The following is a 144,179-nucleotide window of genomic DNA, read 5'->3' on the forward strand; positions in this document are numbered from 1 at the left end:
CCTTGATTCATGGACCTGACATTCCAGGTTCCTATGCAATATTGCTCTTTACAGCATTGGACCTTGCTTCTATCACCAGTCACATCCACAGCTGGGTATTGTTTTTGCTTTGGCTCCATCCCTTCATTCTTTCTGGAGTTATTTCTCCACTGATCTCCAGTAGCATATTGGGCACCTACTGATCTGGGGAGTTTCCCTTCAGTGTCCTATCATTTTGCCTTTTCATACTGTTCATGGGGTTATCAAGGCAAGAATACTGAAGTGGTTTGCCAGTCCCTTCTCGAGTGGACCACATTCTGTCAGATCTAAAGCACAGGTGGCTGTGATGGGCGCGCTAAGCGCAGCCGAGAGGAGCTACCCCAAGTCCGAGGTCAGGGGCAGTGGCCGAGAGGCGCAGGAACTGCCAAGAGGAACTACCCCACGTCCGAGGTCAGGGTGGGGGGAGGTGATGGGGGGGGCGGGGCGGAGAGGAGATACCCCATGCCCTTAAGCCTGAGGCTAGGGGCGGCGGCCGGGAGGATCAACCCCACACCGTGGCTGCGTGGGCACAGGAGGGCCTAGAGGAGCTATCCCACGTTGAAGGTCAGGAAGGGCGGTGGTGATGAGATACCCCTCGTCCAAGGTAAGGAGCATTGGCTGCGCTTTGCTGGAGCAGCCGTGAAGAGATACCCCACGCCCAAGGTAAGAGAAACCCAAGTAAGACGGTAGGTGTTGCAAAGAGGGCATCAGAGGGCAGACACACTGAAACCATACTCACAGAAAACTAGTCAATCTAATCACACTAGGACCACAGCCTTGTCTAACTCGGGTTTAATATTGTCTAATATACTTTTCATTATGGTTAGTGTTTTTTTGTGTGTTATGTTTAAGAATTCTTTCTCTGTTTCACTAATGATTCTTATATTATTTCTCAGAAATATTATTTTCTGCATTTCCCCTTTAGATCTTCTGTTTATCTGGAATTAATAGTATTAATACATATTTTAAGAGATGAGATCAAATCTTTGTTTTTTTCCCCATACAGTTGTCCAAATAGGTCATTTACTGAAAGACCATCTATTCATCCTACACAGCAGGGCAGCCGCTAGGGATGGGTCAGTTTTGAGTCTCTGCAAGGTTTGTCAATCATAGGCTAACACTTCCCTTTTTTAATAACTGTAGCCTTTTACCTATTAGTTTAAATAACTGGGCTTCCTTCATAGCTCAGTTGGTAAAGAATCCACCTGCAATACAGGAGACCCCTGTTCAAGTCCTGGGTCAGGAAGATCCCTGTGAAAATGGATAGGCTACTCACTCCAGTATTCTTGGGCTTCCTTTGTGGCTCAGCTGGTAAAGAATCCACCTGCAATGCAGGAGACGTGAGTTTGATCCCTGGGTTGGGAAGATCCCCTGGAGAAGGGAAAGGCTACCCACTCCAGTATTCTGGCCTGGAGAATTCCATAGACTGTATAGTCCATGGGATCACAAAGAGTCAGACACGACTGAGTGACTTTCACTTCCTTTTCACTTTCACTAAATAACTGGTAGAATAAATACTCCTTCTTCTTGCTCCTTAGTATTGCCTTGCTATTATGAGTACTTTTCATGACCATATACATTTTAGAGTTGGTTTCCCAGTTTCCACACAATACCAAAAAATGCTCAAATTTTGAGTGAAATTGCATTAAACATAGAAATCAGTTTGGAAAAATGACCCTATCCAGACAGATAATATAATGTTTTATTTCTGTCATTTTAATTTTCTCTCAACTTCTATGTAATTTTTTTTTTTTTTTTTTGCTATGGTAAAATATAGCTTTAGACTTTTATTGTTATTTGTTTCTGGTATATAGAAATACAATTGATTTTTTAATAGTGACACTGCTCCAACTGCAACTAAACACATTTTAGTCCTTTTAACTCATCTCTGAGCTTCACAGAGATTTTTAAATAAATTGACTAATGTAATAACAGTTTTATTTCTTTCTTTTCAAGTCATGCATCTTATTTTTTTTCTTGCTTTTTTCCACTATCTAAGCTCATTCTACATCTAAAAGGAAAAATTTTCCATATTTCATTATGTATGATATTTGCTGTAAACTTCATTGACAACTTTTATCAGTTTAAAAGATAACTTTTATTACTTTATTAAATAAGTGCCTTTCAATTTCTAGTTTATAAAGCAGCTTTGTTTTTAATCATACATGAATGTCAAACCATGTCAGATGCATTTTCTAAATTGACAAAGAGGACCATATGTTAATTTTACTTTATTCTGTTAATGTAATGAAGATCACTTAGTTAACTTTCAGGTGTTAACCTAGTTTATTCCTAAGATATTTTCAACTATGTTGAGATAGATTATAATTTTCATATAATGCTAGATTCAATTTGCTAATTTTTCATGAAAATTTTTGCATTTCATATATATATATTGCTTTTGGTAATAGCTTTAATATTCTTGGGCTTCCCTGGTGGCTCAGAGGGTAAAGCATCTGCCTGCAATGCAGGAGACCTGGGTTCGATTCCGGGGTCAGGAAGATCCCCTGGAGAAGGAAATGGCAACCCACTCCAGTACCCTTGCCTGGAAAATCCCATGGACAGAGAAGCCTAGTAGTCTACAGTTCATGGGGTCGCAGAGTTGGACACAACTGAGCGCCTTCACTTTCTTTAATGTTCTTAATAAGTATTAACAATACTTCATGCCTTAAGTGTTTCTGTTACTTTCATCTCTAAGAGTTTGTGTAAAATTGGCTTCCTTCTTCCTCTAACACTCGTTAGAATATCCCATCAAATCCACCAGAATCTGTAGTTTTCTACATTCAGACTTTTATTTACAGATTCAATTTCTGTATTGGATAAAAGAATATTAACATTTTCTATTCTTAGTTAATGGAACCCTACTCCAGTACTCTTGCCTGGGAAATCCCATGGATGGAGGAGCCTGGTAGGCTATAGTCCATGGGCAGCTAAGAGTCAGACACGACTGAGAAACTTCACTTTCGCTTTTCACTTTCATGCATTGGAGAAGGAAATGGCAACCCACTTGGGTGTTCTTGCCTGGAGAATCCCAGGGATGGTGGAGCCTGGTGGGCTTCCATCTGAGGGGTCACACAGAGTTGGACAGGACTGACACGACTTAGCAGCAGCATTCTTAGTTTAGTTTTGATAAATTGTGTCTTTCTAGATGATCTATATTTGAAAATTTATTGACAAAACATTTTTATAAAGTTTTCTTGTGCTGTGCTGTGCTTAGTCATGTCTGACTCTTTGTGACTCCTTTACTGTAGCCTGCTGGGCTCCTCTATCCATGGGGATTCTCCAGACAAAAATACTGGAGTGGGTTCCCATGCCCTCTTTCAGGGGATCTTCCCAACCCAAGGATCCAACCAGGGTCTCCTGCATTACAGGAGGGTTTTCCAATTGAGCTACCAGGGAAAGTTCTCTTATGAAGTGTTAAATGTCTGTAACATAATATGATGCTAAGAATAATATGCACACATATTAATTACTTTTACAATCTTGATATTATTATTTGTGCCTTCTCACTTTTTTCTATATTAATTTTGTAAGAAATATACAAGTTTTTCCAAAGAAAAATAATTTGGTTTCCTTAACTCTCTTTATTTAAAAATAAAATATTTTGCTATTTTATGAATTTCTCCTATTAATTTGTATTATTTTTCTTCTACTTTTTCTGGGGTTTATGTATGGTTCCTTTTAAAAAACATCCTTTCTACAATATACATTTAAAGCTATCAACTTCTCAGGACTTCTTTGACGGTTCAGTGGTTAAGACTCTACATTCCTAATAGAGGGAGCACAGATTTGATCCCTGATTGGGGAACTAAGATCCTACATGCTGCACTGTATGGCCAAAAAGACAAGAAACAAACAAACAAAAAAAGATAAAGCCGTCAGCTTCTCTCAGAGTACAAGAGAGGGCATGCAGGACAGCCTCCTTCAGTAAGAAGCAAGAATGAGAAGTATAGAGTGAAAGAGGGAAAATTAAATACCTTCGATTGCCTTTTTTTCCTTGGAATGGTACATTTCCTAATTATCTTCTTTGGTTATTTTTTAGTGCTTTTAAATAGATTATAATTATTATTTGTCTGCTGCTGCTGCTGCTGCTAAGTCACTTCAGTCGTGTCCGACTCTGTGCGACCCCATAGACAGCAGCCCATCAGGCACCCCGTCCCTGGGATTCTCCAGGCAAGAACACTGGAGTGGGTTGCCATTTCCTTCTCCAATGCAAAGTGAAAAGTGGAAGTGAAGTCGCTCAGTCGTGTCCGACTCTTAGCAACCCCATGGACTGCAGCCCACCAGGCTCCTCCGTCCATGGGGTTTGCCAGGCAAGAGCACTGGAGTGGGGTGCCTATTTTCATTTATCTTTTTCAGTAGAAGGCTTGGTATAAATACTTCACCATTACTGAAACCCTGGTACTTATTTTTATGTATGATGTAATCTATATTTCCCCCAAATAGCTAATAAATTGTGTTAATGCCATTTTTTAATATAAACTGTCATTTTTTACAGAAATAAATGAATGCCAAATTTGCCAAATCAGAAATATCAGATTTTGAAATATCTGAATCTCATTCTGGTTTCTCTATTCTGTTTGACTCTATTCAGTTGACTACTTTTATATGTCCATTTCTGTAACAGTATTTTTTAATTATATTTTATGATCAATTTGATTCTATTAATTTTTCCTTTTTAAAATAGTTTTCTATATGATTTCTTGGACTACTATGGATATTATAGCTACAATACGTTGTAAGTTTGCAAGATTGTGAATCTTGACAATGTTTTTAGTCCATCATTGAACAAGGTATATTTATACATTATAACTCATTTTATGACATTTTTCAAGACACTTTTAAACATTTTCATCTATAAGGATCTTATTCATTTTGACTTCTTAATAGATAATATAGTTGTTTTTTATTAAAATGTTATTAGCTGAGTAAGTTTTGACTAGCTATTGATTTTGTGAAGTTTTCTATATGGATGTTTACATAATCTACAAATGATAGTAGTTTTATTTCTTACCTTCTAATTTTTACATCTCTCTTTTTGTCTTAGCCAGGGCTTCTGATCATGTTAAATAATAATAATGATACTGAACATCCTTGTCTTAATAGACCTTTTGAATTTATTAAGCTTATTCATTAAGTATAATAGTTGTAGATATTTGTGTATATGGCTTTCACTAAGTTAAGGAAGTTTTTATTTCTAATTGTATAAGAATTTCAAATAATAAATGCAAAGTATTTTCATTGCTTTCCCTAATTCTATTGAAGGAATATTGCTTTCCTTTTGACCCATGAAAATAATAAATAACATTAAAAATTATCTAGTATTGAATCATCCTTTAATTTCACAACTATCCCTACTTAAGAAATTCTTGGTGATTTTCATTTAAGTAATCCGTACTCTATTTATACTTATTTTCAGGAACTCTACTATTAAGATATTGACACAATTTTTTAGCACTTACAATTTTAAATTCTTTATTAATTGTGAAGTTTTCTGGAAAAGTTATGCAATCTGAAATTCTAGCCCAGTAATTAATTATTTGACTCTTCATCTTCTCTGATAAACTTTTAAGCAATTTTATTTTTCATTCTATTTCCACTTGGATATTTTACATAACTGTTTGCTCCTACTTTGTGTTATCAGTATCTTATATCTATGAAAATTATATTTGTTTTAATCCCTTGATTTATTTTTCCTTAATGATCTTCATTCTGTTACAGCATTTCATCGATTATCAATCATTAGTTCCGGTTCCCTACCCTAGCCCTGGTACCCACAGGGCTTCCTGCTGTTATTTTCTGTACTGACCTTTCTGCCTCTGCAGTTTGGGGCACCACGGTATACCTTGTGACCTCACTTCTCTCGTAGGTCTAAATAAGTTGTTGATTTTCCGGTTTGTTCAGCTTTTTATTTATTGTTAGAATGGAGTAGTAACTCGCAAGCATCTTAAACGTGGTGTGGGAAATCTTTCCCTCATATTATTGAAACAATTTTATTTAAACTTTTTAAATGTTAAGTTTTATTTTAACTTGAAATTGTAGTTTTTGCCACTGGTTCCACTTTGTGAATCATTGCATGCTTGTTCCTAATGCACATAACCTTCACATCATCTGAGCTGTTTAAGATGTAACACATCTTTTGAATTCACAGCCAATGGTTCACTGGAATTTCCTCACACACTTAAATTTTATTTGCATAATGTAATAGTTTTTCTCATTCATTCTAATCTATTCCAAAATGAATTTGTATAATCTCTAAATTGTGACCACTATAATCTTATTCCAAATAATTTTTAAAATCCATGTTTCTCATAAAATCCTAAACATATAACTATGAAGTCATTTACTCAAGGGTACTCACTAAATCTGGGTTTCCTTGGTAGCTCAGCTGATAAAGAATCTTCTTGCAATGCAGGAGACCCTAGTTTGATTCCTGGGCTGGGAAGATCCCCTGGAGAAGGGATAGGCTACCCACTCCAGTATTCCTGGGCTTCCCTGGTGGCTCAGACAGTAGAGAATCCACCAGCATATGGGAGACCTGGGTTTAATCCCAGGGGTGGGAAGGTCCCCTGGAGGATGGCATGGTAACCCACTACAGTATTCTTGCCTAGAGAATCCCCACAGACAGAAGAGCCTGGCAGGTTACAGTCCATGGGGCTGCAAAGAGTTGGACATGACTGAACACAGCACAGTACTCACTAAATCCACTTTCAATTTCCTTACTACCTTCTTTAACAAATTCTATCAGGTAAAATCTATTATAATCATCCCAAACTGCATTGAGGGGTGCCATTTAAAGCTAATCTATCTTCTTCAAATAGATCATTGCTTTTAAAAACTACTTAGAGCATGATATAATAGATTATTTGAGAGGCTTTGTTAAGAACTCAAGTATACAGTGATTCACTTATGAGGGAAAACTTCATAGAACAAGAACAAAACATCACACCTGCCTTATATGCAGGCATTTGCGTCTTTACTGCTCAAATTTGCATCCCATATTTCTGCAATAATTTAGGCATTTAGGTTACAACTTCTCTCTTAAGTGCAGCTTTTGTATGTCTCATAGGTAAGTTTTATTTTCAGTTTTCTTTGATTCAGTGGTTACTCATGAGTGTATCTTAATTTCTAAGATTTCACTTTTTTGATGATTTCCAGTTTTATTAGATTATCACTAGAAAATATGCAAGTGTTTTTTGTGTCTAAAATGAACCAACCAACAAAAAGAATTGTTAAGTCCCTGCCTTTCTAACAGCTATGTTGAAGACTTTTCCATTCTCCAAGTTCTCCCTGCAGGCTAATTGCATTTCTCTCCCCACTGCTGAGGCTAAAACAACTCAGGCCAGTAACAGAGTGACCATCCAATTCTAATAGCACCAGTGCAACTCAACAATGCCACAAAGAACAATTCCAAGGGTAGCCCTTCTGCAGAAGAATCGAAAGAATCCTGCCACTTTAAGTATTCAAATACAAGTTTTGCTCAGTTTCTGAGAAAAAGGTCTTCTCTGCCAAGAGTTTCTTGGCTTTCGCCTAATACCAAAAATAAATAAATAAATAAATAAAAGTTCTGGGACTCTTTTCTTTCTCATGAATCTCAGAAAACTCCCAGCTGTCTGTATGTGTGTGAGTGCCTTCTAGGTGAGTACAGCATGCCTCTCAGTATTATGTAACTTCCCTGAGACAGAGGGAAAGACCATGGCACCCTGGAGTGTGGCCAAGATGCCAGCATCCTGGAGTTTCTCCAGCTGGCAGCTCAGTGAGTCTGAATCAGCTCTTTCAATCCCATGCTCAAAGAGCTGAAATGATCACATTGCTTCTGGTACTGTTCTAAAAGGGTGTCACAAGTATGTTTTGTGAGCCATTAATAGATGATAAGTCAAACACAAAAAAATCCTCTGAATAAATGTGTTTGGAAAATGCTTATTTAAAACAAGCAAAATTATTTGCTTACAAAATTTTTAAGAATAATATTTTACTGTATTGGATATATATAATTTACTTAGCTAATCCACTAATGAAAGATTTTTAGATTTCTTTAGCAACCTAAATATGGGGGAAAGCAACCTAGACACCCTCCCAAAATCTTTCCCCAACAGCTACATAATAAATTTCATTAAAGTTACTACCATTAATTCTAAGCCTTATTCCTTTCTACCAGAGTCAGACCAGCAAGAATTTGGCATCATAAGATGACAGACAATGATGAAGAAAAGTTCTTTGTCAGAATATCGTTTCCAAATTCAGTGATCTGGAAAACTTAGTTCACAAATTGTGTTGTTTATCGTTTTATGATTCATTATAATTATTAAATAACAAATATTTTATTTTGGTATAAAATAAATATTATGCTTTAAAAAAGAACATTTGATGAAGAACACTATGGCTGTTATAATCTTAATTCAACCTTCATAATGAACTTATCCCCGTTTCCTCCTCCAGGGGATCTTCCCGACCCAGAGATTGAACCCAAGTCTCCTGCATTGCAGGCAGACACTTTAACCTCTGAGCCACCAGGGAAGCCCAATGAACTTATAGCAAACCTGAATTTGCCTACACTTAATCTTCAGAAACTAATGTAATGTTCTAAAATTTGATGAACTGAATAATTACTAATAACAACTTGGGATTTATAGTTCTCTGTACAATGTGGGTTTATTGCAAACAATGAAAACTGATTCCAAAGAAAATCTAATAAAATATTAGTATTTTTAAAAGTAGTCAGTTCTTTAAAAAAAATAGACAAATGGAAGTAATCTTTAATAATTATTTAATTATTTACTAATCTTTGATTAATATAGCAGAACTAATATGCAGAGTACATCATGAGAAATGCTGGGCTGGAGGAAGCATAAGCTGGAATAAAGATTGCCGGGAGAAATATCAATAACCTCACATATGCAGATGACACCACCCTTATGGCAGAAAGTGAAGAGGAACTAAAAAGCCTCTTGATGAAAGTGAAAGAGGAGAGTGAAAAAGTTGGCTTAAAGCTCACCATTCAGAAAACTAAGATCATGGCATCTGGTCCCATCACTTCATGGCAAATAGATGGGGAAACTGTGGAAACAGTGGCTGACTTTATTTTTGGGGGCTCCAAAATCACTGCAGATGGTGATTGCAGCCATGATATTAAAAGATACTTACTCCTTGGAAGGAAAGTTATGACCAATCTAGACAGCATATTAAAAAGCAGAGACATTACTTTGTCAGCAAAGGTCTGTCTAGTCAAGGCTATGTTTCTTCCAGTGGTCATGTACAGATGTGAGAGTCAGACTATAAAGAAAGCTGATTGATGCTTTTGAACTGTGGTGTTGGAGAAGACTCTTGAGAGTCCCTTGGACTGCAAGGAGATCCAACCAGTCCATCCTAAAGGAGATCAGTCCTCAGTGTTCATTGGAAGGACTGATGTTGAAGCTGAAACTCCAATACTTTGGCCACCTGATGCAAAGAGCTGACTCATTTGAAAAGACCCTGATGCTGGGAAAAGATTGCGGGCAGGAGGAGAGGGGCACTACAGAGGATGAGATGGTTGGATGGCATCACTGACCCAATGGAGGTGGGTTTGTGTGGTTCTGGGAGTCGGTGATGGACAGAGAGGCCTAGCATGCTGCGGTTCATGGGGTAGCAAAGAGTCAAACACGACTGAGCGACTGAACTGAACTGAATCTCCTCGTAGAATATTAGTTTCTCTTATAATTTACCATGACCTTAGTTATACTGGAGGACTACTATTTTTGGTACTAATTCTGAGAGACTCAAATGCACTTATGATACAGCTAATCTTGTCCAGTTTTTTTAATTAGCTAAAAAGGAGTCAGAGCAGTACTTAAATTTTTGGGCTAACTTATTCTTTCTGATCATGACAAGTTCCCTGCTACTAACATTTGTACATCAAACACATTGATATTATCTCAAAGGGGCCCAGTTGTCTCAGGAAAGCCATACTTACTTTTCTACCTATTTTATTTCCCTAGGAATATATATATATTCCCTAGGAAGTAATCTACTTTTTCCAGGATCATTTAAAAACACTTTTCGATGTCATATTATCCTTAGTTATATCTTCTCACAGTTTCACACTTCTCAAAGCTGCTTGTAGAGCTTGAAGATTGATTTAGGCTAAAAATTCATATAAAGATTGCCCTTGTGAGAATATATTTTTGTTAATCTGGGCTCAATTCATGTTTCTTCTCTTCAGATTTATAACTTCACCCTCATAATATAACCAGAGATGATTTTACAGGAAAAAGAAAAATGTAATCCTTTGTACTCATATTCTTAAAAAAAAAAAAACCTATGTTTAAAAGAGGAAACATATTTTAGAGGCTCTTTGAAAACTGCTATATTTATTAACATGGATTTTTCTTTGGAGATTGAATCATTATTTGAAAAATGTAATTATGTCCAAAGAAACACTTTTAGTAAAGTATGAATATAATCTATCATTAATAGACTTATTTGTCTTCTTTTGAGTTTTAAAAATATACCTCACTATCATCAAAAGGAACACAAATAACAGATGTTGTCAAGGATGTAGAGAAAAGGGAATCCTCATACACTGTTAATAAGAATGGAAATTGCTGCAGCCATCATGGAAAAGAATATGGGGCTTTCTTGAAAAACTAAAAATAAAACTACTCTGTGGCCAAGAAATTCCATTTCTGGGTATATATCCAAAAACAGCAAAAACACTAATTTGAAAAGATACATGTACCCCAATGTTCATAGCAGCAGTATTTACAATTGCCAAGACAGGAAGCAATATATGTGGCCATCGATAGAGGAATGGATAAAGAAGATGTGGTATATATACAATGGAATACTATTCAGCAATAAAAAGAATGAAATTTTGCCATTTGCAGCAACATGGAGGGATTTAGAGGGTATAATACTAAGCGAAGTAAGTCAGACAGAGAAAGACAAATACTGTATGACATCACTCACATGTGGAATCTAAGAAGTATTAATATAACAAACTAGTGACTGTAGTAAAAAAAAAACCAGTATCATATATATAGAGAGAGAAGGAACTAATGGTTACCAGTGGCAGGAGGGACAGGGGAAGGGATAGTATAGTGGTAGGGGAGTAAGAGGTACAAGCTATTATATATAAAATAAGTTATAAGGATATTTTGTACAACACAAGGATATAACCAATATTTTATAACTATAAATGGAGTATAACCTTCAAAAATTGTGAGTCACTATACTGTACATCTGTGACATATAATATGGTATCAATAACTATATTTCCATAAAATTATAATTCAATAAAAGATTTAAAAATTGCCTAAATTAATGAAAGCCTGCTGAAAAAAAATTTAGAGATGCTTGGTAACTCCATTCTATTTCATCATTTTAACTAAATTGTGTTCTGTTACAAATATCAGCTATAGCATTTAGTGTATTATATTTTCCTTTAGGTAATGTTCTAAGAAAAGTAAGTTTCTAGAGAAAAATGTTACATGTGATAGTAAATATAAAGAGCTATTTTCTAAGGTCAGAGATTTATTACTGTACAAAAGGGTGACATAAATAAAATTAGGCAGGAACGACACTCACATATCTTTTACTTAATCTTTTGAAGGTGGGAAGGAAGGGATCCTGTGCTCGTTGTCTCAGAACCTTGGACAGAGTATCAATTTCCGCCTCAACCTGGGTAGGGAAAATGCTCTAAACAAATTAGGACTGGGGAGGCCTATTGGGTATTTCACAAATGAGGCAACTGACACAGAGAGGACAAGGTACTTGCTCAGTTTCCAAAGAGACCAAGTGAGGAAGTGGTACATATCTGCTGATTAACATTCAGTCCACGGGTCATGTTGCAAATCTAATAACAAAACCACTGTTACATTCAAGTAATCCCCAAAATTATTTTTGACTATAAGTCAAGGAAGGCCATTGTCCAATTTTTTCATTACTATGATATGAATATAATCAATCTGATTCTGGTGTTTACCATCTGGTGATGTCCACCTGTAGAGTCTTCTCCTGTGTTTTTGGAAGAGGGTGTTTGCTATGACCAGTGCATTCTCTTGGCAAAACTCTATTAGTCTTTGCCCTGCTTCATTCTGTATTCCAAGGCCAAACTTGCCTGTTACCCCAGGTGTTGCTTGACTTCCTACTTTTGCATTCCAGTCCCCTATAATGCAAAGGAAATCTTTTTTGGGTGTTAGTTCTAAAAGGTCTTGTAGGTCTTCATAGAACTGTTCAACTTCAGCTTCTTCAGCATTACTGGTTGAGGCATAGACTTGGATTACTGTGATATTGAATGGTTTGCCTTGGAAACGAACAGAGATCATTCTGTGGTTTTTGAGATTGCATCCAAGTACTGCATTTCGGACTCTTCTGTTGACCATGATGGCTACTCCATTTTTTTCTAAGGGATTTTTGCCCACAGTAGTAGATATAATGGTCATCTCAGTTAAATTCACCCATTCCAGTCCATTTCAGTTCGCTGATTCCTAGAATGTTGACGTTTACTCTTGCCATCTCCTGTTTGACCACTTCCAATTTGCCTTGATTCATGGACCTGACATTCCAGGTTCCTATGCAATATTGCTCTTTACAGCAGCAGACCTTGCTTCGATCACCAGTCACATCCACACTGGGTATTCTTTTTGCTTTGGCTCCATCCCTTCATTCTTTCTGGAGTTATTTCTCCACTGATCTCCAGTAGCATACTGGGCACCTACCTACCTGGGTAGTTCCACTTCCAGTATCCTATCATTATGCCTTTTCATACTGTTCATGGGGTTCTTATAGCAAGAATACTGAAGTGGTTTGCCATTCCCTTCTCCAGTGGACCACATTCTGTCAGACCTCTCTACCATGACCATATGGTCAACACCGAAATCAGATTGATTATATTCTTTGCAGCCAAAGACGGAGAAGCTCTATACAGTCAGCAAAAACAAGACTGGGAGCTGACTGTGGCTCATATCTGAACTGCTTATTGCAAATTCAGACTGAAATTGAAGAAAGTAGGGAAAACCACTAGACCATTCAGGTATGACCTAAATCAAATCCCTTATGATTATACAGTGTTACTGAGAAATAGATTTAATGGACTAGATCTGATAGACAGAGTGCCTGGTGAACTATGGAATAAGGTTTGTGACATTGTAGAGGAGACAGGGATCAAGACCATCCCCATGGAAAAGAAATGCAAAAAAGCAAAATGGCTGTCTGGGGAGGCCTTACAAATAGCTGTGAAAAGAAGAGAAGCGAAAAGCAAAGGAGAAAAGGAAAGATATAAGAATCTGAATGCAGAGTTCCAAAGAATATCAAGGAGAGATAAGAAAGCCTTCCTCAGGGATCAACGCAAAGAAATCGAGGAAAAAAACAGAATGGGGAAGACTAGAGATCTCTTCAAGAAAATTAGAGATACCAAGGGAATATTTCTTACAAAGATGGGCTAAATAAAGGACAGAAATGGTAAGGACCTAATATAAGCAGAAGATATTAAGAAGAGATGGCAAGAATACACAGAAAAACAGTACAAAAAAGAGCTTCATGACCCAGATAATCACAATGATGTGATCACTCACCTAGAGCCAGACATCCTGGAATGTAAAGTCAAGTGGGCCTTAGAAAGCATCACTACGAACAAAGCTAGTGGAAGTGATGGAATTCCGGATGAGCTATTTTAAATCCTGGAAGATGATTTTGTGAAAGTGCTGCACTCAATATGCCAGCAAATTTGGAAAACTCAGCAGTGGCTACAGGACTGGAAAAGGTCAGTTTTCATTCCAATCCCAAAGAATGCTCAAACTACCCCACAATTGCACTCATCTCAAACACTAGTAAAGTAATGCTCAAAATTCTCCAAGCCAGGCTTCAGCAATACGTGAACCATGAACTTCCAGATGTTCAAGCTAGTTTTAGAAAAGGCAGAGGAATCAGACATCAAATTGCCAACATTTGCTGGATCATCGAAAAAGCAAGATCAGATCAGATCAGTCGCTCAGTCGTGTCCGAATCTTTGCAGCCCCATGAATCGCAGCATGCCAGGCCTCCCTGTCCATCACCAACACCCAGAGTTCACCCAAACTCATGTCCATCGAGTCAGTGATGCCATCCAGCCATCTCATCCTCTGTCGTCCCCTTATCCTCCTGCCCCCAATCCCTCCCAGCATCAGAGGCTTTTCCAATGAGTCAACTCTTCGCATGAGGTAGCCAAAGTACTGGAGTATCAGCTTTAACATCATTCCTTCCAAAGAAATCCCAGGGCTGATCTCCTTCAGAATGGACTGGTTGGATCTCCTTGCAGTCCAAGGGACTCTCAAGAGTCTTCTCCAACACCACAGTTCAAAAGCATCAATTCTTTGGTGCTCAGCCTTCTTCACAGTCCAACTCTCACATCCATACATGACCACAGGAAAAACCATAGCCTTGACCAGACAAACCTTTGTTGGCAAAGTAATGTCTCTGCTTTTGAATATGCTATCTAGGTTGGTCATAACTTTCCTCCCAAGGAGTAAGTGTCTTTTAATTTCATGGCTGCAGTCACCATCTGCAGTGATTTTGGAGCCCCCCAAAATAAAGTCTGACACTGTTTCCCCATCTATTTCCCATGAAGAGATGGGACTGGATGCCATGATCTTCGTTTTCTGAATGTTGAGCTTTAAGCCAACTTTTTTACTCTCCACTTTCACTTTCATCAAGAGGCTTTTGAGTTCCTCTTCACTTTCTGCCATAAGGGTGGTGTCATCTGCATATGTGAGGTTATGGATATTTCTCCTGGCAATCTTGATTCCAGCTTGTGTTTCATCCAGCCCAGCTTTTCTCATGATGTACTCTGCATATAAGTTAAATAAACAGGGTGACAATATACAGCCTTGACGGACTCCTTTTCCTATTTGGAACCAGTCTGTTGTTCTATGTCCAGTTCTAACTGTTGTTTCCTGACCTGCATATAGGTTTCTCAAGAGGCAGGTCAGCTGATCTGGTATTCCCATCTCTTGAAGAATTTTCCACAGTTGATTGTGATCCACACAGTCAAAGGCTTTGGCATAGTCAATAAAGCAGAAATAGATGTTTTTCTGGAACTCTCTTGCTTTTTCCATGATCCAGCGGATGTTGGCAAGTTGATCTCTGGTTCCTCTGCCTTTTCTAAAACCAGCTTGAACATCAGGAAGTTCATGGTTCACGTATTGCTGAAGCCTGGCTTGGAGAATTTTGAGCATTACTTTACTAGCATGTGAGATGAGTGCAATTGTGCGGTAGTTTGAGCGTTCTTTGGCATTGTCTTTCTTTGAGATTGGAATGAAAACTGACCTTTTCCAGTCCTGTGGCCACTGCTGAGTTTTCCAAATTTGCTGGCATATTGAGCGCAGCACTTTCGCAGCATCATCTTTCAGGATTTGGAATAGCTCCACTGGAATTCTATCACCTCCACTAGCTTTGTTTGTAGTGATGCTTTCTAAGGCCCACTTGACTTCACATTCCAGAATGTCTGGCTCTAGGTCAGTGATCACACCATCGTGATTATCTCGGTCATGAAGATCTTTTTTGTACAGTTCTTCTGTGTATTCTTGCCGTCTCTTCTTAATATCTTCTGCTTCTGTTAGGTCCATACCATTTCTGTCCTTTATCAAGCCCATCTTTGCATGAAATGTTCCCTTGGTATCTCTGATTTTCTTGAAGAGATCTCTAGTCTTCCCCATTCTGTTGTTTTCCTCTATTTCTTTGCATTGATCGCTGAAGAAAGCTTTCTTATCTCTTCTTGCAATTCTTTGGAACTCTACATTCAGGTGTTTATACATTTCCTTTTCTCCTTTGCTTTTCACTTCCCTTCTTTTCACAGCTATTTGTAAGCACGAAAAAGCAAGAGAAATCCAGAATAACATCTATTTTTGCTTTATTGACTGTGCCAAATCCTTTGACTGTGTGGATCACAATTAAGTATGGGAAATCCTGAAAGAGATGGGAATACCAGACCGCCTGAACTGCTTCTTGAGAAACCTGTATGCAGGTCAGGAAGCAACAGTTAAAACTGGACATGGAACAACAGACTGGTTCCAAATAGGAAAAGGAGTACGTCAAGGCTGTATATTGTCACCCTGCTTATTTAATATATATGCAGTGTACATCATGAGAAATGCTGGGCTGGAAGAAGCACAAGCTGGAATCAAGATTGCAGGGAGAAATATCAATAACCTCAGATATGCAGATGACACCACCCTATGGCAGAAAGTGAAGAGGAACTAAAAACCTCTTGATGAAAGTGAAAGAGGAGAGTGAAAAAGTTGGTTTAAAGCTCAACATTCAGCAAACTAAGATCATGGCATCTGGTCCCATCACTTCGTGGGAAATAAGTGAGGAAACAGTGGAAACAGTGTCAGACTTTTCTTTTTTTGGGCTCCAAAATCACTGCAGATGGTGACTGCAGCCATGAAATTAAAACACGCTTACTCCTTGGAAGGAAAGTTATGACCAACCTAGATAGCATATTCAAAAGCAGAGACATTACTTTGCCAACAAAGGTTTGTCTAGTCAAGGCTATGGTTTTTCCAGTGGTCATGTATGGATGTGAGAGTTGAACTGTGAAGACAGCTGAGTGCCGAAGAATTGATGCTGTTGAACTGTGGTGTTGGAGAAGACCCTTGAGAGTCCCTTGGACTGCAAGTAGATCCAACCAGTCCATTCTGAAGGAGATCAGCCCTGGGATTTCTTTGGAAGGAATGATGCTAAAGCTGATACTCCAGTACTTTGGCCACCTCATGCGAAGAGTTGACTCATTGGAAAAGACTCTGATGCTGGGAGGGATTGGAGGCAGGAGGAGAAGGGGACGGCAGAGGAAGAGATGGCTGGATGGCATCACCAACTGGATGGACATGAGTTTGGGTGAACTCCGGGAGTCGGTGATGGACAGGGAGGCCTGGCTTGCTGCCATTCATGGGGTCGCAAAGAGTTAAACATGACTGAGTGACTGAACTGATGATATGAAAGCATATTTAACTGTGTAAGGCTCTGAAGAATGAGATCTTTAAAATTTAGTTTATGAAAATTAGTTTATGGTGTTCTCAAGTAAAATTTCATAGTCTGCTGTCAGCCCAGTCCAGTGTAGGTGCCCCTCCTACATTCTTCCCTTTTCCTATCATGGTACTCTCCCTCTTTTAATTGCCTTATGTCTTGTCCATCCCATCTAGTGAACCCTAAGCTCTTTGAATGCAGACATCATACTCATGCAGCTCTATGCCCTAAAGTTATATTATTGCCTAGAATGAAAATGCTTATTTTCTAAGTGAAAGATTGAATGACCATTCACTGTCCCAATAACTATTCACCTATTACTATTGTCTAGTTAGATGACCTGCTCATAGCTTGCTCTCAAGGTAATCAAGATGTTAGCTAATTTAGGTTACCATGCTTTACATTTTCAGGATATTTCAGTTTTTGCTGGGGACACATCAGAGATTATAGACACAGCAATAAGAAATTCTGGCAATAGACTTTCAGTAATTATAATAGACAATTAAAGACGTATTTTTTTAAACAGAGACTCTCCGTATCACATTAGGTAGGCAACCCACATCATAAAGCTAGCCCAGTGTCAGTGTTGTGTAGAGATGTCAGATATGTGTGTTTGCAGAGAGATCCAATGGATCTGATGAATGCTGAGGTACATGAAACCTTTCTGCTGCAATTGAACTTAACTAGATTAAACTTACTTTTGGCTTGCTTTGCCATGCCTCTGGTATGGAATGAAGTGAAAGAGAGAAGTAGTACAGTGGCTAGTCGCAAACTGAGTAAGCATGTGTCTCGTGGCTGTTGAGACATCCACTATTTTGTTATTTTGATTCTCACCTGGTAATGATTCCAAATGTATGACATTTGAAAAAAAAAAAAACATAAATCATTAGTTCCCAGTTAAAACAGCAATTCTAAACCAAGCAGTGTGTTTGGCATTTTCCGAAATGCTTTATTGGAATGATCAAGGGGTTGAAAGACTGGAGTTAGGTATAATGATAATTTTCTTTAAACGGGAGAAGGTCATGATGAAAGTTGCTTTTTATCAGTAATTAGAGTTCTGTAGCAGCAACATGTCCTAATTATGATATTTAGACCATTAGCAAATGAATAATGTTATTCAGATTCTGCTACGGAAAATTACCCCAGGCCATGTGGCATCTTACAAAGTGATTGAGTATAAAGCTATTTGTGGTCTACATCTCATGCACTTACCTAACCCGTCTCACATACACACTCCATCTGGGCTCATTTATTAAGGGCACTTTAGTGTTCAACACAGAACTTGAAAAGTGGCACCTCAGTGGGCTTGGAGACAGAGATGAACATCTCTGTATCTTATTAAATTTTGCACAACATGGTAAACATTATGAATGGTGACATAAAGTGAAACACTAGTATCTAATGAACAATGAACATTTATGAATGACCATAGTCCCCTTTGAATCATTCTTTCAGAAACATAGGCAATGAAATCAGAAGGATCTAAAATCAAAAATTAGAAAAATGTATGTGAGAGTTGGACTGTGAAGAAGGCTGAGCTCTGAAGAATTGATGATTTTGAACTGTGGTGTTGGAGAAGACTCTTGAGGGTCCCTTGGACTGCAAGGAGATCCAACCAGTCCATTCTGAAGGAGATGAGCCCTGGGATTTCTTTGGAAGGAATGATGCTGAAGCTGAAACTCCAGTACTTTGGCCACCTCATGCGAAGAGTTGACTCATTGGAAAAAGACTCTGATGCTGGGAGGGATTGGGGGCAGGAGGAGAAGGGGACAACAGAGGGTGAGACGGCTGGATGGCATCACTGACTCAATGGACGTGAGCCTGTGTGAACTCCGGGAGTTGGTGATGGACAGGGAGGCCTGGTGTGCTGCGATTCATGGGGTGGCAAAGAGTCAGACATGACTGAGCGACTGATCTGATCTGATCTGATCTGAGTGATTACTTCAAAATAATTTGATCTAGCATATATATTAGTAACTTATAAGACCATCCATTAATCATTTACATTCATGTTGTTGAGCAGCCTACCAGGCAGTAGAACAGGAAGATGCCTGCCCTATGGATCCCTATAGATGCTTCAGTCTAGATGAGTTTGAAATGTGTAACAAAAATTTTTACCCAGCAGACTATGAAGATTGATTCTTGGTACAGTTACCCAGACTATTTTTCACTTTTTGGGAGGAGAAAGAAATAATACTGATTTCATATTCCCTCAAACACATTAAACAGTTAAGTAATTTCCTGGGTCTGACTTGAATTATTAGTTCAACGAGGTTTGCCATTGGCTGACAATCTAGTGTTAGCTGACCCAAGGGTGGCTCAGTCAAATTTGTCACAGAACAACAGTACTTCAGAGTCAATAACTCTTTTGTTTCAGGAAATTTTGCCAATTATTCAATCTAAGGTTTCATTTGCTTAATGACTTCCTCATTTTACCATCTAATGTGCTTCCTTATTCCTTCATCTTTTTACTCTTTATCTCTTTTACTTATTCTTTCATCCAGCTATGGTTAATTTAATCTTTCATCCTAAATAAATGTCTCTAATCCTGAAGACACAAGGCCAAAGGCCAAATGACTTTAACTGCCAGTGTATGAAAACTTTCAAAGCTTGGTGAAGTGAGTGTCATTCAGTTCAGTTCAGTTCAGTCACTCAGTCGCGTCCGACTCTGGGAACCCATGAATTGCAGCACGCCAGGCCTCCCTGTCCATCACCAACTCCCAGAGTTCACCAGAACTCATGTTCATCAAGTTGGTGATGCCATCCCACCATCTCATCCTCTGTCGTCCCTTTCTCCTCCTGCCCCCAATCCCTCCCAGCATCAGAGTCTTTTCCACTGAGTCAACTCTTCACATGAGGTGGCCAAATTATTGGAGTTTCAGCTTTAGCATCAGTCCTTCCAAAGAATACCCAGGACTGATCTCCTTTAGAATGGACTGGTTGGATCTTCTTGCAGTCCAAGGGACTCTCAAGAGTTTTCTCCAACACCACAGTTCAAAAGCATCAATTCTTCGGCACTCAGCTTTCTTCACAGTCCAACTCTCACATCAATACATGACCACTGGAAAAACCATAGCCTTGACTAGATGGACCTTTGTTGGCAAAGTAATGTCTCTGCTTTTGAATATGCTATCTAGGTTGGTCATAACTTTCCTTCCAAGGAGTAAGCGTCTTTTAATTTCATGGCTGCAGCCACCATCTGTAGTGATTTTGGAGCCCCCAAAAATAAAGTCTGACAGTGTTTCCACTGTTTCCACATCTATTTCCCATGAAGTGATGGGACCAGATGCCATGATTTTAGTTTTGTGAATGTTGAGCTTTAAGCCAACTTTTTCACTCCCCTCTTTCACTTTCATCAAGAGGCTTTTTAGTTCCTCTTCACTTTCTGCCATAAGAGTGTCGTTCCTGGGGCACATAAGTGGAGGGGGGATGTCTACACTGTCGGTCATAGTCAAGTGTCAGCTCTGAGCTGCAATCATTCAAAATGAAGTCCTTTTGTTGGAGGTTGTAGAACTTTTAAAGGTCTTCCTTTTCTTGTTTATTTATGTGTTTTGTCCCATTAATTGGATTGGCGGGATTGAAGAGTTTATAGGAACAAGTTCAGCAAGCACAGAGGGGAGTTAACCAACCCTGAGTAATGTGTGGCTATTTGGAGCCGTCAAACTGTGTTTTGTGGAAAATACTTAAACACTTTTCTGCAAAATGTTTAAGAGAATCTGTGCATAATATAATAATACTTTAAAAGTTTTACCAAGCAGATGATTTCCTAATTTGCAGTATGACAAACCTATAAAGCAATGGCAGAAATCATAGAGACTTTAAATATGTCAATATGTGCTCATTGCTCCTTTGTCAAATCTGTGATTTTCTTTTGGTCAAAATCAACACCAGATGCATAAGAGTACATGATGAATGTTAGTTAAACAGGATAATTTTTACTTATATTCATCACAATTTTATTTTAATTATTTGTTGGTTTTGTGTCCCATGAATTGTAACCTTATTTTGCCACTCTTCTTTCAAGTTTTAATTTTAAGCATCCTTTTCAATTCTTTCCAATATCTTCAGGTTTTGTTGTTAGGATTTACACTTTATACTCTTTCTGTACTTATTCAATTGTGTCTTTGTTTTTTGTTTTGAACATTTTTCTTTACTAATTTTTTTGCCAGTATTTGTTGTCTTTGCAAGGGAGCTTATACTGATTTTCATTTCAAATAGCTTAAAATTTTCCACAAAATTATTTCAGTTCTGTTTTAAAATGTGTGTCTCATAAAATGATGTTTATAGTAATTAAAAGTTGAAAAAATGTATGGCATTAGGATATTCCATTACTTTCATATAATGAATGCACAATAATTTTGAAAATCCTACTTAACCCTAAAACAATTTTTAAAGTCAATATTTCATTAGTTGAGAAATAGTTTTCATTACACCAATAATTCTCTTGTTTTATATTACATCTGGTACTTAGTACACATTCTATAAGTCAAAATTACTGTCTGTTATCTGGTATGCTTTAGGTCCTAGGAAATCATTTTACATAATAAGGGAGAACATTACATTTGGATAAAATGCCAGGGAAATAAGGGGTCTCTTCTCCCCCTTCGTGAGGGCCAGTAATATATCTTTTAGGTTAATAATCAGTTTCAGAGTATTCAGAGGAATTCATAACTCCCTTCGATACAGTCAAATATACATTTACTATCAAATGCAAAAGAAAAAAAAAATCCTTTCAATCATTCTATTAGGTTAAACCACCTTATATATTTATGGACTAGTATTCATGGAAAATACCATGTATAATGTGTCTAAATATAGATTCAAACAAATGTTATTAATAAATATTTCTAAGCATCATCGATTGGACCAGTTTATTACTCATCTGATGTTTTCACATGTCTTAACAATTGATCTTGAACATCTTATATTCCATTTGGTAGTAGCAGTCATCAAAATAGCCAAAATTACTGTGCAGGCATGCCAGGTCCATTTGGCGGTAACATATAAACATGATCATCATTAGCAAATATGGGCCAGATGTTCATCCCCTAGGAATCCATGGAAATGATTACTTATGTTATGGTATAGAGTCAGTCTTGACATGAAAAAAAAAAAACTTAATTTAACATAGAAGAAAGTACAAAATTTCAAATGATCCTACTGTACCTCTAGAGAAAAGAAACTATAAGTAGAGTTGATATTTTTGGATATTGGTGTCTATTAAATTGCTCAATGAAGTAATCTTTCCATCTGTTCCTAACTGTGGTTCCCTAGTCTTCCTTGCTTAAAAGAACTACTACGTTTGTTTGTTTGTTTTTTGTCCACCTGATTATTCTCTATCACATCTGTTGACTTCCAGACAAAATTTCATTAATAACCCTGTAAGATATGTTATCATATTTTGGGCTATTTTGTTTTCTTCTTGAGATGAAGGCCAGAGAAATATGTGACTTTTAAAAATCCTGTTACTGGACTGACTGACTCTTTTATCTCATATTGAAGTAGAAATAAAACCTTAGTACTATAGATGGCAAAAGTTGCAAAAGTAAAAGAATACAGAAACTTCTTCTTCAGAGAGAAAGATTTTTAAACATGCTCGAGTATCAGACTATAGTGAAATAATGTGTAATATAGTGAGGCATTTCATTGAGTTATGACTGTACTACCATAGAATATTATTTTATTATTTTAAAATTTACTGTAAGGGCATGCATTAAATAATTTTCCATAGAGCCTAATTTCATGTGTTAATCTTTAATCAGCATTTTTGAAGAAAAGATTTTCAGTAATGTGGATGTGGACTGCTTATGCAAACCACAATAGAAAGAGTTTTGAGACTCACTTCAAGAGTTTATACCTTCAGAGTCAGGCCATGAAATGTTTATCACAACCCAGTTGAGCTGTTCATCACAGTCTTAAAATGTATTCTTCCTTTAGAGTTCAAAAGGCATGTCTGAACCAGGTTGGATTGGCTAGGCATTATAATTCTGTTTCTTTGCTTGAAGGCATTTTGAAATGAGGATGTGAGAGTTGGACTATAAAGAAAGCTGAGTGCCAAAGAATTGATGCTTTTGAACTGTGGTGTTGGAGAAGACTCTTGAGAGTCCCTTGGACTGCAAGGAGATCCAACCAGTCCATCCTAAAGGAAATCAGTCCTGAATATTCATTGGAAGGACTGATGCTGAAGCTGAAACTCCAATACTTTGGCCACCTGATGCAAAGAACAGACTCATTTGAAAAGACCCTGATGCTGGGAAAGATTGAAGGCAGGAGGAGAAGGGGACAACAGAGAATAAGATGGTATGATGACATCACCAACTCAATGGAAATGAGTTTGAGTAAACTACGGGAGTTGGTGATGGACGGGGAGGCCTGGTGTGCTGCAGTCCATGGGGTTGCAAACAGTCAGACATGACTAAGTGACTGAACTGAACTGAACTGAACTTAATATTATGTACAAAAAATGTAAGTCATGATGTCACAGTGGATATCAAAATTGGTATAGACACACCCCTCATATAATATCTAACTCTAGATCCCACAGCTAGTGAATCAAATGTTTTCTTTTTCTTATGCATTTTCAGCTTAAAATTAAATAAAAAGTTCTCCAGGGATGGGATAATAATTGCCTTTCATATTCCAAATAATTCAGTATTTAAGAGAATTTTCAAACTAAACATTTTCTAATTAAAATTGCTTTATAGCTGTTTGTCATTTTTATTTTAATCAATCAACTATTTATTGATGCAAAGAGAATGTTTGCCAAATTCTCCCTGGGCTTGTTCTATTTATGTATATCAGAAACTCAGCTTCTATTCACTTGTAGCTAAGAATTAGCCACAAGTCTTAAGACCACTTCAGTTCAGTTGCTCGGTCATGTCCGACTCTTTGCAACCCCATGAACTGCAGCATGCCAGGCCTCCCTGTCCTTAAGTTCATCATAATGTATTTTGGAGAAGGTTAATTGAAAGTCTAAACATCAGCACTGACAAAAACAATTTTTTTCCTTTTAATCCTTATTAGGAAAGTGGTATTAGATATACCTGGATTTCTCTTATAAATTTTTTTTTGTTAATGTGACGTTCTTAATAAATGAAAAAGTTCAGTCACTCCTTCCTTTAACTCTCAACTCTTGATGTCCCAAAGAAGTGTCATTTAACTTTGGACTAATTTCTCTGTCTGTGCTATGCTTTTTGACACTAGTTACTTACTATATTTTAATATGATTCTCAATTAACTTCATGTGTATAACTCCAGCTAATATCCTCTTACACACTTCTCTGAGCACCTTGTATTGGACATTTCTTTTACTATCTTCCTTCCTTTATGCTTGTAGCATGTACTAATAGTAAACTAGAAGGCATGTAATATTATACAAAATTACTATTTCAATTGAGATGGAATTTTGACATCTTAATGGATTCTCATAAACAAGTGAGTTTTCATACACACACATACACACACACACACATAAGATTTTTCTGAGTGAGATAATTAACTGACCATAAAAGAATAGCCTTTGACCTGGGGAAAAATTAGGATTCTGAAAACTGGAATGAGAATTTATTTGTGGAAAACAGTGGAATTGGGCCCTCCTCCTAGTAGGTAGGTCTTACTGGAGGGCACTGACTCCCCTGATGGAAGGATCATGCCAGTTTCTCATGATGCCTTACATTGTCCTCAGACCTATAACCAGAATCAGAGTCAGGAATATTTGCACAAGGAAACCACACACACAAAAAACTCTTGGCAGAGAAAGCTTATAAGATACTAACAATTTATATAATTTATATGGATATAGATGTGGAAAAAATGTTCAAGAATGGAAAATTCTAGGCCTAAGAGGGAGGGGAATAATTTTAGAATGGGATAAATCAATCAATATATGTTCAATTACCAAGCTGATCCTTGGTTCACTGTGCCAGCTTGAGCAGTTGAGTGGGGTTCTTTTTTTTTTCCCAGTTTAGTTAACTTTATTCTTAAGTCATTTTTTGCAATAATGTAGAGGAAATAATCTAAAGGCTCACAAACTAGCAAATGTTAAAGAGGGGTGAACACATTCAACTACTCCCTAACCCTGCTCTCTAAAGGGCCCAGTATACATTCCCTGGGCTTCCCTGATAGCTCAGCTGGTAGAGAATCTGCCAGCAATGCAGGAGACCCTGGTGTGATTACTGGGTTGGGAAGTTCCCCTGGAGAAGGGATAGGCTACCCACTCCAGTATTCTTGATCTTCCTTCATGGTTCAGATAGTAAAGAATCTGCCTGCAATGTGGGAGAGCTGGGTTCAATCTCTGGATTAGGAAGATCCCCTGGAGGAGGGCATGGCATCCCACTCCAGTATTCTTGCCTGGAGAATCCCGTGGGCAGAGGAGCCTGGTGGGTTACAGTCCCTGTGGTTGCAAAGAGTTGGACATGACTGAGTGTCTAAGCACAGCACAGCATACATTCACTACTCCAAGACTTTGAGAAATATTCTAGAGAGTGGAGTCCCAACATCTCTAAAAGTTATTGCACAGGGTTGCACTCTGGAGAAAAGTCATGCTTGTGCAAGCAAGATACTTCAGTCATAGGGCTCCTTGACTTTAGAATGATACTGGATCCCAGGATGTCAGAAAGTAAGAAATGGCACATCACTGTTAGACTAATTAGATCATAGTGACTAAAAACCTATATGCAGGTCAGGAAGCAACAGTTAGAACTGGACATGGAACAACAGACTGGTTCCAAATAGGAAAAGGAGTACGTCAAGGCTGTATATTACCACCCTGCTTATTTAACTTCCATGCAGAGTACATCATGAGAAATGCTGGACTGGAAGAAACATAAGCTGGAATCAAGATTGCTGGGAGAAATATCAATAACCTCAGATATGCAGATGACACCACCCTTATGGCAGAAAGTGAGGAGGAACTAAAAAGCCTCTTGATGAAAGTGAAAGAGGAGAGTGAAAAGGTTGGCTTAAAGCTCAACATTCAGAAAACTAAGATCATGGCATCCAGTCCCATCACTTCATGGGAAATAGATGGGGAAACAGTGGAAACACTGTCAGACTTTATTTTTCTGGGCTCCAAAATCACTGCAGATGGTGATTGCAGCCATGAAATTAAAAGAAGCTTACTCCTTGGAAGGAAAGTTATGACCAACCTAGATAGCATATTCAAAAGCAGAGACATTACTTTGCCAACAAAGGTCCATTTAGTCAAGGCAATGGTTTTTCCAGTGGTCATGTATTGATGTGAAAGTTGGACTGTGAAGAAAGCTGAGTGCCGAAGAATTGATGCTTTTGAACTGTGGTGTTGGAGAAGATTCTTGAGAGTCCCTTGGACTGCAAGAAGATCCAACCAGTCCATTCTAAAGGAGATCAGTCCTGGGTATTCTTTGGAAGGACTGATGCTGAAGCTGAAACTCTAATACTTTGGCCACCTCGTGCAAAGAGTTGACTCATTGGAAAAGACTCTGATGCTGGGAGGGGTTGGGGGCAGGAGGAGAAGGGGACGACAGAGGATGAGATGGCTGGATGGCATCACCGATTTGATGGACATGAGTCTGAGTGAACTCCAGGAACTGGTGATGGACAGGGAGGCCTGGCGTACTGTGATTCATGGGGTCGCAAAGAGTCGGACATGACTGAGCGACTGAACTGAACTGAACTGAACTGACTAAAAACACCAGTAGTATCAGCAAAAGGATCAGAATGATATCATGCATAAGGAATTTCATGGTGGCATATTGATCATCGGTTCCTGGTATGAACAAACTGCGTAATCCCTAATCCCTAGACCTCATAAGTGCAAGTTTTACTTGCATACGTGTGTGTGTGCTGTCATTTCAGTTAAATCCAACTCTTTGCAACCCTATGAACTGTAGTTTGTCAGGCTCCACTGTCCATAGGATTCCCCAGGCAAGAATACTGGAGTGGGTTGCCATGACCTCCTCCAAGGTATTCCCAACCCATGGGATTGAACCTGTGTCTCCTGCATTGCAGGTGGATTCTTTACCCACTGAGCCACCTGGGAAGCCCTGGAGGTCTTACTTAAGCCAACATAATTTTTAATGTTTCCTCAGCCAATTTTTAGAGCTGGGTCAGTTTAAATATCTCTTGGTCCTTCAAACAACAGAAAGGCAGATAAATTTGTTTGGAATATGTTACATCGTAAGTATATATTTTAAATCTACCTCTTGATGTTCTCCCAAAGGGAATTATGTCTATTTATCAAAATGACTGCATCTTTGGGAAAGGCAATGATCCATAACTTTCAGGAGTTTTTGGACACTTGGTTCAAGTTCCTGGAAAGCAAGAATATCACTGAACCTATTGTAAAGGGACTGATAAAAGTCAAGCCCATGTCCATTTTATGTTAGGCTTAGTTAAGTCCTAAACTTAATCTATATTTTATTCCCTAGTTTCCAAATGGAATTAATATTCTAAACAACTGACATAATTCCCACCTTTACTAATAGAGTAAGGACTATCATGATGGAAAATGCTGAAGGGAAACCCCAGAACTTCCCCACCCTATATCAAAGTAGTAAAACAAAAATGATACTGAAGCTCAGAGAGAATAATGGAGACTGATCCTGCTGTCAAAGACTTAAAAGATTGAGGTGATGATTTCTGTCATGTCCACATTCAACTTTCCCATTTGATAGTACCAAAATCATTAGTTCCAAGAAAAAGAAATTCAAAAAAGCAAAATGGCTGTCTGAAGAGGCCTTACAAATAGCTGTGAAAAGAAGGGAAGTGAAAAGCAAAGGAGAAAAGGAAATATATACCCATTTGAATGCAGAATTCCAAAGAACAGCAAGGAGAGATAAGAAAGCCTTCCTCAGCGATCAATGCGAAGAAATAGAGGAAAACAATAGAATGGGAAAGACTAGAGATCTCTTCAAGAAAATTGGAGATACCAAGGGAACATTTCATGCACAGATGGGCTCAATAAAGGACAGAAATGGTAGGGACCTAACAGAAGCAGACGATATTAAGAAGAGGTGGCAAGAAAACACAGAAGAACTGTACAAAAAAGATCTTCACGACCCAGATAATCATGATGGTGTGATCACTCACCTAGAGCCAGATATCCTGGAATGTGAAGTCAAGTGGGCCTTAAGGAAGCATCACTACGAATAAAGCTAGTGGAGGTGATAGAATTCCAGTTGAACTATTCCAAAACCTGAAAGATGATGCTGTGAAAGTGCTGCACTCAATATGCCAGCAAATTTGGAAAACTCAGCAGTGGCCACAGGACTGGAATGGTCAGTTTTCTTTGCAATCCAAAAGAAAGGCAATGCCAAAGAATGCTCAAACTACCACACAATTGCACTCATCTCACACGCTAGTAAAGTAATGCTCAAAATTCTCCAAGCCAGGCTTCAGCAATACGTGAACTGTGAACTTCCAGATGTTCAAGCTGGTTTTACAAAAGGCAGAGGAACCAGAGATCAAATTGCCAACATCTGCTGGATCATCAAAAAAGCAAGAGAGTTCCAGAAAAACATCTATTTCTGCTTTATTGACTATGCCAAAGCCTTTGACTGTGTGGATCAAAATTAACTGTGGAAAATTCTTCAAGAGATGGGAATACCAGATCAGCTGACCTGCCTCTTGAGAAACCTGTAGGCAGGTCAGCAAGCAACAGTTAGAACTGGACATGGAACAACAGGCTGGTTCCATATAAGAAAAGGGGTACATCAAGGCTGTATATTGTCACCCTGCTTATTTAACTTCTATGCAGAGTCCATCATGAGAAACGCTGGGATGGAAGAAGCACAAGCTGGAATTAAGATTGCTGGGAGAAATATCAATAACCTCAGATATGCAGATGACACCACTCTTATGGCAGAAAATGAAGAAGAACTAAAGAGCCTCTTGATGAAAGGGAAAAAGGAGAGTGAAAAAGTTGGCTTTAAGCTCAACATTCAGAAAACTAAGATCATCGCATCTGATCCCATCACTTCATGGGAAATAGATGTGGAAACAATGGAAACAGTGTCAGACTTTATTTTTTGGGGCTCCCAAATCACTGCAGATGGTGACTGCAGCCATGAAAGTAAAAGACGCTTACTCCTTGGAAGGAAAGTTATGACCAACCTAGCCATATTAAAAAACAGAGACATTACTTTTTCAACAAAGATCCATCTAGTCAAGGCTATCGTTTTTCCAGTGGTCATGTATGGGTGCAAGAGTTGGACTATAAAGTAAGCTGAGTTGCAAAGAATTGATGTTTTTGAACTGTGGTGTTGAAGACTCTTGAGAGTCCTTAGACTGCAAAGAGATCCAACCAGTCCATCTTAAAGGAGATCAGTCCTGGGTGTTCATTGGTAGGACTGATGTTGATGCTGAAACCAATATTCTAGCCAAGTGGTGCGAAGAGCTGACTCATTTGAAAAGACCCTGATGCTGGGAAAGATTGAGGCCAGGAGGAGAAGGGGACGACAGAGGATGAGATTGTTGGATGGCATCACCAACTCAATGAACATGGGTTTGGGTGGACTCCAGGAGTTGGTGATGGACAGGGAGGGCTGGTGTGCTGCGGTTTATGGGGTCACAAAGAGTCAGACACGACTGAGTAACTGAACTTAACTGAAGCAGTAAGTCTGATTGCAGTTGCAGTTCCAAATGTGATTTCCTTCTTGGGTCCTACCAATACAAGCCCAGCAACTAGTATGGTCTAAAAGTTATATACATATAACTTTTACCTGTCATGGACAGATGTACATCCTCAATATCTTGCAAAATACATGTGCTGTCTCCGATTATAGACCACAATTTAATTTGAAGGGAATTTAATTTTCTGACTATCCTGCAGAATATCATGCTGGCTCACTATTTGAACAAAATCAAACTGATAGTGTACAGGGCAATAGAAGTTTATTAGTACTTCACTAAGAGACAATAGATAAATTCACGGCAATATGTAATCCTACCATCTTGGTGACGTTTCCAGGGACCCATGGATTGTAACACATGGAGATAAGTACTCCCTACAAAATGGCAGAGCAATAGCTGAACTCTGCATTCTCTTCCACTAATTAGGAATGTAGTATTTGATGGGCCTTCCTGGATCTAAAGGCAGCAAACAAATTTTTACAGTAAGACCCAAAAGACTAACTGCTTTTGAATGGGGGCCAAAGAAGACCACTGCCATGTAGTTCTTAGGATCCAGCGAAACCATGTTGATAACACGTTTGTGGGATGCTATATGGAGCCATCAGCAAGCGTTGATAAGACCTGTAGTGGAGACCCCTAATAGAGATGTGTTCTAGCCACTACCAAAGATGCCATAGATTTGAATCTGAAGGTAAAGACACTCCAAAACAGGAATAGAACAGAATTCATTCTGACGATGAGGATAGGCACGATAGAAATTCTGCTTTGTCTCCATAGGCAAAGTAATCATCATTATTCAGGGGCAAGTGTGTGATGTCACTCTTTTGGGGTACAGCTGACTTCTATCTATGTTGGGAGCAACAGCAGAGGATACCTGCTTCCTCTGTCCCCCAAGGTCGATATGCACTGCAACATTATCTTGGAGTTTTTCCTGGCTCCATGGCCTCTCTTTGGTCAACCTGGAGAGTCCGTGAAGTCTCCAATACTTTTACTGTAAATCATCTGCTGCTTAATATGTCCAGAGTTGGTTTCTTTTGCTTATAACTTAGAATATCCACTGATCACTTAATATATTATTAAAATACCACCACAATGAGAAGCCTGCATACCCCAACTAGAGTAGCCCCTGCTTGCTGCAACTAGAGAAAAATTCACACTCAGCACACAGACTCAGTGCAGCCAAATATAAATAACAAAATCAATAAAAGTCAATTAAAAATACTTATTGAGAAAATGCTGGGAAAATGTTGACTTATAATACCCTACTATTGTGTCCATTAGGTGGAAAAATAACTGAAAAAACTGGGACTGTTGAAAACATTAATGGGCCAATAGCTTTCAAACTAGACAGTTTAAACAACTCTAAATTAAGGATTTTTCATAAAATTATGAATATTTAGTTTTATAATATAAAATCTATAATAGCAAATTACTAATCTCCCTGAATAAAATCTGACCCATTTTCTAGGCACATAAAGCAGAGACTCAGCTTTTATTTTTTACATTTTTTTAATTTAATTTAATTTTATTTTTTAACTTCACAATATTGTATTGGTTTTGCCATATATCAACATGAATCCACCACAGGTAAATCATGGGTCTTTCCCGCTTAGAAATGTATAATGACTCCATAATAAAAGATTTGCAATTTATTACAACTTTTAGCACCTCATTGTTTTTTGTGTGGTTTCATAACATTCATTTTCTGCACACATTGTCTAGAAGCACTCAATAAAAATAATATTGTTTCAAAATTTCCCAACATTTTCTAAGCTTGAAAACAAAAATAGAAAAAAACGCTGTTCTTCTATAACTTAGTCCTTCATCACTCAAATACTTAACTCTTACTCAACTAGATTAGACTTTAACCAATCAACTATGTTTAGCATAACTTATGTATAGATATATATGTCTCTCTTATTACCCTATCACATGCCACTGAACCCAAATAAAATTCCTTTGTTTTCCACTCTTTAAAATATGATCTTTGATTTTTAAACACTAATCAAGAAATCACTTTCTGGATAAATAGTACTTACCAGGGGTGCCTCTTTCCTTCAGGACTACTGTTATCATAGAATCATCTGTGGTATATGAAGAAAAAAGTATGAAATCAATTAATTAAGATTTCTTGATTTTATTCATTATGTGTTCATTCATTCATTCATTCATCCAACCAACATTTGTTGAGGGCATTCTGAATACTAAGCATTTCCCCAGGTGCTAGAGGTGTATAGGTGAGTACCTGATTTCAAGATGCTGCTCCAATCGAATTATGAGTCCTATCTTTACCAGGTATTAATTGTGAAATCTTATAAAAGTCTTTTTTTTTTTCTCAATCTCATTTTATTTTCCTATGAAAATGGGGAGAGTTTATGGGGTTATCACTGTTCTAGTTTCCTGCCCAGAGTTGTGGATCTAAATGGACATAACAACAAACTGAAGTGAGATTCAGAGTTGACTAAATCTCCTCTGCTTGCACCTATTAACTTACATCAGGGATTTATCTATCAGTTAAAGAAAGAGGGTTTAACTACCTAGACTTGAGTTTCAATTTCTCCACATACTAGTTGAATGAATGTGGCAGTTGTCTTCATCTCCCTGTGCATTCATTATCCCCTAAAGATAATGAAGATAGTAGTATTTATGAGGGTTTAGTGAAATCAAAATCTCAGGGACGGGGGAGCCTGGTGGGCTGCCGTCTATGGGGTCACACAGAGTCGGACATGACTGAAGTGACTTAGCAGCAGTGAAATCAGCCCTATAAATCACTGCACTCTGTGCATAGTACTTTGTATGCACTCAATAATAAAAATGATGATGATGACTTTTGCTTAGAGAAGAGAGATGAGTATTTTTGTTGGGTCAGTGATTTTGAGAAAGATGGGGGCACACGTATAAGGATGGAGGAACATGGATAAGTATAATCCTCTTGTGTGGCCCTATCAAAAGGAGCAGGAGGTGTTGAGGAATAGGAGCCAGATTGGAAGTGGAAGGACCTAAGGACACATGTCACACAGTTACCCTGCTGATAGTCTGGATTCAGAGTGAGCTCTTTTAGGTGAACTCTTGAAAATATTTGGAGTACATATTTTCAATGAAATTAAGACATTACATGAGCAAATGGGCACAAGATGAGAAACTTACAGTTTAGGGATTAACATGACTTAATATTACTATGATTTAATTTGTACCACAAGAAGGTGGTTTATATAAAACCATCTATGATATTAATTGGTTTAAATAAAAGAAGGGACATTTATACTACAAAGTGTTAAACTGTTGTATGCTATAATTACTATATGTGCTCATTTCTATATTCCCTTTAATACATTTCTAATCCTTTTCGTGTGCATTCTTAACTATTTTGTAAACCCATTAGCTAGTCTCCTTTTTGAAAGGGAAGAAAAATAAGAGTTTGTTTTAGGTTCCTGCTAGAGTACCTTAAAGTGCTCCCTTGAGAATGCTCAATATACAGAAACTGATTTATTTCAGAAAAGGTTTAAGGTGATTTATGGAGATAACCTGTGGAGCCACAAGATTTTAAAAATTAAATGAAGAAATTGTATATGAAAAAGATAACACAGGCAGAAACTTAAATTAAAATTAGGGTAAAGATTGTACCCAAAATGTTCTGTATGTTTCCTAGAGGTATGTCATTCGTTTGACTTTATGTCTTATAGTAGCTAAGATGAAACTGGAATCTTGATAAGTTAAATGCATCAACATCTATAAAATAACAAAGAACTTTCCTGAAGACATTTAGTTAATCCTTCTACAAAAATCTGAGGGAATGAATATGATGGATATCATTCTTATGATTCAGTTATATAACTTAGCAGGCAAAGGTGAAAAGACTTGCAGACATAAGTCTGCAGACAGGTGCTTTAATCCAATCAAAAGGAAGATAATTCTGGCCAGGTCTTGCCTATCAAACAAGCTCTTTTTGAACAACTTAATGTAGCCTTTGCAGATAAAGGAACTACTTTCCTTGGCCGTTAAGAAGCAAATTGCCCTGTTGTGAAGAGGGCCATGTATCCTGTACAAGAAGGTGGCCTATAGGAGATGAGAACAATCCCTGGCTAACAGCAAGAAAAAAAAAAAAAATAGGAACCACAGTCCTCCAACCACAAGAAGCTGAATTCTGTCAAAAACTTGAGTGAACTTGGAAAGATGTTTCTTCCCTAGTCAAGACTCCAAGTAAGAATACAGCCCATGAATTGATTTCAGATTTTTAAGATCTCTCAAGCAGAGAACATAATAACTGAATGACTATACTTTCATCTTATAGAACTGAGATGATAAATTGGTACAGTTTGTGGTAATTCATTACATAATAAAGCACAAATACAAAGGTATTTAAACAAAAATAATAATTAAACAAAAACTCTGTACCCTGTCTTACACAAGAGAAAAAAAATTTGGCTCCAAATTTAACTACATTACTAATCACAATGTGATATGATTTATAAACAATAGGGCAACAGAAGATTCAATGGTTGTTAAGCAGTTGTGTTTTTAAAATTGTAAGTATTATTTCCTTCAATTAAATTTATATAAAGTTCAGAGATGTGGCAATAATAAAATATTTCATATGCTTCCAAGCTTTGAAAAAGGCAAAATTGTTGTCTGAGGAGGCCTTACAAATAGCTAAAAAGAGAAGAGAAGCAGAAGGCAAAGGAGAAAAGGAAAGATATACCCATCTGAATGCAGAGTTCCAAAGAATAGCAAGGAGAGATTAGAAAGCCTTCCTCAGTGAACAATGTAAAAAACAGAGGAAAACAATAGAATGGGAAAGACTAGAGATCTCTTCAAGAAAATTGGAGATTTAGAGATATCACAAGAACATTTCATGCAAAGAAAAGCACAATAAAGGACAGAAATGGTATGAACCTAACAGAAGCAGAAGATATTAAGAAGAGGTGGCAAGAACACAGAGAAGAACTGTACAAAAAAGATCTTAATGACCCAGATAATCACAATGGCATGATCACTTACCTAGAATCAGACATCCTGGAATGTGAGATCAAGCGCACCTTAGGAGGCATCACTACGAACAAAGCTAGTAGAGCTGATGGCATTACAGTGGAGCTATTTCAAATCCTAAAAGATGATGCTGTGAAAGTACTGCACTCAATATGCCAGCAAATTTGGAAAACTCAGCAGTGGCCACAGGACTGGAAAAGGTCAGTTTTCATTCCAATCCCAAAGAAAGGCAATGCCAAAGAATGCTCAAACTACAGCACAATTGAAATGAATTGCATTCATTTCACATGCTAGCAAAGTAGTGCTCAAAATCCTTCAAGTTAGGCTTCAACAGTATGTGAACCAAAAACTTCCAGATGTACAAGGCAGAGGAACCAGAGATAAAATTGCCAATATCTGTTGGATCACAGAGGAAGCAAAGAGTTCCAGAAAAACATCCACTTCTGCTTCATTGATTATGCTAAAGTCTTTTACTGTGTGGATCACAACAAATTATAGAAAATTCTTAAAGAGATGGGAATACTAGACCACCTGACCTGCCTCCTGAGAAACCTTTGTGCAGGTCAAGAAGCAACAGTTAGAACCTTACATAGAACAACAGACTGGTTCAAAATTGGGAAAGCAATACGTCAAGGCTGTATACTGTCATCCTGCTTATTTAACATATGCGGAGTACATCATACAAAATGCCATGCTGGATGAAGCTGAAGCTGGAATCAAGATGACTAGGAAAAATATCAATAATCTCAAATATGCAGATGACACCATTCTTATGGCAGAAAGTGAAGAGGAACTAAAGAGCCTCTTGATGCAAGTGAAAGAGCAGAGTGAAAAAGCTGGCTGAAAACTCAACATTCAAAAAATGAAGATCATGGCTTCTGGTCCTATCACTTTATGGCAAATAGATGGAGAAATAATGGAAACACTAACAGACTTAATTTTATTGGGCTCTAAAATCACTGTGGACAGTTACTGCAGCCATGAAATTAAATGATACTTGCTCCTTGGAAGAAAAGCTATAACCTAGATAGTGTATTAAGAAGCAGAGATATCACTTTACTGACAAAAGTCCATATAGTCAAAGCTCTGGTTTTTCCATTAGTCACATACAGATGTGAGAGTTGAACCATAAAGAAGACTGAACACTGAAGAATTGATGCTTTTGAATGTGTGATGTTGGAGAAGACTCTTTAGAGTCCCTTGGACATCAAGGAGACCAAGCCAGCACTGAATATTCATTGGAAAGACTGATGCTGAAGCTCCAATACTTTGGCCACCTGATGCGAAGAGCTGACTCTTTGGAAAAGACTCTGATACTGGGAGGGATTGAAGGCAGGAGGAGAAGCAGGCAACAGAAGATGAGATGGTTGGATGGTGTCACAGAGTTAATGGACATGTTTGAGCCAACTTCGGGAGATGGTGAAGAATAGGGAAGACTGATGTGTTGCAGTCCATGGGGTCACAAAGGGTTGGACATGACTGAGTGACTGAACAATAACAAAAGCTTTGAAAATTAAAACAACACAGCAGAGGGACCATCTGAGGTTTCTGTTTAGACACTGTAGATTTTAGCAATTGTTGTCTCTAATAACTTCTTGGAGAGTGAGAGATAGATGAAAAACAATGAGGAGTTATTAGAGGTCAACTAAACTTTTAAGAAATCTGTTGACCTGATTTCATTAAAGGTTTTCATTTAAAAACCTGGTTTCATTTAAGGTTAAGCAAAGCATAAACTGTATAAAATATATTTTTTTAGATGCATGAACAAGCATAGTTGGTGACAAAAAATATGAATATTTTAAAGAATTTCTATGGGGATAATAACCAGGAAGAATGAAGATAATTAGGAAGTAGTTCTCTGAAATATCCCCGAATTATTTTTTTAAAGGCAGGGTTAGGGGGAAAATAATATGGTGTCAAGAAATACAGCACCATTTGCTTGATGCAGAAGGCAAACTAACCGAGCACAATTGTTGAGTAAACGTTGATCAAAATGAGACTTTTATTCATAATGGTTAATAAGTATCTAATTAAGTCAGTTGGGAGGATCTGTTGACCCTGGATTTCCCTACAGCTTTGTGTAACCTCTTGCCTGGTCCTTGCAGGTACGCAGCTTTGTTCTATGCACAGCAATCAAATGTTAATTGTCCGTGTACACTGATGATAATGCTTCCTATAATAAGGGGGCTGCCTGGCATACATACAAACATAAACAAACCTTTTGGTTTCAGCGAGCTGGGAGTGTGATTGTGAGCAGTTGCTCCCACCAACAATGAAAACCTAATGGGACTCTGCCATGGCCCCCTTGAGCTGGCCAGGGAGCCTGGGGCTTTGGGCCTTAACTCTATTCTGATAGTTCATATAAACATGCTAATGCAGCTATGGGAAGAAAGAGAATTCAGAGGAGAGGCATGCCACAAAGGCGATCAAGCCCAAAAAGGGAAAAACAGAAGTAAGAACAGGGGGTAAGGTACATTTTCTTTCAGCCTTCTAGATGAACAATCCTTTTGAAAAGAGAGAGAATGTTATGACTATGTATTTTCTGCTAAAAAAAAAAATAAAATTTGTATACTTTTTATATTATTATACTTTTATTAATCAGTCTAAGGCATCCATTGTGTAAAAATTGGCAGCAGGACTGTTTTCACAAAAGCTACATTTGAATCGCGTGTTAATATTTTTAAGCAATAATTATTTTTAGCATGGAAAGAGTTGATTGAATCTCTAAGGGCTAATTCCTTCTGATGAGTTAAAGATTTTTATAGTAATTTCTCTCTTTTTTTTATTATGAGGTAAATAGGACTAGAATCATTATTTTTATCTGAAACACAGGAAAATTAGACTGAAATGGTTAAGAAACAACTGAGAGAGTCTGGAAAATCTAGTGAAAGAGGCTAGATTTGCTCCCAAGATAATACATTTTTGGTCACAGTGCTACATTTTCTTGCTTAAAAAAATATAAACCATTGTTATTACGGTCAAGAGAAAGCCATTTCCCAGGAAATTTCATTTGTGACTATAATAATATTGCTGTGATATTGGCGATAAAGCAATTTAACTTTGTCAGGAATACTCAAAAAAAAAAAAAAATTACAGGCAGTGAAAGTCATTCTGTAATTAACAGTCATAGGTTTCTGACTTACTCGCCACATCTTTCCAAGCACAGTTAACTCTTCAGGGTACTGAGCTTTGATGAAACAAATAGCCTCTTTAATGTAGAGTTCTTATTTGACAAAATGAATGACAACACAGGGAAAAACCCTGAAATGGAAATAGTATAGCTGATCTTGACATTTGCAGATTTTTGATACTTCTGACTAGGAGTGACCTTAAAGATATATGATATGGAGTTTGTAATTTCATCAGATATAACTTTGTATCATCTGCATAGATAATTTGGTAAAGGGGTCATTGTACATAGTGCTATATTCCATTGACCTTTTTGGATGATATAAAATACCCTTAAATATCACAGTACCGTTATTACAAATGCAGTTTTACAGTACTGCAGATGTGTCAAGGCATTGAATAATAATACACATTTAGATAAACAAGCTTTTTTCTGTATAATGGAGACAGAATTTTAAGTGTTAGCGTAAATTAAGTTTGGGGTTTTTTAGTACATAGTTTTAAAAACTTCACCATGTGTATTCTTTCTAGGTCACCAATGATGTGTGGGTATGTAATTGCAAGTCCCAGAGGCCTTTTATTTTGTCCTCAATTTCTTTGATGATTCTGTATCCTCTGAAACTGGCGACTCCACCCTTCTTGAACTGCTTTACTTCACTTGCTTCTGTGAAATAATGTCCTACTTTGCTTCCCGGTTCCTTGATTAATCCCTCTTTGTCTCCCTTTCTGGCTCCTCTTTAAACACTGAGACGTCCAAGTTTCAGTTTTGGGAACTTGGTCCTCTTATGTGTATTTGTTTTTCAGCTATGTTGATGACTTTCAAAATGTTCTCCTCTGGTATTTATACCTTTGATATTTTAAGATGGGTTTCCTGCTGCAACTGCAAACTCAACATGTTCAAAAGTGAACTCACAATATTCACCTTAGGTCTGTCAGTTGGTTCTTACCCAGGACTGAAGATGAGTTGTCTAAGTCATACTTTTCTTTGACATGTGTAACTACTAAATGATTGAAGCAAATCCACATTTTATTGGAATTTTTAATCCAATTTTACTTTTATCTAGATACATTTCTACAACTGAAGTTTTTAGAGGAATTCTCTCTTGAAAAATCAGTGCCAGCTTGATTTTGACCTATCATTTTGATAAAGTTTCTCTTCTGCTCAGAAACCTGAAAGAGATCTCTATTTCTTGTCAAAGTAAGTTTGACCTGAGCTTAATGCTTCCTTACCTGATGGCGTCCTACCTGTCCTGAGTGTGTGTGCTGAGTTACTTCTGCTGCTGCTGAGTCACTTCAGTCGTGTCCGACTCTGTGCGACCCCATAGATGGCAGCCCACCAGGATGCCCCGTCCCTGGGATTCTCCAGGCAAGAACACTGGAGTGGGTTGCCATTTCCTTCTCCAATGCATGAAAGTGAAAAGTGAAAGTGAAGTCGCTCAGTCATGTCCGGCCCTCAGCGACCCCATGGACTGCAGCCTTCCAGGCTCCTCCATCCATGGGATTTTCCAGACAAGAGTACTGGAGTGGGGTGCCATTGCCTTCTCTGTAAGTTACTTCAGTTGTGTGCAGTTCTTTGTGACACTGTGGACTGTAGCCTGCCAGGCCCCTTTGTCCGTGGGATTCTCCAGGCAAGAATACTGCAGTGGGCTGCCATACCTTCCTCCATGGGATCTTCCGACCCAGGGACTGAACCCATGTCTCTTATGTCTCCTGTATTGGCAGGTGGGTTCTTTACCACTAGTGCCATCTTTGAAGCCCACCTGTCCTATCTACTTCTCTTTGTTCTCTTATATACATCTTTCTCTTCAATCAGGAAAGATTCCTTTTGTTCCCTCCAGTGAGCAGACAACTGTCATTCTTAACTGTATGCCATTGTTTTGAAGGTTGACTTGCCTGGTATCTTGCTTCATCTTCTTCACCTCTGCATCTGCCATCTATCTTCCAAGTTCCAGCCCAAGTCCAACTTCCTAATTACAGTAATCCTCTATAAATATGATTTTCTTGGACATTGCTCAAATTTTAACATTAGGTAGAGGATACATCCTACAGATACCAATGAATGCTGTTGTTTCATATAGTTTAGATTGGGAATCCCTGGAGGCAGGATACATGGTTAATAAATGGTGTGTCAGACCCTGGCTTCTAGATTAATGTATACAAAATAGGTGGTCAGCTATTAATTGCTGATTTAAAACTGCTTTCTCAGATTTCCCAATCATTCATGTTATTTCAATATCACACCTGGCTATTTTGAAAAATAAAGCGGTACCTCAAAGCTTAGTAGATGTAACTATGTTCTCTTGTTTCATTAAGAACATAGCTTTCAAGTTCACCTTTAGGAAAAGAGAATAAGCATTAAACTCATTATTTTTTTAATTGATGGAAATTATTTCACAAATCTGGCCCCAAGTTTACTCTAATTTTCTAACAGGAAACACCTGAGACTAATTGCTTCTGGCCTACAGAATACAGCTTTATTTTTTTTTAAGACTTTTCCATTTAAATACACATATAGCTTTGCTAAATACCACAATCACTTATGGATAGAAACTATAGCACTCTTTTTTCTTTTTTTCCTGTGGCTTACTGAAATTCTTTAATCAAAGGTGATTTTAATTTGGAAATTCAAGATGTTATGAATGAAATTCTACTGCACTTAAAGGGGAAGGAAAATATTTGAAGTACCGCTCTGGGTGTTCTACAATCTATGGAAAAAAATGCTCAGTATACGCTTAGTGAAAAGTGAAGTGAAGTTGCTCAGTCGTGTCTGACTCTTTGTGACCCCATGGACTGTAGCCTGCCAGGCTCCTCTGTCCATGGGATCCTCCAGGCAAGAATACTGGAGTGGGTTGCCATGTTCTTCTCCAGGGTATCTTCCCAACTCAGGGATTTAACCGAGGTCTCCCACATTGCAGACAGACTCGCTACCATCTGAGCCACACCTGTCCTAATTTAAATCAATGATTTCCAAAGAGTGCCCCCCCCTTAATTATAAGCTTATTTTATTCATTAAACTGAAACTTCTTTTGTGGCTTTACAGAAGTAAATTTTTACTTTGGAGCTACAGCTAAGTAGTTTATGTTCTTCCAGATTGCTCACAAAGTTGTTTTTTTTTTTAATGATTCGGATTTTTTTCAGCATACCTCACTTTAAGTAGCATATCTTTTATACATCAAAATGAGTTCAATAGATGTTTTTGTTTAATTTTTACACATTCAATATAAGAGTAGAGATTCCATCAGCTAAATGTTGTAGGGATTTGGGTGGGTGTGTTATGGAAGTGACTTTCAGCTCTCACAAAGTAGAGCAACGTTCCTAATAGAACCCACAGCTGGGTAAGAGTGAGTGTTTCACATTGTCTGTGGGCCATGACCTCACATGACTGGAAGACCAAGTTGCTGCTTGGTGAAAGGGTGACATTTTTTAGTGGCACTTTAGTGCCTTTCTCAGGATTTCCATTTTACATTTGGCAAGAATACACTCTAGACATAGCCAGTTTTTTTAATTTATTTATTTATTTATTTTTTGCACGATTTGGTGGTGAGCACTGAGTGAGAAGAGACGGTGGTGAAATCTGATCCTCCCTCAAAAGAAGGCTTTGATAACTGATGTAGAGAAATCCTTGATTAGGAAAATAAAATTTGAGAGTTATCATTTATATTAATAGTACACAAATAGATGCTACCTGAAAAATGGAAAACATTAAATATAAAGCCAAAATCCATTTTCAGAGCATAATTTTCAGTCATAGTCCTCTCTTTTCTTTCTCAGAAATAGTTATCCACTTGGTGTGTGAGTTTTTCAGTTATTTTAGGTACACCAAAAATGTGTAACATTGTTTTATAATTATAATTCCAATAACTTTATTGAGACATAGGCTTCCCTTGTGGCTCAGCTGGTAAAGAATCCACCCACAATGTAGGAGACCTGGGCTTGATCCCTAGGTTGGGAGGATCCCCTGGAGAAGGGTAAAGCTACCCATTCCAGTATTCTGGCCTGGAGAATTCCATGGACTGTGCAGTCAATGGATTGCAGGACTGGACATGACTGAGTGACTTTCACTTTCACTCACTTATTGAGATATAATTCACATGTACAGTTCACTCATTTGAAGTGCAAAATTTAGTGACTTTTAGTATATTCACAGAGTTGTGTGTATATCACCACAACCAATACTAGAACGTTACTCCAAAAAGAAACACTGCTCCCATAAGCTGTTACTTTCCCAATCCCCAAGCCACAAACATCCCCTCAGCACTAGGTAACTGCTACTCTGTCTTTATAGATTTCCCTACTTTAACTATCCCATGTAAACCAAACCCTGCAATATGAGATCCTTTGTTACTGGCTTCTTTCATTTAGCATAATCTTCAAGGTTAACTCATGTTGTAGCATTAATCAGCACTTTATTTCATTTTATAATTGAATACTATTCTTTTGTATGAATATACATTTTATTTATCCATTCATCAGTTGATGGACATTTGTTTTTTGGCATTTGTATACAAGTTTTTGTGTAGACATATGTTTCATTTTCTCTTGCCTAAACACCTAGGAGTAGAATTGCTGGGTCATAATGGTAACTCTGTTTAATCTTTTGAGGAATTGTCAAACTGTTTTCCAAAGTAGATGTTCCATCTTATATTCCCACCATTGGTGAATGAATGTTCCAATTTCTGTGCATCCTCATCAATGCTTGTTATTATCATAAATGTAATTTTAAAACACATTTTTTTGTTTTACAGTTTTCCTTTATTAACTCAATAATATCTGCAAGATCTAAATAAATACCTCATCTGCTTAATAACTGTGTTTCTCCATATTATGTATATGCAATAATTTTTTTAGTTCTTCCTCTTTCCACAGACTTTCAATTTGTTTAAAATATTTCACTGTTAAAAATGATAATACCTGTACAATGAACATCCTTGTAAAAGCTTTTCTTGTACATGTGAAAGTATTTCCAAGGATGGAAAACTAGAAGTTGAATTGCTGGTACATAGAATAGGCAAAATATTTTCTTTATTTTATATGCCAAAATGGTCAGAATATACTGTCAAAAGTGGCTGTTCAAAATACAGCCTTATTGGCACCTGTTAACTGTGCTTACACCCATATATAACCTTATTAAGCTATTTATATTTTTGTAAATCTAATGGATTAAGATATATGTTATCTTAAAGTATTTCACAGATGACCAGCTCTCATACTTTCATGTTTATTGAACATTTGTTTAATTATATTCACTGTCAGTTTTTTCTATTTCTTATTGATATATATTCAGATACATTTGCATATTAGTTAGTCTGTTGACTATTTTTTAATTTAGAAATTTTAGAAATAAACTTTAAATTTATATATAATTAAATGTATCAACTTTCTCTTTTTTATTTTTTTCCTTTTTTGTCTAATTAAGATTATTATTCCTACTCTAAATTTATAAATACATTTTCTTATACTTTCTCCAATACTTTTTTATTGCAATGTCTATTACTTTTTAATGTCATACTAAATATATACATATGTATTTAATATATAAATATTTAAAAATAATAAAATATAAATTATAATATAAATATATAATAAAATTATATATTATATAATGATTATATGTTATATATAATATAAACATATAAATATAAATATAAATTATGTATAATATAAATAATAAATTCATAATATTAATTAATATAGATAATAATATATAATACAAATACATATATAAAATATATAGATATAATATAATATAAATATATAAATGTGTTAAAATATGAATATAAACAATATATAAAATATTATATTTTGTATATAATGTATATTATATGCAAAATATAAAACATATATAAATATATAAATATATGTATTTAATTTTTACATTTTTGTGTTGGTTTCTTCCGTACAACAATGCAAATTGTACATCCTCTGCCTCCCTAGGTTCCCTTCCCTCCCTTATCCCATTCCTCTTAGTCAAAACAGAACACTAGACTTGGCTTCCTGTAATACACAGCAAATTCTCACCAGCTAGAGAATGATTTGTCTCCAATACTATTAAAACTTTCATGATGAATTCTTTGAATATCTGAGATTAACTTTACTAAAAGGTATGAAGTAGAGATCTATTTTTTTTAATAGACTATTCATTATAACTAAGAAAATTGTTTCAAGCAACTATGAAATATTAGGCATAGCTCTATAAAATATATAATGGGAATCCAGTCAAAACTATGATCAAGTAGCTCCTATCAGAAAGTACATGTGCTTATCAATTTTTTTCAGTGCCATTTACTGAATAGGTCATTCTTTCTCCACAAATTTGAAAAGTCATGTTTATAGCATTTTAAAGAGACACACATGCATGTATATATAGATATACATATATATATATATATTCACAGCCATGGGAAAATAGCACTACATCTGCTGCAGAGACCATAGTTAATTGACAGTCCCAGCTGCTAAACTTTGGGATCTACCACATTCCTCTGGGCAACTCCCAGTAGATCCCTATCAGTGAGTAAGCACAGCAGTGATGCCAACACAAGCTTATTTCCATAAGTAATGGGAATCCTCAAATGAGTAAATTTGGCTCAAAGGCCTTGCCTTGTCTGAAAATTCACTAGAAAATGTATTAGAAATTTGCCGCAGTCTGAACTCTACCCACCCAATACTTCCTTTGACCTTTCCTTTCATAGACCTGCACAGCTATACAAAGACCTTCCCTGGTTACTCCTGATTCTTCCATTTTATCCAACCTATGTGTTCCCTTCCAGTAATTCCCTTGCATGTCTACTCCTTTCTTGGTCTGCTTCTCAGGGGAACTTGACTTAGGCAAATTGTTAACAGCTCTGCCCTTGTCAGTACTGGGTGACAGATTAGCTGAGGAAGCCTCTGCTTATGGGAGATGTCCAAAAGAATTCAGGCCTGTAGGGGGTAAGTTCAAGACAATAAGTATGTCCTTTTCCCTGTTTCTGATGGCTGTAAATGTCCCTTTTCTATTAAGTGAGGAATTTCATATTGTTTTGGAATTCTAATGATACTATAATAATAATTAATAAAACATAATTAATATCATCTATAGTCATGTATGACTATACATCTAAGCACACAACTGAGCAGCTAAGCACAAGCACATAGTCATGCATGGATGTGAGAGTTGGACCTTAAAGAAGGCTGTGCTGTGTGTGCTTAGTCTCTCATTCACGTCCGACTCTGCAACACCATGGATTGCAGCCCTCCAGGTTCCTCTGTCCATGGGGATTCTCCAGAAGCATTTGAGGATTCTCCTTTACTCATATGAGGATTCCCATTATTGCAAGACTACTAGAGTGGGTTGCCATGCCCTTCTCCAGAGGATCTTCCCAATCCAGGAACTGAACCAGAGTCTCCCGTATTGGAGGCAGATTCTTTATCATCTGAGCCACCAGGAAATCCCATATGATCCCATCTTTTATATTTTATAATATGTTTTATAGCTCAGAATTTGGTAACTTGGTGAATATGACTTTTTTGATCTGCTGCATTTGTTCCCTAATTTTATATTTCCTCTCTTTTTTCCTTTTGTGGTTTTAATTGTATATTTTATGTGGTTTCATTTTTTGTTCTTTCTTAAACCAATTATACCTCTTAAAAAATTGAGTGGTTGCACTAGATTTTGAAATTTATGTATTTAACTAAGTTATGTATTTAACTAAGACCTAAATCCATCTTCAAATAATACTGTTCCATTTCACACATAGTATGGGTACTTATAACAAAATATTCCTAATGCTTCCCATTTTTTATACAATTGCTATCATTTATTTCATTTATCCATATGCTGCTGCTAAGTCACTTCAGTCGTGTTCAACTCTGTGCGACCCCAGAGACGGCAGCCCACCAGGCTCCCCTGTCCCTGGGATTCTCCAGGCAAGAATACTGGAGTGGGTTGCCATTTCCTTCTCCAATGTATGAAAGTGAAAAGTGAAAGTGAAGTCACTCAGTGGTATCAGACTCTTAGCGACCCCATGGACTGCAGCCCACCAGGCTCCTCCACCCATGGGATTTTCCAGGCAAGAGTACTGGAGTGGGGTGCCATTGCCTTCTCTGATCCATATGGTATAACCATCCAATACATTTTTACCAGTTAAACTTTAAACTATCATTTGTCTTTTAGATTAAGAAGAAGAAAAATAATATGTATTATTTTACTTCTATTCATTCCTTTTCTGACATTTTTTAAAATTCTCTTAATTTTTAAAATTATATATCAGATGATAGTTGATTAACAATATTTTGTTCATTTCAAGTGTACAGCAAAGTAATTCAGACATACATGTATCTATACATATACATTTTATACACATACATGTACATAATTTGAGTTTCAAAGAAGCAGAGGGACCAGAGATCAAATTGCAAAAATTTGTTGGATCATAGGAGAAGCAAGGGAGCTCCAGAAAATCATCTATTTCTGCTTCATTGATTATGCCTTTGACTGTGTGGATCACAACAAACTGTGGAAAATTCTTAAAGAGATGGGAGTAACAGACTACCTTACCTGTACTATAAGGCAGTATATTGTAACCCTACTTATTTAACTTATATGCAGAGTACATTATGTGAAATGCTGGGCTGAATGAATCACACATTGAATCAAGATTGCTGGGAGAAATGTCAGCAACCTCATATATGCAGATGATACCACCTAATGGCAAAAAGTGAAGAAGAACTAAAGAGCCTGTTGAGAGTAAAAGAGAAGAATAAAAAAGCCATCTGGAAATTCAACATTCACAAAACAAAGATCATGACATCTGGTCCCATCACTTCATAGGGGAAAAATGGAAGCAGGGACAGATTTTGTTTTCTTGGGCTCCAAAATCACTGCAGATGGTAACTGCAGTCAAAATTAAAACACACTTGCATCTTAAAAGAAAAGCTATGACAAACCTAGACAGCATACTAAAAAGCAGAGACATCACTTTGCCAACAAGTGTCTGTATAGTAAAAGCTATGGTTTTTCCAGTAGTCATGTATGAAAGTGAGAGTTAGACCATAAAGAAGACTGAGTGCCAAAGAATGAAGTTTTTGAATAGTGGTGCTGCAGAAGACCCTTGGGAGTTCCTTGGACAGCAAGGAAATCAAACCAGTCAATCCTAAAGGAGATAAACCCTGACTATCAAGTCTTCCTTGGTGGCTCAAATGTTTAAGAATGTTCCTGTGATGCAGGAGACCTGGGTTTAATCCCTGGGTCAAGAAGATCCCCTGGAGAAGGAAATGCAACCCACTCCAATATTCTTGCCTGGAAAATTCCAGGGACAGAAGAGTCTGGTGGTTTACAGTCCGTGGGGTAGCAAAGACTTAGACACGACTGAGAAAATTTTACTTTTCATTCCTTGAAAGGACTAATACTAAAGTTGAAACTCCAATAGTTTGGCCACCTCATGTGAAGAGTTGATTAATTGAAAAAGACCCTGATGCTGAGAAAGACTGAAGGCAAAAGGAGAAGGAGTGGCAGAAGATGAGATGGTTAGATAGTGGTATGTATTCAATGGACATGAATTTGAGCAAGCCCCAGAAAATAGTGGAGGAAAGAGGAGCCTGGCATGCTACAATCCAAGGGGTTGCAAAGAGTTGGACAGCACTGAGCGACTGAACGATAACAACATTCTTTCTCAAACTACTTTCCTATTTAGGTTATTGCAGAATATTGAGCAGCATTCCCTATGCTGTATAGTATAGGTCCTTGTGGGTTATATATTTTAAATATAGCAGTGAGTACATGTCAGTCCCAAACTCCCAATCTATCCTTCCCCTGATCATTCCCCTATACTTATCATAAGTTTGTTCTCTAAGTTTGTGAGTCTGTTTTTGTTTTGTAAATAAGCTCATTTGTATCATCTTTTTAAAGGTTCCACTTGTAAGCAATAGCATAATAACAAAACAAAAAGACAACTCACAGAATGCAAAACAAATATTTGCAAATGATTTGACTGACAAGGGATTAGTCTCCAAAATTTACAAATCACTCATGAGGCTACATATCAAAAAGCAAACAACCCAGAAACAAACAAACATACCAAAGAACAACAAAATAAATGGGCAGAAGACCTAAACAGAAGACATACAGATGTCCAAAAGGCATATGAAAAGATGCTCAACCTTACTAATTAGTAGAGCAATGCAAATTAAAACTACAATGAGATATTACCTCACACTAGTCAGAATGGCCATCATCAAAAAATCTACAAACAATAAATGCTGGAGAGGGTGTGGAGAAATGGGAACCTTCCTAGACTGTTGATGGGAATGTAAATTGGTACATCTACCATGGAGAACAGTATGCAATTTCCTTAAGAAACTGAAAAATAGAGCTACCAAGTGTGCTAAAGTAACTTCAGTCATGTCCCACTCTTTGTGACCCTATGGACTGTAGCCCACCAGGCTCCATGGGATTCTCCAGGCAAGAATACTGTAGTGGATTGCCATGCCCTCCTCTGGGGGATCTTCCCAACCCAGGGATCAAACTCACATCTCCTCCGGCTCCTGCATTGCAGGTGGATTCTTTCCCACTGAGCCACCGGGGAAGCCCTAAAACTACCATGTAATCCAGCAATCCCACTCCTGAGCGTATGTTCAGAAAAAAACACACTTAAGAGGAAACATACATCCCAATGTTCATTGCAGTATCATTTACAATAGCCAAGACATGGAAGCAACCTAAATGTCCTTCGACAGAAGAAGAGATAAAGAACATGTGGTACATGTATACAATGGAATATTACTCAGCCATTAAAAAGATTGAACTAATGCCATTTGCAGCACCACAGATGGACCTGGAGATTATCACACTAAGTGAAGTAAGTCAGAGAAAAACAAGTATCTGTTGTTCTTCTTTTCTTTACAAGATCTGAGTTTCTGACCTATATTATCTCTGAAGAATTTTAAGATTTCTTTCAGATTATTTCTTATGGTGATGAATTATTTCAGTTTTTATGTGTCCAAGAAAGTATTTCTCCCTCACTTCTGATGTATATCTATCCAGAATTTTAAGTGGATGTTTGTCTTGTTTTGTTTTGTCTTTCTAGCATTTAAAATAATTCACTTCATTCTTTTCTTGCTTGCAACAATTTCTAATGAGAAGCCCATTATAATCTTTATCTTTTTCCCTTTACAGGTAAAGTTTTCTCTGACTTCTCTCAAGAAGTCTTTGGCTTTAGCTTTCTGGCACTTAAAAGGTGTCGATTTCTTGATATTTAAATTGCTTTCTATTCTCTGAATTTTGCTGGATCTGTGCTTTGGTGTCTGACTCTAAGCTTGGAAGTTTTTAACCATTATTGCTACAATGTTTCTCTTGCTTTAGTTTATCTTACTTTTCTTTTTTATCTCTCTTTTAATTATTGTCTTTGTTATGTTCACTTGGGTTCACATTGACAATTATATGCAAATGATGCAGCTTAAAATATTTATAATTATTTTCTATTTATCTTGTTGAATTTGTTAAGTATTTCAATAAAATATTAAATAGACTCAATCATAAGATGCATATTGTAAACTTAGAAACCATAAAGAATTTCTGCTTATCACTCTATAAAAAGGTATATGTGTTAAATTTCAGCCTTTAAGTTTATAAAAAATACAACTGTAATCAACTGAAGAACCAAAACTAGCTATTAAACTTTATGGGGAGGAAAAAGGAAAGAGAGGTATTTTTGTTTAATCAAGCTAAATCTTAATCATTCATAACAAAGAACACATTGATATATATCCATTATAAATAATAATCTTGGATATTGTTTGTGACCCTAAAGTCTGAAGCCCCCTGCTCCTCTGTCCATGAAATCTTTAGGTGAGAATACTGGAATGAGTAGCCATTCCCTTCTCCAGGGCATCTTTCCAACCCAGGGATTGAACCCAGGTCTCCTGCATTGCAGGCAGCTTCTTTACTGTCTGAATCATAAGAGAACCCTCATAAATAATAAGATAAATAATTTATTTAGGGGAAGAAAGATAACTATTGAAATAAAAAGCAGCAGTCATCCTTACAAGAAAAGAAAGAAAAGCAAAGGTCTGAAAAAAAAAATCTTCTAAGAGCCATTTGGTTAAAAAATCATATGCATGCATATATTACTTCTGAGCATGGCCTTGTCTGCCAGAACAAGAATCAGATTCCCCAACAGTCAGTCTCTCCTATCAGGAAGTTTGCACAAGCCTCTTATCCTCATCCATCAGAGGTAGAGAGAATGAAATTCAAAATCACAGAAAACTAGCCAAAAAGATCACATGGATCACAGTCTTGCCTAACTCAATGAAACTATGAGCCATCCTGTGTAGGGCCATGGAAAACAGACAGGTCATGGTGGAGAGTTCTGACAAAACGTGGTCCACTGGAGAAGGGAATGGCAAACCACTTTAGCATTCTTGCCTTGAGAACTCCATGAACAGTATGAAAAGGCAAAAAAATATGACACTGAAAGATGAATCCCCCAGGTCAGTAGGTGTCCAATATTGTACTGGAGAAGAGTGGAGAAATAGCTCCTGAAGGAATGAAGAGGTTGAGCCAAAGCAGAAACAACGCCCAGTGGTGGATACGTCTGGTGGTGAAAGTAAAGTCCGATGCTGTAAAGAACGATATTGTATAAGAACCTAGAATGTTAGGTCCGTGAATCAAGATAAATTGGAAGTGGTCAGACAGGAGATGGAAAGTGTGAACATCGACATTTTAGGAATCAGTGAGCTAAAATGGACAAGAATGGGTGAATTTAAATCAGATAACCATTACTTCAATCAAAAAGTTTTAAAAATTAAACTTTCCTATAATAAATTCATTGTACAGCAGTGTGTATACTCTATCTATCATTATTTTCCCAGTTACAACTCTAAGAATTGAGTTTTTATGTGCAGGGCATATATAAGATTATTTTCACATTATTACCAAAGTGTCCTCAAAGGAGTTTAAATATTTTTTCCATGATTTTGTTTTACATCATTCTCCTTCAACTATTGTTCATAAAGTTTTTGTAGTTATGATCAAGTGACTACAATAAACTAGAAGTAAATATTTTTGTAGTATATATGAAAATCTAATCAAGAACTACATCACAGAGAAATAATTATTAAATATCTAAAATTAGCTCACACAAAAAGATAAGTTCCTGAAACTAAATGAATATAGTTTATTTTTATGTTCTGATGCCTTCCAATGGTTTTTCCTTTACTTCTTTCATTTGCTACTTTTTCATCCATTTGAGTTGAGGATCTTGCATTTACTTCAATTTTGACTCTACATCACTATCTTTTTTTTTTTTAATTCTGTGGAAGGTTAAAAATAGTCCAATATCAAGTCTTTAAATAACAAAAAAAGCTATAGTCCAATATCAAGTCTTTAAATAACAAAAAAAGCTACAGAAATCTGCAGCATGGCAGCACAGAATTTTCAGCAACTAACAGGGCACCGGAGTTGGCTTGCAAGGTAAACCATTTGCCCTTTGTTTCTATGTTCTGTCTGTAGGCAATAAAAAAAAAAAAGACCTGTACATTTTACTGGCATTTTGATGTCAACATGTCCAAAAAAAACATACTTCAATTCTAGTAATGGAACTAATTTTTAAGCAATTTTTCAAATTACTAACCAAGTCAATTCTATAATTTCTCTGCACCCATTTGTTGACAAAGTCCTAATGACAATATCACCTCTTATATAATTTGTGAATCATTCCATCCATGGGGATCACCTTAAAACTAAGCTTTTTCTCTTGCTTTGACTATGAAAACATTCCCGAACTGGTATGCTTGCTTAGTGCCTGTTCCCCTTTTAATCCTTGCTCCTCTTTTCCAACAGACTTCTCTTTTAAAAATAGCAAAATGCATTTGTTGTGTCTTTCAGTGGCATTCTTCTACCTGTCTCATAAAACCCAAACTGTACTGAATGATGATTCGTGATCTGGCCCAGGTCCTGCTCTCTAGCCTCTTTCCAGATGCTATTTCCTCAGACTGAATGTTCCATCATGCCAAAATATATTTTCCTGACTACAACATGCTGTTTCAGTCCCACTGCTTTGCACATGAAATCATCTTTACCTGAAATACTATTTCCTTATGCCATCTGCAAATATCCAAAATGATATAACTTTCAAAATAGATATATGTGTTATACTAAATCAAGAAGGAATGAACAATATCTATGACAAATTAAATCCTATAAAACAGTGATTTCTTCCTTAATGAACTCTGTTAATTACTTGGCTTTATTATATTTGGATGACAAAAATGACACCATTATAAATTCTAAGTTTATTCCCACTCTATCCTTTCCATTATATCTTCAGGTTTCTGTATGAAATAATATGGTTAAATAAGTACTCTTGCCTGGAAAATCCCATGGACAGAGGAGCCTGGTAGGCTGCAGACCATGGGGTCGCAAAGAGTCGGACACGACTGAGCGACTTCACTTTCACTTTTCCCTTTCATGCATTGGAGAAGGAAATGGCAACCCACTCCAGTGTTCTTGCCTGGAGAATCCCAGGGATGGGGGAGCCTGGTGGGCCGCTGTCTGTGGGGTCTCACAGAGTCGGACACGACTGAAGCGACTTAGCAGCAGCAGCAAGTATACAAGTATGGCTTAGAATTGGAAAAACCTGTGTTTGAATGCTAGTTTATACTGGTAATTCTATAGCTCTAAAGCTCAGTTTTCCAATAAAATTCATTTAATGTTAGTACCTCATCCATAGAGTATGGGAATATTAAATGAGATAATACATAGAATGCATAAATAGTATCTTGTACAAAATAGGGTTATAATGTTACTCAACATCAAAGGATACCAATTTAAAGCCTTCTCATTTTTATTTTTCTTTATCCCTAGTCATCAAATGTGGTAACTTTGTGCTGCATCAGCCACCCTAAACGTCAACTCTTGCTACTCTAAAGCAGCAACATCAAACACAGAAATTTATGGAGAGGCATATTCTTAGGCACCCCAGTATTTCTAAATCAAAGTTTACATTTTAGTAAGCTCTCCAGATGATTTAGGGCTCCCCAGGTGTCACTGGAGAAGGCAATGGCAACCCACTCCAGTACTCTTGCCTGGCAAATCCCATGGATGGAGGACCCTGGTGGGCTGCAATCCATGGGGTCACTAGGAGTCGGACAAGACTGAGCGACTTCACTTTGACTTTTCACTTTCATGCATTGGAGAAGGAAATGGCAACGTACTGCAGCATTCTTGCCTGGAGAATCCCAGGGATGGTGGAGCCTGGTGGGCTGCCATCTCTGGGGTTGCACAGGGTTGGATATGACTGAAGCACCTTAGCAGCAGAAGCAGCAGCAGGTGTCATTAGTGGTAAAGAATCTGCCTGCCAGTGTAGGAGACACAAGAGATGAGGGTTTGATCCCTGGGTTGGGAAGATCCCTCAGAGCAGAGAATGACAACTCCCTCCAGTATTCTTGCTTGGAAAATTCCATGGACAGAGGAGCCTGGTGGGCTATAGTCTATGGGGCCACAAAGAGTCAGACACGATTAAGAGACTATACACACACACCAGATGATTTGTATGCACATCATGAGAAACGCTGGACTGGAAGAAGCACAAGCTGGAATCAAGATTGCTGGGAGAAATATCAATAACCTCAGATATGCAGATAACACCACCCAATGGCAGAAAGTGAGGAGGAACTAAAAAGCCTCTTGATGAAAGTGAAAATGGAGAGAGAAAATGTTGGCTTAAAGCTCAACATTCAAAAAATGAAGCTCATGGCATCTGGTCCCATCACTTCATGGGAAATAGATGGGGAAACAGTGGAAACAGTGTCAGACTTTATTTTTCTGGGCTCCAAAATCACTGCAGATGGTGACTGCAGCCATGAAATTAAAAGACGCTTACTCCTTGGAAGGAAAGTTATGACCAACCTAGATAGCATATTCAAAAGCAGAGACATTACTTTGCCAACAAAGGTTCGTCTAGTCAAGGCTATGGTTTTTCCTGTGGTCATGTATGGATGTGAGAGTTGGACTGTGAAGAAGGCTGAGCACCGAAGAATTGATGCTTTTGAACTGTGGTGTTGGAGAAGACCCTTGAGAGTCCCTTGGACTGCAAGTAGATCCAACCAGTCCATTCTGAAGGAGATCAGCCCTGGGATTTCTTTGGAAGGAATGATGCTAAAGCTGAAACGCCAGTACTTTGGCCACCTCATGTGAAGAGTTGACTCACTGGAAAAGACTCTGATGCTGGGAGGGATTGGGGGCAGGAGGAGAAGGGGACGACAGAGGATGAGATGGCTGACTCGGTGGACATGAGTCTGAGTGAACTCCAGGAGATGGGGATGGACAGGGAGGCCTGGCGTGCTGTGATTCATGGGGTCGCAAAGAGTCGGACACGACTGAGCGACTGAACTGAACTGAACTGAACTGAAATTCTAGAGCATGTTTCTTATAAACCTTCTACTTTGTATGCATTACACCTGGACTGAACTGTTCACCACCTGCTTTCCTGACAAGCACTATGGTATGGTTGTAGTAATAGGTTTAATTATAACAAAATACTCTCATCATATATATCAAATACTGTATGTAGATTGCAGAAATGCTGAGAATGGCGGTGGTTATGTGTCCATTTGCCATATTCATCATCATGTAAGATAATAGGATTGCTTCTCTGATGTTGCTCTGGTTTCATGACATTTGTTCTGGTTTCAGAGGATCTCAGATCTGAGACATCTCTTGTGTGTATGCGTGCTCAGTCACTCATAAATTTACCCATTCTCGATTCCATTTTGATCAATAATGTATACATCTTTTTAACACATGTTACTTTCAGACATCATAGGACTCACTCTTAAAAGTCATGCCTTTAGTTATTTTGTTGAGATAAAGTTTAATACCGTCAAATGCATCTTAGAGGTAAAATTCAATGATGTGTAGGACAAAACTTAAACATTCTTAAGAAGACATTAAGTAAGTAAGTGTTAGTTAGTCACTCAGGAATGTCTGTCTCTTTGTGACCCCATGAACTGTAGCCAGCCAAGATCCTCTGTCCATGGGATTCTCCAGGCAAGAATACTGGAGTGGGTAGCCATTTCCTTCTCTGGAGGGATCTTCCTGACCCAAGGTTTGAACCCAGGTCTCCTGCATTGCAGGCAGACTACCATCTGAGCCATCAGGAAAGTCCTAATGTATTTTCAAAATACAAGTAAACATAATAAAAGGTCATTAAAGCTTTCAATAATGTTGGTATGAATCACCACATTATAAGTTTCAAATTATAATTATAAATTTAAAGACTTTAATTCACTTTAAAAATACCCATTTATCTGTCAAGCTTTGGAAAATTAATCAAGAAACTTGAAGATTTTTACTACATAATAACATTTACTTTAAAAGAAACATCCTGAAACTATTATAAAAATATAGCTTTTTCTAAATGTCATAATTTAAATTCATGTCATTTAGATTAGTTCTCTTCAAATTATGATGATTCATTAAGGTTTTAGTATTTATGGATTTTATTATTCCACTCATAAGTTAACACTTATAAAGTGTATTTTTTTCTTGTTCTTTATCTTTTGCAATACAGGATATTACAGGGAAGGAGACAAAAACCAGTTAAGGGTTAAGGTGTATGGTATGTATTTCTTCTGATTTTTTGTGATTAAAATTGTGTTTTGAGGCAATTTTGATGGATGAGAGACTGGGGAATGATCCTTGAAAGTGATCCATATCACTTTTTAAAAATTATTTCAAATACCAGCCTGGAACCTTCCAGTGGATCCATGGTTTTCCATGACACCTGCAGCCTGGGGACAGACTGTTCTAGGTCAGCTAAGCGAGTGACCATTCTTTGAAAGACTCAGTGAGGATGTGCCCAAGGCTGCCACTGAGCATTCCACCAGCTTCCTATTTTCTCCTCAGCTCTCCATCTGTGTTATTTTGACTTCAGGTCAAGCAGTTCTTAATAACAAGCTAAGGCTTTCTGATTTCTTTATAACTACTTGTCATCTATGTTTCTGAGATTAAAGCATGGAAAAAGTGGCTTTGCTCAGTGAGAGGCCTGTTTGTGTTGGGCACAGCAGGAGATGCTAGAGGCAAGTAGCAATGACCCAATGCACCAAAAAAAGAGGCCAAGTGTCCTTGAATGCTGAGAATTTACTTAGGATGACAAGAGAGATAATTCAGATGTGATCTCGGTCTAACATCCTAAAAAGAGAGTGTTTGTTATAAACAAGCTTTGCTATTCAGAAATTCCTCTTTAGCAACTCTTTTGGAATCCACTTTCAATAGAGGCAAGTACTCCTCTATGACCACCTGGAAACAGACAAGCAAACTTTTTTTAGAAAAAAATAAATATAAGGATATGTTTCCAAAGAAAGCAATGAATATGAATAGAAAGTAAAGGATATACATAATTTTAAGGTACATAAAACATTTTGAAAAGAATGTTTAGTTCCCTAGAAATTGATATTCTTAAATTAGTGGAATGCTTTTTATCTTCAAATTTAAATGGTGTACTTTCCTTTTTTTCTCTATTATAATACCTCCAAGGACAGACATTTTTAAGTAATGCATGACAGTTGAGATATTTAACCTTAAATGAGTGAATACTTCTTTGACTGTCAGAGCCTGGATTATGATTTTCAAAGAGGAGAAAGCAAGTTTAAGAGAAAGAAGAAATCAAAAACAATTATTTATATAAAACTTTTATGTCCCCTTACAAAAGATAACTATTTGCCATATGAAAATGTTCAGGATTTCCCCCAGGGAAGTAAGTCTATGAATTGCTAGTATCGCAATGTGCAGACCTACTATGGAGATCGGAGACTGTAACCCCAAGTGTTCTGCACCTGAGATGTGAAGCACTGACATGAAGTATGGCTAACATATGTCCCATATTAGTTCCTTAACCTAATCAAATGAAATCATCTCCTCTAAAGCCAAGACGTATTCATAATAGAACAGTTTTTGCCAATCTGAGGAGCCATAGGACCTACATTTATCCAGATGTTTTGATTTATCCAACACATGGCCCTCACAATTTTATTCCTATTTCAGATGCTGCTAGCACTTGAAGTGTTTCTGATCTTTGGCAATTCCTTCCAAGGGCTTCATGGCACAACAGTCAAGGCATCCAGGCCTTTTCAGTTGTTCTAGTCACATCCTTGCACAAAATGTAATGAAATACAGACTGACACAAAGCACCAGAGATGTGAACTATTTTATTTATAAAAACTGTGCTGATACTCACAATAGGTTTGTGTACTTACGTTAGATCACTTCCATGATGAAGCATTATGCAAATGCACATTGCAAAAGTGTCAGTTATACCTTTTTGGGCTCCAAAGTCACTGCAGATGGTGACTGCAGCCATGAAATTAAAAGATGCTTACTCCTTGGAGGGAAAGTTATGACCAACCTAGGTAGCATATTGAAAAGCAGAGACATTACTTTGCCAACAAAGGTCCATCTAGTCAAGGCTATGGTTTTTCCAGTGGTCATGTATGGATGTGTGAGTGGACTATAAAGAAAGCTAAGCCCCAAAGAATTGATGCTTTTGAACTGTGGTGCTGGAGAAGACTCTTGAGAGTCCCTTGGACTGCAAGGAGATCAAACCAGGCGATCCTAAAGCAAATCAGTCCTGGGTGTTCATTGGAAGGACTGAAGTTGAAGCTGAAACTCCAATACTTTGGCCACCTGATGTGAAGAGCTGACTCATTGGAAAAGACCCTGATGCTGGGAAAGATTGAGGGCAGGAGGAGAAGGGGACGGCAGGCGATAAGATGGTTGGATGGCATCACTGACTCAATGGACATGGGTTTGAGTGGACTCCGGGAGTTGGTGATGAACAGGGAGGCCTGGCGTGCTGCAGTTCATGGGGTCGCAAAGAATCGGACATGACTGAGCAACTGAACTGAACTGATTCCAAGACAGTAGCTTGATTAAAGATTTTACTGTCCATCCCACTGGAGTTTTAACCATTTTCAGCCAGTTGATACTATTAGGGCTTCCCTGGTGACTCTGATGGTAAAGAATCTGTCTGCAATGCAGAAGACCCGGGTTTGATCCCTGGGTTGGGAAGATTCCCCTGGAGAAGGAAATGGCAACCCACTCCAGTATTCTTTCCTGGGGAATTCCATGGACAGAGGAGTCTAGCAGGCTATACTCCAGGGGGTTGCAAAAAGTCAGATACAACTGAGCAACTAACACTGACTGATACTATCTATTGGTGGTTACAGTCTATCAATATAATGTTTGACTTAGATTTATTTGATGCAGAGAGGTTGCCAGTAGTTCACTTTAAAGTGTAACATTAGCACTTTTAGCATTTCCTGTATGTGATAGCTCAGGCCACTAAAAACAGAGTAATCAATCTATTCTTCAAGTTTGTTAAGTTTTTGCGAATGTGGGGTATGTACAATTATACACAGGTTTCTAGTTTCCTGAATTGTGTATGTTTATAATGACATCAACGCAAAGAAATAGAGGAAAACAACAGAATGGGAAAGACTAGAGATCTCTTCAAGAAAATCGGAGATACCAAAGGAATATTTCATGCAAAGATGGGCTTGATAAAGGACAGAAAGGGTATGGACCTAACAGAAGCAGAAGATATTCAGAAGAGATGGCAAGAATACACAGAAGAACTATACAAAAAAGATCTTCACGACCCAGATAATCAGAATGCTGTGATCACTCACCTAGAGCCAGACATCCTGGAATGTGAAGTCAAGTGGGCCTTAGAAAGCATCACTACGAACAAAGCTAGTGGAGGTGATGGCATTCCAGTTGAGCTATTCCAAATCCTGAAAGATGATGCTGTGAAAGTGCTGCACTCCATATGCCAGCCAATTTGGAAAACTCAGCAGTAGCCACAGGACTGGAAAAGGTCAGTTTTCATTCCAATCCCAAAGAAAGGCAATGCCAAAGAATTCTCAAACAACTGCACAATTGCACTCATCTCACATACTAGTAAAGTAATGCTCAAAATTCTCCAAGCCAGGCTTCAGCAATATGTGAACCGTGAACTTCCTGATGTTCAAGCTGGTTTTAGAAAAGGCAGAGGAACCAGAGATCAAATTGCCAACATCTGCTGGATCATGGAAAAAGCAAGAGAATTCCAGAAAAACATCTATTTCTGCTTTATTGACTATACCAAAGCCTTTGACTGTTTGGATCACAAGAAACTCTGGAAAATTATTCAAGAGATGGGAATACCAGACCACCTGACCTGCCTCTTGAGAAATCTGTATGCAGGTCAGGAAGCAACAGTTAGAACTGGACATGGAACAACAGACTGGTTCCAAATAGGAAAAGGAGTACATCAAGGCTGCATATTGTCACCCTGCTTATTTAACTTATATGCAGAGTACATTATGAGAAACGCTGGACTGGAAGAAACACAAGCTGGAATCAAGATTGCCGGGAGAAATATCAATAACCTCAGATATGCAGATGACAACACCTTTATGGCAGAAAGTGAAGAGGAACTCAAAAGCCTCTTGATGAAAGTGAAAGTGGAGAGTGAAAAAGTTGGCTTAAAGCTCAACATTCAAAAAACAAAGACCATGGCATCCGGTCCCATCACTTCATGGGAAATAGATGGGGAAACAGTGGAAACAGTGTCAGACTTTATTTTAGGGGGCTCCAAAATCACTGGAGATGGTGACTGCAGCCATGAAATTAAAAGACGCTTACTCCTTGGAAGGAAAGTTATGACCAACCTAGATAGCATATTCAAAAGCAGAGACATAACTTTGCCAACAAAGGTTCGTCTAGTCAAGGCTATGGTTTTTCCTGTGGTCATGTATGGATGTGAGAGTTGGACTGTGAAGAAGGCTGAGTGCCAAAGAATTGATGCTTTTGAACTGTGGTGTTGGAGAAGACTCTTGAGAGTCTCTTGGACTGCAAGGAGATCCAACCAGTCCATTCTGAAGGAGATCAGCCCTGGGATTTCTTTGGAAGGAATGATGCTAAAGCTGAAACTCCAGTACTTAGGCCACCTCATGCTAAGAGTTGGCTCATTGGAAAAGACTCTGATGCTGGGAGGGATTGGGGGCAAGAGGAGAAGGGGACAACAGATGATGAGATGGCTGGATGGCATCACTCACTCAATGGACGTGAGTTTGAGTGAACTCCGGGAGTTGGTGATGGACAGGGAGGCCTGGCGTGATGTTATTTATGGGGTGGCAAAGAGTCGGACACGACTGAGCGACTGATCTGATCTGATCTGATAATGAGAATTCCTATCATGGTATGAGTTTTTCTCTTTCCCAAATGCACATGTTTTGTACTTTATTTGATTATCTGCAGAGAGTTCCATATTGATTTAAAACTAAATATATTTTAATGCTTTCAGGGATATCAGAAAAATTACTTGAAAGTATCTTAACATTTGAAAATTTCTAGCAAATATGAAATTATTTGAGATTTTTCTTACTTCTATCAATCTTTTCAGAAGCAAAGGGCCAGAATTGTTAACTGATTAATTGTATAAGCAGATGGGAGGGAAAAGAGAGTAAGAGACATGGTGTGAGATATGCCATAAAGTTCAGGGCTTAAATAATTGAAAATCAGGTCACATACAGAATGGCTTAATGCAGAATGCAGACAAAATATAAGTAGGAAAAGATTAAGGACACTGAAAGAAAGAAATGTTTCAGAACTAAATATTGATTTATTAAAATTCAGTCATGTCCGACTCTGTGCGACCCCACAGACGGCAGCCCACCAGGCTCCCCTGTCCCTAGGATTCTCCAGGCAAGAACACTGGAGTGGGTTGCCATTTCCTTCTCCAATGCATGAAAGTGAAAAGTGAAAGTGAAGTCGCTCAGTCGTGTCCAACTCTTAGCGACCCCATGGACTACAGCCTACCAGGCTCTTCCGTCCATGGGATTTTCCAGGCAAGAGTACTGGAGTGGGGTGCCATTGCCTTCTCCGCAGTGTTTGCACAGACAGCAGTAAATAACTAAAACAAAATAACTGCCAAGCTCCTCTGTCCAAGGAATTTTTCAGGAAAGAATACTGAAGCAGGTTGTCATTTCCTACTACAGGGGATCTTCTCAACCCAGGAACTGAATCTGTGTCTCTTGCATCTCAGGAGTCTCCTGAACTGGCAGGTGGAGTCTTTACTTCTAGCGCCACCTGGGAATCCCCAAACAAAACAATCCACAAATCTAAGTGCTTTATAAATGAAAAGCTTTATATTTTTATTAGTTCCTTACTAGTTCTTCTGCACACTACAATTTACTTATAATTACAATCACAGTAATTTTTACTCTGCTTTTTCTTATTTATCCTCCAGCACAAAATACTCTCCAGGCTACTGTTATTATACTTACATGCACTATTATGGTTCTATAACAGAAAAACTGCAGCCTGTAGGCCAATTAGCCATTTTTGTAAATAAAGTTTTATTGGAACACAGCCATATTCATTTGTTTCTACATTGTCTATAGCTCCTTTTGGGACACAATGGAACAGCTGAGTATTCACTACACAGACCAAGTAGCCTGCAGCCCAACGTTCTCTTTAAGGACGACTTTGCTAATGTAGCTTTTTCTGCCATTGGACATTAAAGTTTTTCCCAAATCTTTTTCCATTTTATAATAAAAATCCTGTAACCACTTTCTTTTAAAAATTTTTACTCCTAAATAAATATATTGAAGGTTATTGGGTTAAAACATATTTTTATTATAAAATTAATTTCAAAAAGTTTTCAACACATGGCCACAAGTATTGTCTCAAAGTATGAAATTTAATAGAATTTTGCCAATATTTTTATATATTTATGTATTTTATATATTTATTATATATTTTAATTTTTAATAGTTTTATCATCGTTTTCAAAAATTGTATTTTTGATTATAAAGGAAATACAATACTGACAAAATGTTTTAAATAAAACTTGATAAACTGATTCTAAAATTCATCTAGAATAGAAGAAATACCAGATCAGTTAACTAAAAAATATGACTGGGAACTGGGTGAGAGGAAGATTTTCAGTTCAGTCACTCAGTCGTGTTCAACTCTTTGTGACCCCATGGATTGCAGCATGCTGGGCTTTCCTGTCCATCACCAACTCCAGGAGCTTGTTCAAGCTCATGTGCATCAAGTCAGTGATGACATCCAACCATCTCATCCTCTGTCATCCCCTTTTCTCCTGCCTTCAATCTTTTCCAGCATCAGGGTCTTTTCCAAGGAGTTGGTCTCACATCAGATGGCCAAAGTATTGGAGTTTCAACTTCAGCATCAGTCTTTACAATGAATATTCAGGGTTATTTTCCTTTAGGATTGACTGATTTGATCTTGCAGTCCAAGGCACTCTCAAGAGTCTTATCCAACACCACAGTTCAAAAGCATCAGTTCTTCGGTGCTCAGCTTTCTTTATAGTCCAACTCTCAGAACCATACATGACTACTGGAAAAACCATAGCTTTGACTAGATGGACCTTTGTTGGCAAAGTAATGTCCCTGCTTTTCAGTATGCTGTCTAGGTTGGTCATAGTTTTTCTTCCAAGGAGGAAGTACCAAATGTCAAAACCTGCTATAAAACTATATTTAAAAAATGGTGTGAACTTGAAACAGAATTAATAACATCAATTAAACACAAGACTTCTGAAAGATATACATAATTTTTATAATTTCTATATATTAAATATATGATTTAATATAATCCTATGAATGGTTTTTTAATAATTGACTGAAAAAAAGAGTTAAATCCTTACTTCACATCATTTACAAGAAACAAATTTTAGAGAATTAAGTAGTTAGACATTAACTGCAGAGACAATAAGGAAAAATTAACTAGGATTAATGAAGGCTTTCCTGGTAGCTTAGCTGGTAAAGAATCTGCCTACAATGCGGGAGACCTGGGTTTGATCCCTGAGTTGGGAAGATCCCCTGTAGAAGGGAAAGGCTACCCACTCTAATATCCTGGCCTAGAGAATTCCATGGACTGTATGGTTCACGGGACCACAAAGAGTCGGACACGACTTTCAGTTTTCACTTAATTAATTTGCAAAACAGAACACAAATATCTCAAAGAAAAAGAGTAATAGGTTTGTCTACATTTTAAAAGAAAAGAAATCTTTTGTATGGGAAAATAATCATAATCAGAGTTTTAAAAAATAATAACAGGGAGAAATTATTTAGAACACATTTATAACATACACAGATCTATAGGTAATATATCAATATACACATATCCATTTAATCAGTACATATATAAATTCATAAACTTTTTAGAGGTGTTTGAACTTACATTAAAATGTAAGTGCTTATCCTTCAATTTTCATAACTCTACTTCCAAGATACACATTATTCAAAAATACTTACATGTGAAAGTTACAGGCTTGTGATAATGAAAACTTTTAAATAAACTAAATCAATACACAACAATTAAACATAGTTAACATATCCATAACATCAAATTCTATTAAATATTTTAAAAAAGCAATGCAGATTTATCAATATATAAACCAATATTTAAAGAAACTCTCCAACATATATTGGGATTCAACAAAAGCAAATTATAGACAATGTTTAGAATAAATCCTACTTATATAAATACATACATAAAATTACATATTTGTATTATGTATCTATGTTCCAAGACATTCCAATCATTTCCATTTTTAGATACACATATGTACAGACATGCATATCTACAGGTACAGATAAAGCTATTCCAAATAGATTAGGAAAGGCAAATCAATTCTTCTTTTGGATTAATTATGAAAAGTCTGGAAAAAATTCCCAGTCTTGGAAGGTTCAGTTTCAGAAGATATCTACAGTTAAGAAGTAAAGAGAGAATGTTCATTCTTCCTACATGATGTTTATAATGGATCTAATTTACTAGTAATATTCTTTGTGTCTCTCCACTCTGCAACCTTAAAACACCTTTCAAATGACTTTAGAATTAATATAAGTCTTTTCTGTCCTGTTGACCACTATATTGCCCAGCAACCAGGATAATGCCTGATACATAGGAAATAATTAATACTTACTAAATGAGTGTAATATAAAATTTAATCTTTACTAACATAAAATCATGTTTAGTGGCAGGGTTTATAAAACTAAACTGCAGTTTGAACACAACACATTTCTCGTCTATTCATTTGTTCAACTAATATGTACATATTTTTGTATATATGTATTTATCACACCCTTATTATAAATAAACAAAACTTTTGCTCTCACAGCAATTACACTGTGTTATGTCGGGGGTGAGGGGGATGGGGATAGACAATAATCAAGTAAATCTTTTATCAAAAAAAGATTACATGATTATTGTTTTACGATAGATAATGGGAAATAGATAGTGACTTGGGGGCTACCTTTGGTTGAGGAATGAGGAAAGGCTTCTCTGAGAAAGTGACATGAACCAGTGATTTCAGTAGTGTGTTTGCGGTGGGTGGTGTAGTGATTTTGCCCTCTAGGGGCTATCCGATAATCTGGAAACATTTTTCTCATTACAACTTGAAGGAGTGGAGAGCTGACCTATTGGCATCTAACAGAGTCCAGGGATACTCTTGAATATCTTGTAAATCACAGGATCCCCACCTCCCACAACAAAAAATTACCCAGACCAAACTGTTGCAGGGACTGAGAGATCCTGCATGAAGCTAAAATCAATAGGGCAAAATTTAACCAACCTTAAATTGCTTGTTGGAAAAGCATTCTAGGCAGAGGAAAAAGGCAATAGCAAATATCCTTAAATAAGAAAATTCTTAAGGTGCTTTAGAAATGGGAAGAAACCTATCCTGAAAAAGTAGAAGGAAAGGTAGAAAGGAAGTAGGTTAGAAAGGTTCGCAGGAAGGGGTTTGAATATATTATGAATGCAATGGGAAGATAAGGGAGAGGCTTATACTGGAGAATAGCAAGATGTGTTTTGCATTTTAATAAGGTCACTTTGGATACTTCCTGGAGAATAGACAACAGGAAGAGAGCCACAGCATTATGTCAAGAAAAGAAATCATGTCAAAGGAAAAAGAGCACATTGGTCACTAGTGTGAAATGCTGCTAAAAGTCAGTCGTTTTGTGACATTAACATTTTTACCTTTTCCTTTGAATTATCTGGTTCCACCATACACTGAGTTCAGTCTAGGATTGAACACTGTGCTAACAGGTGTACCTACACCATTTAAGAGAACCTGTGTAACTACCCTGTGAGGAACATGCGTGCTTAGTCACTCAGTCTTGTCCAACTCTTTGAGGCCCCATGGACTATATCCCACAGGGCTCCTTTGCTCATGAGGATTCTCCAGGCAAGAATACTGGAGTGGATTGCCATGCCCTCCTCCAGGGGATCTTCCCAACCCTGGGATTGAACTGGGGTCTCCCACACTGCAGGTGGATTCTTTGCCATCTGAGCCACCAGGGAAGCCCTGTGAGGAACATACATATTGCCAACTCAATTAATGAATTAGAAGTCTGAGATCAAAAAATTTAAACAATTTACCTGTTATCACTCAAATAATAAATGGTAGAACTCAGATCCAAACTCAGACATACATTTCTTCATTTCATGTTTTTAAACGCTGTATATGAACTTCTAAGTGCATTAAGCATAGGTAAGAGTTCCAACCAGTCCATTCTAAAGGAGATCAGCCCTGGGTGTTCTTTGGAAGGAATAATGCTAAAGCTGAAACTCCAGTACTTTGGCTACCTCATGCGAAGAGTTGACTCATTGGAAAAGACTCTGATGCTGGGAGGGATTGGGGGCAGGAGGAAAAGGGGACGACAGAGGATGAGATGGCTGGATGGCATCACTGACTCGATGGACATGAGTTTGAGTGAACTCTGGGAGTTGGTGATGGACAGGAAGGCCTGGCGTGCTACGATTCATGGGGTCGCAAAGAGTGGGACACGACTGAGAGACTGAACTGAACTGAACTGAACTGAAGAGTTACATATTGCTTTAGCAAGGAATCCTAGATTTTTTTAAATGACATCTTGGCTTCAACCAAATGACACATAACAACAATTTGTTTGCATTTATTTCTTCAGTCAATAGAACAGACATTGAGAAAACCTGTTTTTTATAATTGCTGTGTCTACAAGCTTCCCAGAAATTTCTTTTTTTCTCTATCTTGAATAGCACAAGTATTTGCTTTCAAGGAGCTGTTACTTCCAATAACACATCTTTGATCACTTTTTCTCACCCACTTTACACCTTTTATTGTTCTCTGAGTTGTCCTACTACCTGTAGGACCTTTCCTTACCTTTTCCCTCCCAATTCAGTGGTGTTACCTCTCAGTTGGTCATGCATTTAAGTAGCTAGATCTGGATTCAGACAATGACTCATTCCCAGTTTTTTTTCAATATTAACATTTATTGGACTATAATTGATTTACCCTGCTGTGTTAGTTTCTGCTATGCAGCAAAGAAAGTCAGTTATAGTATATCCACTCTTTTTTGAAGATTCTGTTCCTATATGGGTCATTACAGAGTACTGAGTAGAGTTCTGTACGCTATACAGTTAGTTATCTATTTTATATATAGTAGTGTGTGTATAGGGGCTGGGGGATCAGTGGGTAAAGAACCTGCCTGCTAATGCAGGAGATGTGGGTTTGACTTCTAGGTTGGGAAGATCCTCTAGAAAAGGAAATGGCAACCCACTCCAGTATTCTTGCCTTGGAAATCCCAAGGACAGAGGAGCCTGGCTGGCTACAGTCCATGGGGTCACAAAACAGTTGAATATAACTTATCGACTAAAACAACAACAAAGTGTGTATGTCAATCCCAATATTCCAATTACTCCCCCACCTTTTCCCATAAGTTATCATAAGGGGATGCTTATGATGCCTATAATGCTTTGTACATCTGTGACTATTTCTGTTTTGTAAATAGGTTCATTTGTGCCAATTTTTATTTAAACTCCACATATAAGCAATATCATATGGTAGTTGTCTTTCTCTGACTTGCTTCACTCAGTATGACAATCTCTAGGTAAAAAAAACTGAAAATAGAGCTGACATATGATCCAGCAATCCCACTCCTGGGCATATATCTGGTGAAAACCATAATATGAAAAGACGTATGTACCTCAGTGTTCATTGCAATGCTATTTACAGTAGCCAGGACACAGAAGCAACCTAAATGTCCATGGATAGAGGAATGGATAAAGAAGATGTAGTACACATATACAATGGATTATTGAATAATAAAAAGAACAAAACAATGTCCGTGACATGGATGGACCTCATCTCTAGTTTTGAATAAATACAAGTAGTCCCTCCAGGAACAGAGAAATGAGAATCTGATGGAAACCACTCATTAACATACACAAAATGTTTTTGTTTGTTTGTTTTTCTTGTTAAGTAGGAAGGACTCAGTATTTCTAACCATCTTTTACCTACTGGTAAGTTCCTTTCTGGGCTTCCCAGGTCGCTAAGTGGGTAAAGAATCCTCCTGCTTATGCAGGAGATGTGGGTTCTATCTCTGGGTCGAGAAGATTCCCTGGAGGAGGGCATGGCAACTCACTCCAGTATTCTTGCCTGGAGAATCCCATGGACGGAGGAGCCTGGCGGGCAGCAGTCCATAGGGTCACAAAGAGTCAGACACAACTGAAGTGACTGAGCACACAGCACAAGTTTCTTTCTATCCCTGGACAACATTATATTCTCCCCACTCTAAAATGTACCTTATCCCTGTCCTTTTTCAAAATAGCTTTCATAGCTCATACTTTATTTATGTTCATGAAATGTATCCCCAATGTCTCTGGGACCTGGCTAGCATTCATGCATTTGTTGAGATTCTATTTCTTTATGTCTGCCTGAAGATCTAACAGTAAACAGGAATCCTAGTCACCTCCTGATATTAAAAATTTCAAGCAAGATATATCAACATTAAATCCTGTCTGTGATCTATATCTCAATAGTAACAACCACCAAAAAGTAAAATGTACATTAAAATAGCTACTAAAATATAGGACACGCTTAATCAGTAAAACTAAATCATATTCCAATCCTTTCTGTTCCAATTCCAATGATTTCTATATATGTTGATCCTTATGGTAAATAGTTTCGTTAACACATGTATACCTGTGGCGGATTCATTTTGATATTTGGCAAAACTAATACAGTTATGTAAAGTTTAAAAATAAAATAAAATTTAAAAAAATAAATAAATAAATAAAAATAAATAAAAATTCCACCAAAAAAAAATTTTTTTTTAAATTTTAAAAAATGGTAGACTACAGGTGACACCAAGTTTTCTAGACAAATTTCCAGACATTATGAAATCTGTTAATTTTGTTGCCACATTTACTGCACATAAGATTTAAGGAAAATCTCTAAAACTTACAGATCTATATCTTGTTTTTGCTTTGTTCTGAAACATATATCTTAACTACAGCACAGAACTGTTTTGGTAATTGAAAGAGATAAAACCAGTCATAGTGCTTCGAAAACTACAAAAAACACAGGTTATTCTTATACAGAAGTGGAAATTATCTGTATATTTAAAGTTTAACCAAGATAAAGTGTGTGTATTTGTAGATGCTATATATGTAACATTTGTAAGATCATCATCATCCAGTCTGAAAAGACAAAAGATACCACCTTCTACAATAAGCATCCTCACCTAGCAGAGATCGAGTTTTATTTCAACCGGTTTGGCACCTGTGGAAATCTTTGTGTTTGATGATGACATTCTATTGTAAGCATCAAAGTTTTACAGGAATGAAAGAGAGAGAAAAAAACAAACAACCCAACCCTGGTTTACCTGACACTGAGGCATGTATAACTAAGCTAAACTCCCAGTCTCTAATAAAAAGTTGATGCTTTGTTCTCAAAAGTGTTTGTGGCAAAGTTCCTCCTTTCTCCAATACTGAAATAAATGGAGGATTGTTAGAGGAAAACACAAGAGATTAAAAGTCTTTATTTCTATATTGTTAAATTACAGCACCTTGAACATATTGTTTGGTTGTCATCTAATTGAGAAGTTCATTCAATGGAAGTGGTGCCTAAACTCACCTTGACACCTGATTTGTCATGGAAGATAAAACTTGAACATTGTTTGGATCAGTTTTAAGAACCTGGCTAAACAGGATTTCTGTCATATGTTTCTTGATCCTTCCTTGCTTACAAAATTATACTTCACCATAGTTTGGTAAGTAATGGTGGTGATATATGAAAGTTCTTCCCTCACAAACCTGATTATCTCCTTTTTCCCGAAGGAATTCCTTTGATGTTGTATCATATACAGGGTGGCAAGCAAAGGTTAAACACATGAAGAAAATCCTTAACATTTTTACAACTGGAATTGCAATTTGATGCAAAATTTTGTACCAAGATCACTAAGCCTAGAAAAGCAATGGAATAATTTTACTCTGGTTGGTATTTTTAAAATAAAATTTCCTATTTCTTTAACTAATGACGACAGAGCAATAGGTATCTTATCTCTTCTGTCCTCTTTTACTAAACAATTGAATTCAAGAGGTACAAATTTATTGTTCATGCAATAGTAGAGGTTTTTGGACCTAGGCTTATGATATATCACATGAATATGGGGCTATATCTCTTTACCAACTGCATCATATAATATGAGCCAGTGGATTTAGCAAAGGCTATTTCCATCCTGTGATTGAGGAGCTGACATTTCTTAGTGTCAGCTCCATAATGATATCATAAAATATCCATGACTGATCCTAATTTGGAGCTATCTGGTTTAGTGAATTTAATTGTGGATAAAAGATTATGTTTAAAAAAAGTAATTGCTGATTTATTTGACATTCAATTTACTTTGCCAGTTCTAAAACTTTTTAGTATAGAGTATATAATATAAATTTTTTCATCATCTATGAGGTAGCCTAACCACTGGATGAAGAAACTTAGTGAGTTGAAAGTTTATGAGAATAGAAAATAGATATGGTAGCATTCAGTCTTCCTGTGCAACTTCACTTCTACAAAGTTTTAGCTTATTTCTCTCATAATGTTGTGATCAAGGATTTATCCTTCTTAATATTGAGTTCTGTATAAGAACTATACCTTACCTTCCACCCCAATCAGGGCAAATTCTTTTTTTCATTTCCATTCATGTCTCCTTTCTTCCTCTCCCTACTTTTGTTTCCTGGACTTCAGATCTGGAGTGTCTTACTGAAATCCTGGAGTCCTGGGCTGTAATTGCAATCTACCAACTCTTGATTGAGCACCAGATTTTACACTTGGGGGATGTGGCTCATATCCCTACGTCAGAAGGTTGTTGTTGTGAGGATGAAAGAAGCTGACATAAGTAGATACCTCACAGGTAGCATGTAGAGTATTTGACAAGAAAAAAGTTATTCCTTGCACTGATGTGCATAATTTACACATGATTTGAACTTTACTTGCCAAAAGGTTTAGTAAATACCCTATATTACCAGGTAGATTGTATGCTCAAAGTTAATCTGTGTTGCATACGCAATCAGTATCCTTCACTTATCTAACAGTGTTTTGTATACAGAATGATGAATGTTCTTGCTCTTGACACCCATTCTCACAGTTACTTCAACATGAAAGAAACAGTGCACATTTGACGGTGCCTCCATTTCAGAAAGAGTAATATAGAGATGAACAGTGTTTAGGATCTACTTGGCCAAGACAATAATGATTCCTCTCAGGAATGACAGGGTGCAATGAATATCTGGGAAGCTTTGAAATATTTTGAACCAAACACCAAGTATATGTTTTAACTCTCTCACTTCATGCCACATTCCCAACTAATTAGCTGCTGTGTATGTATGTGCTCAGTTGTGTAAAGTCACGTTCAACACTTTGTAACCCTATGGACTGTAGCCTGCCAGGCTCTCTGTCCATGGGATTCTCCAGAGAAGAGGAGTGGAGTGAGTTGCCATGTCCTCCTCCAGGAGATCTTCCAACCCAGGGATTGAACCCATGTCTCTTGTGTCTCCTGCATTGGCAGGTGGATTCTTTACCATTAGTGCCGCCTGGGAAGCTCCAGTTAGGGGCTGATACCACTTAACATCTGCAAAAACAATTCCCTGAATAATAAGTTCAATCAGGTTTTTCCTGGCCAAAACATGTCTATATATCTTTTAATTAGAAGAGTAGTTTTTAAATTCAGCATTTCAAATTTGCGATTCAAGTTCATATTCATTTCAACTCGATTTCCTTTTCATTTTACCTAAGATAAATTAATAGCCAGGTTATTACCTTAGTGGAGAAGCAATTAGAAGAATTCTTTTTCTCTCTGACAACAAAAACTTGAGGTTTATGTGCATTTTTTTCTCTTCAATCTACTGCATGCCTTATATCAGGGCCCCCTTCTGTTGCCATTCAGGATGTTGCTGAGTCACCTTCTCAACTGGCATTTGGTCAGTTTGGCATTGTGGTCCCTTCTATTAGTGCACTACTCTTTCTCATTGTGAAAAAAAAAATATATATATATACATATACATATATATATAATATATATATGCATCAGAAAGTAAACAAAAAAAATTCCAACAACAGCAGTAAAACAACAGCAACAAATAATGCCATACCTCCAGAAGGCTAACAGAGAGGATTTTTGGATTATCCACTATTTGGGATAATCTGTACTCTTGATCTCCTCCAGTATTGGCGTGCCTAATTGAGAATTCCTTGCATGTAACCTGACTTCTTTGCAAAAGAGCCATAAAACTCTTTGGCCCTTAGAGAAGTTTCTATGAATGAAATTAATTAAGAAAAAGAATTTGAGGTCTTGGAATGGGAATCATTGCAAAGCACTTTTAAATTATAGTGTCATGACTGGATATTGGAGTAAATTCTTTGATCTCTTTTCTCGTTAACGAGATGATATGATATTTTAAAGGCAATCATTTCATTTTGAAGGTCTGCTGACATCACAAGCCATCAGAGCACAGTCGGTATGGAAATAAGATACCCACTTTTCTCTGCTTCCTCTTACTGATTTCATGCAATGACCTTGCAGTTATTAAATATAGGCCAACTTGCACTCTCAGACCTCAGGCAACCTCTTTTTTAAGTGATCGCTTACTCCCCAACATTTCTACTAAAATTTGATGCTTAAAGATCACTTAATGGAGGCAACCAATTTATCCCTGTCCCTTGGGTGGTCCCCCAGGGCAGTTTTCGCTGTTTCAATACAATTACAAAATGCTTCCAGGCTCTGTGAACTTGGTTATACAAGAAGGTTATGGCAACAAAGACTGTTTTCTTTGGAAAATTGTTACAAAGTGCTGACCTTCCTAAAGTATACAGCATTCTGAAAAGCCTAAAAGCCCAGATGCTTAACACTGTGAGAGGCGGTGCCAAATTCTGGAACCAAAGACATGAGTTAAAGTGCAGGATGCATTGAACCAAAACAAGAAGGAAGAGAACGTTCTTTCAGGAACACTTATTTCATGTCCTGTAGCCTGGATTCAAACAAAATTCCTTTGTGGACTCGAAGGTGTGTTTAGGAGAATCTGACCTAGGAATGGCTTTGAGTCTCATACAAGAGCAGGGAGCTGGAGAAAAGTCAGGATGGTTTTACAGGACTGTAGTGAGAAGTAAGAGCTCATTTGATGTCCAGCTGCTTTCGTGTTAAATATCAAGGGTTTGATTCAGACAACTAAGTATGCAGTCCAGGCAAGACAGTGGATAAATAAGACAAAAAACATTGTTTACAGCCTCAGGTTTTCTCCATACTCATTATAAAGCATTCACACGGAAGCCACATATTATTTACTAAAAAAGTCATGATTTCTAACCTTGCCGACAGCTGTGAGGGGGGATGCCCTCCATGTGGAGGGAGGGACTGGGAGAGGTAGGGAGATCAGTAAGAGTTGCCCTCCAACCACGAAAGCAATTACTATGACAGCAGCAATCCCTTCTCCCCACTTCCCCAAGGGCGAAACACTATGAGATGCACAGGACGCGCTTCCCCAAATCCACAGGGATGTCCCATTTCCATTCAGTTTGTTTAGTTCTGTACTGCCATACAATGAGGACATATAAAGAATAAGACAATAGGCCTGCAAAAGTGTTCCTTTAGACCATGGAGCACTTTTGCAGAAACAACTGACCTGGACAATACTGGCAGAAATAGCCTTACATCTAGAAAGTTAATCTTTGTGTACTTATTTCATGATACATATATTTTGGTGGAATTTTAAAATGCATTCATAGTAGTTTAAGTGGTTATGGTATAACCAGGACTAGAACTGCATCCAGTTAATGTTCCACAATTTATTTAAACATCCCTTTATTAATAGGCAATTACATTTATTTCTTTTTTTTGTATTTTCTTAAATTTTATTGTGTATAATGTGGATTGCATCATTCTCCCTCAAGCATTTTTCTTGTGTGAACTATTTGTAGGGTAAATCCCTAGGACAGTGATTATGGACACAAAACATATAACTACTCCCATGGTGCCTGGATCTATTTAGATAGCTTAGCATTAAAGAATAGTAGAAAGAAAGTATTTGTTGTTCAGTCACTAAGTTGTGTCCAACTATTTGTGGCCCCATGGACTGCAGCATGCCAGGCTCCTCTGTGCTTCACTATCTCCTGGAGTTTCCTCAAATTCATATTCATTGTGTCAGTGATGCTGTCTTACCATCTCATTCTTTGATGCCCCCTTCTCCTCCTACCCTCAATTTTTCCCAGCATCAGGGTCTTTTCCAATGAGTTGGGTCTTCGCATCAGGTGGTCAAAGTATTGGAACTTCAGCTTCAATATCAGCCCTTCCAATGAATGTTCAGGGTTTATTTCCTTTATGATTGACCTTGCTGTCCAAGGGTCTCTCAAGAGTCTTCTCCAGCACCACAGGTCAAAAGCAACTCTTCTTTGGTGCTTAGCCTTCTTTATGGACCAGCTCTCACATTTGTACATGATTAATGGAAAAACTATAGCTTTGATTATGCGGATCTTTGTAGGCAAAGTGATAGCTGTTTTTTAATATGCTAAGTTTCTCAAGGCTTTTCTTGCAAGAAGCAAGTGTCTTTTAATTTCATGGCTGCAGTCACCATCCACAGTAATTCTGGAGCCCAAGAAAATAAAATCTGTCACTGCTTCCACTTTTCCCCTTTCTATTTGCCATGAAGTGATGGGATCAGATCCCATAATCTTAGTTTTTTGAATGTTGAGTTTCAAGCCAGTTTTTTCCGTCTCTTCTTTCACCCTCATCAAGAGGATCTTTAGTACCTCTTCATTTTCTGTCATTAGAGGGATATCAACTGCCTATCTGATGTTGTTGATATTTTTCCTGTCAATCTTAATTCTAGATTGTGAGTCATTCAGCTCAGCATTTCACATGATGTACTCTGCATACAAATTAAATAAGCAGGGTGACAATATACAGTCCTGTTGTGCTCCCTTCCCAATTTTGAACCAGTCTGTTGCCCTATGTCCAGTTCTAAATGTTGCTTCTTGAGCCACATATAGGTTTCTCAGGAGAGACGTAAGGTGGTCTGACATTCCCATCTCTAATAATTTTCCATCTATTTTTTGTTATTAGCCCTAGAAGATCTTGTAGGTCTTTGTTCAACTGGTTAACTTCAACTTCTTCATCATCAGTGGTTGGGGTATATACTTGGATTACTGTAATATTGAATGGTTTGCCCTGGAAATGAACCGAGATCATCCTATCCTTTTTGAGGTTGTACGTAAGTACTGCATTTCAGACTCGTGGTGACTGTGAAGGCTGCTCCATTTTTTCCCACAGTAGTAGGTATAGTGGTCGTCTGAATTAAATTCTTGTGTTCCTGTCTATTTCAGTTCACTGATTTATTTAGTTTACTGTCTATTTCATTCATCTGATTCCTAAGATGTTGATGCTCACTCTTGCCATCTCCTGTTTGACCACATCCAGTTTACCTTGATTCATGGACTAACATTCCAGTTTCTTATACAGTGTTGTTCTTTACAGCATCGGACATTTATTTTCACCACCAGACATATCCACAACTGAGAGTTATTTCCACTTTGGCCCAGCCACTTCATTCTTTCTGGAGCCATCTCTGCTCTTGTCCAGTAGGATATTGGATACATTCTGACTTGGTGGGCTCATCTTCCAGTGTCATATCTTTCTGCCTTTTCATACTGTTCATGGGGTTCATGGGCAAGAATACTGGAGTGGTTTGCTATTCCCTTCTCCAGTGGACCATGTCTTGTCAGAACTCTTCACTATGACCCATCCATCTTGGGTAGCTCTGCACAGCATGGCTCACAGCTCCATTGAGTTATACAAGCCCCTTCACCATGATAAGGCTGTGATCCAGGAAGGGGAGAAAGAAGGTATATTGGTTCTGTTTTTGATTGCTTCAGTTCCCTTTTAAGTACAATTTTCTACATGCTGAGAAACATAAAACAAACGTTGGGAAGAGAGCATTACAATTTTAGTATTTCTGTAGATAATCATCTAGCCTTTAAGTGAGGTCAACCTCTCAAGGTACTTAGAGAATTGCAAAACAGATTGCTAAATAACTGTTAAGTGGAAAACTTGTAGAGAGATCATGTAAAACTGGAAATGTCAAAGGTTATGAACAGAGGAGCCTGGAGGGCTACAGGCCTTGGGGTCGCAAAGAGTCGGACATGGCTAACACACACACACACACACGATATTATAGCTTCTTTTAATTGGAAATAAATATTTTTATAGTTTGATGTTTTCAGTGATATCCACTGAACTTGCCAAATAAGACTTTTCAGAACGTTTTCTCATGATGAGTGAGAACAATGAAAATTTGATGGACTCTGATTTCCTGGAGTAACTAAACATGTCCACACTTGAACATTTGAATGTATAACATAAGAGTCAATCCATGTGATTCTATTGTGCAGAAGCTGCTAATTGTGTAAAATGATGTGGCTATGTTGTGATACAAAGTAAGTCTACTACTAATAACCTGAGATCTATAAGTGCTTACTTAATTTGTGATCTATTGATTTTGTTTAGAAAAGATCAACCAAGATAAAGCAGAATAAGAACTCATACATCATCAGATTTTTGCCTGGTTTATCTAAAAGTGATTTGTTTGTGGGAGATGTAATTATATACACTCTTATATCCCACCACAAACATGTATATAGTCTAAAGGAGTCTTTAGAATCCTTTAACTTTAGAATCCAATAACTTCACTGGACCATAAAATCACCAATGACATGCATATATTGACAGTCTGTGGCCAAATTTGAAATGCCTAAATATTTGAAGATGCCATACAAGTTCATAGAACATATGATCTATAGATTCAGCTGTTTCTAATCATGGAACAGTATTTGCATTCTCTGAAGTGCTGAAATCACTGGAGATATATGATGCAATAATGGAACCAACATTGACTTCAGGCTTGTTCATCTCTGACTAGTCAGGCACTGTTCTGAGCATTAATGTGTATTGATCCCATTTGATTCTAATAACATTCCTATGCATCAAGTGCTATTAAATTCCCCATTTTTATAAATATGAATACCAAAACATACAGAATTTCAATAGCTAGCTAAAGTTAACCCTGTTATAAAATGACAGAGTCCAGGAGGCACAGAATCTGCCTGCCAATGCAGTAGAAGCAGGAGATTCTGCTTCAATCCCTGGGTCAGGCAGATGCCCTGGAGAAGGAAATGGCAATCCACTCCAGTATTCTTGCCTGGGAAATCCAGAGGAGCCTGGCAGACTATAGTCCATGGAGTCTCAGAGAGTCAGACATGACTGAGTGTGCATGGATGCAGATATAACATAGTAAAAAGAGTATAGGATTGCTGGTGAGAAAATTGTGTTTTAATTCCTTGCTCTTTCACCTGCTACTTATGACATAATAGGCAAGTTCTTGGAACTGGGATATGGACGATCTGGGTTAGAGGGAGGCTTCTACCTGCTTACTTTCTTGCACCACTTGAATTTGCAAACACCTCTTGAAATTTCTAAGCAAAATTTCGTACTTCTTAAGGTAAATACTATGAAAGGAAAAAAATGACACAATTGAATTTCAAGTGTCTTTTCCTATGTTTCTGTGCTTTTTAAAAAAGTTCTCAGTGAATTACAAAAGTACCTGTGCAAAAGTACTCTAAATTGGAAATCACCTTGCAGATGGTAGCTCTTCTTACTACTGCTGTGCTTTCTGTTTAGGGATTTATGCCAATAAGACACGGTCAAATATTTTAATCTTTTGCTACTTGAGTAAACATTTACTAGTATAGCCTCAATTTCAGATTTTGATAAGTTATATAAGAACTAAAATATAGAAAGCATTGCCAAGTATTACTTTTTAACTGAATATTTCTACTCAAATGCATTTGAGTAGAAATGCATTTGAGCAATCAAATACATTTTCCCCATTAAAGAGAAAACTAGGAAATTGAATCAAAGCCTCCTTAAAATTTATATTATTAATAATCTACTCTATCACTAGGACACAAATTACTATTCTACACCAATCATATCTCAGGGATTTGATTTCAGAATTTAGTTTTGGAGCTAAGCAGACATGGAATTTAAACCTACTTTGGCTATATATTATCTGTGTAATCCACACAAATTTTTCAATTTTCCCAAGCCTCAATTAATTAAAATAAAAGGTAAGAGCAAGAACCCTGAATTCTCATGCATTCTGGGGCATCATCATTACTCAATGACATTACCATTACTCAAGAATGCCAACCTTAAAATATCAACATGGCATTTTTTTAAAAAAAAAAGATTAATTGGCTGATATTTGCTTTACAATGCTGTGTTTGTTTCTGCCATACAACAACATAAATCAACCATCACTATACATATATTCCCTCCCTCTCAAGCCTCCCTCCCACCTACTACCCTACACCACCCCTCTAGGTTGTTACAGAGCACTGGATTGAGCTCCCTGTGTTACACAGAAACTTCCCACTAGACACTTATTTCACATATGGCAATGAGAAACGCTGGGCTGGAAGAAGCACAAGCTGGAATCAAGATTGCTGGGAGAAATATCCATAACCTCACATATGCAGATGACACCAACTTTATGGCAAAAAGTGAAGAAGAATTAAAAAGCCTCTTGATGAAAGGGAAAGAGGAGAGTGAAAAGGTTGACTTAAAGCTCAACATTCAGATAACTAAGATCATGGCATCCGGTCCCATCACTTCATGGGAAATAGATGGGGAAACAGTGGAAACAGTGGCAGACTTTATTTTTCTGGGCTCCAAAATCACTGCAGATGGTGATTGCAACCATGAAATTAAAAGACGCTTACTCCTGGGAAGGAAAGTTATGACCAACCTAGATAGCATATTCAAGAGCAGAGACATTACTTTGCCAACGAATGTCCATCTAGTCAAGGCTACCGTTTTTCCAGTGGTCATGTATGGATGTGAGAGCTGGACTGTGAAGAAAGCTGAGGGCCAAAGAATTGATGCTTTTGAACTGTGGTGTTGGAGAAGACTCTTGAGAGTCCCTTGGACTGCAAGGAGATCCAACCAGTCCATTCTGAAGGAGATCAGCCCTGGGATTTCTTTGGAAGGAATGATGCTAAAGGTGAAACTCCAGTACTTTGGCCACCTCATGCGAAGAGTTAACTCATTGGAAAAGGCTCTGATGCTGGGAGGGATTGGGGGCAGGCGGAGAAGGGGACAACAGAGGATGAGATGGCTGGATGGCATCACTGACTCGATGGACGTGAGTTTGAGTGAACTCAGGGATGGTGATGGACAGGGAGGCCTGGTGTGCTGCAATTCAGGGGGTCACAAAGAGTTGGACACGACTGAGTGACTGAACTGAACTGAACTGATCATTTTGATGACTCTTTCTTATGAAAATTATCAAATCTTTTAAAAATGTTGGATAAACTTTCCTACATTTCTAAAAAGCCATAACTACCAACCTGCCTACTGAACAATGCTGACGAATATCAAGTTATACCCAGAAAACTCAGTTCACTTATCCTCTTTAATAAACAAGTAGCAGGAAGACACTGACAATCTACTATTCTAGAGACAAAGGTCCATATAGTCAAAGCTGTGTTTTTTTCAGTAGTCATATATGGATGTAAGAGTTGGACCATAAAGAAAGCTGAGCACCAAAGAATTGATGTTTTTGAGCTGTGGTGTTGGAGAAGACTCTCGAGAGTCCCTTAGACTGCAAGGAGATCAAACCAGTCAATCCTAAATAAAATCAGTCCTAAATATTCCTTGGAAGGACTTATGTTGAAGCTCCAATACTTTGGGCACCTGATGCATAGAACTGACTCATTGGAAAACACCCTAATGCTGGGGAAGATTGAAGGCAGGAGGAGAAGGGAGCAACAGAGGATGAGATGATTGGATGGCATCACCAACTCGGTGAGCATGAGTTTGAGCAAGTTCCAGGAGTTGGTAATAAACAGGGAAGCCTGATATGCTGCAGTCTGTGGGGTCACAAAGAGTCAGACACAACTGAGCAACTGAACTGAACCAAAAGACAATATTTAGAATCATGCTATGATATTTGGATCGCAGTTGAGTCACAGGTCTAAAATGTATGGCCATTCATAAGCATTTGCATTTATTTAGTGAACACTGGAGCTTTTTCTCTAAGGGAAAAATTTTTTTTTAAAAATCCAGCTTAGATTATAGGACTGATACAATTTCATATAGTATATACATACAGAAATGATGTTAATGAGTTAATTCATTGGCATTCATAACACGCTCTGCCAAATACAAAATACTATGCAAAATACTCCTCTGTTTATTCCTTTTGCCCCTAAATTTTAAAGCAGCAGTCTACAACAGGATGGAGCTTTAGAATCACCTGGTGAGTTTTTGAACTCCTTGGACCCAGACCCAAAACTGCTTGGAGCAGACATCAATAATTTTTAAAGTTCCCAGAAGATTCCAGTGTGTGTGCAAGGCTGAGAATCTCTGTTTTAAGGAAGTTTAGTCCTTGTTTTCACCTTCAACCTGTTTTATGGGAAGCACATGAGGATAAGATTTTTGAGAAACCAAGGTAAAGCACTTTATAAGAGGAAAGGTTCTCATTGGTATTTTAGAATCAGTGCTTTTAAGAAAAGCTTATGTATCGAATGACTACAATATTGTAAAGGAATTAGCCTCCAATTAAAATAAATAAATTTATATTAAAAAAAAAGAAAAGCTTATGTAAAGTTCTAAAGCATTAATTTTTAAACAACAAATGGTTGGTGGGTAGTTAGGTGATTTCAACACAGGTTTCACGTGATGTCAGCATCACCCCATGTCACTACTTTAAAAGATGATGGAATCATCTGCTTCCATTTTCCCACTGATAAAAACCTCATGTCAGAAGTGAGGCCTGATGACTTGAGCCTCATTTAGCCATAAACATGGGAAATGACGGACAATTCTGATGGATGTTTAGGAAAAGCCAAACCACTATGTGCAGCTTTCTTTGGCCTCAATGCAAATAAACAAGAATTTGTCTGTGCCCCGTTGGTATCTAATAGGCCACTTTGGAATGCTCTCAAAAAGTGTGCAGCACAGAGTCCTACAGCTGCTGCCGGTTAGATTGGTTGGTTGGAGCACAGTACTATGAGGCCAAGATTGTGGGTTTGGGTGGTTTGAATTCCTCTGTTCCATGGCCACAGACTTTACCACCAGCCAGTCTCAGCCAGCTGTCCCCAAAATATGCAGTCTTGCTCACAAAGCAGACTGGGTGAGAAAATACAGATGAGTCAATTCAAATCTTTCACCACAACTAGGGGAGAAAAAAAACCCAAAACTGGAAGCACATGCCCAGCATTATCTTCATGCACAGTACACAGCCATCACGCTCCATCTAGTTATGATTTTGTTTGCTGCCATTTCAGTTCATTGAGAGAATATGATACTGCTTTCTACACCAGTAGTCTGTAGTCTGTACACAGTTTATATACTGTATGTACTCAGGTGTCTGCTTTTAGAATATGATTATGAGTGGTAGTTACAATTATGCAGTAAATCTCACTGAAAACACATCTTATGACAGCAGAGGTGTGCCAGACATTTCATCTTATTTGATTTTTTTCCCCTTCTCCCTTTATTTAGATATGGAGGTTAAATGGTTTCAAGACCACATTCTACAAACGAGTCTTGAATCACCTACCACTGCTAAGCTCAGAAATTTCATCTCCTCAAACCATGATTAGTACGTGTGCCTTCTTCCTTTATCTTTTTTTTTAATAAGACTTCCCTCATCTAGGTAACTCAGCATTATATTAAGTTTAATCATCTTCTGGCACAACTCAGCTCTTATATAGTAGGAGGAAATCTTACAAAGCAAATGACATACTGGTAAGGAATTTGCTAGAACTCAGAGTTCTTACCTATATGGGTTTCCTGGTATTAAAGACCACTTACATTAACATTTCATATCCTACAAATTACAAGATGAGTGCTCCAGAGTGAGAGAGTCTGGTTATGTCCAGAGAAAGGAATAATAAGTAGGCTGTATTTAAGACATTATTCCCAACCACAATCCATATTCAACAAACACACAAGCAGATGCACACACATACACACACACACACACACACACACGCATATATATCCATTTCTAATATAATTTAAGAAATAAGATCTATAGTGATTTGGATAATACTCCTAAAATGAATTAAAAGTCTATGCTTTTGTATTTTCTGTTATGGAGCACATTGGCCCACCTTTTAAATTTTTCACAATAAAACACATATCACCAACAAACAGTAGATTGAATTAGTATGACACAGAATTCTAAATTAAAAGATAATTACCTTATTACAGACATTAACTGTAAGAGAAATTGGATGTTATTTGTTTTGCCTTCTTTTAGAATTTCACTTGTAAAAGATGGAGAAATCCAATTAGGTAGCTTATTTGCTTTTATATGAATCTTTCAAAATTGTCTCTCTACTGAAATTTTTAGTTTGGTTTTAATGGGAAAAGTGCTAGTAACATTAAACTGAAAGAGGAGAATATGGGGTGAAAAAGTTGGTGGCTTGGTATATAATTTTAAAATATCATGAGTATAAACTATTTTAAGACTAGTAAAAATTTTAAGTCATGGCAAATAGAATGAGCTTTTCTGTTTTTTTTTTCTTTTTTTTAATTTAATTTAATTTTATTATTTTTTTATTTTTTAACTTTACAATATTGTATTGGTTTTGCCAAATATCGAAATGAATCCACCACAGGTATACATGTGTTCCCCATCCTGAACCCTCCTCCCTCCTCCCTCCCCATACCATCCCTCTGGGTCGTCTCATTGCACCAGCCCCAAGCATCCAGTATCGTGCATCGAACCTGGACTGGCAACTCATTTCATACATGATATTTTACATGTTTCAATGCCATTCTCCCAAATCTTCCCACCCTCTCCCTCTCCCACAGAGTCCATAAGACTGTTCTATACACCAGTGTCTCTTTTGCTGTCTCGTACACAGGGTTATTGTTACCATCTTTCTAAATTCCATATATATGTGTTAGTATACTGTATTGGTGTTTTTCTTTCTGGCTTACTTCACTCTGTATAATAGGCTCCAGTTTCATCCACCTCATTAGAACTGATTCAAATGTATTCTTTTTAATGGCTGAGTAATACTCCATTGTTTATATATACCACAGCTTTCTTATCCATTCATCTGCTGATGGACATCTAGGTTGCTTCCATGTCCTGGCTATTATAAACAGTGCTGCGATGAACATTGGGGTACACGTGTCTCTTTCCCTTCTGGTTTCCTCAGTGTGTATGCCCAGCAGTGGGATTGCTGGATCATTTCACCATTACTATTCAACATAGTTTTGGAAGTTTTGGCTACAGCAATCAGAGCAGAAAAAGAAATAAGAGGAATCCAAATTGGAAAAGAAGAAGTAAAACTCTCACTGTTTGCAGATGACATGATCCTCTACATAGAAAACCCTAAAGACTCCACCAGAAAATTACTAGAACTAATCAATGACTATAGTAAAGTTGCAGGATATAAAATCAACACCCAGAAATCCCTTGCATTCCTATACACTAATAATGAGAAAATAGAAAGAGAAATTAAGGAAACAATTCCATTCACCATTGCAACGAAAAGAATAAAATACTTAGGAATATATCTACCTAAAGAAACTAAAGACCTATATATAGAAAACTATAAAACACTGGTGAAAGAAATCAAAGAGGACACGAATAGATGGAGAAATATACCATGTTCATGGATTGGAAGAATCAATATAGTGAAAATGAGTATACTACCCAAAGCAATTTATAGATTCAATGCAATCCCTATCAAGCTACCAACAGCATTCTTCACAGAGCTAGAACAAATAATTTCACAATTTGTATGGAAAAACAAAAAACCTCGAATAGCCAAAGCGATCTTGAGAAAGAAGAATGGAACTGGAGGAATCAACCTGCCTGACTTCAGGCTCTACTACAAAGCCACAGTCATCAAGACAGTATGGTACTGGCACAAAGACAGAAATATTGATCAATGGAACAAAATAGAAAGCCCAGAGATAAATCCACGCACATATGGACATCTTATCTTTGACAAAGGAGGCAAGAATATACAATAGATTAAAAACAATCTCTTTAAAAAGTGGTGCTGGGAAAACTGGTCAACCACTTGTAAAAGAATGAAACTAGAGCACTTTCTAACACCATACACAAAAATAAACTCAAAATGGATTAAAGATCTAAACGTAAGACCAGAAACTATAGAACTCCTAGAGGAGAACATAGGCAAAACACTCTCTGACATAAATCACAGTAGGATCCTCCATGACCCACCTTCTAGAATATTGGAAATAAAAGCAAAAATAAACAAATGGGACCTAATTAAACTTAAAAGCTTCTGCACAACAAAGGAAACTATAAGCAAGGTGAAAAGACAGCCTTCAGAATGGGAGAAAATAATAGCAAATGAAGCAACTGACAAACAACTAATCTCAAAAATATACAATCAACTCCTATAGCTCAATTCCAGAAAAATAAATGACCCAATCAAAAAATGGGCCAAAGAACTAAATAGACATTTCTCCAAAGAAGACATACAGATGGCTAACAAACACATGGAAAGATGCTCAACATCACTCATTATCAGAGAAATGCAAATCAAAACCACTATGAGGTACCATTTCACACCAGTCAGAATGGCTGCGATCCAAAAGTCTACAAGCAATAAATGCTGGAGAGGGTGTGGAGAAAAGGGAACCCTCTTACACTGTTGGTGGAAATGCAAACTAGTACAGCCACTATGGAGAACAGTGTGGAGATTCCTTAAAAAACTGGAAATAGAATGAGCTTTTAAAATATGTAGTCCTCTTGGTTCAATGGGTAATCTGTAATTGAGCCACTTTTATTGTTTACATTTCTTTCAGCAAAATGTTATTGAGTGCATAGTACCTGAAGTCATTCTGTTGTGTGCAGGAAATACAAGATAATCATGATAAGGGTTTTTCCTTCCACATATAACAATATCCAGTATAAAACAAAATGCAAGTGAGCATGTTGAATTCTATGATAAAGGTATACAGAGGGGACAGTGGAGCCCCAGAAGTGCCATCAGTCCTGTTGGAGAATCGAGGAAAGGCCCCACCAGCATGATACTTTAGCTGTAATTTCCAAGAATGAGTTGCAGGTAGGTGTTGAGAGTTAGAGTCAGTCAACTGTACAGTGATTCAGACTCCAGACTGGGATACACAATTCTTGGCTCTGCTGTACTTCCTAGTTGGGTGATGTCTTTCCATCTTTGTTCTGCTCTCACTTTTGTCCAAAGTAATACTCTTTATAACCCTGGTTTCCATGATCATTTATTCCCAAAAGATTTATAAATCTCTAAGATCTCTTTGCTGAATTCTCCAACCATGTATCCTACCACTTACTATACATTTCCACTTAAATATCCCTTAGGCAGAAGGAAATGGCAACCCACTCCAGTGTTCTTGCCTGGAGAATCCCAGGGACAGGGGAGCCTGGTGGGCTGCCGTCTATGGGGTTGCACACGACTGAAGCGACTTAGCAGCAGCAGCAGCAGCAGGCAGTTTAAGGTTAGTATAGCCCATATTGAATTTCTCATCATTCCCAATACACAGAATTATTTTTCATTTCTTTTCCTTCTTTTTCTCCCTTGATATATGAGTCTACTGTGGTACTAATCACGTAAGCAGGAGACCTGCGATCACACCAGTAGATTTTCTTCATTCCTCAGCACAGCTCTTTGCTCTCCTCGACTCCAATACCTTTTCTTCATTGCTTCCAGAATTACATTTCTGAAACATCACCCTTCAGCTCACAATCCTTCCTATATCCTTGCAGATAAAACCTAAACTATAATATTTTCCAAGGTCCATTATATTTTTCCCCTGACCGCTTCTCCAGATTATTCTCTTTATTACTCTTGCATTAAATATCTTTGCTCAAGAAAGGCAGAATTACTTACATTTTCCTAAATGTACCTTTCTCACATTCTTGCCCTCTCCACCTGTCTTTATCTGTCAGTCTCTTGCTTTCTCTCTCACTTGTGCCCACATGAGTGCACGAACACACGAACACTCACTGCACATTTCTGTACTTTCTGTTTCCTATAAGTACACTGTACTTGCTGTTTATAAGAACAATAACCTTCTCACACCCTTCCAATGTGATAACTCTATTTGACCTTCAACACACACAGAGGTCAATCTTTTAGAAAGCCTTTCTTGTTGGCTTCTCTCTCTTCCTCTTTGAATCAACTGGTTTAAGTTCCCCTTCTGCAGTTCATACATGGCTATAATTGTTTCCTTTTCTAATTCCACTACCAGACTGCAAACAATTTAAATGCATCACTGGTCTAAATATCTACAGCAATAAACACTGTGTTTAGCACATAGCACCAACTTAATAAACATTTCCTGAAAGTCAAAGACAACTCACAATTTCCCAACTGGCAACTATGTGTCTCTGTAACACGACCTCTTCTCTTTTCAAGCCTCTTCTAGTGCCATCAGATACTTCTTCTAAACATAACTCTTCTGCAAAGTCCCTTTCATTTGCTCTTTGTTTACAGCCACGCTTCTGCAATGGGGATGGTTTTAGCCATCCCCAATGCTACTGGAATCTAGTAGATTGAAATCAGGGGTGCTGGTGAATCTTCTACAATGCAGAGGACACCTCCTCACAATATAGAATCATCAAGTCCAAATTGCCAAGAGCATCAAGGCTGGGAAACTGTCAGTTTGCATGTCTATGAAACATTCCTCAAGTAATGTGAAAAATATGGTAACTAAAACTCACAACACCTGGCCAGCTACCCATCTAGGCTGTGAAAAACAGAGCTGTTGGCCTCTGGCCTCAGACTTCAGAATAATCTCCTGGGGTCTAGGAGGGAAGTGTCATAAACGGGCACTGGCGTCACATAGGATGGAAAGCGCAGATTTCACAGAGGCAAGCACTGAGAAAACTGCTGATCTTGACTTTGCAGACCAATGAGGCTTAGGGGAGTCATGTATTTTTAAACACTAAAATTAAGAGTTTCAAAATGTTTGCCATATGTGAAATAGTACCACTGTGGCGAGAAGGAACTGATAGGTCTCCATGACTGTATCAACCAGGGAGCAACTCAGGCATTATAGAAAACGAAGCTTGATGGTCTCAAGAAAGCATTAGAATTGATTAGTTAGCAGCTCTATCGTTCAAATTAGGGTTAGGGTTAGATGGCTGGATGGCATCACTGACTCGATAGACGTGAGTCTGGGTGAACTCCAGGAGTTGGTGATGGACAGGGAGGCCTGGCGTGCTGCGATTCATGGGGTCGCAAAGAGTCGGACACGACTGAGCGACTGATCTGATCTGATCGTTCAAAGAGATCCATTCAGTTAATCCTAAAAGAAATCAACCCTGATTATTCATTAAAAGGGCTTCCCTTGTGGCTCAGCTGGTAAAGAATCCATCTGCAATGTGGGAGACCTGGGTTTGATCCCTGGGTTGGGAAGATCCCTTGGAGAAGGGAAAGGCTACCCACTCCAGTATTCTGGCCTAGAGAATTCAAACAGTGGGACTCAATTGAGCGACTTTCACTTTCACTTTCATTCATTAGAAGGACTATTGCTAGAGCTGAAGCTCCAACTTTGACCACTTGATGTGAAGAGCCTAGTCATTGGAAAAACCCTGATGCTGGGAAAGACTGAAGGCTAAAAGAGAAGGGGGTGGCAGAGGATGAGGTGGTTAGATAGCATCACTGACTCAATGGACATGAATCAGAGCAAACTCCAGGAGATAGTGAAGGGCAGGGAGGCCTGGCATGCTGCAGTTTATGGGGTCTCAAAGAGTCAGACATGACTTAGTGATAAACAACAACAAATTATCTTTCAAAATTTACTATAGAGTTAAAAATCCAAGGAATTTATTGACTCGACTCTTTTCCATCCTTTTTGCTAAAATAATTTTAAAATAAAGGAACATAACTAGGGGCAAGAATATTAGATTTTATTTTTCTATTTACCTTAGCCAATGTGAATCTAGTAGTAAATTGTGGTACAGGTTTACATGTTAAGTTTCGGGGTATTAGATTTAGCAGGGTGTGTGTGTGTGTGTGTGTGTGTGTGTAAGAAAGCGCAGTTACGCTACTTTGACTTGGCAGTGAGATAATGATGTGCAGTCTGTTCAACACTGCAAGAGTAATAACTAAGGTATTAGGACTTTGTAATAATATATATGTTTGCTCTGGGAACGTTGTAGTTGTCAAAATTCACACTGCAAAAAAAATGGGCAAATGAAGTTTTGGGGCAAGCAACAGAAGATTACCCAGCAGAGGATTAAGCCTTGTGGGGCTTTTCCAAAGCATCAATTTAAGAACATCTGCTTTTAATTTCTATATGTTCTGTTTCCATGGAAACTTGAAATACTCTAAATTTAATATAAACTGACCCTGTATGTAGCTTATTTTATTTTTAACAACTTCCGATAGTCTTTCATTTCAAACAGACATTTTAAGGATTTTTTTCCTTTTTCTGAATGATAATGAATTGCAATGTAACATCCTAAAAACAGTTCAAAAGGTTGAACTTCACTAATTCAACTTACTTCCATTCCCAACCTGGGCTAATTTGGAAATCATTCATACATTTCAGTAAACCTCATCTAGGAGAGGAACTCCTGAAATAGAGAGTTAGTTTGAGCCCCATCTCAAAAGCTGATGAAAACGTCCATCAACCAATTGTCTGTTGCTTCCGCATTAACAAGAATCATTGTTAGAACAATGAACAGAAAAAGGTATCTAATGTCAACAAAGGACCTATGACTTAATTTTTAGGTTTCCAAATCTATGTGACTATCAGTCAAAAACATGTTGCTAACTATACCGCTTTCCTCCTGTTAGCAAATTCTCTGGCAAATGATGATTTCTCATAATGATGATGCTGCCACTTACCCCCTATCTTCCCCAATGAGCTCACATACTATTTAATGGGCTGTCTGCCCATGTTGCACATGATTTTCAGTTCAGTTCAGTTCAGTCGCATCCGACTCTTTGGGACCCCATGGACTGCGGCACGCCAGGCTTCCCTGTCCATCAGCAACTCCTGGAACTTACTCAAACTCATGTCCATTGAGTCGGTGATGCCATCCAATCATCTCACCCTCTGTTGTCCCCTTCTCCTCCTGCCTTCAATCTTTCCCAGCATCAGGGTCTTTCCAAATGAGTCGGTTCTCATCAGGTGGCTGAAGTATTGGAGCTTCAGCTTCAACATCAGTCCTTCCAATGAATATTCGGGACTGATTTCTTTTAGGATGGCTTGGTTGGATCTCCTTGCTGTCCAAGGGACTCTCAAGAGTCTTCTCCAACATCACAGATCAAGAGCATCAATTCTTCAGCGCTCAGCTTTCTCTATAGTCCAACTCTCACATCCATACATGACTACTGGGAAAACCATAGCTTTGATTAGATGGACCTTTGTTGGCAAAGTAATGTCTCTGCTTTTTAATATGCTGTCTAGGTTGGTCATAACTTTTCTTCCAAGGAGCAAGCGTCTTTTAATTTCATGGCTGCAGTTACCATCTGCAGTGATTTTGGAGCCCCCAAAAATAAAGTCTGTCACTGTTTCCATTGTTTCTCCTTCTGTTTGCCATGAAGTGATGGGATCAGATGCCATGATCTTAGTTTTCTGAATGTTGAGTTTTTAGCCAACTTTTTCACTCTCCTCTTTCACTTTCATCAAGAGACTCTTTAGTTCTTCTTCACTTTCTGCCATAAGTGTGGTGTCATCTGCATATCTGAGATTATTGATATTTCTCCCAGAAATCTTGATTCCAGCTTGTGTTTCATCTAGTCCTGCTTTTCTCATGATGTACTCTGCATATAAGTTTAATAAGCAGGGTGACAATATACAGTCCTGATGTACTCCTCTCCCAATTTGGAACCAGTCTATTCTTCCATGTCCTGTTCTAACTGTTGCTTCCTGACCTGCATACAGATTTCTCCAGAGGCAGGTCAGGTGGTCTGGTATTCCCATCTCTTTAAGAATTTTCCACAGTTTTTTCTGATCCACACAGTCAAAAGCTTTAGCATAGTCAATAAAGCAGAATTAGATGTTTTTCTGGAACTCTCTTGCTTTTTTGATGCTCCAACAAATGTTGACAATTTGATCTCTGGTTCCTCTGCCTTTTCTAAATCCAGCTTGAATGTCTGGAAGTTCATGGTTCACATACTGTTGAAGCCTGGCTTGGAGAATTTTGAGCATTACTTTGCTAGTGTGAGAGATGAGTGCTATTGTGTGGCAGTTTGAGCATTCTTTGGCATTGTCTTTCTTTGGGATTGGAATGAAAACTGACCTTTTCCAGTCCTGTGGCCACTGCTGAGCTTTCCAAATTTTCCAAATTTGATTTTCAGACACTGATAATTCCTACCGAAGGGACCATGTGTTGTCCACTGATTGCGCTTCCCTGTTAACTAGCAGAGACCTTCCCAGGTTTCCTACTGCTACTACTAAATTGCTTCAGTTGTGTCCGACTCTGTGCGACCCCATAGATGGCAGCCCACCAGGCTCCCCAGTCCCTGGGATTCTCCAGGCAAGAATACTGGAGTGGGTTGCCATTTCCTTCTCCAATGCACGAAAGTGAAAAGTGGAAGTGAAGTCGCTCAGTTGTGTCCGACTCTTAGCGACCCCATGGACTGCAGCCCACCAGGCTCCTCTGCCCATGGGATTTTCCAGGAAAGAGTACTGGAGTGGGATGCCATTGCCTTCTCCTCCCAGGTTTCCTAGGTTCTACCAAAAAGGAAGCTTAGAAGTTCTTGTTGGGTTAGCAAATCCTAGCTTTTTCAATAGACACTGCTGTTTTCCATGGCTTAGTGAAATATCTTCCAAAGGTTATTATTATTGTCTCAGAAGAAGAAATGCCTGACTTACCATATCTCATAGAGCCAGGTTTATGATTTTCATTAAATTGTCACATTATCTGATCCTCTATATCTCTCTACATGAGAACCTGCTTAAAATATATGGTGCCTCTCAATGGAAAAAGTCAAACTCAGCTTTTTCAGGTGATTGCAGGATTTAGATTATCCCCAAAAGCAATTTGATATAGTATGCAAGTTGAGTTTCTATAGATAAAATGATATAACCGTTAAATGTATTAATACATGAAAACTATCAATAGTGAATTTCTAAACACTTTTTCTAATATATTTTCAAGGTCTTATAAGTCTTGAAACTAAAGTCCATAGAGTATTTAAAGTTAGGATAAAACAATATTTTCACCTTTCTCCAAAGCTTCAATTTCAGTCATCCTGCAAAAACTTATTAACAAGGCTTTGTAGATTTGTTATACCTTATTTGTAACAAAGACTAACTCTAAATTAAAAGTGTCATGTACCTTTACCTAAGCAAATCATTTGAGTTAAACTAACTTATATCATGGACAGAGGAGCAAGTTAGACATGACTGAAGCAACTTAGCATGCACACAAGCATGTATGCTCACTATTATTGCTAATTAATGAGAGTTGACATTTGTCTTTAAATATTAAATCCAAAGGTCCATCTAACCAAGGCTATGGTTTTCCCAGTAGTCACGTATGGAAGTGAGAGTTGGACTATAAAGAAATCTGAGCACAAAAGAATTGATGCTTTTGAACTGTGGTGTTGGAGAAGACTCTTGGGAGTCCCTTGGACTGCAAGGAGATCCAACCAGTCCATCCTAAAGGAGATCAGTCCTGAGTGTTCATTGGAAGGGCTGATGTTGAAGCTGAAACTCCAATACTTTGGCCACCTGGTGAGAAGAACTGACTCATTTGAAAAGACCCTAATGCTTGGAAAGATTGAAGGCAGGAGGAGAAGGGGACGACAGAGGATGAGATGGTTGGATGGCATCACCGACTTGATGGACATGAGTTTGGGTAAGCTCTGGGAGTTGGTGATGGACAGGAAGGCCTGGCATCTTGCAGTCCATGGGGTTGCAAAGAGCTGAATGTGACTGAGCAATTGACCTGAACTGATTAAATCCAATTCCTAGAAAAAGTAGGCTACAGAGGGAGGCCCAGCCAGGGAGTTCACAGATCAATATAGATTATATAGCTCTGATATCTGTGTTTAGGAGACACTGAAATGATAGCTAGCTCATAATTATTGAAGGGAAAGTGAACTTTTATGGCAAATCATGCTGAAGTAAATTATGTCCTACAGGAATGTGTTAGTCTCTCAGCTGTGTCTGACTCTTTGTGGCCCTCTGAGTCTTGCCAGGCTCCTCTGTCCATGGAATTCTCCAGGTAAGAATACTGAAGTGGGTAGCCACTCCCTTCTCCAGGGGATCCTCCTGACCCAAGGATAGAACCCAGGTCTTCCACATTGCAGGCAGATTCTTTACTGTCTGAGCCACCAGGGAAGCCTTAAGAATACTGGAGTGGGTAGTCATTCCCTTCTTCAAGGAATCTTCCTGGTCCAGGGATTTAACCCAGGTCACCTGCAATGCAGGCAGATTCTTTACCATCTGAACCTCCAGGGAAGCCACAGGAATACCTAGGCCAAATCCAAATCTAAAACAGGAACATCAATTCAGGAAACTGAGAGCAGAAGTTAAATTGTGTAGCAGCGCTGTGTCTACACAACTAAGGATATTAAGAAAAGGACTGTGGCAACAGCAGAGGGAGTGAAATCTATGAAATAACACACACAAAACTGTTGACAGAAGCCAAATGATCACAATTTTAAACATGGTCTGGCTTTCAATTTTAATAGAACATTGTTTCCTGTGTAGAAAACAAATTGGAAGGGAAAACCCCATGTACATAAGCATGAAGATATACATACCAGTTTTTGCCCATATGAGAGATAATAGCGACTTGGACTAGAATTGTAACCATAGAAATAAGTGGAGAAAAATTCTAGTATTTGAGATATATTGCTCAGGTAGATACAAAAGAACTTACTGAAAAATTAATGAATTTGATGAAAGATGGTGAGAGCAGAGGAGGACTCAACTTTCTGGCTTGCTTGCTTGAATAGACGGTGATGCCTTTAACTAAGATGAGGGCAATTGGATGAGAAACAGATTTTGTTCGTTAGTACATTTTTGGACATGATAACTTTTGAGTCATCCATCAAACAGACAGACATATTTACAAACAGGGAGTTCAGTGAATGATCTGGCCTAGCAATATCAGCACAAAACAGGAAATTCATCAGTATTTGATTGTGTTTAAAGTGAAGAGGCTGGATGATATCACCTAAGGAGAAAGTACAGATGAAAAAAGAATGGAACTCAGGAAAGAAAGTGGGAGGAACTCCAACTTGGAAAGGTAAAGTTGAAGTAAATATAGACAGAGTAAGAAAAATTGCACAGGAAATGAAAAAGAGAAGCCTGGGATACAAAAGGAAAACAAACAAACAAAAATCCAAAAGTCTATAGGGTCAAGGATGATGACAAGAAAGGAGAATGCTTTAAGGAATTGATTTTAAGTACTTAATTGTATAACAATATTGAAAAATTAAGGGAGCTGAAGACTGAGATATATTTATAGGAATTGGTATTAGGATGATTTTGGTAACTCCAAGAAGGAAAATTTCAGGGATGTTGGAGATGAAAGTGAAATTAAAATGGGTCAGAATCTGAATGAGAGGTGAGAGTGTGCTGTTGCAATTGTGTGTTATTTATGTAAGAGACTTTACTTTGAAGCTAAGCAGAGGAATGGGCAGTAGTAAGAAGGGGAAATGGCATTAAAGGAAAGCTAATTTTGGAGGGAATAGAGCATATGTTTTAAATACTTATGGGAATGATACAGTAGAAACAAAAGCAGTACTGATGATGGAGAAAATATAAGAGATGATTACAGAGGCAAAATCCTTGAAATTTTGAGGGGATGAGATCCTTAGCACCAATGAAGGGGATTTCATTTGACAAAAGCAGGGATATTTCTTCCATTGACTAGGAGAAGAATTTACCATCAAGCACATAAATTAGGTATGGTGAAAATAAGATAGATTCCCTCTAATAACATTTAGAGAACTAATTTAAAATAAATGATGATTTCTGGCTTTACAATGCTGTGAAGGACTACAGAGATTATTAGCTGGTGTATGTACACATATTTGTGTGGTGGGGAGAGCTAGAAGGGGTTTGAAAGAGAAAGGAGAAAGTAATAAAGTTCTTTACTTTGAAAGGACGAGATTTACTAGGGCAAGTAGTATTTTAAAGTACCATTTTAACTTTCCAAGTGGTAATTTAAAATAAAACCAGTCAACTCATTTATATCATTTTATTCCACAAAATTCACAAGGATAAAGGCAGAAAATTTGATTCAAAGAGGGTTAGTTAGAGTGTACTGGGTAAAGAAAATATGTGGGCTCAAAAAAAAAAAAAGTGAAAGTCGTTCAGTCACGTCCGACTTTTTGCAATCCCATGGACTGTAGCTTGCCAGGATTCTCTGTCCATGGAATTCTCCAGGGAAGAATATTGGAATGGGTAGCCTTTCCCTTCTCCAGGGGATCTTCCCAACCCAGGGATCTAACCCAGGTCTCCCAAATTACAGGCAGATTATTTACCAGCTGAGCCACCAGGGAAGCCCAGTGTGTTCAAAAGTGAGTATTGTAATATAGGTTATGCTGTTAAGTTGCTTCAGTCGTGTCCGACTCTGTGCGACCCCATAGACGGCCTCCTACCAGGCTCCTCTGTCCCTGGGATTCTCCAGGCAAGAACACTGGAGTGGGTTGCCATTTCCTTCTCCAAATATAGGTTATAGGACAGGATAAAAGTGACAAGGGAAAGGAGTGATGGCCAATGAGAAATGTGATGAAGTGATTCAGCTGGACTAGAAGTCAGTATGGTGGTGGGAGAATATATGCAGTGAGTTGAAAGTAGTGATCAGATTAGGAAATATTTTTAAATCAGAATTTTGAACTTGGTACAGTTATTGGTGATAACCATGATCCAGGTCATGTTTTCAAGAGTAAGTATCTATGGCTACAAGGATTAAAGATAGTAACATTCAAGGCAGGTAAGGAAATGACTGTCTAGTGCTGTACCTACCACTTCCCTGGATACTAAAGTCATCAGGAATATAACAAGGCTGGAGGTAGAGAGAAGTACTCTACTCAAGCCTTCAGTGAATGACAGAGAGTGACTGTAAGTCTAGAGAACAGTAATATGAGGGAGAAAATTGGGTGCATTGAAGGTTGAAAGACCTGGGGTTTGGAATGAAGAGCAAAGGAAATGGAATGGTTTCAAGCAGCAATGGGTAGCAGGGGGTCACCCAACATATTACCAAGTCCTGGGGCAGGTGAGCAGGAAACAGAACCAATAATCTCCACTGGAGAGATCCTCAGTGGAAGTAGTTTGATCTGGATTTAGTCAAGGTAAAAAGAAGAAATAAGTGTTTAGAAAGGAATGACAATATAGGAGGCTAGGTTAGTCGCAGATGAGGTATTTCAGGGGGCATGGGGAAAGGGTCTGGGAGTGAGAAGGCTGGAGGATGTTTCAGGTCAGAGGATGACGATGGCATCATTAAACTAAAGTACACTCTGCAGGGCTTGAGTTTCTTGTGCTGCCACAGGGAAAACCAAGAGGTGAGTTACGATGCTCTTAATTCTGAAAAATGCCTAGAAGATGGAGAGAAATCCACCAAAGGGAGCCCATGACACCACGAAGACTGGTTATTGTTACCTCCTGCAGCTCTGGATATCCTAAGATCTTAGGCTTCATTCATTCTATATTACATATTTCAGAATTATATAATAGTGAGTCAAGTACTCCAGGTGAAAGCAAATTGACATTTTAAAAAATATTTTCTTCTACTTGTCACCCTTTAGGAAAAATACTAAATCCCTCCCTTTATTTCGCAGGATAGAGGAGATTTTTTTAACTTAGCATTGAGACCCTGGTTGATATTTTTATCTTTATTTGTTTCCATTTTCCTAATTAAACCACCTATCGTGCAATTTTCTGCTCAAAATTTTTAATTGAGAAATGATATTTTCATCATTCTCCTTTTAAGTCACCCTGAGAGGTGATTTAATACACTGATACCATGTTAGTTATGTAGGTTTGGAACTGGGTATCTCTATGGTTTTATCAGTGATGCCCTCCCGAGACTATTGATTCCTCTCAGGAAATTTAAATCTTTGCATAGCAACTGATGGTTCTGGAAGAACTGCACAGTCAGTAATCCATGTGTTCATCAAATGTTCTACTCAGGGCATAGGCTCACTTTTCACTTTAATGCAGATATCTTTTTACTCATCTGATATGAAATCAGACATTCTATCTCAATGAACTGTAGATCTCCCCATTTGTGGCGAGGCATATAGGTAGAAACTAATTTCATTGAGGCTGTATCTTGAAGGCAGCAAAGGATTTTATGACAAATGGTTGATTCAAGTGAACTCTCAGGAAAATTACATTTCTCTGACCAGAAATCTGTCTTTTGTTTATTTCAATATAGTGTGACAATGTCTCTTCATTTGAATCAGCAGCCAACAGAAACTGACATCAAAACATATAGGCAGTGGCATTGGAACTGGGTCTTAAAAGATGAGAAAGAGTTCTGGAAATATAAGAAATGGCTGATGGTGTTTGTAAACTTTTGGATGCCTGAAGAAAAGATGATATATTTAAGTATTTTAAAAGGTACTGTAGAGTTTAGTGTGGCCATAGCGAATGCTGTGTGTGCATGTGTGTGCAAATGTATGTGTGTTGGGAAAGAAAAAAGATAGCTGGAGACAGGAGATACCACATCAAAAAGTAAATTCTTTTCATGTGCTTGTTAGCCTCATAGAGTTTTGATTTGCATTTTCATTATCAGAGAAATGCAAATCAAAACCACTATGAGGTACCATTTCACACCAGTCAGAATGGCTGTGATCCAAAAGTCTACAAGCAATAAATGCTGGAGAGGGTGTGGAAAAAAGGGAACCCTCTTACACTGTTGGTGGGAATGCAAACTAGTACAGCCACTATGGAGAACAGTGTGGAGATTCCTTAAAAAACTGGAAATAGAACTGCCTTATGATCCAGCAATCCCACTGCTGGGCATACACACTGAGGAAACCAGAAGGGAAAGAGACACGTGTACCCCAATGTTCATCGCAGCACTGTTTATAATAGCCAGGACATGGAAGCAACCTAGATGTCCATCAGCAGATGAATGGATAAGAAAGCTATGGTACATATACACAATGGAGTATTACGCAGTCATTAAAAAGAATACATTTGAATCAGTTCTAATGAGGTGGATGAAACTGGAGCCTATTATACAGAGTGAAGTAAGCCAGAAAGAAAAACACCAATACAGTATACTAATGCATATATATGGAATTTAGAAAGATGGCAACAATAACCCTGTGTACGAGACAGCAAAAGAGACACTGATGTATAGAAGAGTCTTATGGACTCTGTTGGAGAGGGAGAGGGTGGGAAGATTTGGGAGAATGGCATTGAAACATATATAATATCATGTATGAAACGAGTTGCCAGTCCAGGTTCAATGCACAATACTGGATGCTTGGGGCTGGTGCACTGGGATGACCCAGAGGGATGGTATGGGGAGGGAGGAGGGAGGAGGGTTCAGGATGGGGAACACATGTATACCTGTGGTGGATTCATTTCGATATTTGGCAAAACTAATACAATTTGTAAGGTTTAAAAATAAAATAAAATTTAAAAAAATAAAATAAAAAAATTTTTTAAAAAAGTAAATTCTTATACGTCAATTCTATCAAGTCAACTGGTTTGATTTTGACTAGTTCATCATTTGATTATATTGATAGGTTGAATGAATCTAATTTTAAAACTAGTTGAGAACAAAGTCATAAACAGAGTTACACTAACTCATATCTTCTTATTAACCTCTTTCTGGACAATAAAAAGGAAACAGCACTTTCTGCCCCTTTTTACCTATTTTGCAGTCTACACTGAATTGGGTAGTCAGTATACACACACACTCATACATTTTTAATTACAGGTATATTAGTATTCAAGTCAGTTATTTAGCCTCTTATTTTAGTAAAATTCTGTCAATTGAATATATATGTATGTGTGTGTGTGTATGGACTGGAATGGGTGAATTTAACTCAGATGACCATTATATCTACTACTGAGGGCAGGAATCCCTCAGAAGAAATGGAGTGGCCATCATGGTCAACAAAAGAGTCCGAAATGCAGTACTTGGATGCAATCTCAAAAATTACAGAATGATCTCTGTTCGTTTCCAAGGCAAACCATTCAATATCACAGTAATCCAAGTCTGTGCCCCAACCAGTAATGCTGAAGAAGCTGAAGTTGAATGGTTCTATGAAGACCTACAAGACCTTTTAGAACTAACACCCAAAAAAGATGTCCTTTTCATTATAGGGGACTGGAATGCAAAAGTAGGAAGTCAAGAAACACCTGGAGTAACAGGCAAATTTGGCCTTGGAATACAGAATGAAGCAGGGCAAAGGCTAATAGAGTTTTGCCAAGAAAATGCACTGGTCATAACAAACACCCTCTTCCAACAACACAAGAGAAGACTCTATACATGGACATCACCAGATGGTCAACACCGAAATCAGGTTGATTATATTCTTTGCAGCCGAAGATGGAGAAGCTCTATACAGTCAGCAAAAACAAGACCAGGAGCTGACTGTGGCTCAGACCATGAACTCCTTATTGCCAAATTCAGACTTAAATTGAAGAAAGTAGGGAAAACCACTAGACCATTCAGGTATGACCTAAATCAAATCCCTTATGATTATACAGTGTTACTGAGAAATAGATTTAAGGGCCTAGATCTGATAGATAGAGTGCCTGATGAACTATGGAATGAGGTTCGTGACATTGTACAGAAGACAGGCATCAAGATCATTCCCATAGAAAAGAAATGCAAAAAAGCAAAATGGCTGTCTGGGGAGGCCTTACAAATAGCTGTGAAAAGAAGAGAAGCGAAAAGCAAAGGAGAAAAGGAAAGATACAAACATCTGAATGCAGAGTTCCAAAGAATAGCAAGAAGAGATAAGAAAGCCTTCTTCAGCGATCAATGCAAAGAAATAGAGGAAAACAACAGAATGGGAAAGACTAGGGATCTCTTCAAGAAAATCAGAGATACCAAAGGAACATTTCATGCAAAGATGAGCTCGATAAAGGACAGAAATGGTATGGACCTAACAGAAGCAGAAGATATTAAGAAGAGATGGCAAGAATACACAGAAGAACTGTACAAAAGAGATCTTCACGACCCAGATAATCACGATGGTGTGATCACTGACCTAGAGCCAGACATCCTGGAATGTGAAGTCAAGTGGGCCTTAGAAAGCATCACTACAAACAAAGCTAGTGGAGGTGATGGCATTCCAGTTGAGCTATTCCAAATCCTGAAAGATGATGCTGTGAAAGTGCTGCGCTCAATATGCCAGCAGATTTGGAAAACTCAGCAGTGGCCACAGGACTGGAAAAGGTCAGTTTCCATTCCAATCCCAAAGAAAGGCAATGCCAAAGAATTCTCAAACAACTGCACAATGGCACTCATCTCACACGCTAGTAAAGTAATGCTCAAAATTCTCCAAGCCAGGCTTCAGCAATATGTGAACCATGAACTTCCTGATGTTCAAGCTGGTTTTAGAAAAGGCAGAGGAACCAGAAATCAAATTGCCAACATCCACTGGATCATGGAAAAAGCAAGAGAGTTCCAGAAAAACATCTATTTCTGCTTTATTGACTATGCCAAAGCCTTTGACTGTGTGGATCACAATCAACTGTGGAAAATTCTTCAAGAGATGGGAATACCAGACCACTTGATCTTCCTCTTGAGAAATTTGTGTGCAGGTCAGGAAGCAACAGTTAGAACTGGACATGGAACAACAGACTGGTTCCAAATAGGAAAAGGAGTTCGTCAAGGCTCTATATTGTCACCCTGTTTATTTAACTTATATGCAGAATACATCATGAGAAACACTGGACTGGAAGAAACACAAGCTGGAATCAAGATTGCCAGGAGAAATATCAATAACCTCAGATATGCAGATGACACCACCCTTATGGCAGAAAGTGAAGAGGAACTAAAAAGCCTCTTGATGAAAGTGAAAGTGGAGAGTGAAAAAGTTGGCTTAAAACTCAACATTCAGAAAACGAAGATCATGGCATCCGATCCCACCACTTCATGGGAAATAGACGGGGAAACAGTGGAAACAGTGTCAGACTTTATTTTTCTGGGCTCCCAAATCACTACAGATGGTGACTGTAGCCATGAAATTAAAAGACACTTACTCCTTAGAAGGAAAGTTATGACTAACCTAGATAGCATATTCAAAAGCAGAGACATTACTTTGCCAACAAAGTTCCGTCTAGTCAAGGCTATGGTTTTTCCTGTGGTCATGTATGGATGTGAGAGTTGGACTGTGAAGAAGGCTGAGCACCGAAGAATTGATGCTTTTGAACTGTGGTGTTGGAGAAGACTCTTGAGAGTCCCTTGGACTGCAAGGAGATCCAACCAGTCCATTCTGAAGGATATCAGCCCTGGGATTTCTTTGGAAGGAATGTTGCTAAAGCTGAAACTCCAATACTTTGGCCACCTCATGCAAAGAGTTGACTCATTGGAAAAGACTCTGATGCTGGGAGGGATTGGGGGCAGGAGGAGAAGGGGACGACAGAGGATGAGATGGCTGGATGGCATCACTGACTCAATGGACGTGAGTCTGAGTGAACTCCGGGAGTTGGTGAGGGACAGGGAGGCCTGGTGTGTTGCGATTCATGGGGTCGCAAAGAGTCGAACACGACTGAGTGACTGATCTGATCTGATAAAGAGAGACAGAGAGAGAGAGAATGGGTAATGATATTAGAACATATTTCACAAAGGAAATCTCAAATACTTTGCATCTTTGATTTTCAGAAGTTTTGGATAATTTCTGCATTGATTCTTTACTTTAGAAGTTAAAATCCCAAGTCACAGATAGGCATTTAAGGTGTCACTGAAGAGCCACCAAACACCTTCATATTTGCTTTCCTATGAAAAACCAGTGATTCTAACCTTTTTAAAATATGTATACTCTAAATTTAATTATTAAATAGTAAGTAATTTATTTAGAATTGAGTAGATATATTTTAATGGTAGCTTTTCTTCTCAAAATGTGAATATCTAAAATACTGTATCAGGAATGTTAAACTTTCTCTTTCACACTAACATGGTCTGAAAAAATAACTTTAGGCAATTTTGGTTTTCTAAATCGGAAGATCCAATCCTTTTGGCACCAGAGACTGGTTTCATGGAAAATAATTTTTCCACAGACCAAAAAGGGAAGGGATGGTTTCATGAGAATTCAAGTGCATTACATTTATTGTGCCCTTTTTTCCTATTATTATTACATCAGCTCCACCTCATATCATCAGGCATTAGATCCTAGAGGTTGAGGACCCCTGTTCTAAACAGGTTTAGCGTAGTTGAGAAAGCAGTAGCAGGAGGTGTAAGAAGTGACGGTAAATGAGAGAGAAGCACAAGCTGCTTGTGAAGGTTATGGTTGTGAGTAGGTTTGTGACAGGTGAAAGCGAAAACCTGGGGCTTCATGCCAACAAGAATAGCCAAATTGACCAAAGTTTAGGATGTGAGGCAAAGACAGAATGTGACGTAAGCCTGTGCTCATTCCTTCCCAGCATCCTGCTCACCAAAAAGCCACAAGAGAGCAGGGCTGTGTACCCGCTGCGAAGCTCCCCACTTGGTTTCCAGTCCTTACATTACCACTGGCTGGCTTTGTGGCTGGGGGTGGTTACTTACCCTAGAAGCTCTTCTATCTTATGTGTTACAGTGAGAAAATAACAAAACATAACTTTTCAGTAAAATGTAAATAATATTGTACAGAAAAGTCACCACAGGATACACAACATAGATATTCTCAATATATATGAGAGCTATACTGTACTATTTTTATTATTTTTACCACATAATCTAGGTGGGCAGCATCAAAGTAAGAAGAGGGGTAAGTCTATTCCTATATACATAAGGAAAAATAACTCCTCTAGCATTCATTAGGAGAAGGCAATGGCACCCCACTCCAGTACTCTTGCCTGGAAAATCCTATGGATGGAGGAGCCTGGAAGGAGGCAGTCCATGGGGTCGCCATGAGTCAAACACGACTGAGCAACTTCACTTTCGATTTTCACTTTCATGCATTGGAGAAGGGAATGGCAACCCACTCCAGTGTTCTTGCCTGGAGAATCCCAGGGACGGCGGAGCCTGGTGGGCTGCCGTCTATGGAGTCGCACAGAGTCGGACACGACTGAAGAGACTTAGCAGCAGCAGCAGCAGCATTCATTACAGCTGTGTTATCAAAGTATTGCAAATTGGATGGTTTAAACAACAGAAACTTATTTTCTCATAATTCAGAAGACTATAACTCTGAGATCAAGGTGTCAACATAGTCGTTTCCTTCTGAGGACTCTGAAGATGAATCTGCTTCATGCTTCTCCCAAGCCTCTGGTGGTTCACTGGCAATGTTTCTGGTTGCTTGTTTTGTCTCATGTATCACCCTGATCTCTGCTTTTATCTTCAATGTGCACTCCTTGTGTGTGTGTCTGAGTTCAAATTTCTCCTTTTTGTAAAAATTCCCTTGGTATTAGTTAAGGGTCCATCTTACTCCACTATGACTTCAGTTTAACTATATATTTAATTATATTTTCAAAGACTATTTCCAAATACAGTCACATTCTGAAGGATGAGGTTGTTAAAACTTCATCACATGAATTTTGGGGAGATGCAAATAAATGTATAAGACCTCCCTTTAAAGCACTCTTCCTCAATGGTTCCATCAGCTCATATAGTCCTTATTATAATCTGTTTCTTGTCCTGCTTCTTTCCATTTTCTAATGCCCAGGCTCCCTTCTCCTGGGGTCATAGGTTATAGCAGTAAGTTAAAAAGTGTGTGCGTGTGTGTGTGTGTGTGTGCATGTGTGCGTGTGTGCATGTGTGTGTGTGTGTGTGTGTGTGCATGCATGTATTCACTGTTTCATCAAACAAGTAAATAGAAAACTGCTAATCTTTACCAAAAGATATTGAGGCTCCATGCAAAGGTTAAGAGATAGAGAGTGCCTACAGATTATTCATATCATTGGTTCTTAACCTCTATGAGAGATTATGGAAAGCTAAGGACATTCTTTCCCTCAAATACAAGTAAACATGAAAACACACAGCATCTTGTGTACAATCTATGAAAATTACTAGATTACTTCTTGCAGTCTTTTTAAAACCTCCTAGAGGTCTACTAACCCTGGATTAAGGATCTTTGGTCTCTTCTAAACTTTCTCAATCTCAATATAATTAAAATTTTGCACAGATAATTATTGGCTGTGAGAGGCTGGGCATTGCAGGATCTTAACATCTCTGGCCTCTACCCACCAGCTGCCAGTAGCATCCCCTGAGTTGTTACAATCAGAGCTATCTCCAGATGTTTCCAAATATCTCCTGGGGGCAAAGTCACTCCGTGTGAGAACAATCGGTCTACAAAGAGGATTGACCCTTGAGCTCAAGTCAATTTACATAAGCATTTGGTAAAGGCTGTCGAGAACAGTGTTACGTAAGTAAGTAAGAAAATCAGTCACTGCTAGATTAAGGGTATCTGGAATATATGCAGTTGTATATTTGTTTGTGTGTTTTATCTTCACAGAAGCAAAGAGTATATCAGCACTTTGTGAGTGTCCAGAAAATATTTGCTTTTGTGTTTATTTGTAGTTGTTTGCTCTCAAACCATTCACATTTAGTGGGTGAGACAGAAAAATATACATCTAACCAAAGCAAACATTGCCCAAAGATGCTTCCTTTAGTGGGAATGGTGGAGTGGGTGGGGGGAGGGGGGGGCAACTGGTAATAATTCGGATATTTATGCCTTTAATAATACTGTAATATTTGGATAAAAAGGTGACATAAGAGAAAGAGACAACTGTTTAGTCTGCCAATGGCTGGGAAGTGGTTTATGGAACTAGTGTGGATAGGGGTAAGGTGTGAAAGGGTATATATGTATCCAGTGTTCCTATTTATTTATTTGAATTTCAGGTGTAAAACATAGTGATTTTATAGTTTTATACATTACCAAATGATCATTGCTATGAGTCTAGTTAAAATCTAAAAGAAAGAAAATGCTAGTTGCTTAGTTGTGTCTGAACCTTTGAGACCCCATGGACTGTAGCCCACCAGGCTTCTTTGTCCATGGGATTTCCCAGGCAAGAATACTCCAGTGGATAGCCGTTTCATTCTCCCAGGGATCTTCCTGACCCAGGGATAGAACCTGGGTCTCCCAAACTGCAGACAGATTCTTTACTGTCTGAGCCACCAGGGCAACCCAAATTACCATCTGTCACCATGTAAATGATTTTTTTCCAGTATTCATGTATGGATGTGAGAGTTGGACCATAAAGAAGGCTGAGTGTCAAAGAACTGATGCTTTTGTACTATGGTGTTGAAGACTCTTGAGAATCCCTTGGACAGCAAGGAGATCATATCAGTCAATCCTAAAGGAATCAGTCCTGAATATTCATTGGAAGGACTAATGCTGACGTTGAAGCTCCAATACTTTGGACATCTGATGCAAAGGGCCAATTCATCGGAAAAGACCCTGATGTTAGGAAAGATTGAGGGTGGGAAGAGAAGAGAGCAACAGAGGAAGAGATGGTTAGATGGCATCATTGACTCAATGGACATGAGTCTGAGCAAACTCCATTGAAGGAGGGAAGTGAAGGACAGGGAAGCCTAGTATGCTGCAGTGCATGGGGTCATGAGAATTGAACATAACTGAGCGACTGAACGACAACCGTATAAATTTATTAAAATATTATTGACCATATTCCCTATGTTGTACATTGCATTCCTGTGACTTATTTATTTTATAACTGGATGTTTGTATCTGTTAATCCTCATTCACCTATTTCTCTTATCCTCCACTCCACTCCCCTCTGTTTATTCTCTGACTCTATGACTAGTTGTATTTTGTCATGTTTGTTCATTTGTTTTGTTTTAGATTTTACAAATAAGTAAAATAATATGACATTTTTCTTTCTCTTTCTCACTTATTTCACTTAGCAGAATACCCTGTAGGTCTATTCATGCCAAAAATGTCCACATTTCACTTTTTAAGGGCTGAGTAATAGTCCATTGTATATGCAAACACCACATCTTCTTTACTCACCCTTCTGTTGATGAAAACTTAGGTTGTTTCTAAAACCTGGCTGCTATAAATAATGCTACAATGAACATATAGGTGCATGTATCTTTTTGAATTGGTCTTTTTATTTGCTTCAGATAAATATCCAGGAGTGAAATTGCTGGATTGTATGGAAGCTATATTTTTAATTTTTGAGGAATCTCCATATTATATTCCTTACTGGCTGCAAAAATTTTTGTTCCCACCAATGGTGCATGAGGTTTCCCCTTTTTCCACACCCTTGCCAACACTTCTTATTTGTTGTCTTTTTGATAATAGCCATTCTGACAGGTGTGAGATGATATCTTATTGTAGTTTTTGACAAAATTCAACATCTCTTAATGATTAAGAATATCCATAAAGTGGGTATAGAAGAAACATATGTGACAGCCCATAGCTCAGTGGTGAAAAGCTGGAAGGATAGGCTCTAAGATCAAGAGCAAAAGAAGGATGCCCACTTTCTCCACCTTTATTCAATGTGGGATATTGGAAGTCCTAGCCACAGCAGTCATATAGGAACAATAAATAATAGTAATCCAAATTGGAAAAGAAGAAAAATACCACTGTTTGCAGATGACATAGTACTATATATAGAAAATCCAAAGATACCACCAAAAAGCAATTAAAATTCACCAATAAATTCAGTAAAGTTGCAAGATAAAAAACTAATTTACAGAAATGTGTTTTTATACATTAACAATGAACTATCAAAAGGGAGATTAAGAAAACAATCCCATTTACAATTGCATCAAAAAATAAAATTTAACTAAAAAGGAAAAATGCCTGTACTTGGAAAACTCTAAGACACAGATGGAAGAGATTGAAGACAACATTAACAAACAGAAAAAGTATACTGTGCATTATTAAAAATAATACATTTGAATCAGTTCTAATGAGGTGGATGAAACTGGAGCCTATTATACAGAGTGAAGTAAGCCAGAAAGAAAAACACCAATACAGTATACTAACGCATATATATGGAATTTAGAAAGATGGTAACAATAACCCTGTATATGAGACAGCAAAAGAGACATGGATATATAGAACAGTCTTTTGGACTCTGTGGGAGAGGGAGAGGGTGGGATGATTTGGGAGAATGGCATTAAAACATGTATAATATCATATATGAAACGAGTCACCAGTCCAGGTTCAATGTAGGATACTGGATGCTTGGGGCTGGTGCACTGGGACGACCCGGGGGGATGGTATGGGGAGGGAGGAGGGAGGAGGGTTCAGGATGGGGAACACATGTATACCTGTGGCGGATTCATTTTGATGTATGGCAAAACCAATACAATATTGTAAAGTTAAAAAATAAAATTAGAAAAAATATATACTATGCACATGGATTGGAAAAACTAATATTTTTGAAATGGTCATATTACCAAGACAATCAACAGATTCAATGCAATCTCTATCAAAATACCAATGGTATTTTTCATAGAACTAAAATCAGTTCAATTCAGTTGCTCAGTAGTGTCCGACTCTTTGCAACCCCATGGACTGCAGCACTCCAGGCTTCCCTGTCCATCACCAGCTCCCAGATCTTGCTCAAACTCATGTCTATCCAGTTAGTGATGCCATCCAACCATCTCATCTTCTGTCATCCCCTTCTCCTCCTGCCTTCAATTTTTTCCAGCATTAGGGTCTTTTCCAATGAGTCAGTTCTTTTGCATCACATGGCCAAAGTATTGGAGCTTCAGCTTCAGTATCAGTCCTTCCAATGAATATTCAGGGTTAATTTCCTTTATGATTGACTTGTTTGATTTCCTGATTGACTGGAGAAGGGACTGGCAAACCATTTCAGTATTCTTGCCTTGAGAACCCAATAAACAGTATGAAAAGGGAAAAAGAGCTAGAATAAACTAAAATTAGTATAGAAACACTAAAGACCCCAAATAAGTGAAACAATCTTAAAAAAAAACAAAGCTGGAGGTAGCATGCTCCTTCATTTCAAACTATATTACAAAGCTATAATCAGAAGAGTGTGTTACTGGCACAAAACCAGTCACATAGATCGATATAATAGAATAGAGAACCAAGAAATAAACCCAAAATTGTATGGCCAATTAATTTATGACAATGGAGGCAAAATGGGAAAAGATCACCTTTTCAATAAATACTGCTGAGAAACTGGACAGCTACATGCAAAAGAGTAAAATTGGACTAGTTGCTCACACCATATACAAAAATAAGCTCAAAATGGATTAAAGACAAATATAAGACCAGAATCCACCAAAAGTTTAATGGAAAGCATAGGCAATATACCATCTGACATGAGTTTTAGCAGTATTGTTTTGGATCCGTCTTCTCAGGCAAAGGAAACAAAAGCAAAAATAAACAAACTACATCAAACTAAGATGCTTTTGCATGGGAAAAGAAACTATCAACAAAATGAAAAAGCCATCCACTGAGTAGGAGAAGATATTTGCAAATAATAGATTGAAATATTGGAGGCAGGAGGATAAGGGGACAACAAAGGATGATATGGTTGGATGGCAACACTGACTCAATGGACATGACTTTGAGTAAGCTCTGGGAGTTGGTGATGGACAGGGAAGCCTGGTGGGCTGCAGTCTATGGGGTTGCAAAGGGTTGGACATATTGAGTGACTGAACTGAACTAAACTGAACTGAGGGGGTTAATATCCAAAATATACATAGGATTCATACAACTCAACTTAAAAAAAACAGCCTAATTAAAAACTGAACAAAAGATCTGAACAGACTTTTTTTTCCTCTCACACACACACACACAAAAGCATGCAGCTGGCCAACACAGGCACATGATAAAGGTGCTCAACACCACTAACCACCAGGAAAATGCAAATCAAAACCACAGTGAAGAAGCCTTTTCAATGCTCAATAACAGGTGATATTGTTAATAGTTGGACGCATGTAAGGCACAGCAAATATCTTGACAATCAGTTCTTTGCTGAGTGACTTTTGCAATAGAAGGTACACAGCTGTCAGATCACAAATGGTCCAGAAATCTGAAAACATGACATAGATGAGTTTCAAGGGTCACGATGTTGCTGCTAGTGTTTGGTGATCAAATTGGAAATACAACATCATAACCTGAAAAATTGTCAGCATGGAGGCACTGTGAAGAGTCCAGAAGCTCAAAATTCAGCCTGAGGTGGAAGGCCCTTGCTGTGTGGCTTCTCTCACCATAAGAAAAATGGTGAAACTTTGGACAGGAATAGATGGGTGGCATGATTCAAGGTAACCTCTGAAATAGCAATAGACTCTCTATTGAATCATCTCTCTTTTGCACTGTCATGATGGTTTTTGTTTCATCTCTTTATTTGTGCACTTTTTGTTTTGGGGGTGGTAGTTTGGTCCTCAGTGGCTTGCTTGCTTCCTCGGGCACAAGGATACTCACATCACAAGTGCGGACCATCTCAAGTGCCTGAGGACCCCGCTCTGAGAGTTTCACTCCAACATTCTAGATGATCCACTCATTCCAACTACCAGACAAAAGTGCTGTGCCCTAGTCAGGGGAAGGGTAGTGAAGCCAGGTATTTTCTCTTCCCATGGCTGGAAGTCCCAACCCACAGTGGTTGTATGGCACCCAAAAGTATTGCAATCCCAAAGCAGGATGTGAGAAATAGGAGCTGAGTGAGAGACTTGTTCTCAGTGGTCTGTGCTCAGTACAACATGGCAATAGTAGCCTGGAGTGTAGATCCCTACCAGTTGTGAAGGTGGGTAGCAATCACGTGGGATAAGAAAGCTGGTGGTCAAAAACCAGTTCAGGGGAATCAAGGTCACAGCAGGAGCTGAGATCACTGTAGGCCATAGCTCTGGGATATTGATGCATATTCTATGATCTCATCAGAATTTAATTATAAAACACAAACTCAGAGATATAATTAATTAATTAATTAAGCCTTTTTAAGATGGTAGCCAGAAACCACTTGCCTTCAGTAAATGTTACCACTCCTCCATTCACACCGTATGTTCTAGCAACACAAACTCCCTCCTATTGGCTTTTGTGATGACTAGCCTTGATCCGGAGAAGGCAATGGCACCCCACTCCAATACTCTTGCCTGGAAAATCCCATGGGCGGAGGAGCCTGGTGGGCTGCAGTCCATGGGGTCGCTAAGAGTCAGACACGACTGAGCGACTTCACTTTCACTTTTCACTTTCATGCATTGGAGAAGGAAATGGCAACCCACTCCAGTGTTCTTGCCTGGAGAATCCCAGGGACTGGGGAGCCTGGTGGGCTGCCTTCTATGGGATCACACAGAGTCGGACACGACTGAGGTGACTTAGCAGCAGCAGCAGCAGCCTTGATCAGCAATACTTTGGTTCATTTTTTCCTCCATAAACTTTAAATTTAAGCATCAGTATTATTTCTTTTGTGATGCCTTCTACCTCTGGGGGTAGTTAGGAATTACTTCTCTGAGTTTTTGTAACACTTGTTTCTCCTCTCATGGCACCAATTACTAGAATGCAATTTTCTGCTTACTGGTTTACTTTTCCTCCTAGACTTTATTTTTTTTTATTCTTTTTTTTTTAACTTTACAATATTGTATTGGTTTTGCCATATATCAACATGAATCCACCACAGGTATACATGTGTTCCCCATCCCGAACCCTCCTCCCTCCTCCCTCCCCTTACCATCCCTCTGGGTCGTCCCAGTGCATATCTGTAATAAGAGGTGGATAAATACTTGTTGAATGAATAGCTCTGTTGAAGGATCATTTTGCACATAGTTAAATTTTTAGCAAAGAGTTTATAGAATAATATTTAACATTTAATCAAGGCCTTATTTTGTTCTTTGTAGCAAATGCTATATTCTATACAGTTTCATCAGTTTTAGCCTATTCAGTTTAAAAATCCAAATAGTGTTAGCTTAAGGAATAATAACTTTCTACCCATACTATGAACAGTGTATTTTTGGAGTCCTTACACAACCAAGAAAATTTTTCCTCACAAATGATAATTTGCCAAAGGGTAAAACTTGGTTTTACCAGTTTTTTTGGCATGAAAATGATGACAAACTTAAACAGGGTGTAGAAAATCACAGACATTATTCTGTCAACAAAGGTCCATATAGTCAAGGCTATGGTCTTCCCAGTGGTCACATACAGTTGTGAGAGCTGGACCATAAAGAAGGCAGAGTGCAAAAAACACACTTTTGAAATGTGGTGCTGGCGAAGGCGCCTGAAAATCCTTTGGAGAGCAACCCTGAATATTGACTGGAAGGACTGATGCTGAAGCTGAAGCTCCAGTATTTTGGTCATCTGATGAGAACAGATGACTCATTGGAAAAGTCCTTGATGTTGGGAAAGATTGAGGGTTGAAAGAGAAGAGGGCATCAGAGGGTGAGATGGCTGAGTGGCATCATTGTTGCAATGAACATGAACTTGGACAAACTCCCAAAGATGGTGAGGTACAGGGAAGCCTAGAGTGCTGCAGTCCATGGAATCGCAAAGAGTCAGACATGACTGGGCAGCTGAACAGCAACAGCAATAGAAAAACTGAGTTACAAATTTTTATTCAAAATTTCATAGATTTTTGTTAATTAATAATTAATTTCTGGCTTTTAATATCACAAAGAAGTCTGAATCTTAACCTGAATTTTTCCTGTTTGTATATAACTGTTTTTGTTTCTGAATGATTATAGAATATTTACTTGTTCTTGAAATGAAAAGAAGTTTCAAATATCTGTTTATATGTAGTTTTATCTTTACTATCTCTTTTCTGAGTGAAACAAGTCTTTTCAGTCTTCATACTTAAATTATTTTTTAAAGTTAGGACAATGTTAGTACTAAGGCGCACTTTGATCACTAAACCTCTTTCAATTTTGGTGATTCTTCTTTAGAAGTTCTTCTTTTTCTGCTTGCCATGTTCTATCATCTTTATTTCCATGGTTTTTAATCCTATTCTTAGGCTTCCCAAGTGGCACAGTGGTAAAGAATTTGCCTGCTAATAATTAAGAGGTGGGTTTGATCCCTGGATCCTGAAGATCCCCTGAAGAAGGAAATGACAACCTACTCCAGTATTCTTGCCTGTTCTTACCATGTACAGAGGAACCTGGCGGGCTACAGTCCATGGAGTTGCAAAGAGTCAGCCATGACTGAATACACACACACACACACGCACACACACACATCCTACTCTTTTTCTCTGCATTCAGACCCAACATGATTCAAATCTTCATTTGCCTATTATAGTTCTTACATTTTCTAATTCAAATTTTATTTCTAGTATTTTGGTTTTGGTCTAGATATAACCTTTTATATTTTTCTGTATCTTTTGCTTACAGTTGAATCTCAACCATTCCCCTTTCAATAGCATCAAACTTCATAGAGTTGTACACTGCTTAGCACAGTTCTTAAAATATGAAAAAAAAAGTGAAAGCATTAATTGCTCAGTTGTCTCTGACTGTGACCCCACGGACTGTACCCTGCAAGGCTCCTCTGTCCATGGAATTCTCCTGACAGGAATACTGGAGTGGATAGACATTACCTTCTCCAGGAGATCTTCCTGACCCAGGAATCAAAACCCTATTAAAAGCAGTTCTCAGAAACTGACATCACAAAGGTCATAGAGGTGCCTTCAGGCAAATGCTATTCACTCTGTAAAATTCAAGCCTGAAAGAGCCAGAAAAATTAACATGCTCAATGTGTTTGCTCGGTCTCTCAATTGCATCTGACACTTTGTGACCCCATGGACTGTAACCCACCAGGCTCCTCTGTTCATGGGGATTCTCTAGGAAAGAGTACTGGATTGGGTTTCCATGCCCTTCTCCAGGGGATCTTCCCCACCTGGAATCACATTAGGAACAGAGATGAAGTATGTGATTTGACTGCTTGAACTTAACAGTGGGATTTAATTCAGAGATGTCTAAAACAAAGTCATACAAATTCACACTGAGCAATTTCACAAGAAACATCACAGGGTTTTGGTGTTCAATCACTTGTCTGAAATATCTTGACTGCCTACAATTGTTGATTATTTCTTAATAAAAATTTGGACACTCCAGTAAATCAGTAATATGCTTAAGCATTAAGCATTGCACCGTGGAGACAAGATACACCGTCTCACCTTAAGAGGGGCTGTATTCTTTCCTTTCCATTCTGATGAGACAAAACATGGGTGGAGACTCAGTGAAGCAAAGATTATGGGTTAAATGCAGAATTTCCCCTTACATTCTTCTCCCTTGTCTGTGAACTTAATGCTGGAGAGGCCATGTTATATTGAGTTGATGGATGTAAAACTTCAAAACAAATAAATCCAAAATCAGTCTCTCCTGCCTAGTGCTTCCCTCTAATTAATGGAACTCATGTTGTTGTTGTTCTGTAGCTACTCTGTGGGTCAGTTAAAGCATTTGGCTTCACCATATCCAGAGCCCAAAACCGAGCAATTGTCCCGTTGAGCATATGGGACTGCATATTGACACAAATAACTGCAAAAACGACGCCAGGGTTATTGGAGTGAGAAACAGAATATTCTTTTTCATGGTTAAAGAAATCAGAATTCTTTACCTGATAACTGAAATGGACTAAATATTCTGGGGAAAAAAAAAATAAAAGATAAACACTTTTGAGAAAGCCAAAGGATCTTTTTATATATGGATGTTAATTAACCGTGAAATCCTTGAATACTAATTAAAGGGCATTTCATACATTGTAAGAGGCCCTTTCTTAGGTAATTATAATATTTCACATTTTTTTATTCAGTGTACTGGGCTCTCAGATTTGCCTCATAATTGGACAGGTTGGATACCAAATAAGACAAAATTATACATAAAAGGTAAAACAAAATGATATCCATTGGTGAGTATAGACATGAAGGCTGTAGGCTCTTCAGGGCTAAAAGAAGGCATGTGTTCTGATATTCTGCTGGAAAATTCTGAAATGCTGCAAATTAAGGGTGCCACAGTGTTCACCCAGACTTTTCTGTTACTTCTCTTACATAACATTTCTTTGTTCTAAGGGAGATCATTAATACTGATTGCAATGCTATGGAGGGGCAGGGGGAAGCAAATGTCTCTGAATTCCAGGGATTTTATTAAATTCTGTGTGACCTACACATCAAAATTGGCATCACATGAGTTTTCAGGACTGCAAGGATCAGCTATTCTCTTCCTGGTGTCACCACTCACAAGCAGGAAACAAAGTCAAATAAAGGATACTCTTCCAGTAGTTCCAAAATTATAGACGTATATGTATATGTGCATAAAATATTTTTAAGTCACGAGATATGCCATATATATAAAGCCTGTATGTATAGTTCAAAGAATACATATAAAGTGAACACTCATGTAAGCACTACTCACACTAAAATATAGAATATTCCAGTCCCCAGCTCCATGGTGTGCCCTTGTCTGACCATAATTTCATTCTCTCCCATCAAGGAATCCTTATTTTCATCTTATTATTAAATCTTAACACTATAATTTAGCTTTGATTTAGGTTTGGAACTTTTAAAAAATAAAATCAAACTATATATTAATATTTTTCCATCCTTTGTAACTTACTGCTAAATGTTTACCTGTAGACTTCCATTTGGGTATATAATGGAGTAACTGGTATTAGACTTTCTCAGAAAACTATAAAAAATACGTGAAACAATGTTTTCAGGCATCTACAACAGGCCATACAGAACTGTAATCCCTGAGAAAAGTGGTGGAAACCAGTGAGCCCAGTAACTGGTTCAGATTTCTCTGCCTGTGGATGCTTTCTGGACTGTGAGAATGTAGGGAGACCCCAAGCTAGTTTCCCTGATTAAAGAGACAAAGATCAGAGTTAAGGAAGACTAAGGAAGTAAGGATTTATAGTGCAGAAAAGCAAATAGGAGAGTACTATGCAGAAAGAGCACTCCAGAAATCTTCATAGCTCCTTTGAGTTTTTGGCTGAGTATTAAACTGTGTTTGTGTAGGGTGAAACTCTATAAGACCAGGCCAAATATAACTACTAGCCAAATACTATCCACCTGGGAGCTGTAGGCTCAACAATTTCAGTAATTAACACTGGGATAGGAGATGTTTGAGTTCTGACTAGCCTGAATGAAATATAGAAAAAAAAATGGTACTGATGAACATATTTTCAGGGCAGGAATAGAGGAGCAGAAGTAGAGAATGGATTTGTGGACATAGCAGGGAATGGAGAAGGTGGGACGAATTGAGAGTAACATTGACTTACATAAAATAGACACCTAGTGGGAAGCTGCTATATAATACAGGGTTCTCAGCTTGGTACTCTCTGATAACCTAGAGGGGTGGGATGTGGGTGGGGGTAGAGGAAGGCTCAGGAGGGAGGGGACATATGCTTGTTGTACAGCAGAAACTAACACAACATTATAAAGTAATTATTCTCCAATTAAAAGAAAAACTTGCTAAACATGCAGGGTATATAATAGTAACCCTAGAAGGGTCTTGTAGAAGGCAATGGCACCCCACTCCAGTACTCTTGCCTGGAAAATCCCATGGGCAGAGGAGCCTGGTAAGCTGCAATCCATGGGGTCGCTAAGAGTCAGGCACGACTGAGTGACTTCACTTTCACTTTTCACTTTCATGCATTGAAGAAGGAAATGGCAACCCACTCCAGTGTTCTTCCTTGGAGAATCCCAGGGACGGGGGAGCCTGGTGGGCTGCCGTCTATGGAGTCGCACAGGGTCGGACACGACTGAAGCAACTTAGCAGCAGCAGCAGCAGAAGGGTCTCACTGTAGTGGTAAAGCTAAACTAGCTTTAGAGTAAAGGCTATCTAGATGCCCTGCCCCTAACAAAGTTTAAAAAAAGCTTCAAAAGATTCAAGCTTATCTATAATTGGAGAAGGCAATGGCACCCCACTCCAGTACTATTGCCTGGAAAATCCCATGGACGGAGGAGCCTGGTAGGCTGCAGTCCATGCTAAGGGTCGGACACGACTGAGTGACTTCACTTTCACCTTTCACTTTCATGCATTGGAGAAGGAAATGGCAACCCACTCCAGTATTCTTGCCTGGAGAATCCCAGGGACGGGGGAGCCTGGTGGGCTGCTGTCTATGGGGTCGCACAGAGTCAGACACGACTGAAGTGACTTAGCAGCAGTAGCAGCAGTATCTATAATTAACTTGATCACCCATAAAACTAAGCTTAAACACTCTTTAAAGGAAAACAATAAAATCCAGAAACTCAACAATGTAGCAGTCATAATGTTAGGATCTCATAAAACTTGACTACATGTGTATAAAAATAGGAAAATATTTCCCACAGGCAGTGGAAATCTCAGTCAATAGAAACAGACCCAGAAATATTAGAGATAATGAAATTAGCAGACAAGGACTTTCAAAAAGCTATGTTACATATGCTAAGTATTTGAAGGAAAATGAACATAAAGAAGAGAGAAATTAAAGATGTTTCTTAAAACCACAATGGAATTTCTAAAAAAAAATTGAAAGGAGAAATAGACATATCCACAATTATGATTGAATACTTCAACAGTCATAAGGGATATGATTTAGGTCATACCTGAATGGTCTAGTGGTTTTCTCCACTTTCTTCAATTTCAGTCTGAATTTAGCAATAAGGAATTCATGATCTGAGCCATCACAGTCAGCTGCTGGTCTTGTTTTTGCTGACTGTATACAGCTTCTCCATCTTTGGCTGCAAAGAATATAATCAATCTGATTTCAGTGTCGACCATCTGGTGATGTCCATGTGTAGAGTCTTCTCTGTGTTGTTGGAAGAAGGTGTTTGCTATGACCAGTGCATTCTCTTGGCAGAACTCTATTAGCCTTTGCCCTGCTTCATTCTGTACTGCATGGCCAAATTTGCCTGTTACTCCAGGTGTTCCTTACCTTCCTACTTTTGCATTCCAGTCCCCTATAATGAAAAGCACATCTTTTTTGGTTGTTAATTCTAGAAGGTCTTGTAGGTCTTCATAGAACTGCTCAACTTGAGCTTCTTCAGCGTTACTGGTCATGTATGGATGTGAGAGTTGGACTATAAAGAAAGCTGAGCACAGAAGAATTGATGCTTTTGAACTGTGGTGTTGGAGAAGACTCTTGAGAGTCCCTCTTTGATCAAGAAGATCCAACCAGTCCATCCTAAAGGAGATCAGTCTTGGGTGTTCATTGGAAGGACTGATGTTGAAGCTGAAACGCCAATACTTTGGCCACCTGATGCCAAGAGCTGACTCATTTGAAAAGACCCTAATGCTGGGAAAGATTGAGGGCAGGAGGAGAAGGGGAAGACAGAGGATGAGATGGCTGGATGGCATCACTGACTCAATGGACATGGGTTTGAGTGAACTCCGGGAGTTGGTGATGGACAGGGAGGCCTGGCATGCTGTGGTTCATAGGGTCGCAAAGAGTCGGACATGACTGAGCGACTGAACTGAACTTCAACAGTTGTCTTTCAGAAAGTAAGAAAACAAGGAAACAGAAAAGTTGGTAAGAAAATTGAACATCTCTACTAATTGGTCAAACTGAGATTTACAAATGAGATTTATATATTGATGTTGAAAAATACATTCTTTTTAAGAATGTATCAAGATGCACTCCTTTCAAGAGCACATAGAATATTCACCAATATAGACTAAACAGTAAAATATAAAACATTTATCAATAAATTTAATAATAGAAATAATATAGAATATGTGCTTTGACTATATGAATCTGTTCAAAAATCAATTTAAAAAATCAGAAAACCCTAAACTATTTTGAAACTAAGCAGTGCAATTCAGAATAACCTATAAGTCAAAAATATCACAAAGGAATTAGAAAATATTTTTAATTAAATTGTAATGGGAAAAGATAAACATCAAAATTCAGGGTGTGTAGCTAAACTGCTACTTGTAGTAAATTTTACAGATTTAAATATATCTATTAGAAAAGAAAGATAAGTAAAATCAGTTATCTAAGCTTTAAACTTAAACAGGTAAAGAAAAAAACAGTAATTAAAAAAAAGAAGAAAATTATCAAAGAATGGAAGTTAAGAAAACTTTAAAATCAACAAATAGAAAAGAAAATCAACAACATCAGAAACTGATTCTTTGAAAAATCAATTAGAACTTTAAATCTTTGGCTAAAAAAATGAAAAATTAGATATAAACTCTAATTATCAATATTAGATATGAAAAAGCTTATCACCACAGAACCTAGAGGTATTTAAAAGATAATGAACTAAAATGGGCTTCCTTTGTCACTCAGTGGTAAATAATCTGCCTGCAATGCAGGAGATGCAGGAGATGGAAGTAAGATCCCTGGGTCAGGAAGATCCTCTGGAGGAGGAAATGGCACACATCCTTTATTCTTGCCTGGAGAATCGCTGGAAAATCCTGAGGCCACAATCCATAGGGTCGCAAAAAAGTTGTACACGGCTTAGCACACACATACACACAAGGAGACATAATAAACAACTTTGTGCCAATAAATTCAAGTTGACAAAAACAAATTCCCTGAGACACTAATTTATAAACTGACAATAGAATATAACACATAAAAAAGAATAAAATTTTCTAGTAAAGAGCCTCTCTTCAAAGAAAATTTCAGAATCTGATGGCTTTGTAGACAATTCTACCAAAAATCTAATATAAAAATATCAATTTTACTCAAATCCTTTGAAAAAAAGGAAGCTGAAATGCTTCAAAATTCATTTTATGAAGCCAGTATTGTCTTAAAATCAAATCCAGCAGAGACATAACAATGAAAGAAAATTACAGAGATCCCTTATGAACATTGTCACCCTGCTTATTTAACTTATATGCAGAGTGCATCATGCGAAATGTTGGGCTGGATGGCATAAACAGAGATCAAGATTGCTGGGAGAAATATTAATAATCTTGTATAGGCAGATGACACCACTCTTATGCAGAAAGCAAACAGAAATTAAAGCGCCTCTTGATGAAGGAGAAAGACAAGAATAAAAAAAACTGGCTTAAACCTCAACTTTCAAATAAACTAAGATCATGGCATCCAGCCCCATCACTTCATGGCAATAGATGGAGAAACAGTGTCAGACTTTATTTCTTGGGCTCCAAAATCACTGAAGATGATGACTGCAGCCATGAAATTGAAAGACACTTGCTCCTTGGAAGAAAAACTATGACAAAACTAGACAGCATATTAAAAAGCAGAAACATTACTTTGCCAACAAAAGTCCATCTAGGCAAAGCTATGGTTTTCCCAGTAGTCATGTATGGATGTGAGAGTTGGACCATAAAGAAGGCTGTGTGCCAAATAATTGATACTTTCGAGCTGTGGTGTTGGAGAAGACTCTTGAGAGTCCCTTGGACTGCAAGGAGATCCAGCCAGTCACTCCTAAAGGAAATCAGTCCTGAATATTCATTGGAAGGACTGATGCTGAAACTGAACTCCAATACTTTGGCCACCTGATGTGAAAAACTGACTCATTGGAAAAGACCTTGCTGCTGGGAAAGATTGAAGGCAGGAGGAGAAGGGAATGACAGAGGACAAGATGGTTGGATGGCAACACCAGTTCACTGGACATGAGTTTGAGCAAATTCCAGGAGATGGTGAAGGACAGGGAAGCCTGGCATGCTGCAGTCCATGGGGTCGCAAAGAGTCAGACACAGCTGAGCGATTCAACAACAATTTATGAACATAATCATGAAAGTTCTTAACAAAATATTAGCAAACTGACTCCAACATTATATAAAAATGGAGCTGAATTGAGTTTATCCCAGAAATGTGAAGACGGTGTGTTATAAAAAAAAAGAAGGTAATTTACTATATTAGCAAAATAACCAAAGAGCATATAATCATTTTAAAATATGCAAAATTTAACATCTATTCATAATAGAAGCTCCCAGCAAACTAGGAATAATAGCATATTCTTTTCAACATGCATCCAATGTGCAATTGATGAAAGAATTAACAATTCTCTCTGAAGATTAAGAACAAGACAAAACTGTCTATCTTCATCATCACTATTCAACACTTATGGTAGAGGTTCTTACCAGTGCAATAAGGTGAGAAAAACATTACAATATAGATGGGAGGATAGATGATATATAAGTCAATAGATTGATAAATAGATAGATATAAAGAGAAAATAGGGAAATTGATTAGAATTAAATAGAAAATGGCCTTTATTCATAGAAAATACAATCATATATGTAGAACATCCTATGTGTTAGTATCCTGCTATAATTAATATCTTAAACTAAGCAATAAATGGAATACCATAGTCATGTGTTGGAAAATTCAGTGTAATACCATTAAACTAGCACAGGTTGTTTTGGTAGAAGTGAAAGATAATTTTAAGATTTATATGTAAACACAAAAGACCCAAAATAGCCAAAACAATTTGTTTTTAACAGGACAAATTTAGAGAAATTTTATTATCTTTTTAAAAGATATATCATAATGTTGTAGTAATCAAGACAGTGTAGAAGTAACATAAGCATAAGCTTATGCTAGAAGTCAAATAAGCATACATATGTATAGCATACATCATATATAACTGATGTCAGTAAATTTTGACATCAGTTCCTTGGTAATTCTAAGTTTTAAATGTAGTCTTTTCAACAAATGATACTGAAATGATTGAAAATAATGAAATTAGACCGAAAATAATGAAATTAGGCCAAAAATAATGATTTTCAACCCTACAGCACAGCATAGACAAAAATAAACTTGAAATCTAGAAAATATTTAAAAGTAGGACCTAAAACTATAGAACTTCTAAAAGCAAACAGAAGAATCTTTGTGACTTTGGAGTAGGCAAATATTTAATAGGACACTAAATATACTGACTAATAAAAAATGGATAAATTAAACTTTAGTACAATTTAAAAATCTGCTCATTGAGAAATACTGTGATAATATGAAAAGATAAGTTATGAGTTGAAATAAATTCTTCACAATATGTATGTCTTACAATGTGTAAAGAATTTTCAACCACATGATAGTACAAATAACCCAATAAAAGGGCAAAATATTTGAATAAACACTGCATCAAAGAAGATATACAAATAAAGAACATGAAAAAATACCCAATATGAATTAAACCACAATGAGTTACTGTTGCATAGCTACTAAAATGACTAAAATTATAAAGACTAGAAATACCAAAGTGTTAATGAAGAGGTGGGGAAATTGAAGCTTTTATACATGGCTCTTGTAAATGTAATGTAAAATGGTATAACCACTCTGGAAAACAACATAGCAGTTTCTGTGTAGTCAAAAATGTATTTATTTTGTGACTCTGCAATTACTCTCCTAGGCATTTACCCTGAGAAATGAAAGCGTATGTTTATAAAAAGATGGGTACACGCCTAGCAGCTTTATTTTTCATAGCGCATAACTAGAAGAAACACAAATGTACCAACAAGTAAATCTGTAAGCAAGTTTTCAACTGTCATACAATGAAATTAATACTTGAATTGATACTTAACTTATGTCAACTTTTAATTGATACAAATGGAACACAACATGTACAAAGCTCAAAAATTGAGTAAAAGAAGTCAGACACAAAAGAGAACACACTGGATTATTTCATTTACATGAAATCTAGAAGATGTAAATTTAACCTATGGCATAATAAAGCAGGTTCGTGCTTACCCGGGGTGTGGGATAAGGGAATAGGATTAAGTGCAAAGAGAAATATGGAAACTTTGGGAGGTGACAGACGTGTGCTACATGTTTACCAGGCTGGTGTTTATATAGGCATATAATTTTCATAACTCATGGAGCTGCATGCTTAAAATAGATGCATTTTTTGTTTTCTAACATTTGTTGTTCAATCACTCTGTTGTGTCCAATTCTTTGTGACCCCATGGACTGCAGCATGCCAGGCTTCCCTATCCTTCATCTTCTCCCAGAGCTTGCTCAAACTCTTGTCCATTGAGTCAATGATGCCATCCAGTCATCTCTTTCTCTGTCGTCCCCTTCTCCTCCTGCCATCAATCTTTCCCAGCATCAGGGTCATCTCTAACGAGTCAGTTCTTTGCATAAGGTGGCCAAAATATTGGAGCTTCAGCTTCAGTATCAGTCCTTCCAATGAATATTCTGGACTGATTTCCTTTAGGATGGACTAGTTTGATCTCCTCGCAGTCTAAGAGACTCTCAAGAGTCTTCTCCAACACCACAGTTCAAAAGCATAAATTCTTCAAGGCTCAGCCTTCTTTATGGTCCATACATGACTCTCAGAACCACACATGACTACTGGAAAAACCATAGCTTTGACTAGACAGACCTTTGTCAGAGAAGTAATGTCTCTCCTTTTTTTTTTTAATACACTGTCTAGGTTTATCATCTTCCAAGGAGAAAGCGTCTTTTAATTTCATGGCTGCACTCACCATCTGCAGTGATTTTGGAGCCCAGAAAAATAAAGTCTGTCACTGTTTCCATTGTTTCCCCATCTATTTGCCATGAAGTGATGGGATCGGATGCCATGATCTTTGCTTTTTGAATGTTGAGTTTTAAGCCAGCTTTTTCACTGTCTTCTTTCACCTTCATCAAGAGGTTCTTTAGTTCCTCTTCACTTTCTGCCATAATGGTGGTGTCATCTGCATATCTGAGGTTATTGGTATTTCTCCCAGTATCTTGATTCTGACTTGTGCTTCATTCAAAAGTTTATGCTTTATTAAAGTTAAGGTAAATTTTTAAAAATGTTTTAATCAATATGTTTAAAAAGTAAAAATCTAGAAACAGTTTAAAGTTTTACTTAATTGGAAATGAATCTTCCCTAATATGCCCCTTCTTAAACATAAGGCAAAATTGAAAATTCACTCACATTTATCCAGTATATATGCTCTTTGGCCAGATGTCTCAGTTTCGGCACTTAGACTTTCCACTTCCTATGTCGCTGTTTTCCAACTTGCTTCTTTGTGATCAGTTCAGTTCAGTTCGGTTGCTCAGTTGTGTGACTCCTAGTGATCCCACGGACTGCAGCACACCAGACTTCTTTGTGTTAATGAAGCTATTTTAAGATAAGCCACTGGCCAACAGCTGTCTATTTCTTTCAGTATAGTGACAGGGGAAATAAACATTTCCCTTCTTCCTCTACTAATGCTGGGCCACATTCAGTAAGCTCTTTGGTTACTGTCATAGGTAGCAGCCTGTCTTTTCTGATGTTAAAACTGCATTAATCCATCTGATAAAGGGTAGTTTGAGGAAGGTGAGCACAGCTCAGGACTCTTTAATCTGTCAAGTCCTATTTTCTTTTACCTTTGAAATGTTCCAGAATTCTCTTTCCAATCTGTCATAGACAAGTCTAACATCCCACCCGAGAGTTTACATTAACTTTTCATAGTATTATTGGCAGACATAAAGTCAATTTACAAAGAAGTTTGTCATCTATGATTTTTTGTATTGTAATTTTGTAATTTTCTCAATTGTGTTGTAAATTTGCCTTTTCTGTCTTTGTTAATGAAAAGTATATTCATATATACACTATATTTCTATGTTGTGGAGAGAAGAAAATTAACATTAGGGTAAATTTGGTAAGTAAGTGAAAAACATTTAAATTAGCTTCTATTTGAAAATAACTTACAGGCTATTTACAATAGACCTTTGATTATTAGAGAGCTAGCTTGCCAAGAATGTGGTAAATACTATTATGAAATGGATGATTCCTCCTACTGCAGGTGGAAATCATAATTTTCCACTCATGTACAGTCTTCCAACTATAAGCTTCATACTGTAGAATATGGATTAGAAGTACCATTTTTTTGAAACCCTATGCAATAAAACTTAGAGAACTTTGGTACAACTAATATAACTGTTTTAGTGAATTACAGAAATTTAAATCTTCTCTAAATATTTCCTATTAGATAACTCTCTAGTGAGAATTTCATTCAACCATCCCCGGCACTTTCTCAAATTGTGTATTAGAGAATTAGCTACTCAGATAGGGACATGTTACTAGAAATGGTAGTATTAATCTGTCATTAGAAGATATTTACTATTACAACTAAGAACATGTTTCATTTCAACAAATAATTATTTCTTTCTTCCTCTTCACCTACAGATTTCATCTTCTATGCCATAAATAGTTACTATTAGAGATCATTCTCATGAGTAGCTCTTAATTACTCAAAAAACTGAGTATACATCAAGAACATTTATGTGTCACAAGTAACTAATTTTGAATAAATCTTGGCCTATGTCAACAAATTGGTAAGCAGGTGTGTCAACATTTTGTCATACATCCAACTCTCCGCTACTACCAGATGGCAAAACACAAAGAAATATAGCCTCTGCCTTCAGATTTTGTTTCTCAGAAATAAAGAAAATATATACACATAAAGCATAACAGTAAACTATAGCATAATATCAAGCACAAAACTAACAATAGCTGTAAAGTTTATGTATCTGTCTGCCTGTGAAAGAGGAAGACAGAAAGTATAACTAGAAGAGAAAATCTATTTCTACTCACCAGGTCTTACCATTAGGGATTTTTATCTTTCTTAATACTACCAGCAATATATGAAGTCAGTATATATGCCCACTTGCAGCATGAGGAAACTGAACCTTAGAGAGGTTAAGATGCTTATCCAAGGCACATGTCTAGAATTTACAATGCTAGTTTCAATCCAGGTCTAGATTTCAATGAATATTTATTGGTACTGAGGTTGTTCAGACATTAGGCAAATAAAAGACTTTATTTGCTGATTCTGCTTCCTTGTGTGTTTTCTCACCATTTAAGGAAAGAAATGCTAAATGACAGATATAATTAGCCAGAGACACTTACAGAATTGTGTTTTAACAGGGTCCTTATGACCTAAAATTTAAGAAAAGATACAAGATACAATTGAGATGGAAAGGCCAGTAGGAAGAATAATAAGATCTTACTCTCATCATAGGATGTTTAACAGTCAGCAGGTATGCTGTAAACAGAGTTAGCACCATAAAAACCATGAATTTATCCCCTGAGTATTAATTGTTCAGATTGGAGAATGCTCAGAAGTTGTAACCAAAAATAGAATTCTCTAAGGACAGCCATTGGGTTTCTGACCAAAATGTGCTCTCTTTTTCTTCTGTAATATAATTTTAATTTTTCACATAGCATTCCTCTAAGAAAGAAAGTCTATCTATAAAGCTGGTGCCTGTTTGTCAATGTAATTTATATAAGTGGCTTTTATTGGGCCACAAATAATTTTGCCTTTTGAAATTGCACAGTATGCTTGATTCCTTTTCTAAATGTATTTCCATATGTATCAATGAGTATATAAAATTTCAATCAACATGGATACACATATATTTATTTCATTAAATCTATGCCTCAGTGAGATATTAACATTTCAGATTTCATGAACAAAGATATTTGAGTATTTTTACTATTAACTTAAGATTTTAGATCAGAAAGATTATTTGTATTTAAAGATATACATTACTTTTTAAAAGATACACATGTCATTTGAAATCCATATTTTATATGCCATGTCACCCTCCTCATACTTCTTCCTAAAAAATGCAAAACATTTTATTTTCTTAATATAAAGGTCATAAAGAGAAGTTATCAAAAGTACAGACAATTGCTATAATCAGAAATAAAGTTTAAGTTTTTATTTCAGTCATCTGGTTGGGAAAAAGGTTGTGGAAGTTAAATGAAAGTAAGAAAGCTCAAAATTATTTTCAATATTATTTTCTAAATTTCACTCTTTATCAAAATTATTCTTGGAGGGTAAACTCCAAAACCAAGATTCCGTATCCAAACATGTATCATTCTTACTCAGCAAAAGACAGGGCTGAGGATAGATGTCTACATATAAAGCAAGATATTTCATGAAACTATTAATGTTTGGAAATCAAGAAATCTCTTTGAAATTCCAAATGGACCATAAGGAAGTTCTGACCTAAAATCAAAGCATTTGTAAGAATATGAAAAATAAGATGAAATAACTGTCTTAGCAACCAGGACTTTGATATTTAGTGACTTTCTTAGAATATTCCCAGATTATTTTTTGTTCTGCACAGTAAGTATCAAATCAAATTCTTGATTTTCAAACATTAATGGTCTCATGAAATGTCTTGACTTACATGTAGACGTCTATCTAAATGCCTAACATGAATGCTTCCTTTGTGGCTCAGCTGGTAAAGAATATGCCTGAGATGCGGGAGATCTGGGTTCAATCCCTGGGTTGGGAAGATCCTCTGGAGAAGGAAAAGGCTACCCACTCCAGTATTCTGGCCTGGAGAATTCCATGGACTATATAGTCCATGAGGTCATAAAGAGTTGGACACGCCTGAGCGACTTTCACTTCACTTCACTTCACTACCATGAATATCCAAGAATACTGTTAGAATTTTTTTCCAGTAGTCAATTTTACCCTGAACGTGGCTCAGTCATGTCTGACTAGTTGTCACCCCATGGACTATACAGTCCATGAAATTCTCCAGGTCAGAACACTGGAGTGGGAAGCCTTTCCTTTCTCCAGGGGATCTTCCCAACCCAGGGATCTAACCCAGGTCTTGCGCATCGCAGGCAGATTCCTTGCCAGCTGTGCCAAAAGGAAAGCCCAATTTTACTCAAGCATAGTAATTTTACTGGTTAGCTATGTTTTGTTTTAATTTGTACCTTATGTATCATTTTCTAACCCCACTTTTTATGTACCAAAATATAACTTCTGAAATTACTTCTACTACCTGGAATCATTATTTAATATTAACACTTTTCAAGATGATAGATATATTTGTTTTTTTTATACTTACTAATGGCCAGAAAATTTGGGATTGGCATATGAGGAAAAAATTTTCAGTAGAGTTAAATAGTTGGCAATTAAATTCATATATGATACATTGCATTGCCTGGAATCCAGGCACAGAATTCCCCTTCAATTTGGAAGCATCCTAGTGCTCGATGAGTAGATCTTTGATGTCTCTGATAGTCTTATCCTCTCAACCCGAAGCATGCTGTCAGCAAGTCTCATCTCATTTAGTATAAGTCTTTGGGTGAATAGTTGTGTCCAGTGAAAGTTGGAGACATGAGTCACAGAATTGAAAGGCTTTTTCCTAATCTGGAATTTGCAGAATTCTAGCAGCAGGGCATTACTGAGAACTAAAGAGAAGTCTTGATTTGACAGGACACATGACTTAAGCTGGGAAAAACACTTAATGAATTGAGATGGCTGGATAACTATGCTATACATCAATCAAGAAGTCCAGAAGACATTGTAAACCACAGACATAATGCTCTTATGGAGGAGTGATGCTCTTGTGGTTTGCAAAACCGTTCTGAGCCTCTGAGAAATTTCAAGGATAGAAATTCATCCCTAGTCATCCAGTGCTACTTATAAAGGGGGTAGAGATGGTTGTTTTTGTTGTTCTAATGTTTAAAATTCTCAACATAGGACAGCAGCTTGAAAAACTCACTTAAGGAATTTTATAATAATACTTTGGCTGTGTTGTACATGTCTGGAGGCTATTTGAATTTTATGGCATTGGGCTTATAGGTTGGTAGGTTAGTTTCACTATAATTTCCTTCAGTGACTCTGAAATTTCACCCCCTGTCACAAAAGGAGAATCTGCCCACTGAAAATGATATGAAAGTGCACACTGGATAGCTACACTAAACTGTACATATTTCTTCAAATGCTGCTGCTGCTGCTGCTGCTAAGTCTCTTAGTCGTGTCTGACTCTGTGCGACCCCATGGACTGCAGCCTACCAGGCTTCTCCGTCCATGGGATTCTCCAGGCAAGAACACTGGAGTGGGTTGCCATTTCCTTCTCCAATGCATGAAAGTGGAAAGTGAAAGTGAAGTCGCTCAGTTGTGTCCGACTCTTAGCGACCCCATGGACTGCAGCCTACCAGACTCCTCCATCCATGGGATTTTCCGGGCAACAGTACTGGAGTGGGGTGCCATTGCCTTCTGCCTTTCCTCAAATGAGAGCAAAGCAAACTGGGAAGAAAATTGTCCACTACCACCAGTAACCTTTCTTGTTTTTTAAATGCATATGTCACTTCCTTCAAACTCCTACATTTAATGCTAAATTTCTATATTTTGCTTTACCCTATAATAAGGATATTCCCTAATTCTTTTACATTTTTGTGCAGCTCAATTAGCAGGATAAAGAAAAAATGTGTACCTTTTAATTTATATATAATTTATCCTTTGCCAGAAAAAATTTCAAGCAATGTCCACGAATTCATAAAATTATATAAGATTTCATAAACTAAATGGGAGATAAGAACACACTAGAAGAAGTAAAGGGGCTACCCCCGTGGCTCAGTGGTAAAGAATCCGCCTGCCAGTGCAGGAGACATGGGCTCGATATCTGGGCCAGGAGGATCCCCTGGAGAAGGAAATGGCAACCCACTCCAGTCTCCTTGCTTGGGAACTCCCACAGACAGAGAAGCCTAGTGGACTATAGTCCACGGGGTCACAAAGGAGTCAGACATGACTTAGGGCCTAAACAACAACAACAGAAGAGACGAAGAGACAAAGGACAAGGTTAAAATGTTCCCTTCCATATTATGTTGAGGATACAAACTTGACTTTAAATCTATATTCAGTTGATGTGAAGAGAGAAAAGTGATGAACAAATTCTCAGAATTCATAATATAAAAACAAACCACTTATAGCCAATAATAATAGCAAATATCTAATATAGTTATTTTAAAAGAGTGAGAGTGAAGTCGCTCAGCTATGTCCGACTCTTTGTGACCCCATGGACTGTAGCCTACCAGGCCTCTCTTTCCATGGGATTCTCCAGGCAATAGTACTGGAGTGGACTGCCATTTCCTTCTCCAGGGGATCTTCCCAACCCAGGGATCAAACCTGTGTCTCCCACATTGTAGACAGACGCTTTACCATCTGAGCCACCATTATATATATATATCAACTCATTTAATCCTCATAAAAGCCCTATTCAATAGGCATTATACTTATCCTTATTTTTTACAGATGAAGAAATTGAGGCAAAAGAGATTAAGCAACTTTCCCAGGTCATATGGCTTGTAAGTAATTATGTTGGGATATTAATGTATGCAGTCTAGTTTCAAAATCCCTGATCCTAATTTCTCTGCCACACTGCCTGCAGAAAAATCCAAGTATTCTTATGGGAAAAAAATGTGTCCTGATCCTCATTGTGACACTATGTCGTAATGTCTTTGAGAAAATCCTATAGTAGAGTCCACAATAATTTAAAAGACATGTTCTCCAAATAGACACACATATTAAACCAAAAAGCTTATTAGAGGAATCAGTTCTATCAAAGGCCAATTCTTACCAGCGTAGGAAGGGGTTGTTTTCGGCAATGACGATGTTGAAGGCCATCTGGAGGTGGAGACATTTGCATCAGCTCAAAAGGATAAAAAAGTTTCTAGAGATAGAAAATATGGGGATTATTTTCAGATGGCATTTTTAAACAGACCCTAAAAGTTGAATTCAGTGGAGCCAAAACCATTACGAAACTGGGACTGTACATTAAATCAATCATGTTTCAGTCACAAAATAGTCACAGATCATATACACATCTGGACAAAGGTTTGATTGGAAGTATTCCCAGACATGTTTATGGCCCTTGTGAAACTATAGATTTCCAGACTCTGGCGAACCTACTGAATTCAAGTTCCTAGGTAAAACATGTAGATTCAAAAAACTCAAATAACCTTTCCACGTCAAGAAATTGGAGTCAGGTGTTTCCAATGGCAATAAAATTCATCAGGTTCACGTTACTTGAAACACAAATTGTGAGAACTTGTATATGACTGTTCATATATTTTAAAGCTGTGAATTATTTGATAAAAGAATAATGCTTGCTTAGGTCACCTTTCATATGTCATATTCAGATTGGTGTCACTTTCTACGTGACTCTTCAATAAGGAAGCATTTCATCTCTTTTTCATAGTACTAACTTGGAAAGAATATGTACAGTTACATCAAACTGTGCCTACTTATTTTTATTACGGCTTGAAAAAAAAAAGTGTCATACGTTGGGTTTTAAAGAAGCATACTTTACATGTTAATTAAAGTGAATGTGCATGTGGGCTGAGTCGCTTCAGTCAAGTATGACTCTTTGTGACCCCATGGACCGTAGCCTGCCAGGCTCCTCTGTTCATGGGATTCTCCAGGCAAGAATACTGGAGTGGATTGACATGCCCTCCTCCAGGGGATCTTCCTGATTTAGGGATCCAACCCTCCTCTCTAATAGTCTCCCACATTGGCAGGAGGGTTCTTTACCACTAGCACCACCTGGGAAGCCCAATTAAAGTGAGTGTCTATCTTCAAACTAATGTACTTGACATATATTTTGTATTAAATTTCAGATAAAGTACTCTTATGGGTCTTTAGACTCCGGATCATCAAAACTGAGGACAGGTGATTTGTTTTATCGCTGGGAACTTGAATAGCTAATGGTCTGTAAACCAGCACATGTAAGTTGGGTTTTATTCAGTTTGCCCACTAAATGAATTAGCTCACCAAATGTGTCTACTTTTTGGGTTTTCTCAAATAAATATTCTTAGGTGATTCCCGGTTTGGTGCAGCAAGACATTCCTGGACACTTGCATCTGGAGGACAAGTCTGCAAAGCTGCTCTCACTTTTTCTTCCTGCCATGGGCTATGGTGCATGTCTGAGACCAGATAATCTTTTCCAGTTTATGTCTCCCAAACTGCTTAAGAAAAAAAAATGATGACATACACACAAAAGTGAGCAAGCTTTTTTTGTAGGCTCATAAAAGCTGCAGAATAAGATTTTCCTTTGGTTTTTCTGTATTTTTTTTTCTTTCTTTCTTTTTTTGCCAGCCTCCCATTGAGAGTACTGCCCACTAGCTGGATTTTCTTAGAATAGAAATCCAAAACAATATGCTTGATTCAAAGCTGTTTTCCTCAGTCACAGGTTTAAATGTAAAAAGTTTAATTGTAAAAAAAATTTTTTTAAATTAAAAAAAAAAGTTTAATTGTAATATGATAAATGGTTCATAAACTCAGTTTTCACCAACGAAAATTTTGAAGACAAAATAGGTGACCAGATGGATGGATGAATCCTGACTGGATGGTGAAAGAGGCAGATAGATATAAGTTCAGAACTAAATAAGAGTTCCCCTTTATAATTCTACATCTGAAACCAAAATGTAAATAATTGTATACACTACTTAAATTTCAACATATGGACTCAAAATTTTTTAGACTTTAAAATGTATTACTCCCTTTCCCCAAATACCTGTTTATGTGTCTCCTATTCCTTACTCTTTCTAATTGCTCTGCTCACTAATTACCCCTAAGAGAGTTTGTTAATCTACAGGAAAATTGAGAACCAAGTGATTTTGATTTATTTCAATGATATGCCTTCCTAGATTTACATTTATTATTCCCTTTAAAAAATGAAACACACCAAGCTAATATGGTGTGGCCATGTCTTTTTTAACCTTTGGAAAGTAGGCAGCATGTTGCTAAGCAAGTAGTAAATGTTTAAAATAATCTTGCTAAACTAAACTAACTATTGCCCATAGTACACATAAATTTCAGCCACAAGAGGAACAACGCGTGAAAGTGCACTTTGTAATGACCCAGTTCAGCTGGACAGATGAAAGTCTGGGGCATAGCATTTCACTGGCTTGATCCATCTGCCACCAGTCACTTGTGGAAAGAGGCTTCTGTTTCTTTTCAGCCAGCAAGAGGAAGCAAAGCAGGATTTAGTAGCAGCTAAGGCACCAAAGGAAAGGGCACAGCACACACCATTCATGTCAAGTCAGGGATGGAATCCCAGCTGCCTTATTCTCCCATCTGGTAAGTAAACACTCTCCAAGCTGGTTTGCTTCAGATAATACCTTGCTTACCAGATAAGGAAAACTACACTCATTTACTAAGGAGGTTAATAACCCCTTTTATAAGAATAAAAATATATATGGTCTATATTTGAACTCACAGAAGCTACCTAAACATTGAGAAAAACCGATTATTTGGGTTGCTCAAATTTCTCTTAAGCCACCTCTGTTTAATTATCTGACAGAGTCAGGCAAAGTGGGTTTTAAAGTCATATTGTTGTTGTTCACTCACTAAATCGTGTCTGACTCTTTGCAGCCTCATGGACTGCACCATACCAGGCTCCTCTGTCCTCTACTATCTCCCAGAGTTAGCTCAAGTTCATGTCCATTGTATCAGTCATGTTATCTAACCATCTCATCCTCTGCTGCATTCTTCTCCTTTGCCTTCAACCTTTCCCAGGATCAGGGTCTTTTCCAATAAGTCAGCTCTCCCCATCAGGTGGTCAAAGTACTGGAGCTTCAGCTTCAGCAGCAGTCCTTCCAATGAATATTCAGGGTTGATTTCCTATAGGATTGACTGGTTTGATCTCCTTGCTGTTCAAGGGACTCTCAAAAGTCTTCTCCAGTACCACAATTCAAAAGCATCAATTCTTTGGAGCTCAGCCTTCTTTATAGTCCAATTTTTGCATCCATACATGACTAATGGAAAAATCATAGCTTTGACTATATAGACCTTTGCTGGCAAAGTGATGTCTCTGCTTTTTAATATAATGTGTTTGTTACAGCTTTCCTTCCAAGGAGTATGCATCTTTCAATTTCATGGCAGCCATCACCATCTGCAGTGATACTGGAGCCCAAGAAAATAAAATCTGTCACTGATTCCACTTTTCTCCCTTCTATTTGCCATACAGAGATGGGATCAGATGCCATGATCTTAGTTTGTTTCATGCTGAGTTTCAAACCAGCTTTTTCACTCTTCTCTTTTACCTTCATTAAGAGGCTCTTTATTTCCTCTCCAATTTCTGCCAATAGAGTGGTTATATTATCAAGACACTATTTCAATTTTCAACTTCACGACCTGTATATAGACATAGCCAAGATGAAAAATAAAAGGTAGTCCCCTCAGTTAACCTACAAATGATTTTATTTCTTTCCTATCAAAAAGAAAGAGGTATCTGCACTCCCATGTTATTTGACACATTATTCACAAAACCAAAATAGAAAACACCCTAAGTGAAAGGACAAGGAAATGGAGTGTATGTAAATAATAGAATATTGTTCACTCATGAAAAAAAGCAAGAAATTGGTCTTTGGAGGTATGGGTGAACCTGGAGGACAGTAAAAGAAATATACCAAATACAGAAAGACAAATACTATTTTATCTCACATGTATAATCTTAAAAAGTCAAACAATGGAAGCAGAAAGTATTCCAGGGCTGAAGGGTGGAATAAATGGGAAGATGTTGTTCAAAGATTATAAAATTGCAGTAATAAGATGAATAAGACACAAGATTAATATACAGAGTGGTAATTATAGTTAATAATATATTAATATGTACTCAAAATTTGCTAAGAGAGTAGGTTTGGATGTGTCTTATCAAAAGTAAAACAAAAGCAAATTTATGTGAGGTGACAGATGTGTTAATTTAATGTTGATTGTGTTTATTCACAATGTACATCAAATGATCAATTGTACATCTTCTATATAATATTTTAATTTACAATTATTCCTCAGTAAAGCTGGGAGAAGAAAAAGAAAGAAAAAGAAAGAGGAGTAATCAAGATTTGTCATTTGATTCAGGACTCAGTTCAGTTCAGTCGCTCAGTCGTGCCTGACTCTTTGCGACCCCATGAACAGCAGCACGCCAGGCTTCCCTGTCCATCACCAACTCCCAGAGCTTACCCAAACTCATATCCATTGAGTCAGCGATGCCATCCAACCATCTCGTCCTCTGTCATCCCCTTCTCCTCCTGCCCTCAATCTTTCCCAGCATTAGGGTCTTTTCAAATGAGTCAGCTCTTCGTATCAGGTGGCCAAAGTGTTGGAGTTTCAGCTTCAGCATCAGCCCTTCCAATGAACACCCAGGACTGATCTCCTTTGGGATGGACTGGTTGGATGTCCTTGCAGTCCAAGGGACTCTCAAGAGTCTTCTCCAACACCACAGTTCAAAAGCATCACTTCTTTAGTGCTCAGCTTTCTTTACTGATTCAGCACTAGGGGCCTGCCAAAATGGGAAATATTTGTATACATCAATGGTCATCTAATTTGGAAGTATGAGGCTATGCTGCTGCTAAGTCGCTTCAGTCGTGTCCGATTCTGTGCGACCCCATAGATGGCAGCCCACCAGGCTCTGCCGTCCCTGGGATTCTCCAGGCAAGAACACTGGAATGGGTTGCCATTGCCTTCTCCATTGTGTGAAAGTGAAAAGTGAAAGTGAAGTCGCTCAGTCACGTCTGACTTGTAGCGACCCCATGGACTGCAGCCTACCAGGCTCCTCTATCCATGGGATTTTCTAGGCAAGAGTACTGGAGTGGCTTGCCATTGCCTTCTCCGATGAGGCTATAGTAACAATATTTCTTTCTTTAAAAAAAACAACAAAACTCCAGAACAGTCCCTTTATTCAATATATCACAAATTATTTTTCTGACTTCAAGGGAAAAAATAGAAACATAATTTGATGTGCAAATACTGAAAGCTATGTATGCTAATCTAAAGTTTTTTTAAATGGTATTGTTCCAAAAATACAATTTGGGCAGAAATATTTCATTAGTAAACAAAGCCAGTAGCCATGCTAAGGTGGGGAGGAGGGCTCACCCTCAGGCCATGCATGGGGAGGGAGGAGAGAGCTACTACTTAATATCTGCACCACACATTTTCCAGGATGGGGTCGCACAGAGTCGGACACAACTGAAGTGACTTAGCAGCAGCCGCAGCAGCAGCAGTGAGTCTGATTTTCTTCCATGCCCCAGTTTTTGAATATCAAGACCTTGCTTTTGAAGAAACAAGTGAGGAAAATTAGGGAAATAAATACCGCAGTGTTTTGTTATTGTTGCTGTTTTTGCTTGTCTATTTTTGCTTATCACATTCATCTGTAAAGTTTGAAACTGATGTTTGTAATGAATCAGTGGAGGAAGGCACTAAAATTTTCCTTTACATGAACTGATACAGTTTTGTGAGACACTTGTTAACAAAAAGGCAATGTGCTTAATTATGAATAAAGAGAAAAGAAAATATGATAGTGCTACCATAATCAGGTAGTGTTCGGTCACCTAGCAACAGTGGCTCTGATAATTTTCTCTTTCTATAATTTTACATGTTCAAATGGTTGTCCAGCCTAGGAGGAGAGGTTTTTATGTACTACATACAATAATGCATCTTAGAATGAAAGTGGTGCCTCTCTTTCATGACTGTTGAGTCTTCTCTGGGTAATTCACGACAAATTGTCAGGTAGCTCCTGGAAGAGAATTATATGAGGCACATTTCCTAGGCAGAGAATTATGTGGGGATCTCACTAAATTCCTATGCTTCAGCTCCCTTCATTTCCATCCCCACCCCCACAACCCTTATTCTGGCCCTCAACAGCTCTTGCCTAAACTCCTGCATATCCTCATCTCAATCTCTATTTTCTCCTGTAGTATTTGAACAGTAGAGCCATATTTTTAATGAATTCCAATGAGGGTCCATAAATGAAAAGTGATATTTTATAAATTTATTATCATGAAAATTTCAAGTTTATAACTTACACATTATCATATCAATTAATGAGAACAGTTATTGGTGACACTTATAGCCTCAATATAGAATATATTTTTAGGTTTTACCTTGGATACACAGTATCAAGAAAATTCTGAATCACAGAAACATACTGTTCAATTAAATAGACTCAAAGCTTAAAAGAATATCGAAAAGTAAAGTGTATTTATAAGTCATCTTATAAGGTTTGTAAATTCACATAATCTCTACTGAGTACCCAGTTTGGAGAGAGTAGACGAATAGATTCTTTGGTTGGGTAAATATTCACAATTAGGCACTAAATAAATTTTATGTGTATATGTAAATGATGAAATAGTCAATAGTATATTTTTAAATTTAAGATATTTAAGTATTTATCTGTCAAATATTCATTCAATGTCTTGAAATAGTTGTTTTAGTTTGTTCTAATGTTAGGTTCAAATATTTCTATTTCATTTCTGACTCTTCATCTGCAGCTGTAAGCAAAGTTTTGCCAGATGAAGTCAGTTCAGCTCTTTAAAGGTACTGGTAAGATACGCAAGATGATGTAACCTTGCTTAAGGAGCAATTACTGAAAGAATTACTTTATCAGAAACAAACAAAAGACACTACTCTCCTGTCTCATTTGAGATACTTGAGTCAGTACCTTGCCCAAAAGCTTTTATCAAATTAGCACAGAAAGGGAAATTTCTGGAATTTATTGACAATATAATAACAAGAAAGTGAAAAATCTACAATTTAAGATTGTACCTAATAAATCAATAATTTATATAGAATTATCCAATACTGTTTTAAAGACAGGCATCGTCTATGTGTGTGTGTGTATATATATATATATATATATATAAAGATGTTTTATTAAACAGTCTGCTTTATTAAACTGTTCAGTGAATGATGAAAAGAAGGTAAGAAACTTAATTTTATGCTCTGAATATTTTATTTCAAAATGGCATTGTAACTGCAGGGGCTGTAATCAGATCAGATCAGATCAGTCACTCAGTCGTGTCCGACTCTTTGCGACCCCATGAACCCCAGCACCCCAGGCCTCCCTGTCCATCACCAACTCCCGGAGTTCACCCAGACTCATGTCCATCGAGTCAGTGATGCCATCCAGCCATCTCATCCTCTGTTGTCCCCTTCTCCTCCTGCCCCCAATCCCTCCCAGCATCAGAGTCTTTTCCAATGGGTCAACTCTTCGCATGAGGTGGCCAAAGTACTGGAGTTTCAGCTTTAGCATCATTCCCTCCAAAGAAATCCCAGGGCTGATCTCCTTCAGAATGGACTGGTTGGATCTCCTTGCAGTCCAAGGGACTCTCAAGAGTCTTCTCCAACACCACAGTTCAAAAGCATCAATTCTTCAGTGCTCAGCCTTCTTCACAGTCCAACTCTCACATCCATACATGACCACAGGAAAAACCATAGCCTTGACTAGACGAACCTTTGTTAGCAAAGTAATGTCTCTGCTTTTGAATATGCTATCTAGGTTGGTCATAACTTTCCTTCCAAGGAGTAAGCGTCTTTTAATTTCATGGCTGCAGTCACCATCTGCAGTGATTTTGGAGCCCCCTAAAATAAAGTCTGACACTGTTTCCACTGTTTCCCCATCTATTTCCCATGAAGTGGTGGGACCGGATGCCATGATCTTCGTTTTCTGAATGTTGAGCTTTAAGCCAACTTTTTCACTCTCCACTTTCACTTTCATCAAGAGGCTTTTGAGTTCCTCTTCACTTTCTGCCATAAGGGTGGTGTCATCTGCATATCTGAGGTTATTGATATTTCTCCTGGCTGTAATAATATTTACCAATTTCACAACAGAAAATACACTATGGATTTAGGCAATTTTTATTACTAAAAGGTGGAGAAGGCAATGGCACCCCACTCCAGTACTCTTGCCTGGAAAATCCCATGGACGGAGGAGCCTGGTAGGCTGCAGTCCATGGGGTCGCTAAGAATCAGACACGACTGAGCGACTTCACTTTCACTTTTCACTTTCCTGCATTAGAGAAGGAAATGGCAACCCACTCCAGTGTTCTTGCCTGGAGAATCCCAGGGATGGAGGAGCCTGATGGGCTGCCGTCTATGGGGTCACACAGAGTCAGACATGACTGAAGCGACTTAGCAGCTGCAGTAGCATTACTAAAAGGTGAATCCCAATGAATTACTGGTATTTACTTTCTTGTCATCCAGAAATTTTCTGTAAGAATTTGTTGACACATTTTCTTCAGGAAACAGCATAGTATTGTAGTTAAGAGAAAGTACTTCAGGCAGTCAAATCCACCCTTCTCATTCCAAACCTGGTTCACTATCTGTGTGGCCTTATGTGGTTGTTTAACCTTTTTGTGCCTCAGTATCCTTTCCTGTAAAGTAGAGAAAATGATAGTATCTGCTTGTAGAATTCTTTTAAGAATTGCTTAAATTTAATCATATACAGGAACACCCTTGATATTTATAGGATCTAGAACAAGAATACAAAGGAAGGCTCAAGTATCATAAATCTAAATATTTAAAAGTTATTGAAATGATAATAAACTATTAAATAAAATATGCTATCTCTTATCTTGCAAATGTACCTTCATAAGGATGTGGGTGACATGTCTGGGCTTAGAATTCTGCACTCCTCAAAGTCCTGCTCTGGCACATGGTGGCATGAGAACTAGCCCCAGGTCTGCAGTCTGACCTCCTCCCCCTTGCATCATTGGCTCATTCCACACCCTGAGGGCTTCTTATGGTTGTGTGTGGTCACCTGGACTGCATGCCAAAGCTCCAGTAACACCCAATAGTCACCCCTGGGCCACTCATCAGCACTATACTACACCAGCTCTGCACTACACCAAAGTGTAGAACCTCTTCAGAAGGATGGATCCAGGGAAGATCACCACGCAGGCTGGGATGTGCTTGCGGGCAGGGAGTTCTGGGAAGCAGGATACCTAAAGGTCAGTCTGAAAGAGAGTTGTGGGCTTCCGCTCAGCTGTGGACTCATTTGCTCTATGGAGAGGGATGCAGCCATAGAAGGCAAAAAAAAAAAAAAAAAAAAAAATGCCCAGGACCCACAGCTGAGGCCCCTCTTGCCCAGATCTAAAGGCAGCATAGGACATTAAAAAAAAAAAGAAAAGAAAAGAGCTCTATTACATTCTTTTCTGTTTTCAATATTATGCTCTTTTCTGTTTTCAAGGTATCTACCACAAATTGTGAAATTAGTTTATGTTATATCCTACCATACTTTATTCAGTCTAATCATTCTCATCATTAAATGCTATTTTTAATTTTCTTCTTATAACCAGAAGTCTACTTTGGGTTTCAAAGATAATCATTCTATCTCCTACAAAAATCACTGATAAAAGTTATACCAAAAAAAGAAACCACTGAAAATGCCCAGTAACACTGTCAAATATAAAATAGTCAAATGTTAGAAAATAAAAAAAGAAGAACAAAAAAGAAAAGGGAGCATCTAAACTTTACCTAAATGCAAAAGAAACTGTAGTATTGCATCTGCTCTAGGCGTTATGAATTCACTTGTTACAGTGCAACTATGATTAAAGAGGCTGAGGGCCTGCACCCAGCTGCTGTGTCTGCACCTAGCCTGGGACTAAAAACAACAGTCTGACTCAAATATCTCACAGGGCTGCATCGGTCAAACACATGAATAAACATCCACAATAAAAACAAAGACAATGCAAAATCAAAATTGATATAGAGCAAGAAACCTCTGATCAAATATATTTTTATAAGTACTTAAATGTTCAACAACAATCACAGGAGCTTTGTTCTCAGCTTAACATACAACAGATGACTTAACCCAGCAGCACCTCTTGATACCACTTAGTCTCCAATATCCAAAATTTCTTATTACATGCATTTTTTGATAACAAAAAACATTTCCCATTTTACTATCAGAGTAGACAGGCCCAGGAGCACTGACTGTATTCCATGAAGCACGCATGTGCTCACATCTTGCCCTGGTACCTGTCAAGGTTCTTTGTTGTTGTTCAGCCTCTCAGTCACGTCCGACTCTTTGCAACCCCATGCCGTGCAGCACACCAGTCTTCCCTGTCCTTCACCAACTCCCAGAGCTTGCTCAAACGTATGTCCATTGAGTCAGTGATGTCATCCAACCATCTTGTCCTCTGTCACTCCCTTCTCCTCCTACCTTCAATCTTTCCCAGCGTCAGGGTCTTACCTAATGAGTCAGTTCTATGCATCAGGTGCCCAAAGTATTAGAGCTTCAGCTTTAACATCAGTCCTTCCAAGGAATATTGAGGACTGATTTTATTTAGGATTGACTGGTTGGATCTCCTTGAAGTCCAAGGGACTCTGAAGGGTCTTTTCCAATACCACAATTTGAAAGCATCAATTCTTTGGCACTTAGCCTTCTTCATGGTCCAACTCTCACATCCATACATGACTACTGGAAAAACCATAGCTTTGACTATATGGACCTTTGTCAGCAAACTGATGTCTCTACTCTTTAATATGCTATCTTGGTTTTTCACAGCACTGTCAAGGTAAGGCAGTGGCTTAGTATGACCAGCAGAGGCCTCCCGAGAAGCCAGGCAGCACTCTGACATGTAGAGTAAGGTACAGTAGTCTTTGTGATGAGACAGTTTGGTGCTTCCGCACTCAGTGATGGCTCATCTCAGCAATTGTCCAGTTTACCCCAGGTGCTGAAAATTCGTGACAGAGACAGGAATATCAACCTGATCTTATTACAGCAAGATGCTTTGAACTTTCTGCTCTTAACCTTGTTTCTAGCTTGTAGTGATGAAGGTAACTATTTATTCCACTGATTTGCATATTAATTACAGTTTTTAAATGCTGAATTATTATTTTTGATTGCATTTATATTAATGTTTGGAGAGTGTGCTTAGAATCTCCAATGAATTCTTTGGTTTCACTGAACAGTTTTATAACCTAGGGTCTCACCTATCCTTCATACTGTCACCAGGTTGACTGTAAACCAGACACCCCTGCTTAAAAATTTGGCTTGAAAATAAAGTCTAAACTACTTAAAGGAAATTGCAGAACTACTGTATCTAATTCTATATTTCTACTATCCTCTGCAATAAACTCTTCTCCTCTTAGCAGACCTCTTGTAATGGACTCATCTTCCCCACTCTTTGCTTGGGACATTCTGCCTTGATTATTCTCAGCATTAGTTGGATGAAAATAGAGTGGAACTCAAGTCCAAGAGAAGTTTCTAACATGACTGAGGCAAAAGACATTCATGCTCTTGGAAGGATTACTAGGTCAATACAAATAGAGACTCCACTGCCTGGGATGATCTGATTCGGTCAGATTAGAGACTACAGAAAGCTAAGACTCTGTGTGATGGTGGAAGGCCTTGAATGCTTGTATTCTCCTTAGTATTATCTGAGGGAGAAAAGAAATGAAAAGCAATGCAACTTATTCTGAGGGCAAGGTGGTTATTTGCTTCTACTTATGGATTATTTATTAAATTTTGTTCTTGACTGCAGTTAAATTGGTGAGACTGGCAGCGTCATTGGTTGGGGAAAGTCTGCTAGTCTTACCTGGAGCATTCAGCTCCATAACTGTTCCTTAAAAAGGTTTTTTGCCATTTTGTTCCATAATAAGCTATTCTCAAACTCTGGCAATCACCATCAACAGAACACTGATAATTTCTATTTTGATAATTCTATGAAATGAATGTAGATGTGTTGAGAAAAACAAAACTATTACCTCTGAGTGTACATCTATAATTCAATTGACCACATCTTACTGTTTCTGATCAAAAATTTAGTATATCTTGTCATTTTCTTTCCTGTTGTGGGAAAAATTCATAAACATGCCCTGTTCAATCAAGAAAATCTGTAGCAATTAATGAGAATATGAGTCCTTTGAGAATCTGAATTCAGCTATAATATAATGTGATAAATATCAAGCCATCTCATAAGATTACTGGGAGGATTCCCTAAAATAAGACGTATGTAGTGCATCAGTGATGGTTTAATTTTTTAGAATTATGCTTATTTTTATTCTAGCAAGTTCATTAAAACTTGCTTCAAGTCTTCAATCCTGTTTAAATTATATAGTATAAATTAATAAATACTCACAACAAAATAAGTATAATATCTAAGAGTTGATACACGAATTCCTCTTACAAAAGAAACTGTTCTTGATAAACTCCTGGATTATAGAAGATAAGACCCAGGAACTCATGTGGCCCCCTTGCCTTATTCATTGTTGCATCATTGAGTGCTTAGTATTAGGCATTGAAGTTATAGCAACAGACAAAACAGATAAAGCCATTGTTCTCACAAAGTTAACGTTCTACTAGGGGAAGAGACACACACGCGCGCGCCTAACGTCAAGGAGTCATTTGTGCCATGAAGCAAATAGTGCAATAAGACAGAAAATAACTAAATAGGGGACAGGGCTTAGGATGGGTAGGATGGTCACAAAAGGCATCTTTGAAGAGGTAACAATTGAATCAAGATCCAAATGAGGTGACATGACAGGTAAATAGAATTGGAAGCAGAGCAAAGAACAAATTCAAAGGATCTGATTTGAGAATGGATGTAGCAAGTTGTTGAGGCACCAGGAAGGCCAGGGTGGCCAGAACTTAGGGTGTAAAGAACTTTGGACTTTATTCTAAGAGCAGCTCTTTTTCTCATAACCATATAGGAGTGACTCAGTTATTTTGAAAGAGATAACAAAATGATTTCTTTAAATGAATCCATAGAATATTCATCAGAAGGACTGATGCTGAAGCTGAAGCTCCAATACTTTGGCCACCTGATGAGAAGAACTGACTCACTGGAAAAGACCCTGATGCCAGGAAAGACTAAAGGCAGGAGGAAAAGGGGACAACAGAGGATGAGATGGTTGGATGGCATCACTGACTCAATGGACATGAGTTTTAGCAAGCTCTGGGAGTTGGTGATGGACTGGGAAGCCTGGTGTGCTGCAGTCTGCTGCTACTGCTGCTAAATCGCTTCAGTCGTGTCCAACTCTGTGCGACCCCATAGACGGCAGCCCACCAGGCTCCCCCGTCCCTGGGATTCTCCAGGCAACAACACTAGAGTGGCTTGCCATTTCTTTCTCCAGTGCATAAAAGTGAGAAGTGAAACTGAAGTCGCTCAGTCGTGTCTGACCCTTAGCAACCCCATGGACTGTGGCCCACCAGGCTCCTCGGTCCATGGGATTTTCCAGGCAAGAGTACTGGAGTGGGGTGCCATTGCCTTCTCCGTGCTGCAGTCTAGGGGGTCACAAAGAGTTGGACATGACTGAGTGAGTGAACTGACTGATGTGCTAAATTTTAAATAATTTATTTAAATTGAATTAAATTAAACAGTACTGCAATACTAAAATGAAAGAATAGTCATTCCCACTAACCCAGTACCTCTTCCTGAAAGGAACCAGTATTATCATTTGGTGTATTCTTCCAGTTCAAAATATAGTTATTTACCTCCAAAAATAGAAACATATCATAGACATCATTTTGCATCCTGATTTTTTATACTTCGTAATATCTCTTAGAAATTTTTCCTTTCAAGGATGTACTTGTTTTCATTATTTTTAAATGACTGCTGTATGAATGTTTAAATCATTTAAGTCACACTGGATGGATTATCTTAGTCAATTTAATTGGGTTGTAATATAGGAAGCTTTATTTTTAATTTTTGCTGTTACAATGTTTGTGTGTGCATTCTCAGTTGTGTCTGACTCTTTGAAACCCCATGGACTGATCCCACCAGGCTCCTCTGTCCATCTGATTCTCCAAGCAAGAATACCGGAATGGGTTGCCATTTGTTCCTACAGGGGATTTTCCTGACCCAGGGATGGAACCCATGTCTCCTGCACTCCTGTATTGACAGGCAGATTATTTACCACTGAACCACTTGAGAAGCCCATTACAAACAATACTGTTATTTAAATCTTGGAATGTATATATAAATTAATGAATTTATTCCAAAGCACACTTCTACAGGGACTGAAGGACTGGTGGAAATTCCTATCAAGAAAGATGGCTGAAGGGATCAGGGTGGCCTTATACTAAATGTAGAGTCATTATTCTTGCAGCAGTGTAAATGCTTTGCCCTCTTAATCTTCCCCATCCCAATATGCCAAAAAGTTCTCTACATTCATGAGTGTTTCATTTGCAAGGGCTGCATTTTTGTTTTGTGGATAAAGAATAGCTCAGAGTATAAATTTAAAATGATATGGTGGATATAAAAGACAGGAAACATAGAAACTCAGACAGAGGGTGGAGGAAGAGTAACCATTAAGAACTTAAGCTACCTGGATTTTACTGACATTTGAAAAATGTTTCCTCCTTCCACAAGGTGGGTATCAAGATTCAAGGCAATCTTATCTAGATCTCATGGAAGACAAGGTGGCCCCACCTGACATCTGGGTTACATATTTAATGCCCAAACATCCAAGGAGGAGGGAATCAATCAAACTAACTCTTTTGATTTCACGTAAACAAAATAACAAACTGATGGACTGATTGCTTCACTTGTTTTGGATTTATATATACACAACTACATACCAGTGATGAAAAATAAAACATCATCTTCAAACTCAGAACAATAGACAAGACTGTATTCTATTGTTCATAGCAATCAATGTTATAAAGAATAATGTATCTACTAAAGGTATTCTTCACATTTTGCAAGGTACCAAAAAGAACATTAATTATAGGCAAATAATCATCACTTATCCAGAACACAAATAGCTTCATTCATAATTGTGGCTTCTTTGCTTTTCTTCCTTCAATCTATAGTGTGGTACTTTATTGTTTGTTCTTATCTCCCCAATAGAGTAAGCTGAAAAAGAGGAATAGAAACCTATATCAATATTTTCTGCCCAACTAAATGTTTAAGGGCAATACCAATATTTCTACTACATAAATTAGGGATTTCCATGTGTTTTAGTCAGATTTTAATTTAGTTTAATCTAATTTAATTTCTTAAAAACAAATGCTTTTTCAGCTATCAAAAATGAGCCAATTATTAAATATGTCCCTATATAAATTAGAAAGATATTCAATAGCATCTACTTGTCTCTGCTTATAAAAATCTTTACACATTCACTGTGGAAAATATAAATATATACAACAAAACCTGGATGTTTTCTGCTTATTTGTAGTGTCTATATTTCTGTACTATTTTGAAAAATACACTCTGAATAAATCACATGGATATTAAGCTAAAATGTGGATTACCAAATTAAGTTATAAAATATACTCCTGTAAATGCCCTCTAATAATTATAAATATAGAATTATATAACTATACTCCCATCCAAAATCAGAAAAAAAAGACTAATCTTCCTTTCAGCCTTTTCTAATTCCCATGGCTTCAATTATCATCTATTCAAAACATATATCTGATATAGATTCCTCTTCTGGATTGTAGATCTGCCTATCCAACTGTCTGCTAGAAATATCTGTTTAGATTTCTCAAGTACACCTCAAAGTCAGCAAGTTGAAACCACCATAAGAAAGCTATTTCACCCGAAAACATTTCTTTCCTTAAATATTTCTCATTGTAGTTAAGGGTGATACCATCTATGTATCCAATTGATCAAGCCAATTACCTTCTTTCCATTTCTTTCACTCTTAATATACAATCACTGTCTTATTTAATTTGCCTCCTAAATATTTTTTTGTTTCATTACACTTTTTTCCATCCTCTCTGTTTCTCCCCTAAGATCACTACTTCTTTCACCTGGGTGACACAGTCCACGTGAATGGGCTACTGGGTTATAGCTTAGGCAACATTTGGAGGCCTTCTAGCCTCAGCTTGTATCATCTTCCTCTCAAACTCTACTCGCTAGCATATTAAACATCTTTTAGCTCCTTAACATTTCATATTCTCTTATCTTGGAGTCACCAGACTATCTGTACTCTTTGCCTAGTGTACAGAGCACAGATAAATAATATATGTAGCATATATATACATTACAGCATAAATCATTACTTATGCTATACATGAATACACACACACACACATATATATATATATATATATACATGCCATGAAAGTAAAAGTGTTAGCTGCTCAGTTGTTTCCGACTTTTTGTAACCCCATGGACTGTAGCCCACCAGGCTCCTCTGTCCATGGAATTCTCCAGGCAAGAACACTGGAGTGAATAGCCATTCCCTTCTCCAGAGGGTGTTCCCAATCCAGAGACCGGACCTGGGTCTCTGGCACTGCAGGCAGATTCTTTACCGTATGAGCCACCAGGGAATACACATAATTTTCTCTGAGACACTACTTTTTATCATCACCTCTCTTATCACCATCACGGTTGAGTTGAGTTTTCCACTGATACAATCCCAAAACATCTGTTACTTTCTAATCGGAAAATATATTACTTTTATTATAGTTACTCATTTGCCTGATTACGCCCTCCAGCTGCATCAAAGATGTGTATTTTTTTTTTTATTACTATGGCTCCAATATCTAGCACTACCAATATTCCAACTACCAGAGTAGGCAGAAGAAATATTTCCTAAAGGCAAGAATTAATGAATCAATAAATATATGCTAATATTTCATGCAAAAATATGATAATACAAGGGTCATGACTATTCAAATCAAGAATTATGTTTAAGTAGGAGATATTTATAGAGTTAATGTCATTATTCTTGTTCCACCTGTAAGGTAAAATGTAGTGCTTATTCTTTATTTTGAAAAGCTGAA

The sequence above is a fragment of the Bubalus kerabau genome, chromosome 18 (assembly GCF_029407905.1).
Source record: "Bubalus kerabau isolate K-KA32 ecotype Philippines breed swamp buffalo chromosome 18, PCC_UOA_SB_1v2, whole genome shotgun sequence".
In the NCBI taxonomy this organism is placed as follows: Eukaryota; Metazoa; Chordata; class Mammalia; order Artiodactyla; family Bovidae; genus Bubalus; species Bubalus kerabau.